Source organism: Tursiops truncatus, chromosome 13, assembly GCF_011762595.2.
Source record: "Tursiops truncatus isolate mTurTru1 chromosome 13, mTurTru1.mat.Y, whole genome shotgun sequence".
NCBI classification, from domain to species: domain Eukaryota; kingdom Metazoa; phylum Chordata; class Mammalia; order Artiodactyla; family Delphinidae; genus Tursiops; species Tursiops truncatus.
Genome location: NC_047046.1, coordinates 8,637,474 through 8,781,097, shown reverse-complemented (window position 1 = coordinate 8,781,097; position 143,624 = coordinate 8,637,474). Strand labels below are relative to the sequence as shown.

At 44.2% G+C, this 143,624-nt stretch overlaps 3 protein-coding genes and 1 pseudogene across 19 annotated transcripts; 2 read left to right on the top strand and 2 right to left on the bottom strand.

The window, feature by feature from the left end:
- The first annotated feature begins 27,807 nt into the window (after nucleotides 1-27,807).
- Nucleotides 27,808-48,637, top strand: PPP1CC (protein phosphatase 1 catalytic subunit gamma). The gene is made up of 8 exons (XM_033836891.2): nucleotides 27,808-28,056; nucleotides 38,338-38,469; nucleotides 39,361-39,591; nucleotides 44,208-44,312; nucleotides 45,614-45,837; nucleotides 46,048-46,182; nucleotides 47,396-47,456; nucleotides 48,352-48,637. The coding sequence occupies exons 1-8, from the start codon at nucleotides 28,002-28,004 to the stop codon at nucleotides 48,420-48,422; spliced, it is 1,014 nt and encodes a 337-aa protein (XP_033692782.1). The 5' UTR covers nucleotides 27,808-28,001; the 3' UTR covers nucleotides 48,423-48,637.
- Nucleotides 48,638-75,082: 26,445 nt separating this feature from the next.
- HVCN1 (hydrogen voltage gated channel 1) lies at nucleotides 75,083-106,008 on the top strand. 9 transcript variants are annotated; one of them, XM_019950522.3, is made up of 9 exons: nucleotides 75,697-75,832; nucleotides 76,327-76,408; nucleotides 80,644-80,683; nucleotides 81,087-81,138; nucleotides 94,659-94,931; nucleotides 99,711-99,815; nucleotides 101,392-101,623; nucleotides 103,628-103,740; nucleotides 104,098-106,008. In XM_019950522.3, the coding sequence occupies exons 5-9, from the start codon at nucleotides 94,698-94,700 to the stop codon at nucleotides 104,161-104,163; spliced, it is 750 nt and encodes a 249-aa protein (XP_019806081.2). In that variant the 5' UTR covers nucleotides 75,697-75,832; nucleotides 76,327-76,408; nucleotides 80,644-80,683; nucleotides 81,087-81,138; nucleotides 94,659-94,697; the 3' UTR covers nucleotides 104,164-106,008. The 9 variants fall into 9 exon arrangements, with proteins under 9 accessions (XP_073646180.1, XP_073646181.1, XP_073646178.1 ...); XM_073790079.1 differs by lacking the exons at nucleotides 75,697-75,832; nucleotides 81,087-81,138 and adding an exon at nucleotides 75,083-75,157; XM_073790077.1 differs by lacking the exon at nucleotides 81,087-81,138 and having other exon boundaries at nucleotides 75,657-75,699.
- TCTN1 (tectonic family member 1) lies at nucleotides 104,468-133,531 on the bottom strand. 9 transcript variants are annotated; one of them, XM_019950514.3, is made up of 15 exons: nucleotides 133,233-133,529; nucleotides 130,290-130,410; nucleotides 124,317-124,447; nucleotides 122,582-122,733; nucleotides 120,979-121,066; nucleotides 118,746-118,855; nucleotides 117,290-117,310; nucleotides 112,619-112,762; nucleotides 111,380-111,505; nucleotides 110,676-110,761; nucleotides 110,016-110,156; nucleotides 108,245-108,407; nucleotides 106,058-106,183; nucleotides 105,477-105,621; nucleotides 104,468-104,559 (listed from the first exon to the last, which is right to left on the bottom strand). In XM_019950514.3, the coding sequence occupies exons 1-14, from the start codon at nucleotides 133,450-133,452 to the stop codon at nucleotides 105,478-105,480; spliced, it is 1,773 nt and encodes a 590-aa protein (XP_019806073.1). In that variant the 5' UTR covers nucleotides 133,453-133,529; the 3' UTR covers nucleotides 104,468-104,559; nucleotide 105,477. The 9 variants fall into 9 exon arrangements, with proteins under 9 accessions (XP_019806073.1, XP_033692778.2, XP_033692776.2 ...); XM_033836887.2 differs by lacking the exon at nucleotides 112,619-112,762 and having other exon boundaries at nucleotides 133,233-133,531; XM_033836885.2 differs by having other exon boundaries at nucleotides 104,468-105,621; nucleotides 133,233-133,530.
- A 3,847-nt stretch (nucleotides 133,532-137,378) lies between these two features.
- On the bottom strand, nucleotides 137,379-137,718 carry LOC101329091 (large ribosomal subunit protein P1 pseudogene; annotated as a pseudogene).
- Nucleotides 137,719-143,624: the final 5,906 nt, after the last annotated feature.

Sequence of the window (143,624 nt, the reverse complement as noted above, 5' to 3'; positions counted from 1 at the left end):
TCAACCCAGCAGCCAGAGGGATCCTCTTAAAATATAACTCCATTCTGGGCTCTGAACTCTGATGGCCCCCATCTCACTCAGGGTCGAAGCCAAAGCCCTTAACATTGCCATGAGGCCCTATGGGAGGTGGCCTCAGGGACCTCTGACCACATCACCCACTGCTCTGGCTCTTCACTTCATTCCAGTCACAACAGCCTCCTCATTGTTCCTCAGACATGCCAGGCACAATCCTGTCTCTGAACCTTTGCACTGACTGTTCCCACTGCCTGGAACATCATCCCCCAGACATCCTGATGGCTGGCTCCCTCACTTCCCTCAGTCTTGGCTCAAATGTCACTTTGCCAGCCCCCTCATAAAACAAAAACAGCAACCCCACCTCCCAGCACTCGATGGCCCCTCACTTTTGGGAGGAATCACTGAGTTCTAGGAGCTGAGACTCAGTGCACTCATCTACAGAGAAGTATCTTTACAGAATTCATTCCTTTTTAACACAACATTGTAAAGCAATTATACTCCAATAAACATGTTTAAAAAACAAAAAAAAAAAGAATTCATTCTTTTTTATCACCAAATATTTACTGACCATGTATTATGCCCAAGAATTGAAGTGGGCAGTGAGGGCATAGAGGCTGCTTTGGTTTAAAGCTGGCCTCCTCAAATGACCCAAAATTGGTTATCTTGGGCTATGTTCCCCAGATAACTATTCTCCCTCCCTATCATTTACTAGGGAAGTATAATTTTGGAGGTGGTTGTGACTGTCTGGAAATCCTCAGGCAGGTTGACTGGGAAGTCCCATCACAGGTCCAGTCACCATCGGGCAATCCCTGGCCTGGACCCAGCGGTCACACTGCCCTGTCCTGCATATCCAGCTGCCACTCTGGACTGCTAGTGGCAAGACTGGCCCAGAGAGGCACTGACCTCCTTTAGTCTGTGGGTTGGCAGGGAAATCCCATGGGGTTGGCTGCCAGGGTCATGAGCAAGAAGACAAGACCCGCTAGAATGCAACCTGATCTCTAAGATTTATTTCCTTTTTTTTCCTTTTTCCTTTCTTTTTGGTGGGGAGGCTCCCTCTCACCCTCCCTCACCCGGGGATCCCTCTCACCTTCCCTCACGCGGGGCTCCCTCTCACCCTCCCTCACGCGGAACTCCCTCTCACCCTCCCTCACGCGGAACTCCCTCTCACCCTCCCTCAGCCGGGGCTCCCTCTCACCCACCCTCACCCGGGGCTGCTTCTCACCATCCCTCACCCGGGGCTCCCTCTCACCCAACCTCACCCTGGGGCTGCCTCTCCCCTTCCCTCACGCGGGGTTCCCTCTCACCCTCCCTCACGCGGGGCTCCCTCACACCTTCCCTCACGCGGGGCTCCCTCACACCTTCCCTCACGCGGGGCTCCCTCTCGCCTTCCCTCACGCGGGGCTCCCTCTCACCTTCCCTCAACCGGGGCTCCCTCACACCTTCTCTCACCCGGGGCTCCCTCTCACCCACCCTCATGCGGGGCTCCCTCTCACCTTCCCTCACGCGAGGCTCCCTCTCACCCTCCCTCACGCGGGGCTCCTTCTCACCTCCCCTCACCAGGGGCTCCCTCCCTCCTTCTCTCACCCGGGGCTCTCTCTCACCTTCCCTCACCCGGGGCTCCCTCTCACCCACACTCACGCGGGGCTCCCTCACCCCTTTCCTCACCCGGGACTTCCTCTCACCCTCCCTCACGCGGGACTCCCTCTCACCTTCCCTCACCCGTGGCTCCCTCTCACCTTCCCTCACCCGGGGCTCCCTCTCACCTTCCCTCACGCGAGGCTCGCTCTCACCTTCCCTCACGCGAGGCTCCCTCTCGCCTTCCCTCACCCGGGGCTCCCTCTCACCTTCCCTCACCCATGGCTCCCTCACACCCTCCGTCACGCGGGGCTCCCTCTCACCCACCCTCCCCCGGGTCTCCCTCGCACCTTCCCTTACGCGGGGCTCCCTCTCACCTTCCCTCACGCGAGGCTCCCTCTCTCCTTCCCTCACGCGGGGCTCCCTCTCACCTTCCCGCACCCGGGGCTCCCTCACACCTTCCCTCACGCGGGGCTCCCTCTCACCCTCCCTCACGCGGGGCTCCCTCACCCGGGGCTCCCTCTCACCCGGGGCTCCCTCTCACCTTCCCTCACGCGGGGCTCCCTCTCACCTTCCCTCACGCGGGGCTCCCTCACCCGGGGCTCCCTCTCACCCACCCTCACCCGGGGCTCCCTCTCACCTTCCCTCACGCGGGGCTCCCTCTCACCTTCCCTCACGCGGGGCTCCCTCACCCGGGGCTCCCTCTCACCCACCCTCACCCGGGGCTCCCTCTCACCTTCCCTCACGCGGGGCTCCCTCTCACCTTCCCTCACGCGGGGCTCCCTCACCCGGGGCTCCCTCTCACCCACCCGCACCCGGGGCTCCCTCTCACCTTCCCTCACCCGGGACTTCCTCTCACCCGGGGCTCCCTCTCACCCTCCCTCACCCGAGGCTCCCTCTCACCCACTCTTACCCGGGGCTCCCTCTCACCCACCCGCACCCGGGGCTCCCTCTCACCCACCCGCACCCGGGGCTCCCTCTCACCCGGGACTCCCTCTCACCTTCCCTCACGCGAGGCTCCCTCTCACCTTCCCTCACCCGGGGCTCCCTCTCACCCTTCCTCACCGGGGCTCCCTCTCACCTTCCCTCACCCATGGCTCCCTCTCACCTTCTCTCACCCGGGGCTCCCTCTCACCCACCCTCACGCGGGGCTCCCTCACACCCTCCGTCACGCGGGGCTCCCTCTCACCCACCCTTCCCCGGGTCTCCCTCGCACCTTCCCTTACGCGGGGCTCCCTCTCTCCTTCCCTCACGCGGGGCTCCCTCTCACCTTCCTGCACCCGGGGCTCCCTCTCACCCACCCTTACCCGGGGCTCCCTCTCACCCACCCGCACCAGGGGCTCCCTCTCACCTTCCCTCACCCGGGACTTCCTCTCACCCGGGGCTCCCTCTCACCTTCCCTCACCCGGGGCTTCCTCTCACGCTCCCTCACCTGGGGCTCCCTCTCATCTTCCCTCACCCGGTGCTCCCTCTCACCCTCCCTCACCGGGGCTCCCTCTCACCTTCCCTCACCCGGGACTTCCTCTCACCCGGGGCTCCCTCTCACCTTCCCTCACGCGGGGCTCCCTCTCATCTTCCCTCACCCGGTGCTCCCTCTCACCCTCCCTCACCGGGGCTCCCTCTCACCTTCCCTCACCCGGGACTTCCTCTCACCCGGGGCTCCCTCTCACCTTCCCTCACGCGGGGCTGCCTCTCACCCTGCCTCACCTGCGGCTCCCTCACACCCTTCCTTGCCAGGGCTACCTCATACCATTCCGCATCCTTTTCTAACTTTTAATGTATTTAGACATATGGTATTTGGGCTTCCACTTGCACTCTTATCTCAGACTGTGCCAGTGTTTCAGGCAGGGACTAGATTCTGGTAACGGAATGGCAAATATATGGCAAACACCACCAAGACTGCCCCATCCCTGAGCATGGCGACAACGTTATAGATCTCAGCATTCTTTCTCCCTGAGACCTGGCCTCAGAACTCCTCCTTCTGCAGCACTCTGGGAAGCCACTATGTGAGAAGTGCAAAGGTATTTCCTTCCCGGATCTAGTACTTTCTACTTGGCAGTCTGCTCTGCACCCCACAGCATTCATCTAGAAGTCTCATTCTTGTCTGGAAACTTTTTTTTCTCTTGTTAAAAAGATACTGCTGATGCTAGATATTTTTGGAAAGTATATCAACTCTCAAATGCTGTCTTTGATGCTCCTCAGAACGTTCTGATGTTATAAAGAGAAAAGGAAAAAGGAATAAAATAATTCCCCATTTGGGGAGCAATTACTTATATCAAAAACATTTTTTAAAGCCCACTCTTTCCTTCAAAAAGATTAATGTTCTGCATTAAGGCCTAACACAACTCACTCTGACTCCCAGGATGTTTTGGCAGAACAGAAAATCCTGATGGCTCTTTTTGTTTGAATGGTTTATTTTCTTTCTCTGCGTGGATCTCAGTTTCTTTGCCTTTTTCTTTTTGCTTCTCTTGTTCTTTGTCTCTTTATATTCTCTGCTCCGTGTGTCTATTTGTCTCTCCCAGTCTCAATCTCTTTGTCTTTCTCTACCTCTGTCCCCCTCTTTCCCAGTGAACTGGCAGCCCTTCTCTTATGTGAATCTTTCCCTTTGAATATTTCTGTGTGTGTGTGTGTGTGTGTGTGTGTGTGTGTGTGTGTGTGTCTATGTCTTCCTTTCCATCTCTGTATGTGGATTTCTTGCTTTCAGTCTGTCAATTTCTTCCTCTTACTCTGTATGTTTGTGTCAGTCTTTCTCTTCCTCAGTCTATCTCATCTATTTTCTACCTCTTCTTTTGTTTTTGTCTCTGTCTCTATATGAATTTCTCTTTCTCCATCACTCTCTCTGTGTTTATCTCTCTTCATCTCCTTATTTGAGTTTCCTCTACCTTTCTCTCTCTCTTCCTCCCGCTTCCTATCTATCTGTCCATCTGTCTCTCTCCCTCTGTCTTTCTGTCTTTGTATGTTTGTGTCTGTCTCTCTAAGTGAATCTCCCACCCCACTTTTTCCTCTCACCCACCCCTTGCCTCCAATCCACCCTCAATCTCTGTCTCTGTCTCTGTCTCTCTGTCTTTGCCCTTCTCTCTCTCTCTCTCTCTCTCTGTGCTTTTTCCTCTCCCCAACCCCCTGCCTCTAATCCACCCCTGTTTCTCTTTTTCTCCTCCCCCTTTTCCTCCTCTAGAGCCCTGAGGTTGGGTCCAGACAGCAAGACAGTGAATATAAAATAAAAAGTCACCCAGAGGTTTCCAGGCTACCAGATTTGCAACATATTTAGACAGAACAGCTGGATAATTTTAACAACTTCCTTGTTTTCCCCAGAACATCGGCCACCAGGGCGTCTCAGACAGCGTGTCTGTGTGAGGATGCACACATGTATGCACCATGTGCTCCCTTGTGGGACCCTGTCCCACAATGCACATGTCACCATTCTCTCAAAGCCCCCACTCATATACTTTAATGTAATCTGATTCAGATTTCCTTCCCTGTAAAGTCTGTCTTTTTCCTCTTCTTGTGCTGTCTGGCTTAGACATCTCATCTTAAGCATCTCAGAGACCTTCCACCTGTGTCCTGTGATCTTCATCGTGATCTCTCGAGTGAAGTGTTTGGAAAGAGAAAAGAAAATGAGGTAGGAAGGTCTAGAGGAGGACCTAAGGAGAAAGCTGGAAAGAAACCCCTCAAAGGCAGAGCACTGTGTTATTCTTGACCCTGTTTTACAGATGAAAAAGCTGATAGGCAAACTCTGGGGCCCAAAAATTCAAAAGAACTAGTTCTGTAACCCAGAACTGTTAACTCCCAGCAAGCAACTCAACTCCCAGCATCACAGACCAGCAAAGCTGGAGAAGACCTTACGTGAGGCAGTGTGGTGCAGTGGGCGTCACCTCGGGCTCTTGTGTCAAGCAGACAGCATAAATGTACATCCCTCCACTGGAAGGTAGAAGCTTTGTGGCCTTGGGCAAACTACTGCAGCTCTTTAAGCCTCTGTTTCCTCATCTGTAGAAGGGAAATAATAGTACCTTCCCAGAGGGAAGTCTGATGAAATTAAACACGTAAAGCTCCTGGGTGATAGGAAGTACCTAAAACAATGTATATTGCTGTTGTTAGTATTTGTATTAATATAAAACTGAGGCCCAAGTTCACACAAATTAGTTGATGGTAGACCCAGACTTAGCATCCAGATCTCCCAGCTCTCACGCCAGTGTATTTTTACCAAGAGAGTCTCCTGCTACCTTCTCCCCATCAGAAATCTCAAAAACATTTCTTGAGCACTTTCTATATGCCAGACACGATCACAACACCTTCCACACATTCACTCATTTAATCCTTAAAACAACCCAGAGATGGAGGTTCCATTATCATCCCCATTTTATAGATCAAGAAACTGAGGCCCAGAGAGCATAAGAAACTTATTCGAGGTCTCCCAGCTAGTAGATGGCAGGGCTGAGGCGCAAATGCAGGTAGCTGGCACCAAAGCCCACTTGGTAACCCACACACACTCACTGTGTTTTCTGTTCAAACTCTTGGGGATTTACCTCAAATCATGGCTACTTTTCTTTGCCTTTCTCTATCTCTCTCTCTGTATCTCTTCCTCTACTTTTGCTTACATAAGTAACACACGAATACATCCTTGGTGGAAAAAATTAGGGGTATTATTGATAAAACTAAAGTCTGCTTTGATGTTACCCCTCATTTCCACTGTTTACAATTTGGTGAAAAGTCTTCCGGACTTCTTCCTACACATTTACATAGGTACTTAACTACTCCTTTCAGACCCTTCCCACTGGGCCTCTAGAAAACAGTAGTTGAGGCAGCAAACCTGAGATTGAAGGAGGACAGTGGGGGCTGGAGATGGTCTTACTTTCCATTTTCTGAAGATCAGTTACCTATAAATACTCTGAAAGCTTCCGGCAGATAGGCTTGGCCAAGGTCCCAGAGATTTGGATGCATAATAACGCTTCTTTGGCTCTACACATAGACAAAACCAGAGAAGGATGGCTTATCGCTTATGGCATTCACAGGGCAGCCATTCCTAACATGTGGTTCTGAGACTTTGATATTGCTGGTCCAAACTGAGATGTGCTGTCAGTGTAAAATACACACTGGATTTTGTAGCCTTAATGCACTAAAAAAGAGTACAAAATATTTCATGAATACTTTATTTGATTACATATTGAAATGATAATATTTCAGATATATTGAGTTAAATCAAATATGTAATTAAAATTAATTTCCCTTGCTCTTTTTACTTTTTTAATGTGGCGACCAGAAAAAGTTTAAACTCCATATATGGCTAATATTTTACTTCCAATGGATAGTACCCTTGTAAACAGTTTATCAAGGAGACACTATTTTTTTTAATTTTTATTTTATCTATTTATTTTAAATTAATTTATTTTATTTATTTTTTTTGGCCGCATTGGGTCTTTGTTGCTGCACGTGGGCTTTCTCTAGTTGTGGCGAGTGGGGGCTACTCTTCATTTTGGCGCGCGGGCTTCTCATTGCAGTGGCTTCTCTTCTTGTGGAGTGTGGGCTCTAGGCGCACAGGCTTCAGTAGTTGTGGCACACAGGCTCAGTAGTTGCGGCTCACGGGCTCTAGAGTGCAGGCTCAGCAGTTGTGGCGCTCGGGCTTCGTTGCTCCGTGGCATGTGGGATCTTCCCAGACCAGGGCTTGAACTCATGTGCCCTGCATTGGCAGGTGGATTCTTAACCATTGTGCCACCAGGGAAGTGCCGAGACACTCTTTTTTTAAAATTTCACTGAGAATGGTAATAATAGTTCAATTATATCAGGTGCTCTTGGGTCAGACTGAGATCTGTGATCTCATCTCTCCTCTCACGATAGCTGTACAAGGAAAGCACTGTTCTTAACTCCGTTTCACAGAGGAGGAAATTGAAGTTCAGAGAGGTGAAGTCATTTGCCCAAGGTCACACAGCCAGGAAGCAGCAGAGCAGCAGTCTGAACACATCACTCACGGGGCTAACCCTGCGCAGTGACAGAACAAGAAAGCCATTCACGGGGACTCACCTTAGAGATGAGTGTAATCAGAAGGAAGCCTTTGAAAAGTTTGCTGGCATTGGGTAAAGGGCAGAAGCCCCAAAAGAAATGCAAGCCCATGTCATACTAGCATTCTAAGGAGGGGCTTTATTTTGTTAATCTGGGGGCCAGAGGAGAAACCAACCAGACCACTCCCACACTTCTTTCTCTGCCCTTCCCCTTGCGAAGTCCAGCCCCTGCTATAAACTGCTCTAATATGTAGCACACATTTGAAGAGTAGTGGTTTTATTTATTTACTAGTCTGGGGTGCCAATAGGCTTGGTGAGGCCCTCCTTAGAGACTTGTTCCACAATATCTGCTCCTTTTTTTGTTCAGTAATAAGACCAGATATGGCCATCCAGAATAGAGACTACACTTCACTGTAGTTCCATTGCAGCAAGATATGACCATATGATTACCTTCCAGCCTATGGGATGTAAACAGAAGTGGTATGTGTAAGTTCTAAGAAGTGTCCTTAAAAGTAGGGGACAGGGCTTCCCTGGTGGCGCAGTGGTTGAGAGTCCGCCTGCCGATGCAGGGGACATGGGTTCGTGCCCCGGTCCGGGAAGATCCCACATGCCGCGGAGTGGCTGGGCCCGTGAGCCATGGCCGCTGAGCCTGCGCGTCCAGAGCCTGTGCTCCGCAACGGGAAAGGCCACAACAGTGAGAGGCCCGCATACCGAAAAAAAAAAAAAAAAATGTAGGGGACATGCTTAACAAGCTCTCCATAGTTCAAATGCAGACATGATGGCAGGCAGCCGTCTTGTATCATGAGCTGGCAGGCACATGTTGAGGATAGAAGAAAAACAAGATGGAAGGAATCTGGACATCTAATGATTCTAGGGATGCCATATAACCCCAGGCTCTGTATTTATATCTTTATATGAAAGAGAATAGTTTCTATCTAATTTCAGTAACAACTAGTTGGTGTCTCTTTGTTAAAACAACTATACCTTTATTAAAATGAATGCAGCCGTCTGAAAGAAGCCCTTCCCCACCAAAAACCCCAGAAGAACAGAATACCCACAGGTTGAGGTCCTCTGGCTTGAACTCTGAAAATTCACAACAAATGGCAAATTCGTTTGTGCTGATCTTATCTATAATAGATGCCCTTCCTGTCAAACTGTTTGGAAAGAGAAATTGGTTCACTCTTCAAAGTTTGCCTCCTCTTGGCTGGACTGGATGACCTTGAGCTTTAAGGTAAGAAGCCCATCTGAGAGGTCTGTACACACACAACTTCACACCCATGCACACATACACACATGCATATACAGCAAGATATACACATGCACACAAAGATTGATTTAGCCAGTTCCCTGTTTAGGTGCCCTCCAGGTATTTTCTAAGTTGCTAGTTTTGTTTGTGCTTACAAATAACCTTGATATATGTAGGCAATCGGTGTAGTGGCTGGAACTTTAAGCTCTACTTAGTTTGAGTTCCCCCCAAAGACACTCAGAGGCAAGGATTCTACTGCAAATTGTTTATTGGAGAGATGACTCCAGGAAATATCAGGAAGGGAGTAAGGAAGGGAGAAAGGGAAGGAAATGAAGTTAATAAAATGGTACAAAGTACCACTGTGGGCAGCTGAGGCTCTGAGGAACACTGGGAACTGTGTAGAACATGATCCCACCTGAGGGGAGGGAGCTGGTGTATTTATCCTTCAACTCCTGTCAGTCATTGGTTGAGGAGTGCTCCCCAGGGGATGTTAATTCCCTGGCACTTCTGATTTGCCCCTATACTCGCCCAGCCAGCCCTGGAGGACAGAGCCAAGTCCAGGTTCTGGAAGTTAGCAGGTCCAGGACTAGAGGGAGGTGAGTGAGGTGCCCAGGTTACAAATTTTGAGGCAGCACTCACTGTTAGGGTTGTTCAAGTGCAGGGTGGGAAGTGTGAACCATCAGAGATCAGCTTGCACAAGAAGGTGATTGCTGAAAGGATATGCGGGAGGCACAGACAGTATCTGCTACAGGCTTTGCAGTCAGGCTGCCTGTGTTTGAATGCTACCTCCGCCACTCAAGGACAACTTATTTAACTTCTCTGTGACTCAGCTTCCACATCTGTAAACTGGGATAATTATAGTACTTAGGATTGTGCATGAGGATTACATGGGATGATTCACATAAAATGCTTAGAACAAAGTTGGGCATACAATAAGCCTCCCATAAGCGTTAGCTCTGATGACTTTGCAATGAATATTACAGTACTGACCTTTTTTGAGAATCAAGGAAGCAAGTTCATCTAATAGTTAAGAAAAGATCCTTTGGAGTCAGGCACATGAGGGTTCAAGTCCCCGATCCCTGTGTGACCTTGGGCCAGTCACTTAAGCTCTCTGGGCCTCAGATCCCTGATGTTTAAAATCATTATTAAATAATAAGATACTTCACAACTAGAAAAAAGATGCATGCAAGATGCTTCTCTAAGCAGTGTGCCTGACTTGAAAATGTGCAATAAATCTTAGCTGAGATGGCTGCATGTTCAATTTTCCATACGAGCAGGAAGTTGCTGCTGTGTTGGAGCAGCCAGGAAGATATAATTCACTTGGCAATATTTACTGCACACCCGCAAGTTGCAAGACACTTAGATGGGAAGTGAGTGCTCTTAAAAAGAAGTGTTAACACTCTGTCTTGGCCCTTTTGGGGGACTGGAGTTCTTTCATTCCTCCCATAATGGAATCACACATTCATGCCCTTGCTCTGCTCCTCCCTTGAGTGGGCAGAGTAAACTTTCCAGCAGCCTTGAGATCATAAGCCAATTCAAAAGAAAGCAGAGAGCAAAGTTAGACAAATGGTCTTTGATGACTTTGTGGCAACACAAGCCTTGAGCTGCCCACCCATGGACTTGTTTTAAGTGAGAGAAAAACAAACTAATATGTACTGAGTTTCTGTTATATGCAGCCAAAGTTAATTCTATGATGTACATCCTTCTTTGTATTTTATTATTTTTTATGCTCTGGGCATGGCATAGGAGAACTGTGTTATCTGGTGGTTGCCCAGGAAAGTTCTCAAGTCCTGCAAAGAGGAAACAATTTCCAGGTTGACTCCTGCAGACTTTTGCTGCCCTGTTCCCACCCTGGAGTCCAGCCCTCCTCTTAGTCACCTTGTTACCCGTCCAAGGGATCCAACCAGGTGTCTCCTACTTTCTCTAAAGACACGAAGGGGAAACATCAGCAGCAGCATCAGATCATGTCTGAGGGGGTGGAGCTGCCCTGAAACCACATTAGCCTTCTTCCCCTCCCCCTTTGCCCCGACCTCACTGGGTGTTCATTGTACTCACAGTACACCTGTCCTTCTTCCTGCCAGGCCCATTAATTAAGCAGCTAGGCCTTTATATCTTGACTGATACTTCTTTTTTGGCAGAACACACCAGAACTGCTGAAAATTTTTCAGAAATAATTTTCCGACTCAGCCAAGGATAGACAGGTTAGAACTTTGGAAAAAGGAAGCCAACTACTCCCTTCAAGTTTGGCTGCCATCTACTGATCACCTTACTCTGTTTCGCTACCCACCCACCCTCATCTTTTCACCCTCTTCAAGGAACAACACCTCAATTTTCCTCAGGACATCCCCTCCCCCAACCAGTGGTTCTTTTGGTGTAAGTGATAGCAACTCCACTTCCGATGACCAGGATGGTCATGTGACCCAGACCTGGCCAATCAGAGCCTCACATGCCTCTGGTTGCTGTGATTGCCAACTCAGTTTGGACCACTGAGAGTCAGGCTAGGACTTTTGTTCTGTCTGTTAGGGAAAAGCTGGCTCTCTGCTCTGCTGGTCTTGGTGTTATGAGAGTAGGGGCTGCTGGCAGCCATCTTTCCACCCACAGGGCAGCATCTAATTGAGAGAGTGGAGTTAGCACAAAGGGAAACTGAATGGAGCGACGGGAGGAGCTATCATCCCTGATATCTGATCAGCCCTGATATCATCATTTGAGCTCCTGGATCAAGCCACACCTGAATGTTTTTTAAGTTGTTCATGCATTTTTCATGCACATAAGCAATTAAATTTTCTGCTTAAGCCACTTGGAGTTTGGCTTTCTGATTCTTGCAAATAAAAGTCCCAATTTTCTATCCCTTTTCCCTCATTATATAATCATATAACATTCTCTATAGTTTACTTGTTTATCTTGTCTATTGTATTCCCCCACCTCTTCCCAGTGCTTCTTTTTTGGGGGGAGCAGTGGTCTGTTTTGTTTACTGCCATAGCACTAGAACCTAGAATAATTCTTGGCACATAGTAGATGCTCAATAAATTTTTTAATAGAAAAATAAAGGGGCCTGAATAGAGGCTATCATATATATATATATATATATATATATATTTAAACCCCATTTGGACCTTGCCCCCATTTTACAGATAAGCAAAACTGAAGCTGAGAAGTTTAACGTGTCCAGAGTGACTGGCCTAATTAATGGACAATCTAACATTTATACCGAATCATCCTGGCTCAAAGTCCACTGCTCTTACATTATATTGCACTGAAGTTCCCTTATCATTCTGAGGACAGTACAGTCACCATGACAACTACCATTTACTGAATTCTTGCTGCTGCCAGGGAAACTCTCAGCCCTTTACATGAATTGCCTGACTGAATCTAACTCCCCAATCTCCCCCAAGTAGATGCCATCATTATCCCAATTTACAGAGAATAAACTGAGGTTCGTAAATGGGATTAGTGCTCTTATAAAAGAGACCCTACAGAGCTCCCTCGCCCCTTCTGCCATGTGAGGACACAGTGAGAAGACAGCTGTCTATGGCTCAGGAAGCAGGCTCTCACCAGACACCCAATCTGAGGCACCTTAATCTTGGCCTTTCCAGCCTCCAGAACTGTAAGAAATACATGTTTGTTGTTTATAAGCCACCCAGTCTATGGTATGTTTGTCATAGCATCCCAAACAGACTGAGACATATGTATTATTACATATGTAATAAAAAGCAGCCATAAATAAATAAATTTTAATATATAAATATATAAAAAGAGATTATCAAGGTTAGGACTTATTAGCAATAACTGAGACTTTCTCCTTAAGGTAATCATTGCTTCTAATTAAAATATTAAATTATATTCAAAAGTAAATAACTGCTCTAAACCAAGGGTTGTCAGACCAAACCATGAGCCTGTCACTTTTTTTTTTTATTTAGTTTTTAATTTGTACTATTTATTTTTGGCTGTGTTGGGTCTTCGTTGCTGCGCATGGGCTTTCTCTAGTTGCGGCGAGCGGGGGCTACTCTTCATTGTGGTGCGCGGGCTTCTCATTGCGGTGGCTTCTCTTGTTGCAGAGCATGGGCCCTAGGCGTGCGGGCTTCAGTAGTTGTGGCACACAGGCTCAGTAGTTGTGGCTTGCGGGCTCTAGAGCGCAGGCTCGGTAGTTGTGGCGGACAGGCTTAGTTGCTCTGTGGCATGTGGGATCTTCCCGGACCAGGGCTGGAACCTGTGTCCCCTACGTTGGCAGGAGGATTCTTAATCACTGCGCCACCAGGGAAGTCCCCTGTCACATGTTTTTGTAAATAAAGTTTTTCTGTTTTGTTTTGTTTTTTGCGGTACGCAGGCCTCTCACTGCCGTGGCCTCTCCCGTTGCGGAGCACAGGCTCCAGACGCGCAGGCTCAGCGGCCATGGCTCACGGGCCCAGCCGCTCCGCGGCATGTGGGATATTCCCGAGCCGGGGCAGGAACCCGTGTCCCCCGAATCGGCAGGCAGACTGTCAACCACTGCACCACCAGGGAAGCCCTGTAAATAAAGTTTTATTGGCACATGGCCACACCCATTCATTTACATATTGTCTGGGATGCTTTCATATTACAGTGACAGAATTGAGTAACTGGGGCAGAGATCGTTTGGCCCATAGAGTCAAAAATATTTACTGTCTAGCCCTTTATGGAAAAAGTTTGCTGACCCCTGCTCTAAATCATGTCACGCTCAAATTCTTTGGTGTGGATTTTTATCACCTTTAAGGGAAGCATCTCTTTGTAATAAAAAGCCCACAGCAATTTGAAAAGGCCAAATGCCATCCAGTTTGTGTGAAGCAGGCTCTTTCGATGCAAAATTCTTCCCACCTTTCTGAAGGCAATAGCCAGGAACGCCTTCTCCAGAGGGAGAAGAGTGGTCAGAGCCCCTTGTTTCTCACTCTGAGCCAGAAGTGGCATCTTCCTGTGGGTTTTGCTGGGTGGTAGAATTATGTATGATTTTATCCTTTCCACCTTTCTTCATTTTCCAAATATTTGATACATTGTATTAGTTTGCTTGGGTTACCATAACAAAGTAGTGGTGGTTTAAACAGCAGAAATTTATTTCTCACAGCCCTGGAGGCCAGAAGTCCAAGATCAAGACGTCAGCAGCGTTGGTTTCTTCTAAGATCTCTCCCCTTGGCTTGTTGATGGCAGTCTTCTCCCTGTGTATTCTCCTAGTCTTTCCTCTGCGTGTGTCTGTGTCCAAATTTCCTCTTCTTATAAGGACCCCGGTCATATTAGATTAAGGCCCACCCTAATGACCTCATTTTACCTTAATTACCTCTAAGGACCCTATTTCCAAATACAGCCACATTGAGGGACTGGGGGTTAGGACTTCAATGTATGGATTTTGGGGAACACAGTTCAGCCCCTAGCCCATGTATTAGATGCATTACTTAAAAATGAGTAGTAGAATGTTAAATATTTTAAAAGGTGGAGGAACAATCGTGGCCAACATTTTAGCCTGAGACTTTTAGTATGAAAGTAATGTGTGTCCAATACTTTAAACATTCAAACAGTGCAGAGGGTGGCAAGGGGTTGTAGACACCTACTCCCACTCAGTCTTACCCCACTGTTGACAGTTTCTTGCATATCCTTCCAGAAACATCCTCTACCTTCATGCTTTTTATTTTGCACAGCAGGATGATGTTTTATTTACTGCTCTGCAACTTGCTTTTTACACCAAACAATAGATAAATCATTGTCTGTTTTCAAAGCAGTACATACATCTTGCATCCTCAACCTCCATCTCAATGCCTGCTTCCAAAGAACCCAACTTGCAAACAAGTTACTTGGAAGTAAATCTCAGACATCATGTCATTTCACCCACAAATATTTCAGTAACTATTACCAAAGATCAGGACCTTGTTTTTATTTTTAAACAAAACCACAAAACGAACGAATGAAAACCGGAGTAAGAATAGAGGTGGTGGTTTGGGGAAGGGAGATGATGATTCTTTTAATTTTTATGTCTCTTGATGACACTGCAATGCTGATTTGGAACTTGGAAAATAAAATCAATAAAGAGCCATTTGTTCTTCACCTCCATTCCTACCGTCAAAATAAGCAAGGTTTCTCAAGCCCCAAGAATCCCTTTGGTGCTCTTCCATCCTTAGCCTATAAAGCAGTGAGGCCAGAGAGAGTGTCCTCAGCCCTAGGGACTGCTTTCTTACCCTGCAATGATGGACACTCTAGTGCCTGGCAGAGGCCTGCTCTGCCACATGAAATGCACAGAGATGACCACTGTTCCTCACTGTCCCCAGGTACTGTCCCCTGGGCCTCAGACAGCCTTGTGATGTGAGGTAACTAACAACCTTACAACACACTCCTACTTAGAGTTCTGTGTTAAGCATTTACCTGCATCATTTCATTGAATTCTGCCCCCAACTATTATTATCCCCATTTTGCAGCTATATTATTATTATTTAAAGGAATCAGTTTATTTTATTTATTTATTTTGGCTGCACCGGGTCTTAATTGTGGCATGCAGACTTCTCAGCTGCAGCTTGCGGGCTTCCTAGCTTCGGCATGCATGTGGGTCGTAGTTCTCCCACCAGGGATGGAACCTGGGCCCCCTGCATTGGGAGTGTGGAGTCTTACCCACTGCCACCAGGGGAGTCCTGCAGCTATATTATTAACAGTGTTACCAAATCCTAGGTTGCACTGCTCTCTGCAGGACAGGCCAATACATCAAGAGATGAGTTGTTGGAGCAAAGAATAGCAACTTTATTCAGAAAGCCAGCAGATGGAGAAGTTGGTGGACTAGTATCCCAGAGAACCATCTTGCCAGAGTTAGAATTCAGGCTTCTTTTATATGAAAAGGGGAGGGGGTGTGGCTAGTTTTTGCAAATTTCTTGGTGCCGGAATTTTTTGTTCTTATAGCTGTCCAGTAGGTCTGGTCACAATGTTCCTTATAAACCTCCAACTAGACAAATGTTATTCTTAGTTCTGCCACTTTTTATCTCTATATGCATGGGAAAGTGTTATAGCTTTAAAGGTCAGAGCCTTGAGAACTGGGCTATCCTGTATATTTCAGTTTATACGTAACATTCTTTTACAAAAGGTGCAGAGCCAGCATGACTCAGCAGAAGCAACAAAGCACAAAGGTTAGAGCTAAAGGAATAGATTCAATATGGAGTCAGGTTTGTTCTTCTCTGTTTCAATAGCTTCGATGTATTTGTTTGTTTGACAGATTTTTACTGAGCATCTTGCATGTGCCAGGCACCCAGAATATAGCAGTGAACCAAGCATACAAAATCCCTGCCCATGCGGAGACAGAAAATAGGTGGACAAAGACATAATACAATGGCAGATAAAACTAGGAGTGACATGGAGAAAAAGAGAAGAAGGTGAGGGGAGAAAGGGGGACAGAAGGGTTGGGGAGAGAGGGCTATTTTAGGTATGGTGGTCAGGGAAGGCCTTCTGACAAGGTGACAGCTGAACAGAGACTTGAATGGAGAGAGGGAGCAAACACCTAGGGTGAAGCATTTCTATCCAAGGAACAGCTTCAGGATGGGAACGTGCTTGGAATGTTTGAGGCATAGCAAGGAGGCCAGAGTGGTTGCCAGTGGCAAGGCGGAAGGTGGTAGATAGAGTCTGAGGCTGGAGTGTGACACAGGGCCTGGCAGCTGTCGTGTGTCATAGCCTCCTTCATATGGACTCTAAGAGCTGGCAAATGCTATAAATCAGGGCTTTTTTTTTTTTTTGAGAGCAGACATACCACTTACCAGCACACCAGTGTTTGTAGGCAACAGTCAGGGTTTGGATTTTATTCCAGGTGTGACAGGAAGCCATTGGAGGCTTCAGAGCAGAGAAAGGCATGATCATACTTTTGTTTCTAAGAGCTGGTTCGCAGGCTGGGTGGAGAAGAGACAACAGGAAGGCAAAGTAGAAACAGTTTACTTTAAGTCCTCCAGGCCAGAGGTGACGGTGGCTTGAACTTGAAAGGGTTGGACTTGGGATGTGTTTGGATTTGCTGTAAACGGGGAACATGGAGTGTGAGCAAAAGACAGACAGCAATAATGATCCACCGAGGTTTACTGTGGCCTTTCTGTGCTCTGGTTATCCATCGCAGCACAACAAAACAGCCTGTAACTTGGCGGCTTAGAACAATAGCGATCATTCACTTAGCTCATCTTTGCCCGGAGTGGAGGGAAGTGACTGCTGTAAGGGAAGGGGCCTGGAAGGACTGCTTGATGCTGGGACCTTCTGAAAACTCTTCACTTGCATGTCTGATGGTCGATGCTGGCTGTTAACTGGAACCTCACCTGGGGCTGCAGCCAGAACACCTGCCTGGACCCTCGGCATGTGGCCTTAGCCTCCTCACAGCACAGTGCCAGGGTTCCCGGAGCCAGTGTCACCAGAGAGAGCTGGGGGAGTCATTCTACCTTTTCTCCCCAGCTTTATCCAGATGGTATTGACCTGTAACATATGCATGTTTAAGGTATACAATGTGATGATTAGATAGATACATGTGTATATTGTAAAATGATTACCACAATTAGGTTAAAACTCCATTCCCTCACATAATTACCATTTTGTATGTGTGTGGTGATAGCATTTAAGCTCTCCTCTCTTAACAACCTGTGAGTATGCAATACAGCCTCGTTAATTATAGTCACCATGCTGTGCATTAGACCTCCAGATCTTATTCATCTGATCGCTGGGAGTTTGTACCCTTTGACCAACATCTCCCCAACCCATACACAACCCTCCAGTCCCTGGCAACCATTCTACTCTCTTTTTCTATGAGTTAGGCGTTTTTAGACTCAGCAAATAAGTGAGAACATACAGGATTTGTCTTTCTCTGTCTGACTTATTTCAGGCCAGGAGAGAGTGGGATGGTGTATATTACCTTTTGAGACCCAGCCAGGTAAGCCACATAGCATCACTTCCACTGTAGAGACTCCCACCCAGACTTAAGGGGGAGGGAACCTAGATTCCATCTCTTGATAGGGGAGTGGTAAGGTTATAGAAGAGCAAATGGGACCGGAAATATCATCATGGCCAATTTTAGAAAATACAGTTCGCTGCCTTATGTTTCAGGTACCATGCTAAGCAGCCCACATACATCATTTCATTCAATCCTGCACTAACCTCACTTCACAAAACTGAGGCTCAGCGATGTCACTTGCCCAAAGCTACTCAGCTACTAAGGGGAAAGAGCTGGAGTTTGATTCCAGGTAACAGGCAAGCACCTGGTGGAACAGATATGGGGGTGGCAGAGAATGGCCTTTGGAGGTGAACCCAGAGAGGGGGCAGCCAGCAGCACAGAACTGGCTGTTCTGAGCCCGCTCATAGCCCTCTGCCCTCCCCAGGGTTATCCTTTATTTCCCAACTATGTCCAAGACCACAGCATTACTGTAATTTCAGGGCTGTGAAGAGGAGATGAGGTTTGAACATTCATGGGCAAAAAAGACAATTTGCTCTGAGTCAGGCCCTGGTAGCCTGATCTGGTTTGGTTCTGGAGGGCCTGGAAATCTGGATGGAACTTCGCTGCTGGGCTGGGTAGGGGCCAGTGTGTGGGCAGATGGAAGGGCTGGTGGAAAGCACTTCCAGAAACTGTCAGTGTGTGGCTCAGAGCCTCAGCAAGAGAGCTGGAGGGCTGGGCATTCCAGACCTCCTCGCAGATCCGAGATCCCCAGAAGCTTCTAAGCCCCCTCGGCTTCTAAGCCGAGCCAGCAGCCCCTTTACTGTGATCGATATTTCCTAGGAGAAAAGGCCAGCCCAGAGCAAAACCCAAGATGGGCTCTAGGGACCTCCGGTTTCTCTGCCCAGTGGCCCATCATTAACTTCCGCTGCAGGTGGCCTACAGTGGTTTTCCAGACTGCTGGCGAGGAAGCGTTGACTCGGGGATGTGACACCAGAAAAATTGCCAGAATAACATGGCAGATGTGGGGAGGGGTGTTGTAGATTATACTTATTATTTTTTGTGTGTTTTTTGTGGTTCCCTTTTCTTCTTATTATTTTGGAACTATCTCAAATTGTATATTTATTTTTTATTAAACCAACTTGGACATGAACATTATCAAAAAAATTTCCAAAAACTGGAAACCACCCAAATGACTGCCGACAGGTGAATAGATAGACATATTATTATCTATCCATACTATGAATATTACTCAGAAATAAAAAGGAATGGATCACTGACACACACAATATGTACCAATCTTAAAAACATTACGTTGAGTGAAAGAAACAAGGCACAAAAAGAGACCACTCTGTATGATCCCATTTATCTAAAACTCTAGAAAAGATCACTATAGTCTACAATTTCAGACAGGAAATCAGTCATTGCCTGGGACCGGGATTTGGGGGTGGAGAGAGGTTGACTACAAAAGGGCTTGGAGGAACTTTTTGGGGGTATTGGAAATGTTCTATAACTTATTGTGGAGGTGGTTACATGAGCATATTCATTGGTCAAAATTTATTAAACTGTACACTTAAAATGGTTGTCTTTATCGTATGCAAAGTGTACCTCAAATGAAGTTGATTTTTAAAAAGTAATGTAACAAACTCCCACATACCCACCCTCCAATACAGGAAACAAAACATTAGAAAGAAAATTGCACCCCTGTGTACCCCTCCCCAATCTCCTCCTTTCTCCTTTCCTCCTAAATATGATGTGCTTCATGAATGTGTCTTTATGTTTTCGCTACATGGAAACACTTTCCTGAATGTTGTATGTTTCTTTCTCATTTGTCTTTATACTTTTAACTGCATGGGGTATATTCCTACACTGGTATTTTTCAAAATCAGTTTACACGGTCACAACCAGCATTTTAATAATAAGGATAGAATAGGATTAAAAAATAATCAGAGTGTATGATACATAGTAAGGTAAATATGTCTTGTGAAATTTTTGTTCAAGTTTTACATCTGTATATATGTGTACTGGGTTGAGACATAAAATATCTTTCTTTTTAATTAATTTATTTTTTATGCAGCATGTTCTTATTAGTCATCAATTTTATACACATCAGTGTATACGTCAATCCCAATCGCCCAATTCATCAGACCACCACCACCACCACCCGCCACTTTCCCCCCTTGGTGTCCATACGTTTGTCCTCTACATCTGTGTCTCAATTTCTGCCCTGCAAACCAGTTCATCTGTACCATTTTTCTAGTTTCCACATATATGCGTTAATATACGATATTTGTTCTTCTCTTTCTGACTTACTTCACTCTGTATGACAGTCTCTAGATCCATCCACATCTCTACAAATGACCCAATTTTGTTCCTTTTTATGGCTGAGTAATATTCCATTGTATATATGTACCACATTTTCTTTATCCATTTGTCTGTTGATGGGCATTTAGGTTGCTTCCATGACCTGGCTATTGTAAATAGTGCTGCAGGGAACATTGGTGTGCATGTGTCCTTTTGAATTACGGTTTTCTCTGGGTATAGGCCCAGTAGTGGGATTGCTGGGTCATATAGTAATTCTATTTTTAAAATATCTTTCTTACAGAGCACTGTGGCCCCCCAAAAGTTTAAAAAACACTGTCCTAATATATAACATATTTTGTCATTTTAACTTTTATGTAAATAGTATGGTACAGTCCTAATCCTTCCCCAGCTGGCTTTTGTTCACTTGACATTAGCTTCCAGATGTATCCATATTGAGACATGTAGCTTGGTTTCATTCATTCCCATCACTGCATAAACATGCCACAAGTTATTTTTCCATCCTCCCATTATAGGATTTTTTTCTTTTGCCAAGTGGAACATTTCAAAAAATAGCTGTCACTATCACCACCATTTCACTTTAGGAAGGACATTTTAATATAAATAAAATTGGAAAGCCCTACTCTCAGAGTCAAAGATGGTCTTTTTATTGGAATAAATCTGGCTTTATAAAAATGCATTTGAGGGACTTCCCTGGGGGTCCAGTGGTTAGGATATGGTGCTTTCACTGCTGAGGACCTGCAAGCTATGCTGCACAGCCAAAAAGAAGAGCATTCCATTTACCCCCCCGGGGGGTAAGGTTGTTGTTAGTTCCTTGTTGATTGTTAGTTTGTTCAGTATACTGGTAAGAACACAATCACCTACACAACATCTCAGGCAAGGTCCGCTGGGGAGGGGGGAGGAAGCGAGTAGAAGGGAGAAGGGGTTCAAAGGGAGTCTCAACTATAATGCTTTATTTCTTTTGTTACCTAAAAAAAGTCCAAGTCAAATATGGCCAAATGTTAGCATTTGTTAACTCTGGATTGTGAACAGGGTAATCCAAGCTTTGCTCTAAGCTTTCAGTAGTTCATTTGAAATGTTTTCATCATCAACCAGTGTTAGGAAATTTCCAGTATAGATAAGACAGGTAAAAGACAGTTCGGTCTTCATAGTTTAAAATCCAGAGCCAGCAGCTTGTCAATTCCTCTGTGATGTTGGTGAGGTCATTTAACTTTGCTGGGTCTTGTGTCCCTCATCTGAAAAAAGGGCTGGGCCAACCCAAATGTCCATCAACGAATAAATGGATAAACAAAATGTGGTCACTCCATACAATGGAATATGATTCAGCCATAAAAGGGAAGTACTGACACAGGCTACAATGTCAATGAACATCAAAAACATGATGCTAAGTAAAAGAAGCCAGGCAGGGCTTCCCTGGTGGCGCAGTGGTTAAGAATCCACCTGCCAATGTAGGGGACACGGGTTCAAGCCCTGGTCCGGGAAGATCCTACATGCTATGGAGCAAGTGCGCCACAACTACAGAGCCTGTGCTCTACAGCCCGCGAGCCACAACTACTGAGCCCACGTGCCACAACTACTGAAGCCCCCGCGCCTAGAGTTCGTGCTCCACAACAAGAGAAGCCACCACAATGAGAAGCCTGCGCACCGCAACCAAGAGTAGCCCCTGCTTGTCGCAACTGGAGAAAGCCCGCGTGCAGAAACGAAGACCGAAAGTAGCCATAAATAAATAAATAAATTTATTGGGGGAAAAAAAAAAAAAGAAGCCAGGCACAGAAGGTCGTGTATTGTATGATTCTGATTATATGAAATATCCAGGATAGGCAAAGACAGAGTTAGGAAGCAGGTGGGTGGTGCCAGGAACTGGGAGGAAGGAGGAATGGGGAGTGGCTGCTAATAGGTACAAGGTTTCTTTTTGTGGTGATGAAAATGTTTCAGACCTAGATAGAGATGGTGTTTGCACAACATGTGAATGTACTAAACAGCACTGAATTGTACACTGTAAAATGGTCTTATGTTATGTGAATTTCATCTCAATTCAAAAAGGGGGTGGAGGGAGGGCTTGTGCCTCCTAGAATTATTGTGGATGAAATTTAAAAGAACACATATGCAAAGATCCCAGCACTGTGTGCCATCTTGCTCATAGTGGGAGAAGGCGGGGCTGGGCTTATTAAGCTTGTTTCACCTAGTAAGTCAAGTAAGTGGCTTGCTCAAGGCCACACAATGAGTCATGTGTGAACTCTGCACTAGAACTTGGCTTTTCCAACCTGAGAGTCCAGAACAAGTTCTCTCCATGCTGCTTCTCCTACTTGATACCAGAATGGCACTTTACTGTTTGTAAAATATTTTTCCCCACATGATTTTCTAACACCTCTGGCTCCAGAGGCTCAGAGTAGCAGAGTGGTTAAAGGGCATGGCCCCTGGAGTTGGATAAATCTGGGTTCAAATCCAGGCTCTGTCGCTTCTTAGCTGTGTGTCTTTCGTCAAGTCACCTCTCTGAGCCTTGTTTCTCCATCTATATATGGAGAATAATGACTTATGCATTAAGTGGGAGTAAAGCTGGAAGACAGATAGATAGATAGATAAAGCAAGAGTTGGGTCAATGCCTAGCACATAGTAAATCTGAATAAATGATGGCTATTATATTAGTATTAGTAGTTGAGGAGTTACTCTGGCAAAGCACTTACCACACAGGGTTAAGACTGACAGAAGAACAGAGCAACTTCAAAGCCGCTTTGCCACAGGTCCCAGATGCTGCAAAGTGGTGGTTCTCATCTAGGAGTGGGAGGGTGGTTTTTGGTGGCACCTGGCAACATTTTTGAATGCTTCTGGCATCTGGTGGGTAGAGGTCAGGGATGCTGCTGAACATCCTAAATGCCCAGGACAGCCCCACAGCAGAGAATGATCTGCCCCCAAAGGTCAGCTGTGCCCAGGTTGAGAGGCCCTGCACCAAAATGAGCTTCCCTTTGCCAGACTTAGTTCCAAACAACAGTGTCATCCACCCTCTAGATATCGGGACGACTTGCTACTTTCCCAACCTGGAGTGAGTCATTCTGTGAAGCTAAGAAACACTTAGCAAGGCAATAACCATCCTAATTTCTCTGTTAGGTAAGTCCAGATGAAAATATATTTGGGGCCTTCTTAAACAGAGAAACACCCAACATCAACATGTACTCTATGAGGGCCAAGGATGGTTTGAAAGACCCATCTTAATCCCCCTTCTCCAAGGCTTCTGGGAACATCCCAGAGAATCTGCTTTCCTGATTCTGCATGAAGGGCCTGAAGCACAAAAACTGGCACACAGTAAGCACTCAGTAAATGCTAGCTATTACTATTATTATCTTCATCATTATCATCATTGTCCTCATTATTACTTTTATCTCCCCAGGTACAGGGTAAGGTACATTCTCACAACAACCTTCTGAGATGGGAGATATATCATTCCCATTTTGCAGATAAGGAAACTGAGGCTCAGAGCAGTGATGCCACATTTTTCATCAGCCCCCTCCCTGATCTCAGAGCTTCCACTCCTGCCCACCTACAGTCCATTCTCCTCACAGACACCAAAGGAATCTCTTAAAAATGAAGTCAGATCTTATTTAGGAGATGTTCTCTGGGTAATGATGTTATGTGATATTTTATGACCCAACATTTCTTTATGATTTAAATATCTTGAAAAATTAAGAGCAATGCCATGGTTGTGTAAAATGTTAACATTAAGGGGAAACTGAGTGAAAGGTATGTGGAAAATCTTTGTACTATCTTTGCAACTTCGCAGTAAATCTAGAATTATTTTAATATAAAAAACTTATTTAAAAAGTGAATCAGATCATATTACTCCTTGGCCTAAAACTGAGTGATTTCCCATTCGGCTTAGAATAAAATCCGAGTGCCTTCCTGTGACCTATAAGGCCCTGAGCGATCTGGCCTTTGCCCACTTCTTCAGCTTCCTCTCCTAACATTTCTCCCTCTCACTCTGCACTCCAGCTACTCTGGTCTTCTTTCCACTGTTTCAACACTGGAAGACTGTTCGTGCCTCAGGGCCTTTGCACTTGCTGTTCCCTGTGTTGAGAATACTCTTTCCCCTACAGTGTTCTTCCCAAAACTTTCTCCTTCTTATTCTTCAGATTTTGACTCAAACGTCAAATCCTCAGAATCCCTTTTGTGTGGTCACATGATCCTTTCTAATTCTCTCACAAAACTCATGACTCTCTGAAATTATCTTCTTCACTGGGTTCTCTGTTCCTCTCCGTCTCCTCCACTAGACTGGTACTTCCATGAGGACAGAGACTGCTATATCCCCAGCTTCTCACACAGAGTAAGGCCTCAATAAACATTTGCCAAAAACCACCCCCAGAAAAACCCAAAAAACAAAAAACAGTGTCTGCTGGTAATACCACAGGACATTGAAATAAAACGGTGAACTTTGTCAAAGGGCTTTCACCCATATTTTTTCCTGTGGTTCCCTACTCTGTACAAAACCTCCAGAATATCCAGGTAGGTCCAGATCTGCTGGCAAACCTCATCAACAACATTTCGTTTAATCATTTAACAATAATCCCAATGCTTATTAAGTTGGGGGAAGGGAAGGGGAAGAGTTCACCCCCAACCTTCTAGAACAGAATTCCAAATTGTTGGCCTAGGGTCAAATGTAGCCCATGGATGTGCTTTGTCAGCCTTACACATTTTAGAAGAATTTGAGCTCATGACCAAACTTTAAAAACTGGAACATTTCATATCAAACTTCAGATGCCCAAGTTCTCCTGAAAACTCAAGTGGATCTGGCCCCAGTGGGCCCCAGTTTCCCACAGGGTCCCAACGGACTAGAGCTGGGGTGTGTGCTCTTCAGTTTATCAGTCACTATCCACCTGGCTTAATTCTTTCATGTTATCAGCCTGGTCCCTTTAGTCACTAAGATTCCCCCTCAAAGGCTAAAGTATCCTTAGGAATACTACTGGTTTTCAAATATTTTCACTACAGCCCCTCTCTTCAAACCTTACATGGAAGCTCAATGTCTAAAACAGATAATAGTGATAACAGTTCATTTTGATTGAGTGCTTACTGTGTGCCATGGTTCTGCTTTGGTTGACTCAAGGGTTTGGGGATCAGAACCCCATCAGGTCCCCATCATCTTCAGCAGGCCCTTAAGAAAACTCTGTGCATCCAAGGAAGACAGTTCAAAAAGTACATTTTTCTTCCTTTTTTTGGCCACGCCACGCAGCATGCAGGATCTTAGCTCCCTGACCAGGGATCAAACCCGTGCCCGCTGCAGTGGAAGCGGTGAGTCTTAACCACTGGACCACTAGGGAAGTCCCCCCACAGTACATTTTAATCCATTCTCCTCACTATAGGCAAACTAGAGGAGGGAAGAGACACTCCACCTGTTGGAACAGTAGCCTTTCTGGCAAATGTTTGTCTGCTAGTCCTTAGTGTTGATAACAGCAGAGAAAAGTCAATAGGCGATACATTCTTTCCTCCCAGAGCTATTGGCTATTTTCTGGGAGCCCTTCAGGCCTACCCTGTGAGCTCATGCCACTCTCAGGCTCAGAACCAGCTAATTCTCTTAGACATGTTTCAGCAAAACTGGACTCTAGAGGGGAGTTGCCTGGCAGAGAATGGCATGTGGACAGAAGCCCTCGCCGTGTCCCAGTCCAGTCTGAAGTTCTCCTCCAGCCCTGATGATGTCAGCAGAGGTTAACACACATGCTACTTTGAGCATGGAAATTTATGGTACTCTTATTGTCCATAGAGATATGTTTAGACCATTCCCACATTTGTTATGTGCTTAGTGTGTGCCAGAGTTGTGCTAGGTACTGGGGGTTTGCAGTGGGAATTTATTAAATATGAACAAGGGCTTTGGTTTCTGGCTGTCCTGACTTCCAGCTGTGGCTCTGAAACTTACTAGCTGTGTGACCTTCAGCAAACAACCTAGCCTCTGTGTCTCACTTCATCTGTAAAATGGGTGTGCTAGGAATAGTACATAATTCCTAGGATTATCTTGGGGATTCAGTGAGATAATTTTTGACACATACAAAGAAAACAAGTGCAGTGGTTTTTTTTTCTCCACTAGTATTTATCAGAAGCTGCTATTTTTATTTGCGGCTTTTTTTGTCTGTCTGGCTTACTAGATGACTCTCCATGAGAGAAGGGCCTTGTCTTTCTCGCTCACCCCTGCTTCTCCGCCTAGAACAATGCCTGGCACAGAATAGGTGCTCCATAAATATTTGCTGAATGAACCGCTGTCTCTGATATTCCTGCTCTAATTGCCATTACCATAATGCGCTTTGGAGGAGCTTGTGGACTCCGGGGAGAGCCACCCTGACCTTGACAGCCAGCTGTTCACAGCGGCGCTGGGCATCAACTCTGATATCACCAACTGGGCTCTGTGCCCTGGGCTGACAAATGACACTTGTGTGTCTTCTGGTGAACAGAGCTACAGCGCGGGAGAGTGAGCTGGTGACTGGGGAAAGTGGAGTGAGCAGCTGAGCCAAGCAAGGGGAGCTCTGAACCCTAACGCCCTCAAACTGGCAGCAGGGAGGCCATAGGTCCATGTGCAAGGAGCCTGGGCCCCCCCCACCGCTTGGGCCCCCCCGGGGCGGGGGAAACACCGATTTTGAGATTGGATGCAATCACTTCGATGGCATTTCAGGATGGGAATTCGTGCATCCTGCGTGCCTTGAGAAACAAAATTAATTTCTCTAGGAGGAGGGAAAGGGCTTTGCAAACTGTGAAGCGCTGCAGGAAAAAGCAGTTCAATGAAAAAGTCAGGATGCAAGAGAGCAGATGTGTTTGCTGAGCATAAACTGCACTTCAAAACCAAACTAGAAGAGACATATAGTCCCCAAAGGTGGCACATTTTGGAGGGGTCTCCGAGAGAGAGATGCACTTGGGGAGACTGGGAAGCCAAAGGAAATGGGCCAAAGTTTCCCGGGGTGTCTGTAGAACCCGGGACCCGCCCGCAATGCCCGTGGATGCACACTAGTTCTCCTCTTCCGGTCTCGAGCTCCGACGCGCGAAATCTGCAAATTCTCCCTTTATCTGCTGCACACGCTCGCTCATCTTCGTTCTGGCTGGAATCAGGGTAACCGTTCCGATGATTATATAACTTCCCGAGTTCAAGAAAGACAATCCAAAGATAGGGATGATCAAATTTTTTTGAGGGTGGATTAAAAAAAATTTTCCCCAAATGTAAGTTACAGAGAGCACAAAAAACGTACATACAAATACCCATATTTCCACCACTCAGAAAGAATAACTGTTAACATTTTTATTTACCTAGGAGAAGAGTTTCTTTATTAGTCATCAAATAAACCTTTCCCTTTCCTCCAAATCCCAGCAAATCTGAAACCAAATAAAGTCAACCTACCTCTCTTTATTATCCTCCCTGTTCACCTCCACCCCAGATTTAACTTAAGGGGAGATTCCAGGGCTTCCGAATCCCCTCCGTGGGCTTTTCACATGGCCAGATCTGCAAAACCTGGCCCCAGTGAACAGCGTCCCGCGGAGCCCACAATCCTCGAGTACACAGCTGCTTCTTCTCCTCCAACCCCAACTCCTGCGTGCAACTTTGTAACTCATGCTCCCGCCAGGAGGCCTATTTGCTCGGCCCGTTTGGCGGAAGGATTCCGCGCGCTATCGCAGTTACGTCAACTGTCTCCGCCCCCTTTCCGCGCTCTGGCCCCGCCCCCTCCCGGGTGCCCTATGGCCCACAAAGAAGTCCCGGCCTTGCCGCTGCACTCCCCGCGCACATCCGTGCGCCGCCCGAGGCTGGCTAAGGAGTCGGCGGCCATTTTGTTCTTCTCGTGGTTCCAGTGGGGAGAGAAGGAGGAAGCAGGGAGTGGGGCGGTTGGGGGGGACCCGCCGCGGCTTTTGCCACCGCCGCCACCACCATCTCTGTGCTCGTGGCGTGGGAAAGGAGGTGTAAATCCCGGGCGCGAGCCGGCGGCGGCGCCACTGCGGGAGGGTCGGCGGTGGGAAGGCGATGGCGGATATAGATAAGCTCAACATCGACAGCATCATCCAACGGCTGCTGGAAGGTGAAGGGGGCGGCGGGCGGCTCCGGGGACTCGAGGGGGGAGGGGGATTTGGGAGGCCTTTTGGACTTGCAGCGCCGAGAGGAGTGAGCCCCGCGAGTTCGCCCGCGGGCCGGGGGCTGCAGCGGGAGGGAGGCTGCCCGGGGTTCCGCACTTGGGCCAACCCGCGGACACTCCTGGCTCCACTCATTCATTGCACGAGGGTGCAGCCGTCCTACTGGCCTTGAAATTTGAAAACTCCGCTCCCCACCCCCACGTTTCCGGTACGTACCCCAGTGCGCCCCGCACACCCGACCAATCTTTGGATGAAGGTTGGGGGCCCCAGTCCAACTTACAGGACGGCACGTTACGAACTTTCTGGTCCTCGTTCTCTTGGAAAGCAACATGATGGGGATATGGATTCCACCGGGCTTGGGGGCTTCTTTCCTATCCTGCTCATTTTTATTTTTTGTGAGGCTGGGGTCGAGGGGCCCATTACTTGTTATTTGGTGACGAACGTTCATATCTCAAGGGGATGTTGGAACTCATATTCTCCTGCCCTTCCAAATACTCTTTTTAAGTTGTCCTTATCTTGAAGAGGTCTCCGCGCTCTTTTCTGAACGTGCCTCTGAACCGAGAAGCCAGCAGTGATGACAGTTTCGTTAGGATCTTTCCAATGTGCCAGGCTCTGTAAGCGTTTTGCGTTCATCGGATAAATACAGTCATGATATTAGCCAGCGCTTCTAAAGCGCTTACTGTGTGTCAGGCATTTTTTGGAGCACTTTACACAGATTTCATGTAATACTCCCAACAACCTTACGAGGTAGGTGCTATTATATTTTACTGTTTTTCAGAGGAAGATAAGACTCAAAGAAGTGAAGTCACTTGACCAAGGTCACACAGTAACAGTCAAGTTTCAAACCCAGGCAGCCAGGAGCTAGAAGTCATTCAAGTCACCCTATGTATGAAGGAAGGAGGTGTCAAGTGGTTGAGCAAAGGTTAAAAAAAATCTTAAATATTGGCTGACCTAAGACTCGTGAGGTGCCTGGCGATTGATTTATATTGATGTGGGAGACGGATGAAATTCGGATTTTAAGGAGGGACGCCGAAATGAAATCACCCCTCACCACCCCCCAAATTCCAGAGTACATCTATCAATACTAACATCTAATTCCAAACTTTGAAAGAATTCAGATCCCTTTCTTAATTTGAATACTGGATAATGTAGATTTGGCTGAGTTTTAACTGCTTTTTGTCTTTGTACATTTCTAAGTATTGTTGGACTATAAATGCTGTGAGAGATGGAGTCGAGAGCATAAACAGTTGGACAGTTCTCGTGTTAGAATTTGCAGATCTTTTGTTTAAGTCATTAGAATGAAACTCCTAAAAATATCTCTTCTTAATCTCTGTAAGGTTTTTTCATTTTATAGTTTCTTAAAAGAAAAACCCATTAAATAGACCCCTGAAATGTTGCTGCCATTTGTGGGTGAAAACCTTATTTGTTCAGTACCTGGCATTTATTTAAGAACCACACTTTTTTTTTTTGCACCTTCATGAATGTATTTATTTTCTCTTTTTATTATTATTATTGTTATTTTATACAGCAGGTTCTTATTAGTCATCAATTTTATACCCATCAGTGTATACATGTCAATCCCAATTGCCCAATTCAGCATACCACCATCCCCACCCACTGGGGTTTTCCCCCCTTGGTGTCCATACGCTTGTTCTCTACATCTGTGTCTCAACTTCTGCCCTGCAAACCGAAGAACCACACTTTTAATACTAGTTACTACAGTTCTTCGATTTATGTGAGGCAGCAGTGGGTCAGAAACGGATTAAACAGTTTGCAATAAGAAAAGAACTTAAAATTTTGTTTTTCATTCAAAAATTGTAAATTCTGCATATCTGTGGAGGGACACGTGCGACTAGTTAAGAGCTGGCTTTATTTCGTTGAGAAGGCAGGAAAAAATGGAATCTGTGGATTAGAAACATTAGAATTTTAAGATTAGGTAAGTCTTGTTAAGTCCAGGGTTGCCCATAACTCTGTATTCATATAACATTTTGTTAATTTTAATCTTGTTTTTTAAATTGTGCCAAGAAATTTGCCTTGATAAACTTGGATTATTTATAATGAGATCAGTCTTTGTTTATTAATAATTTCTATACATGTTTTGTACTTGAAAACCAGATTTTTTTTAACATTTCATTTTTTCATTGAAATTAATAAAGCATTGTGTTTTAATTCCTCCGGAATAAGCTAGCTGCTCAACAGACGTAAATTTCCTTCTTTTCTAGTCAGTGTTAAATGGGCAGGGAAAGGGTTGAAAATGATCCATTGAGAATATATATAATCCAAGGTAGAAAAGGTTGATAATTTCTGTGATTCCATTTTTTAATGCCCCACAAACTTTTTCCTGTAAAAATTTTAATTAAGATTTGAGTATATCTGAAAATGGAGGGAAATGTGAGTTTTGTGGCCTTGTTAGAATTGTTTACATGTTAGAGATTGTCTCCTTTTTTAAGGTGGAGGACTGTACAAGCTAAGTGAGAAGTAGTTCGGTAATAGTACTAAAAAGACCATTCAAAAGTGAAGTCTTATTTAGGAGAATACCGTGTTGGTTTTAGATTTTAGTCACTACAGCTTTGCAGTTCTTTTCTACTCTAAACTTTTTAGTGGATTTTCCTTAAGGAGGCATCACTTCTGCAACCCACCTGAGAAGATCTCTGCCTTGTGGGTGATAAAACCTTAAGGTTGTCACTCCTTCGTATCATTCATGTTCACTTATTTAAATAACTGCACAGTAAAACTTTGGATTTAGAGAATAAGCCAGCTGCTGATTTGTCTCATAGTCCTACTGTGTTGGAGAAAAGTGAGGTTTGAGGCAGAGTGACTTTGTAAGTGATCTCGTTCGGGGAGCGGTGATGGCTAGCTATTTTCTTGCAGAGCAGGCAGTTGTAACTTATTTTCACATCCTGATTTGCCAGAAGCATCTTGGCTCTGAAGCTGGCGGTTGTCAAACTGAAAGACTGTGCCAAGCTCTGCACAATTGCTTGACTTGCTTTAGTGATTTAAATATGACCTCAGCCCTGGCCCTCAGCGTTTACTAACATAATCCTCTGACTTGTAAAAGTAACCCATGTGTTTAGATATTCGGTGTGAAATGAAATATGTTTATATTGTAATGTTTAAAAGACAGGGGTCCTGAAGATAATAAAGGACAATCGTAATGGCAAAAAGAAAAAAAAAATCTTAAAATGCTGACCAAAGAAAACAAAAATAATCTTTCCTAATGAGACCTCTGCAATTATTTTTTCTTTACACATCAGATAATTTCACCCATTAGAGGCTTTTCTTGGAATCAATGATCATAGGGCATTTTGCTGATAAAGACAGTAATATTAAAGTAATGTGTTACTAATACTCTAAATTACAAGAAGTCTGTGTTGTGAGCCCCCTGCTCTTCCCACCCCTCCCGCATGTCAGTTGTATGCTGCATCCTCTCCTATAAGGTAAGGCAAGAAAGCTCTTTTAGAGGCATGATCAGAAGCTTACACCAATCCTAAACCACAGCATGGAAAGGATTACTCTCCTTGTGCCCACAGTGCTTCCTCGCCTGTCAGTAGCAGGAGGCAGCAGTGAAATCTAATGGGATGGTGTGTGTCATTCTGTTGTGCTTGAGGGAGGGAATGTTAGACCCAGCAGTGAAATCTAACGGGGTGGTGTGTGTCATTCTGTTGTGCTTGAGGGAGGGAATGTTAGCCCTAGGAGCAGGAGGCCAGGCTTTCCTCCTCCAAGCTGGGGAAATGCATGCCATGCTGCGCCATGCATTGGTAGCCCGTCTGCGGTAGAGGTTGGTGAGATTGTTTTATATCTGGGAAACTGCAGTCCTATAATAACCTATTCTGCAAAAGTATGTGCCAGTGCCAGTCAGTCTGCTTGACTAGGGTGAGGATTACTGATCTTGAAGCAGGGAAATCATTTCACTTAATTTACCATCACGGCTGTTAGTAGACCTTAAAGATTGAATTGTGAAGGAGATAATATTCTGATATGAATTGTTTTGTAAATGAGGAAGCTGGAAAATCTTATTCAAGAAGAAAAAGGAAGGATTCAATCTCTTTGGAGTTTAGAATTCTGGGACAAATTTTTATGTTTTAGGATCAGACCACTGTATCCAAAGCATGTAAAAATAGATGATTTACTTAATGGTCTTGATGTTTTATCTGAAATCTCCAATTTCACCCCTACTCTGGGGTTTACTGGCATCCCTCATCTAGAGGAGAGTGTATGTCACTGATATTAAGGCTTATGAAAATGAAAACCACTCATTACAAACGTAGGTTCAGATGTGAAGTCTAATCAGTGGTAGTTTATCAGAATTGGTGGCTAGACTGTAGAGAGTTAAACATTTTTCAATAAATTGGCTTCACTCTAGATGTAGAAAACTCAACGTTCTTTACTGAGAGCAATAGACAGTGTTTTGCAGCTATATCCTGATTATCTGCCTTGAGAAAATTGGTGTCACCTTTAAATGCCCAAAGTATAACACCAGCAGTTAGGAAAGTCAGGATGGGGGAGGGGTGGTTTAGAAATTAAGATGGCCAGAAAGTGGATGTCTTCCTGCTGGTGACTTTGCAGAGAAACCAAGTGGTTCTCGATTAACATTTTTGTGGCTTATATTTTTTGTAGAAAAGAACTCCATTGTTTGCAGGAAAGTTTTAATGTTACAAATATTCACTGTTTTTTGTTTGCTTTGGTTTGAGGTTTTATTTTCCTAAATCTGTCAGATATTGTGAGGTTATTGATTGTCACTGAAATGAATATGATGTGGCATATTGTTAAGATTGCCACTTACTTTAATAGGATTATCTTGTTAGCAAAATCTCTGTTGATTTATTTTTACACCGGTTGTGCCAGTTTTAGGTTTTAAAACTTGATTATAGTTCAGCTGAGGCTTTTTGGTGGGTATGCTATTCCTTTTCTATGATCTTCTTCTTCTTCTTTTTTTTTTTTTTTTTTTTTTTTTTTGCGATACATGGGACTCTCACTGTTGTGGCCTCTCCCGCTGCGGAGCACAGGCTCCGGACGTGCAGGCTCAGCGGCCATGGCTCACAGGCCTAGCTTTTCCGCGGCATGTGGGATCTTCCCCGACCGGGGCACGAACCCATGTCCCCTGCACCGGCAGGCGGACTCTCAACAACTGCGCCACCAGGGAAGCCCTATGATCTTCTTTTAACAGTTAAGGGGCAAGAAGAATACTTGCTTATTCCTCATAAATAATCCCAGAGTAGTTTTAAATTTCCCTCTATGGTTTTCATCTCTGCTTTGTTACCAGGCTGTCAGAAAAGTTAATGTTGTTTTGTGAGAAAAAGCTGGCATTGCATATAATCACCAATGACATTCTTTTATTATATCAGGTTTTTATCAGTTTGTTTTCAGTAAAATTGCATGGGAGTTTTTATCATGTGCTCATGTTAGTGATTTGCCAGATAAATAAATGATCAGATAAGTCAGAACAGAGCAGTCCTTGCTGGTAACAGCCATAGTGCATTTTTTCCTGAATCTACCATTTTAACCAGATAAAGAAAAGTTTTCGCTCAAAAATCACACGTTTGGGAATTCCCTGGCGGTCCAGTGGTTAGGACTTTGAGCTCTCACTGTCGAGGGCTCGGGTTCAATCACTGGTCTGGGAACTAAGATCCCATAGCTGTTCCCCCACAAGTCGCACGGTGCAGCAGAAAAAAGAGAGAGAAGTCACACGTTTAAGATCTAAGTTTCAGATCTAAGTTGACCATTTTGATATATCAATCACTAACCTACCTATGTTCACTGTGCCTGCTGATTTTATTTCCATGCAGTGCCTAGCACCTGGACTTATGAGAAACATTCCACCTGGAAAATGGAATTCATATTTGTTGGAATATTTTGGATTCTGTTGGCAATTGTTGAAATGATTTGATACATGCAATTTGAACTACTACTTAGGAAGGTATCATGAGGAGACAGCCCTTGAGTTTCCCACCTAGGGTCTCCTTTTTGTGTAGGTTTCTCCCATCATGCACAGAGCACAGTGAGGGTTTTAAACCATGAAGTAGTGACTGCTTTTATTGAGCAGAGCTGTACTGTTTGCATATTTTCTTTGTAGCTAATAGCGATAAAGTAGATACTCAAGGCTTTGTGTTTTTAATGGTATTGAAGATGTCCCTGAGATAAACTTTTAGTTTTATAGTTTTTATGGATGGCTAGTTTTAGCTACAGCGTTTATAATAATCTGCGGTTACCTAGTTTGTCTTATTTTGTGCATCCTCCACTAGAATGTAAACCTCTCAAGAAAAAGGACAGAGTTGTCTGTCCTGTTGCCCGGGTATCCCCAGCATCCAACACAAGGTCTGGCATGTAGTGGTGCCCAGCAACTATTTTGTTGAATATTTGAATGAAGCATGGTAAAAATGAATATTGAAAGTCTTAAACAGATTACATCATTTAGTTCTTATTTAATGCTTCCTGTATGTAAGGATGCCTTATGATTTTATATCCCATATCAAATTTTTCTTAGGGAGCGATGTATGTTGGAGTTTCAGTAGTTTGCCCTATAAAAACTCCTTTGGTTTAGAAGTTTAATGAAGAACAAATTCCTTTTTTTTCACTTTTTCATCTTTATTATTGCTTATGAATTTGTAAAATGACAAAAACAGTTATGTGCTAAACTAGAAACTCTAGTAAAGCCTATGGGGAAATGACACTATTGCTTTGTAATTTTAAGGCACAGACACAATTTTTGTTCTTGTTTTTTGCTAATCAAAAGTATATAGCTTGAGGGCTTCCCTGGTGGCGCAGTGGTTGAGAGTCCGCCTGCCGATGCAGGGGACACGGGTTCGTGCCCCGGTCCGGGAAGATCCCACATGCCGCGGAGTGGCTGGGCCCATGAGCCATGGCCGCTGAGCCTACATGTCCGGAGCCTGTGCTCCGCAACAGGAGAGGCCACAACAGTGAGAGGCCCGCGTACTGCAAAAAAAAAAAAGTATATAGCTTGGAATGCACGCTAATTGTAATGCCACAAATTAACAGAGATTTATTCAGACTTCATGCATGCAACAGATTTTGTGCACCTACCATGTACTGACCATGGGCATGTACACTGCAGAGCAAGTGATGTGGTCCTGGCGTTTACATTCTACCAGGAGGTCCAGATGAATAGGTGGAAGCAGACTGGCAATTATAATACACAGTATGTGCTGGGCGGTGACCAGGTGTTGTGAGAGCATTTCAGAAAGCATAAAGCAGGCTTGTTGAGGGGAGAGGAGATGGCTAAGAGAGGTTTTCCAGAGTGAAGTGATATCTAAGCGGTCACGAAAAATGAGCAGGTATTCGCCAGTTGGTAGATGGTTTTGGCAGTTTCTATTTTTATAATTTTATTTTTTGAGCTAATTGTAGGGAATTTAAGAAGCTTTGGGACTATGTTGTTTTTAATGAGTGCTGTTCATCAAATATAAAATATATCTTGATTTGTTCTGGAAAAACTGCATTTAATCCTCACTCCAATGCCTATATGTGGAATGTAGAAAAATGGTACAGATGAACCTGTTGCAAGGCAGAAGAAGTAGAGACACAGAGGTAGAGAACAAACTGTGGACACCAAGGGGCAGGGGGTGGGTGGTGGATGAATTGGGAGATTGGGATTAACACATACACACTAATAGGTATAAAACAGGTAACTAATGAGAACCTGCTGTATAGCACAGGGATCTCTACTTCACTTTGTTGTACAGTAGAAACTAACACAACATTATAAAACAACAGTACCCCAATTAAAAAAAAATTCTCACTCCACATTAGGAATACTTTTTAAATTGTCAGTACTGTTCTTTACTAATCTCTATACACTCCCACTTGAGGGACAAGCAGAATAAGAGGACTAAAATTACCATGAACTATGTCTAATGGTGGTAGTGGGAAGCCTCCAAATCCAGTAAAATTTATATTAGCATTGATTTAATCTGATGGCATTGGTGTAATATGATAGCATTCATATTAAAAGAATAGCCTGTGTGTTCCTTATAGGTGTAAGTCAGTTATTACATATTCTCCCAAAAGACTTAGAGTGGGCTGTTCACTTACAGGTGTGGGGGCTCTTCTGAAAAAGATTCTGGTTGAAACCAGAAGCATCTAGGAGTCCCCTAGCCAAAAATAAAGTTTCCTGTTGGGCAGTCTGCCCAAGCTTCTGGCTGACTTGTGGTAAAATCACTAATGATTGGGGTTTTCTGGCCAGTGAAGCAGGGATCCCACCATCTTTCCATTGGGAGTGTTTCTTGAATTCTCTCCTTTGTGTGTCTAGAGAGAAAAAATTACTTTGGTTCTGAAAAAAAAAATCATTTTTTGTTGTACAAATAGCTCAGTTGCTGTTGTAAATATTATATATGTGTCTATTTTGCATAATTCCCTCAAAAGATTATCCTTACTATGCTTTCCCTTTAATTGCTTCTTGTTTCTTAATATTTGATCAGAATGAGACTGGCAGTCATTTAGTTTAGTTAACATATTTTGGAGTCCAAAGAGGTGATTTTCCCAAGCTATAAAATCAAGACAGAAACTTGGGGCTTCTGGCTCCCAGTTCAGTGCACTCAACATTTTCTTTTTTTTGTGCCCTTCAAGAGTTTGACTCTTCTCACGTGTCATCCTTTCTTATTTATTGCCTTTCATTGAAAAAAAATAACACCCTTCCATTTCTGCTCAAAACTTGTTTCTTCAGGGAATTCAGTTTCAGTGGCTATTCAGGCTGAAGGATGGCTTCCCCTAAGACAGTATTTCTCAAACTTGGACACAGCCCTTTTTAATGGAAAAAAATTCTCAACAGGCATCAGAGTTTATTACTTGTAGTTTTTATTACTCTGTAATGTTACTTAGATATTTACAGAACAAAGCTAGATACAAACCAGTTAAACCTGTTGCTCTTGTTCAGCTATTAGGCCAAATGATTTTGTGATTTTGAATATAAAGCAAGCCTCCAAAACTGATAAAATTTAAATTAACAGCATTGATTTAATCTGCTCATCACTTTATATTGGGTTTAATGGTGGAAAGATGTAGTGTAGCCTTAGTTTTGTATTTAGTCTGGTCTGGAGTTTTTGCTTCAATTCTAATTTGGAGAATGCTTGCTTTCATAAGTCTTTTATACATAACAAGTATTAAGACTTTGATTGTGAGTTTTTGGCAAGCAGGCCAGTTCATAACTGTGAAATTAAGGTAAATTTAGCAATTCAGTGCTATTTATTATGTATTTAATAACTGTCTAGTCTGTTACAACTGGAATCAAAACAATTTTATTTCCTGCTACTACTTACCTGCTGATAAATGAATTGTTATAAGGCCAGAGGATATCTTGTACTTCACTTTGATAGTACTTCACTTTGATAGTAAGTAGCACTCAGAGTGCTCTGATGCGGGCACTTGGGAGTTTAGGACACTTGGTGCTGTGCCATGATTTCTTTTTGCCTTTTCTCAATTTTAATCTGTTCAAATTACTAGGATACCTTTCTCACAGCACACGCTGACATCCTTTGCCCTGTAGAGGCATGATTGTATTCACAAATGCAGGCCCAGAAAGTTGCACAGCAAAATATGCACAGCAAGCATACAGTGTCTTTTAATGAAATGAAAACAACACAAGTTTTTTCATAGATAAATCTGGGACCCTTGAGAGACCTGTGGACCTCTGAAAAACACTGATTGAGAGGGGAGATGAGCATTTCCAATCTCACATTTTAAAACGAGGAATTCTTAGAACCAATTCAGTAACATGACAAACTCTAAAATCTCCTGCTACACAAATACTAATTCATTTATAAGGCTGGAGAAGGGAAGACAAGACAGAGAGGCAAAAAGAGCTGGCCTGGTGGGCGGGTTATAGGTGAACCAGGCCAATTGTATGTCTTGGATGCAGAACTGAGGCCTTGAGCTGTGCCCAGGGGGAGTCTGATTTCGCAAGCGATAAGACTTTTCTAACAGTATTCATACACAGAGAGGTTGACCCCTTGATCAGGATACTGTAAAGAAGTCTTACCTTGGTGTAGAAAATGCAACTAAATCTCTGAAATCCTGTCTTAAGATTTTAAGATTGTAATTAGGCATTAAAATCATGTTCTTTATAAGTGTCCTGAAAATAAAGCCTAGCCAGAAAGTAGTTAAACTATGTTTTTGCCTCCTCTTTATTTAAAACTTCTACCTTTTCCGATATTTCTAATTTTTACGTTAAATCTTATTTTGACTTCTCTTGACTGAATTGGGGTTTTTCTCCCCTACAGTGAGAGGGTCCAAGCCTGGTAAGAATGTCCAGCTACAGGAGAATGAAATCAGAGGACTGTGCTTGAAGTCCAGAGAGATCTTTCTCAGTCAGCCTATCCTACTAGAACTTGAAGCACCACTCAAAATATGTGGTAAGTTTTGGCACACTAACAGTTATCTTTGGTTACGTGATTGATGGACTGAGTCAAGGATATATAGATGACCTTGTGTTAGCCAACAAAATCATTTACTATTTATGAGTAACCTGGAACTACTTAAAATTAAATAATTGTAGCTTTAGAATAAATACCTCTAATGGACTTAATGTGCTTAGACGTACTTCGCATTTTCTTAAAATTATTTCACTAAACGAATATAAACATTGCAGAAGAAAGAAATGAAACAGAATGGAGAGCCAAAAAAAGGCCTGAATTATGAGTATATAGGGATTATATTTAAGCTTAAAGCAACACTGGTTATGCCTAAAAATATGCCATTTTGTAGTTCTGTTTCTACATGATAAATACAGATAACTGGTATAAAAACTAAACTCTATCTGAGAAATACTATATTTATTCTTCTAACATATTTGACTGCATTGATGAATCTTGTGGTGTTTGTTTTTGTTTTTAAGTAAAATGCTCTTTGGCATTATCTAGCAGGGAGACATTGAAAGCCAGATGCATTGGTGGGTGTACTGTGTGTACACCTTTGTTCACACCGGGCCAGGGCTTGTTAAGAGTGCAGCACTTCTGCTGACACGGTCCCCAGAGACTGAGCTGTGGGAGATCTGATATTGATCGGCCAACCTGAAAGGAAAACAGTGTTACTTGGCAAGAAGCCCTGCCTAGGCATTAATAATCCTTTCCATAAAATAAATTCTCAATTAGTTGAGTTTTGTGTGAGAGTCTGGATACACACATACACTTAAAATTATCACTAAGCTCAGTTGAACTAAATATGATACAAGTTTGGAAATTAGTAATGTTAGTGGTCTGGACTATATGTATGAAGACAGTATGTAACAGAATTCTTGCTTCTAGGTGATATCCATGGACAATACTATGATTTGCTTCGACTTTTTGAGTACGGTGGTTTCCCACCAGAAAGCAACTACCTGTTTCTTGGGGACTATGTGGACAGGGGAAAGCAGTCATTGGAGACTATTTGCCTCTTATTGGCTTACAAAATCAAATATCCCGAGAATTTTTTTCTTCTCAGAGGAAACCACGAATGTGCCAGCATCAATAGAATTTATGGATTTTATGATGAATGTAAGTACTTTCTACGTCTAAGGAAGATTTACTCAAATTGAGATTCTTGGTCATAAACTGAACATATTTCTGTTAGGATTTGCGAGTTTAGATGTAGTGTTGTAATTTCTCATGTTTACTATTTCATTAACTTGTTTTTATCCTGGTTTTTCTTTCTTGGTGTAAAGAATAGCACTCATTGCCATATAATAATCCCCTGGATTCTTGTATGATGTGATGATTAGATTAGGAAGTAGCAATCACAGTGATGATTTCTTTAAGATAATTTTTGTGATGAATAGTCACAGATAATTTAATTCTTAGTACAACTCTGAGAATCTGTCCATATAATTACCTTCGTTTTTGACAACTTTGAGATAAAATCTGATTTTGTAAACTTCATCCATCTTAAGTGTACAATTCAGTGATTAAGTGAATTCATAGTTATGCAACCATCACACAGCCCTATGCAAGCACTAATTACTTTCTGTCTCTATAGGTTTGCCTTTTCTAGACATTTCATGTAAATGGAAACTTGCAATATACAAATAATTACTTTTTGTAATTTGTAATATAGTTTTTTTCCTTCTGGCACATCTGCACCCCAGGAAAAATAGCAGTTACTATCTGAAATTGTGCTGAAAGGAGAAAACAAAATTGGGGGGGGGGAGCTAATTAAAAATATTTGTAGGGCTTCCCTGGTGGCGCAGTGGTTGAGAGTCCGCCTACCAATGCAGGGGACACGGGTTCGTGCCCCGGTCCGCGGAGCGGCTGGGCCAGTGAGCCATGGCCGCTGAGCCTGCGCGTCCAGAGCCTGTGCTCCGCAATGGGAGAGGCCACAACAGTGAGAGGCCCGCGTACCGCAAAAAAAAAAAATTTTTTTTACAAGAGTCTTTTTTTTTTTTTTAATTTTTAAAATTTATTTATTCTTTTATTGTTTATTTTTGGCTGAGTTGGGTCTTCGTTGTTGCTCACAGGCTTTCTCTAGTTGCGGAGAGCAGGGCTATTCTTCGTTGCAGTGCACGGGCCTCTCATTACAGTGGCTTCTCGTTGTGGAGCACGGGCTCTAGGCGCACAGGCTTCAGTAGTTGTGGCTCGTGGGCTCTAGAACGCAGGCTGAGTAGTTGTGGCGCACGGGCTTAGTTGCTCCGTGGCATGTGGGATCTTCCCGGATCAGGGCTCGAACCCATGTCCCCCACATTGGCAGGTGGATTCTTAACCACTGCGCCACCAGGGAAGTCCCAGAAACAAGTTTCTTAAAGCCTTGAAAATAATCAGTTTTGGTGGAGAGTTTTATTGTTGGTGCTGCTGTTTTTAAGTAACTATAAAAATTTTTTTTTTTTAATTTAAAAAAAATCCTTACCTCCATCTTCCTTTTGTATTCATCATTTCTGCCAGCAGGAGGGTTCAGGCTGGGAGGAAAAGGAATTTGAATTACTAGCACTTGCCAGTATAATTATAACAAGACTGGTAAAGCATTGTCACTGTGACCCTCCCCTAGACTGTAATAATAACCTATAGTCTCTCAGGGTATGGTGTTTTTCCATCTCAGTTTCACATAGATGTGTTCAGCTAGCGTATTTGTTAGAAGTACATTGCTAGAAAGGTTATGTTTATAGACTTGGCCCTCGTACTCGCAACCTCTTACATGACTATATATGTATGTCTATGGCCCTGAGACCCAGCTCATAAGATGAGGCTAGAGGACATTAGCTATACTTCAGTAAAAAATTAAAACAAAACAAAACAGGATGAGGCAGGAGGGATTACCAAGAAGAAAAATACTGTGGTTTCTGAACTGACTGGGACACCTGAGTTGGGCAGGAAAGATACTTGATATTGACAATGAGTCTATTAGAGAAGTACTAGTAAGGCAGTTAGTTACTACTCCTTAGGTAATGAAATGAGAGGCAGAGAATTTTATAATTTTGTTTTAGGTATTTGTTACAGGTACTACTTTTTAGAACAGGTTCCTTTTTACACAGCTGTTAGCAAGTATTTTGTTGTTTTCATTAACGAAGTTCAAATCCATAAGATCTCTTCCTTGTGGCATATATCCTAGTCTAAAGGTATTGGCTACATCATTTTTGTTTCTGTTTAATGTGAGGCCCTATGATTTAGAAGGTCAGCACTGATTGGAATTAGTTTTGACTCTTGTTCGTCCTTAAGACTGATGTAATGACCTTGTACTCCAGCTTTCCCCTCTCCCATCAGGTAGGTATAATTTGTGGGCCTAAAAGTGTTCTTGACTTAGGTGGCTTTCAGTTGATGCTTTGCTGACTTTTTGTAAAAACCTTGATAATTTTTTAAAAATTTTGTTGTACTGAAAACTTTTATTCAAATGGAAATTTCCATGGAACAATTTAAAAACCACTGTTTTATGTGGTAAACTTATTTCCTAAGTGTAACAAGCACTCTGTGCTACAATTTCTCCCTCCACCCCCAATTTTATGACTGTAGTCCTGGAATAGCCGAGGTATCTGTTGTTGGATAAAATGTGAATGTGTGTTATACTTTTCTGATACCAGAGCTGTCTGGTCTATAGTAATAGGAAACGGCATTAGGGGTTCTGGCTCAGAATCTGAGGATTTGGAAGCTTGAAGAGACCTTGGCAATTATCCAGGAATCCTGGAGCCAGATGCTCCTAGTGGTCTGAAGTGGCCTTAGGGAGGAAGTGTAGAGAGGAGAGGAAGCAGGAGCCCAGGACTTAGTTAAGATGCTCAGAGACAACAGGAGGAAGAATCTTAATTTTTTTTTAATTTATTTATTTTTGACTGCATTGGGTCTTTGTTGCTGTGTGCGGGCTTTTGCTAGTTGCGGTGAGCAGGGGCTACTCTGCGTCGTGGTGCGCGGGCTTCTCATTGCGGTGGCTTCTCTTGTTGCGGAGCATGGCCTCTAGGCCCGCGGGCTTCAGTAGTTGTGGCACACAGGCTCAGTAGTTGTGGCTTGTGGGCTCTAGAGCGCAGGCTCACTAGCTGTGGGATACGGGCTTTGTTGCTCCGCGGCATGTGAGATCTTCCTGGACCAGGACTGGAACCTGTGTCCCCTGCATTGGCAGGCGGATTCTTAACCACTGAGCCACCAGGGAAGCCCAAGGATCTTAATTTTTGATAGAGAAGCCAACAAAAATAGCAAAGGAATCCATAAGAGTAGCTGGAGTGCGTTGTGAAACTAAAGAATCAAGGAGTGAAGCAGATTTCAAGAAGGAAGAGAATCTGTTGGCACTGGCAAATGCAGCATCTGAGCAAAGGAAAAATCTAGGGGAGCCATTGGAATGTTGTTCAGAGACAGGCTTCAGTAGAAAATGGAGACAGAACCAAATCACTTTTATACATAGGGGTTAGGACAGCCCAGCCCTGTTCTTGTATTATTACCATTGTTGGAAATTGGAGGTGCACAGGTTCCCCTTCAGGCTTTTGTAGAGAGGAATTCCGTTAGGCTTCCAGAAAACTCCAGTGAAGGAAGATGTGGGACAAAGGGAATTAGTGGCCTCCAAAGAAATACAAAACAGGGTGAACCATGGTGAGGGTTATACCCAGTCATAGAGAAACGTAAACTATTAGGAGAAAAAACAGAAATCCTCCTCTGCAAAGGGAGAAGTCAAACGTTTGTTGAATTTGCATTGCGTTTCAAACCTGTGCTAAACTTTCTCCCTGACTTGATTTGCTGTGGAGTGGAAGATGTGGTTCAGGAAGCCTGTTGCTTGGGCCCTTCTCGAACTCAAAAGAAGGGGTACATTGAAAGCTGTAAACCTTTCAGTATCCACAGGATGAAAATGGAGAAGAGACTGAGGACAAATTTGGTTTAGGAGTAAGATTGTGCTTTTAACTTTAGTGCTTTTAACCTTAGTATGGAGTGTACAGGAGACGAAGGCACCCTAACAATTGGGTCTTCCTCATCCAATTCAGAAAGATTTGTATTTCCAGGGTTTATGAGTGGGTTTTTTACTCAAAACATAGTTTTCCTGTGGAAAGCACACAGTGACTCCAGAATGCATGGAATATATGGGTTGGTGAGGTGGGAATATAACCACTCTGTAACGTTTTTGGTGGGGGGGGCATTCTCAGTGTTTGTGCAGCATGTTAGGGCTATCCTGGTGTGCCTGCAATAAGCAGTCTGCATTCCTCTGTAGTCGCTGTGCTTCCTACTAGAATATTTAGGGGGGGTGGGAATTAAATGGTTCCAGTAGCTTATTGAGGGTGGTGGTAGATGAGATGGGTGTTAACTCTCAGAGGCTTCCTCAGAAGGAAGATTATAATGGCACATGTGTGAGTTCTTAGTTGCCTTTAGAAATAGGAACCTACTTGCAGGTTGAGAGTGGACAAGACAGACTAGATTTCAAACAGAGTTGGTGTTATCAAATAATTGTTGAGGTTTAATGGTTATCCTTAATCATTATATCTGGAATTCTGATTTCAGACTTCCATGGAATTTTAAAATACTTCATATGAAACTGTAAGTTGTTGCTTATAAATCAGACATCTCCAAGTATTATATATATTTGATTCTCTCTTTTTTAATAAAAGCATAGTTTTTGTTTACTTAAGGTAGTCAAAACCTTGCCTTGGAGGACTTGTCCTGAGGGAATGTACCTACAGAACACCAGTCTCTTTTTAACCATCCCCAAATTTTTACAGGTAAAAGAAGATATAACATTAAACTATGGAAAACTTTCACAGACTGCTTTAACTGTTTACCGATAGCAGCCATCGTGGATGAGAAAATATTCTGCTGTCATGGAGGTATGCGGGCTGATTTTAATTCCACATAGATTTTGATCTCTTCTAAGGAGTGTACACTTTGATATTTATCATCCCAATGAGTTATCATTGGGATGACTTCCTCTGTCAGGTAACTCCTATGTTGCTGTGTTAAATCTTGGGTCCACTTTGGCACATCCAGGATCATTTGGATACAAGTCCAGAGTACCCAATTGATTTGTTACAGGGAATTAAGGGTTCTGTAACAGCTTTGAAAATAGAGCAAAAGGATTTTTGAATATAAAATTAAACCATTAATATGCTGTACCATAGATCCTCTAGGATACTGAATATTGAATAGACTTCTCCTTGGTCTGTTTTTGATCCTTTCAGAAATTTTTCGACTTAGATGTTAAAAGTTATTTTGCTTGGTGGTTGTGCTGTATATTATGTAATTAAAATAATAATTGCAAAGAGGATTTCTTTTCATCTGTGATCAGAAATTAGACAACCATCAGAGCCAACTCACTATATTTTAATAAATCCACTATCCCTGCCTTCCTTATATACTTAAACTGGTTTTGGTAGAGTTGGGCATGTGATTTTAAACTCATATGAGAGTCGGCTACATCTGAGCTGGTCTGATAGATTTTATGGTCCTTGGACAGCGCCGGTTTCCTAGAAAGCTACATCACCTGAGTGTCTGCATCCTCTATGCCCAGTCACTACAAATGGTCACCAGGGTGCTCTGTATGTTGAGGTAACTTTCCATATGCTATTTAAGCACACTGTACCTTGCAAATTAGTGCATGTAATAAGTTCCAGTGCCCCCCGTGTCTTTTGGGTTTTTTTTTTTTTGTGGTACGCGGGCCTCTCACTGTTGTGGCCTCTCCCGTTGCGGAGCAAGACTCCGGACGCGCAGGCTCAGCGTCCATGGCTCACGGGCCCAGCCGCTCCGCGGCATGTAGGGATCTTCCCAGACCAGGGCACGAACCCGTGTCCCCTGCATCGGCAGGCGGACTCTCAACCACTGCACCACCAGGGAAGCCCCCCCCCCTTTTTTTAACCAAAGCTAAATAAGAAAATGTAGCCAAAGATTTAATGTAAGCCTTTGTAAGAGTCCCTGGGTGTCTCTGTAGACAAATGGAGCTGTTAAAGTGGTAACATCCTTTTTATTTATTTATTTTTTTAAGTGGTAAGGAGCATTGCTACATGAGCCTTTATTTTTATTATTATTTTTTTAATTTTTGAATTTTATTTTATTTATTTTTTTATACAGCAGGTCTAACATCCTTTTTAAAGTTCTGTTTCCTTCATTTTTTTTTTTTTTTTTCACTTAATAGGTTTATCACCAGATCTTCAATCTATGGAGCAGATTCGGCGAATTATGCGACCAACTGATGTACCAGATCAAGGTCTTCTTTGTGATCTTTTGTGGTCTGACCCCGATAAAGATGTCTTAGGCTGGGGTGAAAATGACAGAGGAGTGTCCTTCACATTTGGTGCAGAAGTGGTTGCAAAATTTCTCCATAAGCATGATTTGGATCTTATATGTAGAGCCCATCAGGTATTGATTTTGAATTTTACATGTACACTTAAGAGCATGTGTGTGAGCACAGATTCTCCTTGTTGATTTTGGTGGGTAGGTATTGCTTATTTATACAAAACGTCTCTGGAAGTGTGACCTACAGGATATCAGGCTCAACGGGAAACTGAAGAGTGGTTTTACCCACCTAAAATTTGCACCTCCTTATACTGAAAATGTTTTCTCTCCAAGGTGGTTGAAGATGGATATGAATTTTTTGCAAAGAGGCAGTTGGTCACTCTGTTTTCTGCACCCAATTATTGTGGAGAGTTTGACAATGCAGGTGCCATGATGAGTGTGGACGAAACACTAATGTGTTCTTTTCAGGTAGAGGATGCTTTCAGCATTGTGTCCTTTTATTATGTCTGAATTTTACTGATTTTTTTAAAAAGTGCTACTTTCTGCCTACTATTCATTTATGTTGAGTAGACTGAATTTTTATTTTCCCTTAACTGGTGTTTGTCCTAGTTCAGTAATGAGTGAATTCCTTTTAAAGGAAAAAAATTATCATAGAACCCTTCCTCCAGTGTTGAATTTAACTGTTTTTACATTATTTAAATACATAAAAACCACAATATATTAGCTTCGTATGCTTATGGCTCCTTTACTACAAGTCTAAAACTACAGTGTCAGTGCAACGTTCAGCTAAAATTAAATCACCACTTGAACGTGAAAGTAATACTGACTGCCATGTGCCAGATGTGCTATGTAATTACTCACTTCTCCCACCACTTTTCTCTAGTCTAATTTCTATAAAACCTCTTATTGATTCACCATGACATCATTTGGCCTTCACTTGGCACAAAAGAATCATTTACACATAAAGTCTACCTCAGTCTTTTTCTCATTCACTTGTTATGAATAAACTTGTATGACTTCAGGCTAGCCCAATCATAACAAAAATACAGCCACTGAAGTCATGTGGCAGTCATCAGTTAACTGAATTTAAAACAGGTGTTTTTTGTGTTTAACCAAGTATCAGGGAGAGCTTGCAGCTCCCAGAGATTGTGATAGGATTCCCTAGGGCAGGGGTCCCCAACCCCCGGGGCCAAGTTAGGAACCTGGCTGCACTGGGTGAGCGACTGAGGCTTCATTTGCCACTCTCCATCGCTCTTCATCCATCGCTTGCATTACCGCCTGAACTATCGCCGCCAGCCCCGCCCTGTGGAAAAACTGTCTTCCACGAAACCGGTCCCTGGTGCCAAAAAGGTTGGAAACTGCTGCCCTAGGGGTTTGAGGGATACTATTCTAAAGAACTCCCCCACCACCACCCATCAGAAGGGATACCTAAAGGTGTGACTTCCAAAAATTGTCATTTTATCCAGAGGCAAAATTTGTTCAGCTCATATATCTTAGCTGTTCATCAGAGCATTTATTACCAAAATGTTTGTCAGCTTGGTTTGTATTAATATGCCAGTGGGGCCTTCCAAGTTGTTGGGTCAGTTTTAAACAAAAAACTTTCTAACAAAAGATTTGAGTGAAATGTAAGATTTGAGGTTGAGTGTATTCCTAAAATGCATGGTCTTTTGAATCTTTGCAGATTTTAAAACCTGCAGAAAAAAAGAAGCCGAATGCCACGAGGCCCGTAACACCTCCAAGGGGTATGATCACAAAGCAAGCAAAGAAATAGATGTCATTTTGACACTGCCTAGTTCGGACTTGTAACATATAGTGTATAACCTTCATTTTTAAAAGTGTAATGTGTATTGGTCAGCTTGCTCAAAAAGTGTTTGTGGGCCCCCCCTTCCATTTTTGACTTAATGAATAGTATTTGCTGGTTATAACAGCAAATGAAAGACTCTCCACTCCCAAGGAAAAATGTTTTGTTTTGTTTAGTTCTCTGTTCCTTTTTGCAAACAACTTTAATGATGGTGTTAAAGCTGTACACCCCAGGACATTTTATCCTTTCTAAGGGGTTGAGTGTACAACTGATCTTTTTTTTAAATTCAGTACAGCCCATGAATAATGTAAATGCTCACTTTCTTTAGGATATAAAGAGAGCCCTAGGGTGCTCAATCTGTACATGTTATTGTCATAAAATGCATATTGTTGGATACAAACCACTGTGAACTCTATTTTTGTTTTTTGTTTTCAAAGGGATTGCTTTTTTTCTCATTGTCTTATCATGTACAAGCTAGTTTTTATAGCTATCAACATTAGGAGTAACTTTCAACCTTGCCAGCATCACTGGTATGTATATTTAATTAAAGCACACTTTCCCCTGTGATATACTTAAAATGACGATTAAAGCCATTATTTTAAATGTTTGTGACTCTTTCCTGAAGCCAAAGTTCCTGTTGAAATATATATTGACACTCCCCTAAGTACAAGGTGGCATGGTTGTGTACATCTGCCACCTTTATGGGGATTCAAAAACAGGTTTTTGAGTTTGAATAGCAATTAGTAACATAGTGCTGTTTAAGCTATTAATGATTAAAGTTAATAACATTTTGTACAATTTCCATGTAGCCTATTCATTAAGTAATCTTTTTACAGTTACATCAGGCCCGAACCCGTCCATTCAGAAAGCTTCAAATTATAGAAACAATACTGTTCTATACGAGTGACTGATTATGCTTTCTTTGGCCTACATTCTTTATTCTGCGGTGAAGTTGAGGCTTATAAGTCAAAACAAAGGAACTAACTTACTATCCAGCAGTTTATACAGAACTCACAGTATCTATGACTTTTTTAAACTAAGATCTGTTAAAAAGAAATCTGTTTCAACAGATGACCATGTACAATACCATGTGGTGAAAATAAATTCAGACTTATTAAATGATCAACTTGTTAAATTCTCTCAGTGTCAGTTTATCAGCACAATACACACAGGAGAACTGTTGATGGCATATTGAGTAGCCTTTAATGAATAAATTGCTCTGGAAACCACACAGTTTCAATTTGGATTTGTCTTCCTTCAAATAGTCTGTTTTCCAAGATGGATTATAATATGGATGCTCACATTCTTCGAGTTCTTACCTGGATATAACTAAGTTTCTGAAGTAGAGCAATGAGATTGAACTATCTTCCCCTATTATTTAGGGAGGTGTGGGACTTAGTGAGTTGTGACATCATCTGTATACATAGTTTTCTTTTTATCTGGGTTCATTTGAACTTGGCAGCAAAATTCAAGAACTACTTTTAAAATTATTATAAATCAACCACCAGTGTTTTTATACACAGACCTTTGCTCTCTTCTCCCTTCCCTGATTCATATGGAACACAGTGTTGTGTCCTTTTACATTTGTCACAAGTGTGTCGAATGCGTATTAATCTCTCAAGTATATTAAAAGTGGGTGGAGGGAGTGTCATTTGGAAAGCACTTTCTTTTATCAAAAACTGGTGTCTCTTAGGGAGTTGGGAGAGGACCTCCTAGTGAGGGATTGTTTGAACTGACATTTGCTTGTGGAGAGAAGAGAGAAGAGCAAAGTCTGCACTACAAGCTCTGGCCCTGAGGCATAGTCTGTGTCCTTACCCACAGTATGCTCCTGACTTGAAGGAGGATGACCTCGTGAGCTCTAGCTCCTTCCTGCTCCATGTTTGTGACAAATTCAGAGTTTGCATTATTTTACTTATGATATTCTCCCAGATCTCTTTGACTACAAGAAGAAGAAGATGAACAATAATTGGTGTCAGTTTCATAAATCTTTAATCTATGCCCTGGACATTATCAATTGTATCACTTGTAGGATTTCAAAATCCTATAAAGTTGTAAAATTGGGCCATTTATAACCCATTGGGCTTGGATTATAAAGTGTGGAGTGTATTATCTAGCTTAAAATTCTTCCAAAAAGAACAGGCATAGCACTGGTTAAGTAGAGAACAAAATCAGTCTTTGGTTTTAGGACATAAGATCTTAGGAGAGACTCAAGTAATTTGAAACTAGTATGTGATGATAGAACTCGAGGCTTTGCCTTGTAAATCCCAATCTGCACTGACCTTACTTTCTCATTTGTCCTTTATCTCCGTGTGCAGTTGAGGTCACATCTGCCTTTATAAGCTAGTGGTTGTACTCAGTCCAGGTCCTGGCTCCTCCCCAGCTGTGTGATTTGAGTGTGTGACTTAAATGCTGAGCCACAGTGTCCCTAGCTATAAAACAGGGACAGTATCTGCCTCTCATTGTGAATCACTGAATGAAGTAATGAGATATGTTCAGAAGAATGCCTGACTCAGAATAGTATTCAGTAAATATATGCTATTTGTTGGCTTATAATTTATCCCAGTTGTTTCATGTGTATGAATATCTCAATTGGCTGAGTTCTAAGTAGCACCTGCCTTTTGTTTGTAGCCCTAGTATGACCTGACACTGAGCCATAGCTAGCTACACATTTCTTTCTCCTTTTTTTTTTTTAACTTCTTTGGTTGCGCTGGATCTTAGTTGCGGCTCGCCAGCTCTTTAATTGCGGCACGCATGTGCGATCCTTTTACCCGACCAGGGATCGAACCCGGGCCCCCTGCATTGGGAGCGTGGAGTCTTAACCACTGTGCTGTCAGTGGTGTCCCTAGCAAAGCATTTCTGAGCACTGACTGCTTACAGAATACCTATAGATATTTTCAGCAGATACAAAAGAAATAACTAGGAAATGAATTTGTTGCAATTATTAGTGTAATTTTTTCAATTCTAGTTTTTTTTTAAGTATTTTATAAAGTATTTCAGTTCTCAAGTTAATAGCACCATTACAAAACCATTCAGAAAGACAGGTATTGCCATCCTTATGTAGCTAGATAGTCAACATAATACGTTTAAACCCATTCACAGAAATTACTGATTTGTACGTACTGGATTAGGCTTGCCCACATCTATCTGCAGTAAACAGCAGATTCTAACATAGCATCTTGTTCTTCAGGCGCTTGATATAAGACTAGAGGCATTTCAAGTAACATACACATAAGTGGAATATATGAGACATGGGAGCTGGGAACAAATGACTGCTGATCCATGAAGATGGCACAGGATTTAGACTGCTGGAAAGGAAGAGAACCTAAGTTTCCCAGTGTGGAGCCATGATGAAAGGTTGAAAGAAAACCCAGTTTGTGGGGAAGTGAAGATGTAAGATCAACCAGTACAGCTAAGACAAGGTGGGCATCTTGGTAGTTGAGAAAGGCAAAAGCCATTGCAAGGAGGTGCTACATGAAAAATGTTAGGTTTATTTTGACAGAAACACCCTCGAAGGTAAGGGTCTCATCCAAGTTATCATGAATGTAGTAGAAGAGAGGGCATAGAGCTGGTTATTGGCATGAGGGCAAGGAAGCAGTGTTTGTTCGTGTGTGGTTACGTAGAAATTAAAGAGCTCCTTCAAAAATAAGTTAAAGAGGGGACTTCCCTGGCAGTCCAGTGGTTAAGACTCCACACTTCCAATGCAGGGGCGTGGGTTCAATCCCTAGTCGGGGAACTAGGATTACATGCAACACAGCCAAAAAAAAAAAAGATTTCAAGTTCTGTATGCCATTTCCTACCTCTTAAGAAAAGACAGACCCAAAGCTCACTCAGCCTTGCAGACCAGTTAGTTTGAATCTGCAAGGATGGTTCTTCACTTTTTTTGTTCTGCAAATCAGATGTACACGTCAGCCTACACCAGAAGAATGTGACATCTGCTCCAGGCTACGGTTTCCTCACCTGTAAAATGGTGGAATTGTGAAGTTTAAACCCATAAAAAGTGCCTACAACTTGACTTACGCATAATAAGCATTCACTGTAGAGTTATAAGACACCAAAGAATATTTCCAAGATTTTCATCGATGGCAGCACAAAAGTTACATTAGGAAAATTTGATACAAGTACAGGCAAAAGTCAATTTTCATTCATCGTTACTGGATTATGTATGTGAACTTCAGATGAAGAGTGAAAATGAAGGACTTCCTTCGTGGTGCAGTGGTTAAGAATCCGCCTGCCAATGCAGGGGACACGGGTTCGAGCCCTGGGCCGGGAAGATCCCACATGCCGCGGAGCAACTAAGCCCGTGCACCACAACTACTGAGCCTGTGCTCTAGAGCCCGTGAGCCACAACTACTGAGCCCGTGTGCCACAACTACTGAAGCCCGTGTGCCACAACTACTGAAGCCTGTGTGCCTAGAGCCCGTGCTCTGCAACAAGAGAAGCCACCGCAATGAGAAGCCCGTGCACCACAACGAAGAGTAGCTCCCACTCGCCGCCACTAGAGAAAGCCTGCGTGCAGCAACGAAGACCAAAGGCAGTCAAAAATAAACTAATTAAAAAAAAAAAAGTGAAAATGAAGATGTACTATCAGTGCCATCAACCTCAGCCCAAGAAATAGAATGAATACTTAAATTTTCTGCATTCGTGAATTAGTACGTGATTAATGATTGTGTGAACACAGAGGTGACTGCTATCCATCTGATCAGCACAATAGCTTCAGTCATTCAGTCATGACATTTGGATTTATTGCAAATATCTGAAAAATTTCAAGTACAGGTAAGCATTTTAGTTGTGAGAATTATGGGTATGTATAGTGTCAGTTATTTGAAGTACATGTTATAGGATTAAGTAAAGCACTTCAGTTAATTACAAACACAGTTTTTTAACCAAGAAGTTAAAACTAAGAAAGTTAGAAATAATTAAGTAGGGAAATAGACTGTTACCTAGATAAGTTAAGGATGCACTTTATATTCTCTGAGCTAACAGAAGTTTATAAGCCTGCAAAATGTTGGAAATTAATCAGTGTGGCAACAATCTTTTAAGTGCTTTTAACGTCATTATCTTACTGTTAGGACGCAGCACTCAATTTGGTTTTAGGGCCAGCCAAACGACAACTTCTTCCACAGCTTCAGGTAACCGTGAGCATCTGCCTAGTATTTACAGATGTGCAGATGCTGACCACACAGGGCAGTAAAGCAACTGATGGTGCTAAGAATCGTTCCTGCCTAGTGTCTACTTTGGAAAATTCTGGCAATTTTAATAATTTAAGACAGATTTTTTGGGATAAATTTCAGATTCATTCTTATGTCCCAAACAACCAGTTCTCTAGCAGTGATATTTGGCTGTAACCACTACTGAATTTTAATAATCATTCAGCCAAGATGTATATTTGATGTAACTGTAGAAAAAATACTAAGGAACCACTTAAAAAATGTGTATTCTTTTTTTCTCCTAGCCAGCCAGTTAGCACAGTATCAAATACCATGTCTCCCAGAGATGACCAGCCCACACACCAGTTGTTCAGGGCTGGTGAACAAGAGAACAGTAACCAGTCATTATGTTCTGGGACAGACTGGCTGCTTGACCTTTCCAGCAAAACCCTGGCAAGTTAGGTAGGTGTGGCAGGAGAGCGGGTGGGATTAAGGATGTTCTTGCTGAGGTTGGCAGAAGTTCACATGCCATCTGCTGGAAATGTTCTCATTCACCAACTCCACGAGCCTTTAGTGGAGGCAAATTCTCTACCTTTTATTTACCAAAATAAAGTCACTTTCCAAATTTTGATGACCCGCTGACAAACACCAATATCTTCCTTCTCATATTTAGGTTTAATCTTTCTGATTAAGGGATAGCTGGAGTTGACTTCAACAGATTGTAGACTTAATCCCCTGGTCGGGAGGCTGTACATGATAAATAAGATGCACGGATCCAGTGTGGTGGATCAGGGCAGGGGTTGGCTGGGTTTTGCTTTGCTTAGATTGGTTTGAGATTTGCTTTGTGTTCCTTTTGCTGTTCTAGGGCCATTGGGTATTTCTAATGATGATGGACTAGAGAGAGGAAAGAAAACGAGCAATCCTAAAATTTGCTGCCGTGCAGCTTGCTTATTGAGTGCACATTTTGGTCACCATGATGTGCTTTTATAAGATTATTTTTAAAATCCATAATCTTGCTCAGATTCACACAGTTTTCAGTTGTATTTATACTGAGACTTGAGAAAGGTGATCTGCATTCCCTTCCAACTCCAGGAAGCTAGGATTCCTGCTGTGCTGTTCACACTTTTTTTTTTTTTTGCCAGGTGGAACCCTTCAAACAAAAACGTACCAAAAGGCATCATTTGTAAAATAAAATCAGAAAGCCTCTGTTAGAAGCAGAGGCTTATCATTCTATATACTTACAAGCTTGTAAGCGTCGATAGGATGTCAGTATAACCTTCTACTATTAGAGCCTTTTCAAACTTTGTGATGCCATGTCTAAGATCTAACTAGCTAAGTACTCTTTGGGTAGAAAGTCAAACAAGGTAGCACTTTGAGAGTTATTTAGCTGGCTTTCATTTCCTAGCATTGCATTATGGGACACAGTAGATCAGGAAAGCATCCTGCAGATCCTAACAAAACATCCTTTAGGAGACCAGGGCTTTTCACTGAGGGTGTTCCATGCCATTTATGTTTTTTGAGTGTGTGGGTGTAATTAAATGTATTCCAATGTGTGTATATAATCATATCCTTGCTTTTTCTTCATTGTATCCCTGAACAATATGTTAAATTTTGCCAAGTTTTGAACTTTATGTAATGAAAATTACACTTGTGTATTCTTCTATAAATGGTTTCTTTCAACATGTTTTTTTTTAGGGGTTTATCCATGTTGACATGCTTGATTCCCAGTTTTTGGTTTTGTGGGCGTGTGGTGGGGGGTTCCCCTCCTTTTTGCTTTTCTTTTCCTCCACTTTTTTTCTATTTGAAGTTATGTTCTTTATAACTCACTGTTCTTTTAGTGGTTACTCTAACAAATTTAATTTAAATTATTAGTGTTAGAAGTTACTATCTTTGCTCTTCTTCCCATTCTCCTTTGACATCTACAGCAAGATATGTGTTAGACCTCATCTTTCCATTTCTCTTTAACCTCTCATTTTTTTCAGTCTCTGTCCTTATGATCTGCATTCTCAAAAATAGCTTCATCTCTGTCCTCTAGTTTATTAATTTTCTCCTCAGTCATGCCTAATCTATCTAATCCATCCACTGAATTTTAAATTTTAATCACTGTATTTTTATTTCATGTTTTGTTTTGTTTAGATTTCAAAATCTGCTTGGCTATTCTTTGTTGTCATTTACTCTCTCCTAATTTTTTATTTATTTATTTATTTATTTTTGGCCATTTTGGGTCTTTGTTGCTGCGTGCGCGCTTCTCATTGTGGTGTCTTCGCTTTGTTGCAGAGCACGGGCTCTAGGCATGCGGGCTTCAGCAGTTGTGGCACATGGGCTCAGTAGTTGTGGCTCACAGGCTCTAGAGCACAGGCTCAGTATTTGTGGCACATGGGCTTAGTTGCTCCGCGGCATGTGGGATCTTCCCAGACCAGGGATCGAATCTGTGTTCCCTGCATTGGCAGGCAGATTCTTAACCACTGCGCCACCAGGAAAGTCCTCCTAATCTTTTTAAACTTAAGTGTTATTTCCCTGAATATGGTAAAATGGTTGTTATCCCAATATCTGAAACCTTTGGGAGTTTCTTTGTTGTTCCTGCTGGTTCTCATTTCTGTGTGTTTTGTGATATTTTACTTGGAGTTGTCCGTTTTACTTGTCCTTTTTATCTTTATCTGTGGGGAGTCTCTGCAGCCTGGATTGAAGTTAAGTTTCCCCAGAGAAGATAGGAGTTTGCCCTTCTGGGTAAACTGGTGCAGTAGCAACATAGAATCTTTAATTCCTCACTTGCTGTTTTTCACATCATACAGGTATCATAAAATTAAGCCTCAAATGTTTAGGTCCTAGCAATGAATTCGTAGGAAAGAGCTTTTTACTCCCCTCTACCCAGTGCCAGGGTCAAGATAGGCTTCTTTGCCATCTCCTGCATGGCAGGGTTATTTCTTCTGTTTTTAATGCCATATACCCAGCTGTAATTGGGGTCTGCTATAATTAGGTTGAACTATGGGGGTATGCCTACATAATTCAGCAATGTCATAAAGTTTGGGGTCTTAAAAAAATGGCAGCTTTCTAATAGATTCCCTGCCTTGAGTAGGTTCTGGGCTTTATCCCCTTCCCCGGCACCCCTAGAGAGTTATAAAAACTGAAGTGGAAGGTCTCCAGGGTTTTGAAGAAGCCTTTAAGACAAAGCCATCTTGGTGCCCATGTGCTTCCCAAAGTTCAAGGTTCCTATTTCCACTTTGTTTAAGCATCACTCTGCTAATCTCTTTCCTGCCAGCCCTATAATTTATTTTTTAACATAGTTTTTACATTTCATTTAATATTTTAGTTATTTTAATCAAGAGAATCTTTCAGGGTCTTTCTCCATCCTTTGGTCTCTTCGAGTCTCTTTAGCTCATTTCTATTTCAGTAGTTGATCTAATTAAGTTGAATCCTTGGCATTGTTTTATGAATTCAAACATACCACCACTTAAACCCAGAGACTTTAGTATTCAGGTGCCTGTCAGATTTCTCTTTAATAGTTCCTTTCTTTGATCCTGGATGCCACTTCAAATGGGAATTATTTTTTACTTTATATTTAAATTGTTTGAAGTTACCACCTGCAAATCCTTTTAAGATCAGAGTTTGATATAGGAAATAATTTACTGAGTGGGTGTATTTACTACTATTTTAAAGACCCATGTTGATTTGCTATGCAGTTTTCCTTTTATAAGAATTTATTATACACTTGGATTCCACACCAGGAAGTGAAGCAGCTGTGGTGGAAAGACTATCAGGATTTAGGTCAAAGGAACTGAGCAGCGAGACCAGGCAGCAGAGGTTCCTCACGCCATAATTCCACAGTTCAGCCTCTGGGGTTATTGATCTGGGTCTGTGAGCTCCCTGAAATTCTATGCAATATATTACCTGTGAATCTTTCTAAGGAAAGGATTTATAGCTTCATCAAGTTTGCATAGTTTAGAGGGGGTAAGTGCTGGTTTGAATGAGTGAGTGGGCCAGGGTCCTGCCTCAGACTTCATTTGGTTTGAAGGTAGCCATTCTCATGATGACTACTTTAATTCTAGAGAGGGTTTCTAAAATACAAAGAAAATTTCCAGGCCTGGAATTTAATTCTCCCTTTTTTTTTTCTTTATATCTCTGGTTTTAAAATGGTATTTATGCACTCTTTTTAGTAATTATCTCACTCATGGTTTCTTTGCCAGGAGTAACAGAAATCCTGTTGGTAATAACTTTAGTATTTATGATGAGCAGATCTGTGTTCATTTTGATGAAAAAACAGTAGAATCATACATCTACAGCCATAAGGGAACTTTCTGAATTGTTAGTAGTTTCTTTACAATATAGATGGGTGAGATTCAATTTAAGCTTCCTATTCCTTTAGGAGTCGTTTGTTACAAAGAAGTAGGAAAAGTAACTCAATTATAGAGTTTTCTGCAAACTGCTGCTCAAGCTAGTTCTTACATACACAGAGGTACCCATTTCTGTAATGAATTTATGGATATGTGTGGCCTTGAGCTAGTTACAGTAGCTCCCAAGTCTGCAGAAGCCCACATATGCAGCAGCTCGCAGCTCTTCCTCTTCCTGAGGACCGTACTGGGCAGTGGTTAGAGCATGGACTCTGTACCCTAGGGCTGAGGTGGGAATCCTCACTGCCACTGCTGATGGTGTGGCCTTGGGCAAGTCATTTAACCTCTTTGTGCCTCAGTGTTTCCCTTGGTTAAAAAATAGGGATGGAAACATTATATCAGTGATTGCTGTAAAGATTTTAAACATTAATACATGGAAAGAACTGAGACCCAGACCCATAATAGCTGTGTAGTAAATATGAGACATTACTATTATTGCTTGACTGCATCCTGCCACCAAACCATGTAGCATTAAATGAAAGGTATAAAACAGTTAAAACGCTAATCCCAGCCTCCTTACCGTCTTATAGTTGATAACCAAAAATGGAATTACTTAGCAAAATGCACTGTTGTGAAATTCTGTTCTACAAAGATCCACAAGCTTTCTACAAGTCACACCAAGCCAACCAGGAAACTGAAGGAAAAATATCAATTGTTTCACACACAGTCTCAACAAATCAATTACAACTAATTAATTCTCTTTTTTTAAGGCATGTTTTAACCTTTTAAATTAATTCACTTTTTGAAAAGGTGTAATGCACGTAAGTCATTTTCCAAAACACTCTAAAAGGTTAAAGTAAATCTTCCATTCTCCCTGGCCCCTTGGCCACCCTCCCCAGATGAAGCTGTTCCTGGTTTTTTTTGCACTTTTCATGGATATGGCTACTTAAACCAGTGTGTATGAGTATAAATCTTACTCAATCTTTTTTTTCTTTTTAATGCCAGTGGTATTGGAACATTGTTTTTATTATGGTAGATTTTCCCGTATTAGTATATTATACAGCTACCTCATTCTTTGAACTCAACCCCTGGTTCTAATTTTTCAAAAAGCTTATTAAAAGAACATTCTTCCTCCCTTTGTGGAAAATAGAGAAGTGTGAAGTCAGGAATACAATAGTAAAATGTGGGGAGGAAAATCCTATCACAATCAGACACAGAAAGCTGTTTTATGCCAACAGAACTGACAGTATTTACCTGTAAACATTTGTTCTTTGTAACAAGCCACGTTCCCAGCCCTGGTTTCTCAAGTGCAGGTTGAGGAGTGCCTTCTGAATCAGTTCCAAAAGACGGAAATAAGCTCAGGGGGCCCCAGTACAGCTCTGTGATTGTGCTAGAAGGAAGCAGCAGGGACCGCACCCCCAAAACCAAGCAAGGGCTGAGCACAAGACAATGAGGGGGCCTGGGGCACCTGCCAGGTGTGGCAGCTCACTCAAAATGATGGTTCATTAGCTGCTACCCCTGTGCCCATGTACCCTAGAGCATCTTGTTCAGATTTTCTCATTGATTTTATGTAGTGGATAATGACCATGCATGTGGTTAAAAAGGGTTTTTTTCCTGAAGGTAAAAAAGGATAGACAGTGAAAGGTCTTCTAAGCTTCAGTTTTCCTCCTCAGAGACAGCAAATCTCCAATCCTGTGTATTTGTAAGTTGATCTTTTTTCCTTACACACTAATTTTTAACACACTTCTACATTTTGGTTTATGTAAGTATATTAACCTATACTCAGTAATCTTGGAGATCATCTTATATTATGTGTACATATTGCTGCCTTATTCTTTTTTAGAGCTATTTGTATATTTTTGCCATAATTGATTTAACCAGCCCCCATTGGATGGACTTTTAGGTTGTTTGCCCTTGTTTGCTGCTATACTAATGCTGAATAAATATCCTTGTCCATAGTGAGGTGAACACATGTTCAACTCAAGTGCTATCTGTTAAATAGACTCCATGAAGTCAAATTGTTAATCAGAAGGGGAGGTCAGGTTTTTCAACTTCTCATTCTGAAAAAATTTCAAATATGTAAACAATTAGAAGAGTAGTGAACCCCCATGTGGGTGTCATTCAGCCTGCACAGTCAACTTGGAGCCGAGCTGTGTCATTTCTACTTAACTCCCCTAACATCATTTTGAAGTAAGTCCTAGATATCATATTTATAAATATTTCAGTTTGTACTTCTAAAAGATGATTTTTTTAAAACATAACTATGATACCATGATCACACCTAATACCCAGTCAGTATTCAAATACACTGAAAGACATAATGATACTAAAACATTAGGGATTGGAAACTGTCCATACTCTGACATTCTTTCTTCATTTGTTACCAGGAATATGTCTCTACAGAGAAACTTTCCTTCCTCTGCTCTATGATTACCCTGAGTTATAACGTGTACAGGAAAGTCAGGATAAACGCTTGACTCTTTCCCTTTATTTACCAATTAAAAAAAATTTTTTTTGGCCATGCCACGTGGCATGTGGAATCTTAGTTCCCCAACTAAGGATGAAATCCACACCCCCTGCAGTGGAAGCGCGAAGTCTTAACTAGTGGACTGCCAAGGAAGTCCCTTATTTACCAGTTTTCAAAATAAATGTGTCACCATCCTTTCAGAGGTGACCAGAGAGTCAGGATTTGTTTTGTTTTGCTCTGTTTTAGTATCATTATGAACTCATGGGCTTCAATCCGTTGCAATTCATATTCTCAAAGTTTACCTTTTACCATCTTTAGCCAGTCAGAGCCTCTTTGAGTTTCCCTACATCTTTTTTTTTGGCTGTGTCCTTTTGACGTGACTCTACTATGGATTTCCGTGCCTTCTGCTCTGACAAGGTGCTAAGTGCATTTTGAACTTCCCTCCATTTCTCCAGAGCCACAGTTCCCTTCAGTGGGAAATGGCTTTTGGTCATTTAGTGTTGGGGTTGGGGCTCGTTGCTACTGAGTTTGTTTCTAGGTCTTTTCAGTGAACAAAGCTAGGAAGTACGTGAGAAACTAGATCATTCATTCATGCTGATATTTCCAATCCAAATTTAGGATTACATGGTTTTTACTTCTTTGATTTTACATTTGTGTCTTATTCTCTTATAATGAAAATATTAGTTCCCAGCAATGGTAACAATTATTTATTTGCTTCATCCTATATTACCTATAATAGTTGCAGAAAAATATGAATATTATTAATAATATGAGTACTGAATTTTTTAAGAGTTCTTTTTGTCCTTAGAGTCCTTTTAAATCCTACTGGATGCACCAATTACCATGTTTTACAGTCACCTGAGACAATTCCTCTCAGTGGGATTATGCCAGAATAAAACAAAATTGTTCATTTGTTTCATCTTGCTTCTCCTTTTTTTTTTTTGGCTGTACCACGCAGCTTGTAGGTGGGATCTTAGTTCCCTGACCAGGGATCAGGGATCAAACCCAGGCTCTCAGCAGTGAAAGCACAGAGTCCTAACCACTGGACCGCCAGGGAGTTTTCTCATCTTGCTTCTTTAAATTTATTTTTATTTAAATTTTGCTTTTGTACCTAAGGATAAACTATTTACATGGTCCCAAAGTCAAATATACAAAGCAAGTTATATTCAGAGAAGTCTAACTTCTCTCCCTGCCCTCTCCACCCTGTCCTGACCTCACCCTGTTTGTTAATACTCCTAAGTGTGTGCATATGTGTGAGTTTAATATAAGTAAATACATCTGTATATTCCCAGACCCCCTCTTTCTTGGAGAATGGAAGTGTATCAGGCACACTTGCTCATACCGTACATTTTTCTGTAACAGTTTCTCTTGGAGGCCATTTCATAGCAGTATTTGAGTTCCTCTTGCACTTTTCCAGCTTCATGGTCCTCCAGGGTGGGAATGGAACGGTTTCTTCAACCAGTTCTCTATCAGTGACGCTGGGGCGGTTCCCAGCCCGTGCTCTCTCAGTAGCGCTGTGGTGAGTAACTTGCACATACATCTTTCCATGTCACTGGCCCAGTGCCTTTGGGATAAGTTCATAAGAAGAGTCAAGGGGTAAATGTATATGCATTTTTTTAATAATTTGATATATTAACTTGCCTTTCAAAGACAGCACTGCCTGCCTTCCACCAACATCCTTTGAGAGTAGACTGGTTTGAAATGCTTGTTTGCATGGCAGTGACATCCAACTCAGTGTCCCTGTGTGTTACAGGTGTCCTTGCTTCACCCCTTGAGCCCTGATGAGTCACCATGTCACAGGAGGTAGACTCGGGGCCACATAGGCCAGGCACAGACAAGGAAGCGTGGCTGTGCTGTGCTGTGTTAAAACCAAAAACCAGGGCCATTTAGATGCCAAATTTTCCATGGTCTTTCATTGCCCTTGTGTTCTTCTAGATCATTTATTTTTATTTATGAGCACATGTGTACTTGTGCGTGGGTGCATGTCTGCATGTGTCAGACACCAAGTTTCAATGATTTGACAGTACGTGCCTTCTGATTACAGGTCAACACATCCTTAGTTCTTTCCTTTAAAAAATATACTAATTGAATGGCTGGCATGTCCTCAGCATACATTAGAGGTCCCAGAACAGATTCTTCATCCTTCCTGGGGTTCAGGGTTATTTCTGTGAGGGTAAAATTGGACATAATCAGAAAACAACAGGGCCTTCCCCACGGTGTTCTAGATGGGCATTTCAGGCTGAGGTAGTAGTGTTTGATGCATCCCTGGGCTCAAGTATCCCTTCTCAGGTTTACTTTGGGAAACTCTGTTGCTCACGCTTAAAAATTTCCCCAACTTTTGGACAGTACAGTTGCCTCCCAACTTACACCTCCCCCTCTCCTGTATATAGAGCCCAAAGTGGGACACAATTAATGCCACTACTCATTGGCAGAAAAATTGGTCTAGTCATGGTCAGCCCAACCCAAGCCACCTAACACATGGTATTTCGCTGGCCAGAGTTTGTTGTTCAGGAATAGAAAGACAATCCAGATTGGTCTAATCAGAACAGAAGGAAGCCCAGGACCATTCTGTGATGGGGGTATGGGGCAAGAAGGCCTCTAAGTTGTGGTATGCCAGTGTGAAGTCTAGAACTGCTACATTTTGCAACAAGGAGGGAAGCTAGTCTGAGGACAAAAACCAACCCAAGGAGAATAGAAAGGCCAAGGAACAGCAGAGAAACAGAGCCAGAGCCTTGATCAGACCATACCTGAAGCCCGTACAACCACTGGACTAGTTCAGTTAAGTGACACATTTCCTGTTTGAATTGAGTTTTCTGTTATTTGCAGCCAAAATGGGCTTCTGGATTTTCCATCAACTTATTTTGTGCAATGATAGGAAACAAAGCAGCTTCTCAACAGAATGGTTTTAAAATGCTACCAAATATCAACAGCTGTATCATTCAAATACTTATAGCTAGAATTAACAACCAGTGGAGGAGTGAATTCCCCCACATTGATAGAAAGACAGCACCTTCCAGAGAAGTTGCTTTTGTAATCCTGCCAGATGAATAGCCAAGCCTAAAGTTGGGGAGCGCAGAGAAGAAGTAGTGTTGCCAGCACAAACTGGTGCAGCTTAGGAAACTGGACATTCTATCCATGGCCCAGGAAAAGACCCAGCAAGTGTTGGGTGATGCCCAGGTTTTGTTTGGTATAAAACCCAGTGCTGGGCTTCCCTGGTGGCACAGTGGTTGAGAGTCCGCCTGCCAATGCAGGGGACACAGGTTCGTGCCCCAGTCTGGGAAGATCCCACATGCCGCAGAGCATCTGGGCCCATGAGCCATGGCCGCTGAGCCTGCGCGTCCGGAGCCTGTGCTCCGCAACGGGATAGGCCACAACAGTGAGAGGCCCGCATACCGCAAAAAAAAAAAAACCAGTGCCTGTCCCGATATTGGCCCTCATAGCCCCTGCTACTGTGTGTGCCAGGCACCACGTTGAGCCGTCCCTGTATTAACTCATTCTGTCTTTCCATGCCCAAGGTAGGTACTCAGATCCCCATATTATTAATGAATAAGGAAACTGAAGCACAGATTGTTATTAAGGCAAATGATGTGGGGTGTTTTTTTTTAATATTTATTTTATTTTCCTTTTTTTTTTTTTGGCTGCGTCGGGTCTTAGTTGAGACATGCGGGATCTTTTCGTTACAGCGCGTGGTCTGCTTGGGTTTCTCTCTAGTTGTGGCGCACGGGCTTCTCTCCAGTTGTGGCGTGTGGGTTTTCTCTCTCTAGTTGTAGCACGTGAGCTCCAGGGCTCGTGGGCTCTAGTTGTGGCGTGCGAGCTCAGTAGTTGTGGCGCGCAGGCTTAGTTTCCCCACAGCACGTGGGATCTTAGTTCCCCGACCAGGGACCGAACCCGCGTACCCTGCATTGGAAGGCGGATTCTCTACCACTGGACCACCAGGGAAGTCCCTGGTTGTTGTTTTTTTTAATGAAATAAAGATCAGCCAAATACATAGTAGGCCCTCAGTAAATGTTTGTCAGGTGAATACGTGTTACATATTTTACTGGGGTTGCAAAAGGCTGACACTTCATTAATACCTTTCTTCATCCAGGTACTATAGCAGTTACTCTGCAATAGGCCCTGGGAAGGCAGGAGTCCTGCCCTCATGGAACTCAGTCTGGTACAAGAGACAGGCATTAAGCCAAGAGCTAAATAGCATGGATCAGTGTGAGCGGGGGGATGACCAGGGACGGCCTGCTTTGGGGGTTGGGGGTGCGTTCCTGAGGAAGTGCCATTGCAACAGACTTGAGCGTGAGAAGGCACTGCAAGCTGCACCCACATGGCAGGCCGGCGTTTCTACAGGAGGAATAACAGGCATGCCAGCCCTGAGTGAGGAGCCTGGTGCAGGAGAGGAAATCAAGGCAGGGCAGCAGGAGCAGAGTAGAGGGGTGCGGACGAAGCTCAGTGGAGCAGGGCCCAGGCCAGGCAGGGAAGGCCTCCTTGGCCACAGGATTTTAATCTCAAGAGCAAGGGAAAACCAGTGAAGGTTTCTGAGCTTTGTGACTCAAGAAAAATACTTTATTCCTTAACCTGGTGGTGAGGACATGGCTGTTTTTATAGTATTCTGTATAATTTTTGAATGTTTGTGATATTTTTTAAGAGATATGATTTTGTGAAAGTCGCTCTCAGTACTGGGTGGGGAGCGCAGGTCTGAGGAAGACAAGAGTGAAAGTAGAAAGACTGCTGGAAGCAGCAGGTGGTGGTGACATGGCCCAGGATGGATTACAGTGAGGACAGAAAGAAGACAGACACCAGGGGGCCAGAAATGGGCTTCGGGGGAGTTATCAGGTTGGGGCGGGCGGGGGGTGGAACAAGGAGGAATTTTTTTTTTTTTTACATCTTTATTGGAGTATAATTGCTTTACAATGGCGTGTTAGTTTCTGCTTTATAACAAAGTGAATCAGTTATACATATACATATGTTCCCATATCTCTTCCCACTTGCGTCTCCCTCCCTCCCTATCCCACCCCTCTAGGTGGTCACAAAGCACCGAGCTGATCTCCCTGTGCTATGCGGCTGCTTCCCACTAGCTATCTGTTTTACGTTTGGTAGTGTATATATGTCCATGCCACTCTCTCCCTTTGTCACAGCTTACCCTTCCCCCTCCCCATATCCTCAAGTCCATTCTCTAGTAGGTCTGTGTCTTTATTCCTGTTTTACCCCTAGGTTCTTCATGACATTTTTTTTTCTTAAATTCCATATATATGTGTTAGCATACGGTATTTGTCTTTCTCTTTCTGACTTACTTCACTCTATATGGCAGACTCTAGGTCCATCCACCTCATTACAAATAGCTCAATTTCGTTCCTTGTTATGGCTGAGTAATATTCCATTGTATATATGGAGGTTCCTTAAAAAACTACAAATAGAACTACCATATGACCCAGCAATCCCACTACTGGGCATATACCCTGAGAAAACCATAATTCAAAAAGAGTCATGTACCAAAATGTTCATTGCAGCTCTATTTACAATAGCCAGGAGATGGAAACAACCTAAGTGTCCATCATCGGATGAATGGATACAGAAACTGGTTTTAAATTCACCAACAGAGTGACATTAGGCAAGTCAATAAACCTCTCTGAACCTCCATTCCTTTCCTTAAAATAAAGATTTTCAGTGGTTGTGAGGATTACATGGGGGGGGTGCACACATAAAGCATTTCCACAGCACTCTGCTGGGCACCCGTGAAACAACGAGTCAAGGGAAGGGCTTTGTTTGGCTGTTACTGGAAATCTAAAGAGATTTGTAACACCCAAGTTGGTGGCAGGATCTTTGTTGGATCCCAGGTCACCTGTTTCAGCCGTTGCTTCTCAGATTGGGTGACACGAGAACCTCCTGGAGTGCTTGACAAAATGCAGAGTCCTGGGCCTCACCTCCAGAGATCCTGATTTGGAAATTGGGACCCAGGAAAGTGCATTCATCAAGTTCAGTATCAGAGTGATGCAGATACTGGGGGTTCATGGACCACACTTGCAGAAACTCTGCTGTAAGCCCTACTACTTTCATAAAATACACAGATACTCCCCACCTCCTCCTAGGTGGTGATAAAAAGAGGGCTGACATTTCTACCTCTGTTAGTTGGCAGTGACAGGAATACCAATCAGACTGGCTGTAGCAAAAAGGGAATTTGTTGGCTTGTACAACTGACATGACCAGGGCTCTGAGCACAGCTGGATGCAGGGCCTCAAATGAGATCAGCAGGATGCAGCCTCCCATTTTTCCATCAGATACCTCTGCTCTCCTCTGTGTTGGCCTAACTCCCAGGCAGGCCTTCTCCGCATGATGGCCCACAGGTCCAGGCTTACCCATCCTTGCAAATAGCGGTCCCAGCAGAGGACTTCTCAGTGAAGAGTTCCAGCCAGAGTCCTCTATGGAACCCCACTGGCCTGGTTGGGTCAGCCTCTCTCAAACCACCTGTATTGAAATTAGGGGATGGCTGACATTACCAGAAGGAGGGGGACAATGCCGAGCAGGGAAACACTAAAGGTAGCCACCACGCTTTCTAAGGGGGAAGTCTGACTAGAAATACGCCCAAATACAATGAGCTGTCTCACAGGTAATGAGCTCCCCATTGCTGGAGATGGTCCACCTGTGCCCAGGGTGCACTTTATAAGATGCTACCCCGAGAAATGATTTTCTTTCCTCTAGACCTCGGCTCTTAACAATGTTCTTCTTTCCTCTTTTCCCAACCGAGAAGACCCAGCTTAAATACCACTTCCCCTGAGAGGCCTCCTCCCTGCAGCTGCCCTGTGACTCTGCTTTCCTCTGTGTGACTAACCACAGCTCCCATGGACAGTGAGTTCACGTCCTGCCTTGCCACCACCCATGGCTGGGTGACCTTGGACAAGTGACTTCACCTGTCTGAGACTTGTTTTTCTCATCTGTAGAATTACTGGCCGTTTCCCAAAGATCTCTCTCCACTTCTTCAACAACCATAGACTTTTTAGCTGGGCACAAGGTGCCCTGAATAAAGACGGCAGTTCCCATGTTCCCTTGCAGCTGGGTGTCCTGGGACCAAGGGCTCCCCATGGGGTGGGAGCAGTGCTGTGAAGCCGCTCTGAAGAGCTGGCTGGCATACACCCATATAGTGTCCTTTTCTTGTTTATCCCCCGTCCTCCTGCCTGAAGCGCAGGTGCTGCCATCTTTGACCATGACGATGAAGGCCCTAGGAAGGTGGAGCAGCGAGCTGGAAGGTGCTTTGTGGAGCGGAGGCACCTCCAGCCTTTGGCACAAGAAATAACTTCTGACTTGTTTAAGCCACTGATACTTCGGACTTTCTCTGACAGCAGGACCTAATCCTAACTCATGAGAGTTCCTGCCTCACGGGGTTGTTGCAGAGATTAAACAAGGAGATGTGTTGAATGTGCCCGCACAGTGCCTGACGTGCAGTAGGCATGCACTCAATGCAGGTGGCTGTTATTTTCTCCCAGTTACCATGCTCCCTGCCCTTGTTCTGCCACACATTCCAGGGGGATGTTTATAGCTCCACCTCCCACACTGAGGACACTGTACCTTAACAGCAGGAACTTCCCCTCTCTCTCTCTCCCTCAGCTCCTGGCCTGGGTGCCTTGGATGCAAATGAGAGAGACCAGCTCAGGCAGACAGAAACAAACAGGGAGTTTATCGGAAGGCAGTGAGACACCCACATGGTGGAAGGGAAGGCTGGAGACCCAGGCTTGGCACAGACAGGCACCAACAACCCCAGAACTTCTCCACTGCAGACCCCGCCCTGATGTGCGCTGTCTCTTTCCCATTGGCTCCATTTGGGTCACGTGCCCACCTCTCAATTAGAAGAGGGGGACACCTTGAACAGTTCCATCAGACTGGACCCAACAGGTGAGTCAGTTCCCTTAACAGGAATGGGTGCCAAGCGGCAGCCAAAACCCAACAAGTGTCCAAGTGCCGACAAGCGCCGGATGTTCTTGGCAATAAGTAACAGAAATCCTCACCCAAACAACAGTGAAATGTGTCATCTCTCAAAAGCAGAATTATGCAGGTGGCCGTGGGCTGAGTAGATTGGTGACCCGGCAGCATCATCGGGGGCCTGGGTGCTTTCCGCCCCTCACTCTGCCCTCCTCAAGCGGGGAGCAGGAGTGCAGTCCAGGCATTAGGTCCAGACCTGGACCAGAGGAAGGAGAAAGGCAGCAGGCTCCTGCGATGCTCCTGGAAAGAGCAAGCTTCCCCTCAGGTCTCACTGGCCAGAGCATTGGGTCATATGCCCTCTCCTGAAACAGATACTGGCAAGGAGGGATGGCATCACCCAGATTGGTCTAGACTGATCTCCTGGGTGGAGAGAAGTTGGGGAGTCAGTCTACCATTGGACTAACGTGGGACCCATCCATCTGGTTGGACCTTCTCCAGCTGGCCAGGAGGGCCGAACCACATGGGCAAGAGTAGTTTCCATGAGTAACCAGCAGGTGGAACAAAGCGATGCTGCTAAATCTTTTAGTTTGAGGTTCTGCTCACCACAGTGAGAGTCAGAAAGTATTTATAGTGCCTTCTGTCCTCTTCTTCCCAGTGTAAAAGTCTCACCCACTTCGACAGGAAAGGTTCCAGAGAACTGGAGAACCTGACCCCTGAACGCTGGCACCCACTGCTCCTGGCACAGGTCGGGGAGAAGTCCACTGAGAATCCTGTGTTTGGGGCACGGTTCGTGCTCCACCTCTGCCTCTTACCAGCTGTGTGGCCTTGTAACTCACAGTCTTCTCCGTGAAGATGCTTAGCACATCTTCTCCTGACATACAGTAAGAGCTGAATAAACGCAGCTTCCTACATTCCAGGTTCCGTGCTAGGCCAGGGGGACTCCGGCGTGGGCCCTACCAGCCCTCCCACTTCTGCCCTGTTTCTCTGCTCCTTTTCATGAGCTCTCATTCTTCCTTGAGTGGTTTCTCAAGTGCCTTCCCTCCACTTCCTTCCCTCTCTGCACTCTTCAGCCCACTCCTATCAGCATCTGACACCATTCACTCCTCTATCCTCCACACACTCTCCTCTTGGTCCCCAGGATCCTACACGCTCTGGGTTTTTCCTTCTACCTCCCGGTTACTCTGTCTCCCTTGCAGCCTCTTCCTCACCTGATCCATCTCTAGCTCAGTCCTGGGCCACTTTGTCTACACTCGGGAGGGGGAAATCTCAACCTGGTCCATGGTTTTCAACACCAGCTGTGTGCCCATGACCCCCTAAAAGGAAAACTCCATGTTTTGCTCTCTACTCAGTACTTTCATTTCAACAAGTGTGTGGGGTTTGCACACCAAGCAATTCTGACACTAACTGCCTGGAGTTAGCACAGACCCCACAGGTTAAGGGCCCAGCCCCATACGCCTTCCCCTCTCTCGTCCTCCACCCTTCAGACAACAGTTGCAAGTCCAGGTTGTCACCTGTGCTTCTTACCACCTATAAATCAGAGGTTCCTCTGATCCCCTCCTCAATCAATAATTTGCTAGAATGGCTCATAGGACTCTAGAAAATGGTTTACTCCAAATTAGGGTTTACCATAAATGGATACAACTCAGGAACAGCCAGATGGAAGAGGTGCATAGGGCAAGGTATTGGATGATGGAACACACAGCTTCCACGCCCTCTCCAGGCACACCACTCTCCCAGCACCTCCACAGGTTCACCAACCTTGGAGCTCTTCGAACCCTTTCAGTTAGGATTTTTAATTGAGGCTTCATTATGTCGGGTGTAATTGACTAAATCATTGGTCTCCTTGCCAGTATCTAGACCAATCTGGATGATGCCATCCTTCCTTGCCAGTGATTAAGTCAGCCTCCAGCCCCTCTCCCCTCCCCAAGAGAGGTGGGGGACTAAAAGTTCCAACCGTCTAACCCCTTAGCTGGTTCCCCTGGCAACCAGCCCCCCATCCTTGGGGGCTTTCCAAAGTCACTTCATTAATGTAAACTCAGGTGTGGTTCAAAGGGGCTCATTTTGAATAGCAAGAGATGCTCCTTTAACCTTAATTACTAGAGCATCTCAGGAGCTGGGGGCAAAACCAAATAAAAGATGCTCCTGGGACTTCCCTGGTGGTCCAGTGGTTGATTCCGCGCTTCCACTGCAGGGGGCACGGGTTGGATCCCAGGTCGGGGAAGTTCCATGTGCCACGCGGTGTGGCCAAGAAGAAAAAAAAAAAAATTTTTTTTTAAAGAAAGGAAAGATGCTCCTATTACTCTTATCACTTAGGAAATTACAAGAGTTTTAGGACCTCTGGCCAGGAGCCCAGGGACAAAAACCGGAATATATAGTTCTTCTATCACAAAATCACACCCTAAATCTCTGACTCAAATCCTACTGCCCTCATGACACTGCCACTTTAACAATTCAAACCAAACATTATCAAAACCAACTAGGACGTCCCTCTACCTGTTCCCCTCCCAGCCTTCTCCATCTCAGTGATGGCACCACTGTGCACTCAGGGGCTCACCCTCCATGTCCAATCCCTCAATTTCTCATCTGTTCAATATATCCCAAATGGATCCTGAACCCATGCCCTTTTTCCTTCCCTCTTCTCAACATTCTAGTTCCAGCCATCATTATCTCTCACCTCTACTTCCTTTTTTTGCCTTCTCTATAATCCAGTCCCCACCCAGCAAGCAGAGTTACCTTTGTAAAATCAAACTATGTCAGTGGATGAAAGGGTAAACAAAATGTGGTCTGTCCATACAGTGGAATAGTCAGCCATAAAAAGGAAGGAAGTAGTGACACGTGCTACAACATGGATGAACCTCAAAAACATGCTGAGTGAAATAAGCCAGACACAAAAGACCACATATTATATGATTCCGTTTATATGAAATGTCTGAAATAGGCAAATCTATGGAGACAGGAAGCAGATCAGTGGGTACTTTAGGGCTGGAGGTAGGCAGGAATGGGGAGTAACTGCTTAATGGGTACAGGGTTTATTTTTGAGATGATGAAAAAGTTCTTAAATTGAATAGTGGTGAAGCTTGCACAACATTATAAATATACTAAATGCTACTGACTGTACACTTTCTAATGGTTAAAATGTTACGTATATTTAACTACAATAAAAAAATACATATATCAGGGCTTCCCTGGTGGCTCAGTTGTTAAGAATTCACCTGCCAATGCAGGGGACATAGGTTTGAGCCCTGGTCAGGGAAGATCCCACATGCCGTGGAGCAACTAAGCCCGTGTGCCACAGCTACTGAGCCTGTGCTCTAGAGCCCCTGAGCCACAACTACTGAGCCCACGTGCCACAACTATTGAAGCCTACGCTCCTAGAGCCCCTGCTCTTCAACAAGAGAAGCTACCGCAATGAGAAGCCTGCGCACCGCAACAAAGAGTAGCCCCCGCTCACCGCAACTAGAGAAAGCCCGCGCGCAGCAACGAAGACCCAACACAGCCAAAACTAAATAAATAAATAAAAAAATTAAAAAAAAAAAAAAAAATACATATATCAAACTGTGACTCTCCCCCTGCTTAGAACTGGCATGGCTTCTTGTACTTTGAACTGCAGCCTTCCCTTTGGCCCCTGCCTTCCTCTCTGACCTTACTTCTCACCACTGTCTTTCCCTCCTACCATGTTTCAGTAATTCTGGCCACCTTTGGTTTCTCAGGAGGCCAAGCTCATGCTCACCTCAGGCCCTTTGCACAAACTGTTCCCTCCACTTAGAAGGTTTTCCCCTCTCTTTATGGTCAGCTCTATATGAGCTTTCAGTATTAATTTAAACGTCACAGAGAGGACTTTCCCAACTGTCCTACCTTGGTGGGGCCTCATCTCTATCCCCACCACTATTATTCTTTGTGTCTTCCTCTAAGGAGTAAGTTTGATGAGAGGAGGTGGAACCTGTCTCATTCACCTCTGTATTCTGTGTCTAGCACATAGCTGACACTCAGAAATTATTTACTAAATTAATGAAAGATCACCCAGCTAGCAAGGGAAGGGATGGAGGCAGGATTTAAACCCAAGTCTCTTGGATGCCAACTCCTATATCCTTACTACCCTTTCATATGATTCTGAACTATGAAGCAGAAGTTCAAGCCAAGTATCAGAGAAGGGGGTCAAAGATAGTCACGACCTTTTACTGTAGCTACATTATCTTATGTAGGTACCCACACCTATCATACATAGGTATCCTTGTGTGGCTGTCACTGGTATAGATGAATCATACCTGCTGGAAAAGGAATCTCTTGACCCAGGCAGTAGATGTAACTCTGGGAAATCCAAACAGCCCTTGCCCCCGGCCCTGGCTGAGATCGCATCGACTTCTCTCTCCTCCTTTCCATTTTCGTACATTCTCCTAGAGCCTGGCTTTTCCCCGAGGAAGGGAAGTGGTCGACTCTGAAGGAACCAAAACCAGCAGAGATAGCCCTCTCTCTTCCTACTGGGTAAAACCAGAACTGTCACTGTTTTGGCTCTTCAGGGGCGCAAGCAGCCTAGACCCAAAGCTTAGAACTTCCCAAAATGCTCCATGAATATCAAAAGGCAGGACACCCAGAAAGCTCCTGGGACAATGACTGACACATACTTGAGCAAGCTGGGCTTACTGCTTGATAAGAAATGTGAAGGATGGGGGGTGCGGCAGGGACTCCCTTGTGAAAGAGAACTGTGTCAGCATTGCCCAAACCAGAAAAGACGGCCTTCATTTAAAGCAGGAGTTTTGGGCTTCCCTGGTGGCGCAGTGGTTGAGAGTCCGCCTGCCGATGCAGGGGACACGGGTTCATGCCCTGGTCCGGGAGGATCCCACATGCTGTGGAGCGGCTGGGCCCGTGAGCCATGGCCGCTGGGCCTGCGCGTCTGGAGCCTGTGCTCCACAACGGGAGAGGCCACAACAGTGAGAGGCCCACGTACCGCAAAAAAAAAAAAAAAAAAAAAAAGCAGGAGTTTCTAATCTCTTTTGTAACATGGGTCCTCCTCTCAAATGCATAAAAGAAAATGCATCATTTTACAAAGGACCCCAGTTATCTTGAAATGCAGTTATTTTTCTAATTGTGATAAAGTAATATATGAAATTCTTTGTTAACACATTAAACTATAAGAACTAGTTTAATAACTACTGTAATTTTGAGTGAGTGTAAGTTATATTTTGAGATATCTATAAATACTATATTGTAACGTGGAAACATCTGTGATTTTGACTGACTACAAAATCATGGGTGCTGCTAATACAACTGTGGTTTGTTACCTACATTCATAACTGAAGGAAGTACTAAATTTAAGTTAGAGGTTAATGCAAATTAAGATGTAATTTTTTTCCCATCCAAGTTTATGGACCTCTTGGATTCTTTCTGTGGACTGCAGGTGACTCTGCTGTAAGGACTGTTCACCTCACCTCAACTACTTAAATAGGAGCTCTCTGAGAACAGAGGTGCTCCTTCATCTCATATTAAGTATCTAGAAAAGGCCTGCCATACAGTTGGTATCCAGTGCCAGTCTGTTGAGTCCCTTGGATTTTCTAGGTAGACAATCACATTGATTGCAAATATTAGCTTTTCTCTTTTCAATCTTTGTACCTCATGTTTCTTGTCCTATTGCATTAGCTGGGATCTTCAGTACAATGCTGAAGAGAAACAGTGATGGTGGGCACCCTTACTGTATTATGCTCAGTACTCATTTGTTAATTTATGCTGTTGCATAATTACATAACGGCATGTAAAGCACCTGCTGTGCCAGACTCTCTGCTAAAGATGTTAACACAACTGAGATGTTTTCCTGTCCACTGAGAAGACTAAGTAGTACAGGGATTCCAGTGAAGACAGCAGTATTGAGAACATCACCAAATTCTCCAGACTTGCTGACCAGCTCCCTCAGGATCCTGATTCCTAAAAATGTATGGAAATAGGTCCCTGCTGGTGGCCCCAGCCTCCAGGGCATAGGTAAGGTTGGCAGCTGCAGGCTTTCCCAGGAACACTGCAGTGTAGGTCAACGATGAAGTGCATGGGAAGAATAATGAGTGGTGCCTCCAGCAGGGGTCAGCCAGAAGGTCAGGCCAGGGGCAGTGTTTGAGCCTTTCCTTGGTAGGGCCTGTTGAGATCACCGGCTGTCTGTACTAAGCTTAAAACTACAGGCAGGACTAGTTGTTAAAACCAACAGAAAGGGCTTCCCTGGTGGCACAGTGGTTGAGAGTCCGCCTGCCGATACAGGGGACACGGGTTCGTGCCCCGGTCTGGGAAGATCCCACGTGCCACGGAGTGGCTGGGCCCGTGAGCCATGGCCGCTGAGCCTGCGCGTCCGGAGCCTGTGCTCCGCAACGGGAGAGGCCACAACAGTGAGAGGCCCGCGCACTGCAAAAAAAAAAAAAAAAAAAAAAAAACCGACAGAAAGAGGATTGCAGTGGGAGTTAGGTGAAGGAATACCTGAACCTGTTCCCTCACTCTCTTCCCTTCCCCAGCCCTCAGGGAGTGAACGCAGGGGAGGGCTGGGAAGAAGAGTCCACACTCCTCTACTCTGGCTGGCTGGCCCTGGGGGCGGGAAGGGAGTTTCTAATAAAATATAAAGTGGAAGTTTAGAATGGACCAGACTACACCTTAGGGACCAGAATGGGACTGTTGTAATAACAAAATGTGACTGGGGAGTCAGATCAGACATGTTTTAAGAAAGCCCCCTACCCAGCAGGAGGCAGGAGGCAGGACTGGGAGGAGCAGACTCAATAGGAGCTAATGGAGACAGTATCTCTGTGATAGTCAGAATGCTGGGCCCCCGGAGATATTCAAGTCTGAATCCTCAGAACCTATGAATATGCTACCTTACATGGCAAAAGGACATTGTACATGTGATTAGGTCAAGGATCTTGAGATGGGGAGATTATCCTGGATTGTTCAGGTGGGCCCAATATAATCACAAGGGTCCTTTTAAAAGAGGGAGGGAGGGGCTTCCCTTGTGGTGCAGTGGTTAAGAATCCACCTGCCAATGCAGGGGACATGGGTTCAAGCCCTGGTCCAGGAAGTTCCCACATACTGCAGAGCAACTAAGCCCGTGCGCCACAACTACTGAGCCTGCACTCTAGAGTCCACGAGCTACAGCTGCTGAGCCCGTGTGCCACACTACTGAAGGCCACGCACCTAGAGCCCGTGATCCACAACAAGAGAAGCCACCGCAATGAGAGGCCCGCACACCGCAATGAAGAATGACCCCCGCTCACCACAACTAGAGAAAGCCCACGCACAGCAACAAAGACCCAATGCAACCACATGTAAATAAATAAATTTTTTTAAAAATCATATAAAAGAGGGAGGGAAAAGGGTCAGATCTAGAGAAGGAGACTTAACGATGAAAGCAGAGGTCAGAATGATTAGCCAGGAGCCAAGGGATGCAAACAACCTCTCGAAGCTGGAAAAGGCAAGGAATGGATTCCCCCCTCGGGTCTCCAGAAGGGACACAGCCAAGCCAACACCTTGATGCCCTTTGAGACCCCCCCCCCGGACTTCTGACCTCCAGTGCTTTGTTGTTTTAAGTGTTATTTTTGTGCTGTGTTAGGCGACTAGGTTTGTGGTAACTTGGTACAGCAGCCACAGAAAACTAGTATGGCTCCCCCTCCGCCCCGCCCCCGCCCCCGCCCCCGCCCGCCAGCCTAACCAGAAGAAACAGGGAGGTGTGTAGAAGGTGGATGGCTTCTGCCCTTGGAAGTTTGGGACAAGTGGTATTTTGGGGAAGACGGAAGCTAACGGAAGAAATGAGACCAGAGCGAACAGTAACAGAAATAAGGTATGGACAGAGCGCTGGAGAAGCCTGGGTGAGGGAGGGCCTGCAGGGGAGGGACGGTAAAGCTGGGGAAGGGGAGCCCTAGTCGGCCTGAGCAAGGGTGTGCTCTGCCTCGAGGCTGGAAGGCTCCTCCCTCGTGCCAATACCAGCCCAGCTGCAGGGCACCTCCTCTTCACCTCCAGCCTCACCTCCCCCCCCCAACGCAGGGGCGTCCTGACAGCTTCGAGGTTGGCCACCCCCTTAGGGCATTCTGCCCACCCTCCAACCCCTGCCTGCAGATACTGTGCAGGGGACACTCAGGCCCCCCTTAAGTAACCAGGAGTTGGCAGGGGTTAGGGGGGCCGAACAGGAGCCAGCCCTGCTTCCCTGAGTGTGTGTGGTGGGGAGGCGGGTGGACCCGCTGCCAATACATCCCGTTGGAGGAAGGAAGTGGTTCCCTCCTCCCACCCCTTCCCTTAGGGTCGCCTGGGCTAGGATTCTCATGATTCGTGATTGGCTCCCACGGGCGGGACCTTTGTCCATCTGCGGGATTGCAGGAGGCCCAGGTCAGGCTCGGGCCTGCGGAGCGAGGGGGCCGGGTTGGGGGAAGCCAGAGAACAACCGGGAGACCGACAGATAAGCAAGAACGAAGGCAACGGGACAGACGCGGGCCAGAGCCGGAGACCAGCAGCTGACTGAGTTTAGAGGGCGGGGGCGGGAGGAAGGGGCGGGGGCGGGGGCGGGGGCGGGGGGGGGCGGGCGGGACGGCTGGGCAGGCGCCGAGCTCGCAGTTGCTGCGGTGGCCGCCGGCGGGCGGGGCGCAGGGTAAGTGCTCCAGGGCCGGCGCGGGGCGCGCTGCCCTTCTCCGAGCTCTCCCAGCCCGAGTCTGCCAGGGACCCCCGCGGGATCCCAGGAGGCCCCGGTTTGCCGTGGGTTCTAGCGTTTCCCAGCTTGGGGGAACGCGGGCAGGCAGTGATAACTCAGGGATCCCTGCCTGGCCCACGGATTCTAGAATCCAGTGGAGAGGAGGACAGGAGACAGCACGCGCATCTCCCCCTTGAAAACGGAAGTGTTGAAGAACTACCCTTTTGTATGGAGTGCTTACATGGGCCAGGTGCCTTCACTTCATCACGTGCCTCGTAGCAGCAGCAGCAACAGGTGAGGTAGGTACCATCCTTGTCTCCCTCTTCCAGGTGAAGACACCAAGACTCAAAGAGGCCAAGCCACTCGCCAGGGGTCACACAGCCAAAAGAGGCAGAGCCAGAACTCACCCAGGTCGGTGTGAACACCTAAGTCCTCTTACTCATCATGCCTGCCCCGCCCTGTCCTGCACCCCTAGGGAGACGGCAGGGAGAAACCAGTGCTGGGAATAGGGGAGGAGGCCGAGATGAGCCAGCCTGCTCATCCCTGCAGGAAGAACCTCCACAGCAACAAATCCTTCGCCTGGGTAGGGGATGCCAAGGAGTAAGAACAGTGGGTTGGGGCCAGGTTAAACTCCAGGACAGAGAGGAGAGGGCGGTGCAGCCCCTGTCCAGGAACTCCCGGGCCTGTACCAGCACTCCCGCTGGGCACAGGGGGGCTCTTGCAGGCTTAGCCATGGGACTTCAGTTCTCCGTGCCTCAATTTCCTTGTCTGTTTCCTTTGCTTATCCGTAACCTCGGGGTTAAGCATGCTTCGTGCCTCAGAGGATTGCCGAGAAGATTAAATGAGATGGTTGATGTGAAGGCCTAGCCTAGTGCGTGACTCAAGCCGTGCCCCCTCCACCATCCCCACTCATCTGAAAGCACTTCTCTGTCCTTCACCCTCAAGTCAGAGCTATCTGAGATCTGCAGTATTTCCTACAGCCCCGCCAGCAGCTGGGAGTTTCTTGAGTAAGACCAAGGCTGGGGGCTGCAACTCCTCCCTCTCTGACTCCGAGGGAAAGGCTGGTAGGGGCGGGTTTTGAAAATCTTTGGGGTGAGGCTTGCACAATTCCAGGACTGCCCTGTAGCCCCCAAGCCCTCCCCCACCACCAGTTTTGCAAGAAGGAGGAAGCCTAGCATATTCTTGCTCCAAAACCTGCTCCTCTCTTTGTCCCCGACATCTAGGCCAGCAGCAAGTGCTACTTCTCAGCATATTCTGAATCTGGTCACTCCTCTGCATCCCCACCGTGACCCCCAGATCCTCAGCACTGTCTACTGAACTCTCTGCACAGTCAGGCCCTGATTGATTCCTGACTCTTCTCATGCCCCCATCCTCACTCCACTGCCTGCTCACTGCAGCCATACTGGCCTCCTCCTTCTTTCTTGGACATACTAAATTCTCTGCTCTCTCAGGGTCTGTGCACATGCCCTTCCTTCTCCCAGGAATTCTCTTCCTTGCCATCTTCTTGTGATGCACCTCCTTGCAATTCAGAGACGACCATAAAAGTCATCTACTCAGAAGCCTTACCTCACCACCCCAAGCCGCAGGAGCCACTCTTGCCTGCCCTTTATTGCATTACTGTTTTTCTTTCCGGAGCTTAGCCCTGAGTGATGTTACCTTGCTTATGTGTTTCCTGGCTAAAATGTCAGCCTACCAGGGCCCAGACCTTTTTCTTGTCTCTTCACTTTGGATTCGCCAGAACCCAGTGCCATGGCCTTGCACAGAGTAAACGTTCTGATAACTGATAAAAGTTCTGCAAGCAGTGTGTGCAACCATCAGAGTTCTACTTCTCATTGCTTAATAGCCTTCTTTCTACATTTCTACATAAACCTCAGAATTGTCATTCCTCCCACTGCCTTCCTCAGCTTTTCCCTACAGTGGGGCTTATAGGCTGTTTCCAGGTTCTAACCCTAATATCCAACTTTGCTTTAAACACTGTGGTACAAATTGCACCTTTTTTTTTTTTGCTTTCAAATGATTTTTGAGTTACAGTTTCCAAACTGATGTGTTCAAGTCAAGGGTATGATCATCCTGAAGGCATATACCACTTATTACCAGGTGACTGTTTAGAAAAATTATCCCCAGCAACGTGTGCAAGTTTTCCTACAGCCCCGCAAGCATTGGGTTTTTTCATTTTTTGTTTTGTCTAGTTTAATGGGGAGGTTAGGGCAGGTTTAAATTTTCCATTGCTTAAATTAGTGAATCTGGGTGTTTTTCTATGCATGCACTAGTTCCGTTTCCTGTCCTATGGAGGAAGGAAATCTCCAGGGCACCTTAATTTTTCCCTTCACCTTCACTTTTGGTGGTGGTTCCACTTGAGCCCACCTCGTGAGAGCAGGGTGAGGGCCCCCAGGGGCTGGAACAGGAACACAGCCAGGTGAACTCTGCTGGGTGCAGAAGCTGCTCTACCAGTCAACCAGCAAGAAACTGAGTCCCTTGTGCCCTAAGCATGGTACCGTGGGGAGAAAAAGAACTCTTTTTTTCTTTAGGTCTTCGTGATTTTTTTTCAAAATGGTAGTATTTTTTTAATTACAAAAATAACACATGATACATAAGATCATTCACTGGAACTTTGGGAAGCTAACGTTGGTCACTAATGGGAACTACACACACCCCCTCAGGGGAATCCTGTGTGGTCATCCAAAGAGTGCACTTGCTCTAGAGCACACGGCGTAGAACGGTCTCTGGGACACTGTGTTAGTCTCCTGTGGCTGCTGTAACAAATGACCACACATCTGATGGCTTAAAACAACATAAATTTATTATCTAACAGTTCTAGGGGTCACACGCCCCAAATCAGTCTTGGTACGCCAAGTTCAAGGTGTTGGCAGGGCTATATTGCTTCTGGAGGCTCTAGGGGAGAATCTGTTTCCTTGCCTTCACCAGCTTCTAGAGGCTTCCCTTATTTTTTGGATCATGACCCCATCCCTCCATCTTCAAGACAGCATAACATCTTCAGATCTCACTCTGACTCCAATCCCTGCTTCTGTAGTCATGTCTCCTGTTCTTCTGATTCTCTTGCTGTACTTGTAAAGACCCTTCTGATTACACTGGGCCCACCTGGATAATCCCCGCATCTTGGAGTCCTTAATTTCATCACACCTGGGAAGTCCCTTTTGCGGTGTACATTGACCTATTCACAGGTTCTGGGGATTAGGACTGATGGGGCTATCTTTCAGCCTCCCACACCCTAAAGGGAAATAAGCAAGGTTCAGAGCAGTGTGAGGGCTCACATTTGTTTAAGGGGAAAAAAAAGAATAAGTATGGCTGTGCTTGGAAAGACATAGAATACCTCCAAAAGCTGTGTGGGAAACTGGTAGGAGAGGCTTTCTGGGAAGAACAGGAGTAGAAAGAAGACTTATTTGTCGTAGTATCTTTTTGTATTTAAATTTTTTACTACATATGTCACCTATGTTAAAAATAAGTTTTAAGAAGTAACACATAATCATTGTAAAAGTTCAGACCTTCCAGAAGCCAAGAGAAAGAAAATACCCACCCCATCCTCAAATCACTCCCATTTTCTTCAGCAATAACCACTGTAAAGAGTCTGGCTGTATCCTTACAGACTTTTAAAAAAATGCATATATCATTTTTTCACATAGATGGGATCATACTGCACACACTATGCTATAATGTGATGGGGGGGCACCTGTTATATTACATCTTTCCTCATCCACATATGGAAATGTAACAGCACTGGAGTCTCCCACTCCCAGATGTACTGTAACTGACTCAACCAGACCCTCCCTTGTTGGTGGACATTTAGATTCTTTGCTGCTTTCCAGAGCAATCTCAACACTAACATATGTCTGTCTGGTTCTTAATTGGAGTGAAATTCACATAACATAAAATTAAAATTTTTTAAATTAACTTTTAAAGTGAGCAATTCATTGTCATATAATACATTCCCGATGTGGTGCAACTACCACCTCTATCTAGTTCCAGAACACTTTCGTCACCTCAAAAGGCGACTCTGTCCCCATTAGGCAGTCACTCCTCATTCCCCTCTCCCCGTAGCTCCTGGCCACCACCAGTCTACTTTCTGTCTGTACAGATTTGCATATTCTGGATATTATACATCAGTGGAACCAAGTACTATGTGACATTTTGTGTCTGGCTTCTTTCACTTAGCATAATGTTGTAGAGGTTCATTCATGTTGTAGCGTGTGTCAGCACTTCATATCTCTTTTATTATTTATTGAGGTATAATTGACCTACAATAGTTTCAGGTGTACAACATAGTGATTCGATATTTGTATATATTGCAAAAGTACTTCATTTCTTTTTATGGCTGGATAACATTCCATTGTATGGATATAACATCTTTTATTTATCCATTCATATGTTAATGGACATGGATTGTTTCCATCTTTGGCTATGAATATTCGTGTACATGTATTTGTTTGAGTGCCTGTTTTCAGTTCTTTTGGGTATATACTCAGGATGTACATCCTTCTCCACATGCTTTGAGCTTTATTATTTACTATTTTCGGACACTGTTAATCTAAGCAAGTTAAAAATAATTTGTAAGAAAGTGTTGGAAAACACATACTACGGCGAATGATAGTAGGATGATAGATCTAGACAAATGTTTTCTTATTTTCCAGATCTGGAGACGACAGGAAAATGGCCACCTGGGATGAAAAGGTAAATTAATTCTGGAAGACTAGCAGCGTTAAGGGACCTCCCAGCTTGAGAAGATAATTCTGTTTGGTGTTTCTAACAAGATAGAGGAAAAACACATGTTCAGGGTGCTTCCACCATACCAAAGTGTTAAAAGTCACCGAGGTGAAAGCTATAGAAGGAACCTCAAGATAGCCTGATAATCGGAAACATTCGAAACCCAGCTCTGCATTTTAATAGCCCTGTATCATTTGGTCATGCCCTTCACCTCCCCGAGCCTCAGTTTCCTTATCTGGAAAATGGGGAAAAGTTAATTAACCACCCCCGTTCCTGAAGGCTCACAGGGAAGAGTTGAGGAGACAATGGTCTCAGAATGCTAGGCCAATACTGAGCCCATAAGTGCTTCTCCCAACTGCTTATTTTACAGGTAGAGACACTTGGGCACAAAGAAGTAAAGCTACTTGCTCAAGATCACACAGGTAGGAAGTGGCAGAAATGAGATTTCAACCTAGCCTGACTCCAAAGAGAATGCTCTGCCTCCTGTGCTGTGTGGCCAACCTGAGTAGGTCTAATAAATTCTGTCCTTGATATCTGGGGTGCAGGCTTGTTGGATTTGGGGAGACATTAGTTGTGAAGGGTGGGGCAAGGTGAAGAGGAAGTGTTGGCTTCCATTTCAGCTGTTCACTTGGAGCTTCTGGGGGCCTGGCCAGGTAGAGTTGTCAGGGCAGTGCCAGAAGCTCAGGGTAGCAGCAGAGTGATGGGGCAGAGTTGGAGAAGCAAGTGTGAGGGTCAGAGGACCATGGGATGTTGATGATGATGATGATGATGATGATGATGATGATGATGATGATGATGATGGTGGTGGTGGTGGTGGTGGTGGTGGTGGTGGGGATCTTGCATTTCGTCAAACTGATGGCCCCTTTAACTGTAAGAGTATTTCTGATTTAAAGCTGTTTACAATGTGGGAGGAGGAAGTGACCAATGGCATTTACAACATGCCACCAATTCTGATTTCAGAAATGTGGGAAAATGTTCAACTTTGCATTAATGAAATATGGTGGCATTTCCAGCAGAGGGATGACAATCGCCCTCTGTAGAGTTGTGTCAATTCCTGATAAGATATGGGAAGCTTAGTGCCTGCCACCCAGTAACAGGAGCTCCGTGAGTTCCAGTTATCATTAATACTCACAGAAAGGCAAATGGAACAGTTTCCTTCATTTATAGCTCCCTACTAGGCAAACCAAAAAAACAAGCGGAAACGCACGCTCGATGGTGGTTATGCTGTGGTGTAACCGGCTCACTCCTGCATCTCACAAGTGGATCAACCCACACGACTGCTGGAAAATAACTTGACAGGGTGTATCAAGAGTCATGAAAATAGTCATAATCAAACCTGGTCATCTTACTTGCGGGAAAGGAAACAACCCATAAAAAGGAAAAAGTATAATTTACAGCACAATTTAGAAACACAAATTTATGTGTTTCTTAGCATGTAAGATGCCATTGATTGTAGATGCACCATTATATTATGTGCTACGAAGAAGAAAAAGTGCCGCCATTTACTGTGATCTAATGTAACACAACACTGACACTGGTCAATTGTAAGACAGACTTCAGAAATGTTAATATGTGAGAAGATGTGGTCTTAGAATTGGTGATAGAGGTGCTAAAAATGAACAGAAAATGCAATAATGAGCACTGACTTCTTGGAAAATTTCTTGGCCATTAAAAAGGCATAAGTCTGATGCATATAGGTAGTGGGGAGAAAATAAGATACAAAGTTGTCTGCAGTCTTCGATTATAATTGTAAAAGACATAGATTAGAGTGAGATGGGTGGATAAGTAGATGATAAATTTGGTGTGTTGGGGTTATTATTTCTTTTTGCTCATGTTTTGACAATAGTAATACTGAAAGAAATAGATCTGGAGTAAAGATCTGCTCATTGGGGTGAATGACAGCAGGTAAAGCTGGGGATTCCGGGTACGTCAGGGGGTCTGGCTGCAGGGACAAGTCGCAAGGGTGGGGGTGAGGACACAAAAACATCAGGGCAAGCAGAGTGTTGGAATGCAGAGCCAAGGACACACCTCGGGGGACTCCTGGGGGCGGGAGCCTGTCTGTCATCGAACAGAGGCCAAAAGAAGGGGTGGCCCCAGCGGCATTGCTGGGGAGCTGGGGAAATTGGACCAGGGCCACGTGTAGCAAATAAGCCTCTTACTGATTCAAAGAACAAGTTCCTTTTAATAATTTACCTTGTGAAGTTAATTATGTTTTTAAAAAACTATTTTAATAGGATTGCTTTTAGGAGATTTTTAATTGTCCAGCTCTGATTTTGGAGAGGAAAACAGCTCTGTCATGGAAGAAACTGGTGGGGTTTTTAGCCATGGCTCAGACCTGATTTGCTGTAGCCAGCTCTGCCCAGAGGGGCCCTCAGCAGGAGAGCTGCCCAGAGGGGCCCCCAGCAGGGCCCTCCCTGCCCCTTCCCACCTCTCTGAGCCTCCGTTTTCCTCTTTTGTAAAATGAGAACAGTGAGGATTAAACAAGATAGTGACTGGAAAGCATTTAGCAGGGTGCCGGGCTATAACAAACGCTTGAAACACAGGAGCTATTGACGCCATCATGAGGATAAAGTGAAACGGTTTTCAGCCCATCAGCTGACCTAGTCCTCAGCTCAGATGATTGCATGTCACCAGCCACATCTGGAGAACCTGGTTGCCAGGTGTGCTTAGAAATCCTTGTGGCCCTTTGGCACACTTCTCACAAGGTGTTTGGAGGCACCAGGTTCATTTACGATGCTGGTTCTTGACCTTGGCTGTACATTGGAGATCCCAACACCCAGGCCACCCCCAGACCAACTGAATCACAATCTTGGGGCCTGTGACCCAGGCACTGGGTTTTTTTTTTAAAGCATCCAGGTGGTTCCAGTGTGCAGCCAGAGCTGAGAGCCATTGGTTAAACTGCAGCTGCACTGGCCTCCTTCCAAGGACCGAGCCACAGTGGGGCAGGAAAGAGGGGAGCCCTGAATTCTTGTTTATCCCATCTTTTCCATGGCTGAAGCATCACTAAGATGTTGGGGGATGGGGTGGCTCAGATGACTCAGTTGTACTGGTGATAGGTCCTAATTTCTAGCTGGGTAACTATATTATTCTTTCTATGCTTTCATTTCTTTCTATGCTTTTGTTAACACAAATAGCAGCCTGACTTATGCTTCCCAGTTAACATGGCTGATTCACAGACTTTGGGCAAGACTGCCACCTCTCTGACAATCATCCTCTCCCTCCCCCAGGGAAATAGAGTACATCCCACCATACCCGTGTTTTTCAAACTCAACCCATTAGTGATTCCTGAAATCCATTAATGGGCTGCCATCAGCCTTTTAAGAAATAGAATAAAGTGGAAAACATAAGTCTCTCACATGTTAACTTTAGTGTTGGTTATAGAACGTATATATGTCAATGTGTACTAAGTGGCAGGATATAAAATGTGTTTCTTACTGAGTAACACTGGGCTGAACTCCCCGCCCAGCATTGGCCTTCACCAGCTGTGAGCTGGGTCCAGGGCAGCATTCAGAGAGGTCGTGCAGGAGGGAGAGGGCTCTGGGCCAGGCAGCCTGGGTCAGAGTCTGAGCTCTGCTTCTCACTGGCTGTGTGAGCTGGGGCAAGTTGCTTGGCCTCTCTGTTTTCAATTTCCTCACCTGTAAATGAAGAGGATTCAGTCCCCACCTTGTCGAGTTGTTGCTGTATGTTACAAAGGGCTTTTGCACAGAGCTCAGAAAATGGCAGTTGCTCTGGGGATAGTTACAATCGCTACAGTTTCCGCTACCTTAAATATTATTTCCCACATCGTCTCCACCCAGCCTCCTGATCAACTTGCCAGGTCAACAGACTCTTCCATCAAGTCAGGAGGGATTCTGACCCTACAGGAAATGGAGAGAAAAGTTGGAGAATACGTCTCTGGGGCACCTGGGCCACCAGTCAGGCTTCTCAGTCTACCAGCAGCACCACCCCCCGCCCAAACTAGTCAGCCGTCACGGTGGTTATTTTCGTGAAACCTCAAACTTCCTCCCCACCCTAGAGAAGGAAAAGCTGCTATGCTTATTTAAAGACTTCCCTGATTTTAAAAATAGGCATTCCTCAGAACATAAATCCCTGGGGACAGGGTAGGGGGAGGTGGCAGTAGAGTACGTGAGCCTCTGGGGTACATGAGTCCCCCAAGAGGAGATATTTGCTCGAGGGATTCATTCCACCCTCCAGGTATGTTTAGTGGGAGGGAACCTGTGGTCTTCCAGGCATGAAGAATACGGAAGATATGGCATGAGCAGAAACCCACCTACCCAGTCCCCTAATGGGGAGTGGGGGAGGAAACAGACTCTGTTACACAAACAGGTGGATCCATCTTCATTGGGGAGGCATGTGGGCCATGCATGAATGCAACAGGGGAGGTACATGGTCAGCTTCCTGGAGCTGAGATGCTTGAGGGAGACCTCGTGAAGGAGGAAAAGAAAAATGACAAGGTGGAAGAGGAGTGGGCGTTCTAGGCAGAGGAAATCACGTGTGCAAAGGCCTTGTGGTCGAAGAAACCTACTGAGTACAAAGGGCTGAATGGAGACCATGTGGCCAGAGCAGAGAGACTGGTGACAGGTGTGGTTAGATAGGCAGGCAGAGGCCACAGAGTGCAGAATGGCTATAGGTCTCTGGAAGGCACTTGGGTCTTTTTTTTTTTCCCAGCCGCACCGCACCACTTGTGAGATCTTAGTTCCTTGACCGGGGATTGAGCCCAGGCCCTTGGCAGTGAAAGCGTGGAGTCCTAACCACTAGACCACCAGGAGATTCCCTGGGTCTTTATTTTTAAGATCAGTGGGAAGCCAAAGAAGAGTTTCAAATAAGGGAGTGCATTAGGGTCCTCAAGATCACCCCAAGTTCAGTGATTCACTAGGAAGGCTCATAGGACTCAGCATACAGTTCCACTCATGGCTAAGATTTTTACAAAGAAGAATCAGCAAAGGGAAAAGATACATGAAGTGAAATCCAGGGGAAGCCAGACACAAGCTTCCAGATTCCTCTCCCAGTGAAGTCACATGGGACTTGCTTAATTCCTCCAGCAGCAAATTGTGACAACACATGCTAGGAGAGCTTGTTAGAGACTCAGCACCCAAGGTTTTTATCTGGGGGCTGGTCACATGGGTACCTTCCAAACTCCAAAAATTCCAGACTACCCAGGGGAAAGCAGCTGTTCTACATAAACCACTTGTCTTTACAAAGAGTCCGGTCACAGTGAGCTGTCCTTACCAGGTGGGAACCCTCCCAAAATCCAAGTTCCCAGATGTCAGCCAAGGGCCAAGCAGGCCTTTCTAAGGGCAGCAGCCCCAGGCCTTTTCTGCACAGGGAGTGACGTGATTATGTTTCAAGAAGTGCTCTCAGGCTGCTGACGAGAATCTAAGAGTGACGGGGAGAACAGTGAGGAGCTGGTACATCCTCCAAGTAAAAGGTGGAGGCTGGGGCAGGGAGGTGGGCAGAAGATGGGAGAAGTAGATGATGAATTCAAGGGTCATTCAGATGCTAAAATGCACAGGGCTTAGTGATAGGTGGGCTTTGGGGGAGGGAGATGGAAGTCAGGGGTTGGGGACAACTTCTCTGACCCTGGCTGGGTGTGTCTGAAGATTCCTGGACCCAGAAGACAAGGTGCAGGTGCAAGTTCATGGACTGTCCACTGGGTGGTGGCAATTGCCATGTTGCAAGTCTCAGTTTCCCCTGCTGAGGGAGAGAGGATTGCATCTCAGAACCTTGATTCAGCCTCTTTCAATATCATCGTTCTTGTTGCTTTAAAAATCGCAGCTTTTCTGGCATGTTTTCCCCCTCATTGGCAGAGCATCTCAGAAAGAACAAAGCTAGTAGACCTGAGTTCATATGCCAGCTTTACCACCTATGTTTCTTTGTTTTTAAAAACTGTACACAAACAAGTTCTCAGTGTAAGAAATTAAAACAACAAACAGTATATATTAGGTTGAACCACATGAAATTGTCAGTTTCTACCAATTTTGACCTACAAAAATGGTCATTAAAAACATTTTTTTAAAATATTTATTTATTTTGGCTGCACCTTGTCTCAGTTACAGCATGCAGACTTCTCAGTTGCTTCACATGGGCTTCTTAGTTGCAGCATGCATGTGGGATCTAGTTGCTTGACCAGGGATCGAACCCAGGCCCCTGCATTGGGAGTGTGGAGTCGTACCCACTGGACCATCAGAGAAGTCTCTGAAAATGGTCATTTTTTTTAAAAGTCTTATTTCAGGAAAGTTTTCTTGAATTATATCTTGAACCATTCTGTTCCATTGTTTTGGTTTTCTTATTCAGGGATTCCAGTTGTATACATTAGATATGTGTGTGTGTCTGTATGTATGTGTATATATATATATTTTTTTCATTCTCCCTCCCTCCCCACTCCCCCCAAATACTTCATTCTCTGCAGGTTAGATCTTATTACATAAATGACTATTTCTTATGGTTAAACCTAATAGGAAAAAAAAAAGTTTCTCTTCACCCTCCAACCCAATCCCAATCCCTATCCCTTCATAGAGGTAACCACTTTGTTTGGGTTGTTGATTTTGTTTTTAACAAAAATGGCATTATACATTTTGATCTGTAATATGCTGGTTTTTACTTGATCATAGATGAAAGACACCTTTCTATGTCAGTACGTACAGCCACACTGGCGTACTGCATTCTTAACAGCTGTGTGGTATTCCATAGTGTGGTCTACCACAGTGTATTTAACCATGGACCTTGAGGTTGTAGCAGGTCTGCAGTGAGCATGATGCGTGAGTGTCTTTTTGCTCATGTGTGAGTCCCTTGTCAGGTCAAACAATGACATTTAACATTTTGATAGAAACTGGTTTAAGGCTAATCCTCCTTTGCTCCCATGCCTGGCACATTGGAGAGACTCAAATATTTTTTCGAAAGATGAAGCTGCCTCATTGCCCTCCTAAGAAGGATGTACCCATTTCCTTGCCCAGCAGGTGGTATAGGGGAGTGCCTTCCTCCCCCCATCTCTGTCACCCTGCCACACCAGGTGACTTTGGGCAGTAGGTCTCCCCTCCCCAAACTTCAGTTTCCCCTTCTGTAGAATGGAGAGACCACACCTCCCTGTCCTACCTCCTTCTCAGGATTTTTGTCAGCATCAAGTGAGAGCAAGAGGGGATGGAGGTGGCCTATAAGCAGCAAACAAAAAGAAACAAGTGGTTTTGTGACCTCCAAAGGAGCCTGCTTTCTCCCAGGAATGCAGGATGGATGTGTGGCCCACGAAGATGAGAGAGAGAATGAGAGAGCACATGGTCTGTAGTACCCTTGGGCTGACTCGGACACACACCCTCTGTATTAGCTTCCTGGGGTCGCCATAACAAATGACCACAAACCAGATGGCTTAAAACAACAGACATTTATTCTCTCAGTTCTGAAGTCCAGAGTTCTAAAATCAGCGTGTTGGCTGGGTTAGAGGGAGGCTCAGAGGGAGGGTCTGTTCCATCCCTTTCTCCGAGCTTCTGGTGGTTGCTGGCAATCCTTGGCGTTCCTTGGCTTGTAGATGCATCACTCCAGTCTCCGCCTCCATCTTCTCATGTCCTTCTCCTCTGTGTGTCCTCTCCTCTTCTTGTAAGGACACCAGTCACTGGATTTAGGGTCCACCCTAAATCCAGAATGGTTTTATTGCAAGATCTTTTTTTTTGGCCTCACTGTGTGGCTTGCGGGATATTAGTTCCCCGACCAGGGATTGAACCCAGGCCCTCGGCAGCGAAAGCACGGAGTCCTAATCTCTGGACCACCAGGGAATTCCCAGCAAGATCTTTAACTAATTACATCTGCAAAGGCCTGTATTCCAAGCAAGGTCATATTCTGAGGTTTCAGAGGGACATGAATTTGGGGGCAGCCACAATACATCCCACTACACCCTCCTAACAGGCAGATCTCCAGTCACGGGCTGCCTGGCTTTTTCTCGGCCATGTCTTCTAACACGGGGGCTCCAGGTCATACAGCTCAAGGGCATATCCTGGCTCTGCCATTTTCTGAGTGTATGACTTTGGACAAGGCACCTTTTTCACCCAGACCCAAAATGATGGCTTCGACCTCAGAGGGGTGTTAGGAATTAAAATGAAATGGTGCATTTAAGGAATTTACCGGTGTGCTGATACGACAAATAATAAACAATCAACAATAATAGATGTTGCTGCTGTTGTGTCTTGTTTGGGGTACGAGTATTGATTAATAAGCAAATCAGGGGCTTCTCTGGTGGTGCAGTGGTTGGGAGCCCGCCTGCCCATGCGGGGGATGCAGGTTCGTGCCCCGGTCCGGGAGGATCCCGCATGCCGCGGAACGGCTGGGCCTGTGAGCCACGGCCGCTGGGCCTGCGCATCCGGAGCCTGTGCTCTGCGGTAGGAGAGGCCACAGCAGTGAGAGGCCCGCACACCGCAAAAAAAAAAAAAAAAAAAAAAAAAAAAGCAAATCAGGTCCCTAAAAGTAGGCTGTGGGAGGGAACAGGGAAATGGGGACTTACGGGATATTAGGCCCTGGCAATCAAGAGTCGGCTGACTTTCTTTAAAAGTACCTTTTTCAGTGATTGTTGAATGACCATGAAATAGGGACTTCCCCCTCCTACAGATGGCAGCTTCAGAGTCTGTAAGAATAGACATTCACAAGAACGTTTTCTTCTCCATCAATCGTGGGTCTGTTTTTCTTGTTTTCCCCCCCTTTCCCAGGTAGTAATTTTTCAGATATAATACCTGTCATGTGTAAACCAGAAGTAGGCGATTACCTTTGATGGGTAGCTCCTGCGGTTTTGCTGTTAATGCATTTATTAAATACTTATTGAGTAAGTATTTATTAAATACTTATTAAATACTTATTGAGCCCCTCCCTGTGACTGGAGGAGGAAGAGCATCTGCCCTCCCAGACCAGTGCTGGAGACAGACAACCCTGAGATGTCAAAGTGTTTGTTAGTGAGGGGCTTGATGGGGAAGTAGAGGAAGGACCCTCACCCAGCAGGCGGCGGTTAAGGAAGACCTCCCAGGGGAGGTAAAATCAACGTCTGTAAGACTTGAAAGAGAACTAGGGTGAGACAGGCGAGGGTATTCCAGACAGGGGGCAGGCCGTGTGAAGTCCTGGAAGCAAGAGAGAGCATGGTTTATTCTAGAACCGCAATGCAGTTGGTGTAACTGGAGTGTGGCGGAGGCTGGGGAGGAGACCAAGAGAGCTTTGACCTTGTCCTGAAGGCAGCGGTTGGCAGTGGGTGAGGGTGGAGGGACTGAAGGTAATGGGAAGAGGGGGAGGATAGGCGAGGGCAGGGACACAGCCAGACCAGCCTTGGAGAAAGGTGACCCTGGCCACCACTGGGTGGAGAAAGGGTCAGAGGCAGGAGGCTGAGTGAGGAGGCTGGTGCTGGTGTCCCGGCAAGAGGTGAGAGCGGTAGGAGAGAGTTAGACGGAGAAGAGAAGGTGCAGCATGAGTGGTGTTTAGGAGGTTAGACTGACGGAGAGAGAGGAGCCAGGAATGATCTTTAGTTCTTGGCTTGAGCAGCAGGGTGGATGTGACACCATGACCTAGGAGAACATGTAAGGAAGAGTGGACTTGGGGGGAAAGATAAGAAATTAGTTCAGTTTGGGTCATAGCAACTAATGACCTGGCAGGATATCAGACAGCAGGCTGGAGGCTGATTTGCACCTGAGCAGCATTGAAAACACAGGTGTGTAGAGACCACCGAAGGGAGAGAGTCGCCCTGTGCCAGGACGAGCTCAGGGTTGGGGACTTGAGGACTTCCGGTGGCGTGGGGGCAGGGACATGGTACAGGAAGGGAGGCCAGAGATGGGAGAAAAATCAAGAGGCGCAGTTGTCAAACAGAACCAAGTCCACAGTGTGAGAGAATACAGTCCAGTCCAGCTGGAACCATAGTTGTGGGCTTTGATACGGAAAGGTGACCCCAGAGAGAGCAATGCCAGGATATATTGGGACAGCAAGGGTTAATGCAGGGGAGATGGAGGTGGGGGTGTCCAGTGCCAGGGCCTCCACTGATCTAGATTCTCCGGGTTGCACGTGAAAGAAACAACTCAATCTATATAGCTTCAGCCAGAAAAGGACTCTTTCAGTTCATGTAACTAAATAGTCTGGGGGTTGCAGAGCAGGCAGCGGGGCTAGTAACCAGAGAAACGAGATATCCATGGGTGATGATGAAGTTGGAGGAGTGGAGGTGAGAGCTTTTGTTGTTGAGGAATAATAATACCAGCTGGTGCTTACAGAGGGGCTGCTCCAGGCTAGGCACTGAGGCCAGTGGTCCCCGTAGCTCACTGAGTCAGTCCTTCCGTCCCACTCAGGCAAGGTGGGGGGATCCCGAGAGCTGAGAGTCCAGAGTGGGTGGTGCAGTTGCTGAGGCCCACAACGTTTTCATGATCTTTGCCCTTTTCTGGAACTTTTCTGCTTCCAGAATGACAGATTTTTGACTTAAAACCAGAGTTGTTTTGTGCTCTGCTGGGTGCCATAAATATTTTCATCCCAAATTACTGAAAGTTGCTTCTTTACTGGGTGCAAAGTTTCAAAAAAAATTTCCTTTCCTGTATGAAATATAAAATGTGGTTTTTGCAAAGCACCCTGAGGTTCCCACCATGCTGAGAACTAGTACGGGAGGTTTCCATCTGCTAGGTGAGGTGTTTTGAGGGGGGCAGATTATGGCCAGTAGCCACCCAGAGAGATTTGGGACATCTGTGGGCCTGGCCCTTAGCCAGCCCTGGGAACCCAGCAGTTGGAGGGCTGGCATGGGAGACAGGGCACCAGTGCCCTCAGCCAACAGGCACTTGATGGGCTTCTGTTCTAGGTCAGGTGTCACATGATACTCTGGGGACATGGACTCTTGTATCTACGTGTTTATATTTTTCCATCAAATTTGGAAATTTTCTTCAGCCATTATTTCTCCAAATATTTTTCCTTTCATCTCCTTTTGGTACTCCAGGTACATGTATATTAGTCCACTTAATATTGTCCCTGAGGCTCTATTCTTCCCCCTACTCCCAGTCTTTTTTCTCTCCATGCTTCCACTGGATATTTTCAATTTTTTATCTTTTAGTTCACTGAACTTTTCTTCTGCAGCATCTAATCAGCTATTAAGCCCATCCAGTGATTTTTCATTTCATATATGTATTTTTCTGTTCTAGAGTATCAATTTGGATCTTTTTTGTAGTTTACATTTCTCTTTTGAGATTCTCCATTTGTTCCCTCATTAAGTTCATGTTTTCCTTGAAATCCTTGAACATATTTAGAATAGCTATTTTCAAGTCTCTGTTGGCCAATTCCATACCTCTGTCCCTCTTGAGCTATTAAGCTAATTTTTCTATTGGTTATAGCCACATTTTTTCTGCTTATTTATCTGCCTAGTAATTTTTTATTATATGTTGGACATTATGAATGTTATGTTGTTGAGGGTGTTTTGCTGTCTTCCTCAAAAGAGCACTTTTGAGTTTTGTTCCAACGGGCAGTTAATTTACTTAGGGATAAGTTTGATCTTTTGAAGAAGCCTTATTTTTAAGCTTAGTTGGAAGAGGTCTAAGGTAGCCCTGACTGGAGGGCTAGATTAGGTCTACTTATAAGTCATGGCTTTTTTGGAATTTCTACTGCATGCTCAGAGTGTTCAACAAGATCTCTCTACTCTAGCTGTTTGGAACTCAGATCTCCTAACTCAGCCCTGTGTAATTGGCAGTAATTCAGCTCACAGTTCCCCAAGAGTTTTTTTTTTTTCCCTGAAAGTTATATTTTGCCCTGCCTCATGGAGTCTTGCTCTGCACATGTGGACTCAGCTAAAGTCCAATTTTTTTAGTTTCTTCTCTGCGCTGCTTCCTTTTCTCTGGTACCTTGACACACAAATTCCTGAGGAAGGAAAGTTCAATAGCCCTGAACTATAATCTTTGTCTCCAGAGTCCAGAAAGTACTTCCAGGCAGGTGATTGTGGGGGCTCATCTCATTTGTTTCTCTTCTCTCAGGGATCACAGTAAATTTCATATATTTTATCCAGTTTTATAGTTTATCTAGCCTTATGGCAGTTGCTTTAACTGGTATAGTTAATTTTATGGCAGTTGCTGTAACTGGTATAGTTGTTTATACCAGTTACTGTATCATGGTCAGAATCAGAAATCCCATTCTTTTGTATGTTTATGCTCACATTTTACACATTCCGAAAACAATATATAGTAATATTTTGCGGCCATTGACGTAGGAAGAAAACTAGGAGAGTGTGGAATCCCAGATGCCAATGAAGGAAGTTTTTGAAGAAAGGGAGTGATCTGCTGTGTTCAGTACTGCTGAGGGGGTACACGTGGATGTCATCAGTGATACACAGAGACATAATTCATTCATTTTAACTGTGTATAAAATTCCATCACATGAATAGAGAAAATTCACTTCTCTATCTCCTATCATTTAGGTGAACATTTGCAGTGAACATTCTTGAACATGTTACTGATTTGAGTACATGTGGGTGAGTTTCTCTTTGAAGCCTATCTAGGGGTGGGATTACTAGATCATTAACTAGTACAGCATCCTCTTGACAAAACAATGCCAGATTGCTTCCAAAAATAGTGGTGCCAGTGTCTGTTCCTGTCTTCAGGGTTCAGGAGACCCCCTTTGCTTCACACATTCACCAGCATTTGCTATTGTAGACTTAAATTCTTGCCAATGTGAGGAACAAAAAGCTGTGTGATTGTTACGTCAATTCACATTTTCCTGAATATTAGTGAAGTTGAGTGTCTTGGCCATCTGGGTTTCCTCTCATGTGACCTGCCTGTTAATATCCACTACCTAATTTTACATGGAGTTGTATTTTTTGGGTAAGATTTCATTATATATTCTGAACACTAAAATCTTTGTCTATTAAATACATTGGAAATATTTACTCCCGGTCTGTGGTGTATCTGACTTTGTACAGATGTTTGTGTGAGAAAGAGAGAGCAAGAGATAAAAGTTTTTAGCTTTGATGAGTTAGGTCTATTCATTTCTTTTGTGTTTTGTGTCTTAGTTAAGCAATCCTTCCCAGACCTGAGGTCATAAAGATACTTGTCTGTATTTTGTTCTAAGGCTTTTAAAGTTTTTAAAAATACATTTATATAGGTTAACACAACTGAAATTTACTCGGTGTGTGGTGTGAGGTAGGGATTTTTTTTTTTTTCCCTGTTGGGAAAGCCAGATATCCTAACCTCTCCAGTGTTTTCTCACTGACCTGTACTGCCATCGCCATCACATCCAGGTTCCCACGGGGACCTGGGTCTGTTTGGGGCTCTTTTTTCCTGTTATGCTGATCATATTGCCTATTCTAGTAAGCATACATGAAAGTTTTCATTATTGAACTTTATAAAAAATGTGATGTCTGGTAGGGTAAGTTGGGCAAAGGAATGGGAGGATATTTGCTTTTTTGCTTTGAAGTCCATCCATCTTTAAACAGCTGTCCATAATGTATTTAAAACAGCACTGGCTGAACTCAGGAAAAATCCGCTTGCTGCTCAGACCTTTCCAGGACTGATCTGTGGCATGGAAGGCGGGGAGGGTGGCTTCACTTTTGTGTGAAACTTCGGGTACTTTTACTTTTGCCTTTGCTCCCTCCCCGCCCTGCCAACTCTCACCTCTGGGGTTTTAGGTTGTGATGTCTCTGAACCATGGGCTGCTCTTCCAGTATTTACATGAGGGCCTGTGGTGGGTGTTTTGCGACTGGGTGGCAGTACCTCTCCTGTTGGTTACTGCCAACCAGACCACAGTGGCAGGCCTGATGGAATCTGGGGTTTCCTGTTGCCTCACCGGCCCTGAGACCCTGGATTCCAAAAATAAATGCACGAGAAACCACTGTGACCTCATGGTCTGTGCTTGCACGGTGCTTTGAGCACGGGGACTGTCTTCACCCCGTGGCCCGGCCCAGCGGGGGCCCTGCTCCCCCAGAGTGACAGATGGGCCACCTGAGCGCTTCCTCTCTGTCCCCTCCCTTCAGGCAGTCACCCGCAGGGCCAAGGTGGCTCCCGCCGACAGGATGAGCAAGTTCTTGAAGCACTTCACCGTCGTTGGCGATGACTGCCACGCGTGGAACATCAACTACAAGAAGTGGGAGAATGAAGAGGAAGAGGAGGAGGAGCCACCGCCCACACCGGCCTCGGGCGCAGAGGGCAGAGATGCCGATCCTACCGCGGCCCCTGCCCCCGTGCCCAGGCCCCGCCTCGACTTCAGGACCACTTTGAGGAAGCTCTTCAGCGCCCACAGGTTTCAGGTAGGTGGGCAGAGGCCCGAGATGCCTGGGGTGGGGCAGAGCCGTCAGCAAAGAGTCACGAGGGCAGGGTAGGGGCCCTTCTCTGCCACCAGCTTCTTCACTCCACAGACATCTACGGAGCATTGACCATGTGCTGGGCAGGTCCCATGTGGTCTGGGGCAAAGTAAGTCTTAATCCAAAAGTCAATTAAAGTTCATCACCTGATGAAAATGGATAAACAAAATGTGATCTATCTGTCCTCAGCCATAAAAAGGACTGAAGCACTGACACATGCTACAATTCAGATGAACCTTGTCAACGTGATCCTAAGTGGAAGAAGCCAGACACAAAAGGCCACATGTCTTATAATTCCATTTATATGAAATGTCAGAACACGTAAATCCACAGAGACAGCAGACTGGAGGGAATGGGACGGGGGGAGTGACTGCTTAATGGATACAGAGTTTCCATTTGCAGGAATGAAAACATTCCGGAACTAGATAGCGGTGATGGTTGCACAACCTTGTGAATGTGCTTAATGCCTCTGAACTTTATGCCAACTTTAAAATAGTTAAAATGGTAAATTTTATGTTATGCAAAATTTACCACACACACACAAAGGAGACCGGGGGCGGGGGGGCATCTCTTCTTTTGTGAAGTGATGCCAAAAATATCTGCCTTGCTTAACCCACCGCCAGCCTCCAGGTGTGGTTATGGGGAGACCCTGAGAGGGAGATGCAGACTTCAAAGAATGGCAAAGGGAATGGGACTTCTACAGGGTTCAATGTCTGTCCCAACATCTGCCGATTTTGAAGGACAAACGCGGGTGGAGTCTGGCCAGCCCTGTCTGAACCCCACCCCACGTCCCCGATGTGGGCAGGCAGGTGTCTGGAAGCATGTTCTGAGTCCCAGGAGAAAGCAGGAGGCTCCTTGTCAGCCCAGTCCCTGAACGGAGCCATTTTGGGGTCCCTGCTGCAGGGATAACTACGATAATCCAGCCCCTCCCTAGAGCTAATGCCCCCCCTGGAAGCAGAGAGAAGCAGCCCTTGCCTCTCCCATCACTGACTTTGTTCCATGGTAAATAGAAAGAAGGAATTATTTTAGTCTTTTTTTTTCCACTCTTGTGTGACTTAGAGAAACAAAGCAGGCAACACAGCACTCCTGACAGCTTAGTGCTTTCCTCTGTGGCTCTGACAGAAGAGAAGACGTGGTGTTAAGTTGTTGGTGTTGAACTCCCAAACCCTCAATTTCAGAGAGAAGGAAGGAGCCAGCTTCCTTCCAGCTGCAAGGGGAGCCCTTGGGAGGTCCCACCTCTCCTGACCGGGCCCCCCAGGGGCACGTGGCTCTGGGGGAAAGCAGAGTAGAGACGTTTATTCATTCACTCAGCAGTGCAGTCGCTTCTTAGTTTCTACTATGTGCCAGGGGTACAGCAGTGAGTGTGGTGGGCATGTCCCTGCCCTCAGTCTTGGAGGATTAATGGTCCGTGAAGAGGTGGGCATTCCAGTAATCAGACAGATGCTGGAATCAAGTGGAGAGAAGTCCTCTGTAGGGAAACTGACGGGGGCTCTCAGAGATCTTGGGGGTGGGGGAGACCCGACCTAGGATGTGAGGTGGAGGACGTGTGGCAGAGGAGGTGACATTTCACCTGATACCTCAAGGTTGGGCAGTAGTGAGCTCTGTGGATGGAAGGGGAGGAGCTTCCCAGGCAGAGGGGGCTGTGTTTGCAAAGGGCCGGGGGTCGGAAAGGGTCTTCAGTATTCGAGAATTTGAGAAGGGTCCACATGGCATATATGTATCCAGTAGAGGGAGAGGAGGCACTGGAAGGCCATCCGTGGGCAGTGGACAGCCATCGAAGGTTCTGAGTATGGGGGTGGGGAGGGGTTGACATGAGCAGTTTGTAGAAGGGCCCAGAGTAGAAGCTGGGAGGCCACCTTGGAGTAGGGGTGAGGGTTTAAGGGTTTGATCTCTGCAGATAGAATCAGCATACAGGAAGATTCTGGAATCCCTTTCTTGGGTGCAGTCTCCACCTATTCCCATGGTTTGAGGTGACCAAGGTGACATGATATATAGTTAACTGTTGTCACTTCTCCCACAGAATGGCACAACCAACCAAGGGAGAGAATTTGGGGTGAGTCAGGCCTCTGTGGAAACCATGGACGGACAGGGTAGCTGGGCTAGGGGAGGATGGCCAGGAAGGCCAGGAGCCTCACTTCTATTACCTGCTCACCGGGGCCGGGCCCTCTGCTGAGCGCTCCTCACACATTATCTCACATGATGCTCCCCTTGTCACTCAGGGTAGAAAATGTGGCCAACCCCATTATCCCCTGAAGGAAGCTGAAGCTTAGAGTTAACGTTGAGGCTCAGCGGAGTTGAGAGCTGTGCCCAAGGTCCAGGCTAACGGGGGAGCCGGCCCAGGACTGGCTGCCCCACAGTCCACGCTCTGCGCTGCTGCGTGCTGAGGCTAGGCACACCCATTTTCCAGTGACGATTTGGAATTAACCAGCTTCCCTGAATTCTCAGCATTTTTCTTTGTGATGTGGCTCCCTTCAGAACTAGTACTGCCTTGTGAACTGGCAAATTCAGGGCCTTAGGGATTAGTTCATAGAAGCTGCAGTTGGGACCTGGGCATTATAGTTTGTGACCTTGGGTCTCGCTCTCACTTCTTAAAATTGAGGTGAGATTCACATAAAGTTAATCACTTTAAAGTGAATAATTCAGTGGCATTTATTTAGTACATTCACAATGTTGTCCAACTGTCAACCACTATCTAGTTCCAGAACATTTCCATCACCCCAAAAAGAGATCTAGTACCCATTAAACAATAATCCCCAATCCCTGATAAACACTAATCTTTCTGTCTCTATTGATTTGCCTGTTCCGGACATTTCATGTAAATGGAATCATAAAATATATGTGGTCTTTTGTGTTGGGCTTCTTTCACTTAGCATAATATTTTCTAGGTTCATCCACATTGTAGCATGTGTCAGTGCTTTCATTCTTTTTTTTTTGCGGTACGCGGGCCTCTCACTGTTGTGGCCTCTCCTGTTGCGGAGCACAGGCTCTGGACGCACAGGCTCAGCGGCCATGGCTCATGGGCCCAGCCGCTCTGCGGCATGTGGGATCTTCCCAGACTGGGAATATATATATATATATATATATATATATATATATATATAATATTCAGTCTGTTTTTAATAACTCTGTGCCTTGGTTTTAGACCAGATGAGCTCTTAGATCCCTTTAGGTCTAAAAACCAAAGAGGGAGGGAGGAAAGAAAGAAGGAAAGAAAGACCTCACCTGAGGCTTGAGTATTTTTTTGGCTGCATTGGGTCTTTGTTGCTGTGCATGGGCTTTCTCTAGTTGTGGCGAGCAGGGGCTACTCTTCCTTGCAGTGCACGGGCTTCTCATTGCGGTGGCTTCTCTTGTTGCGGAGCACGGGCTCTAGGCGTGCAGGCTTCAGTAGTTGTGGCACACGGGCTTAGTAGTTGTGGCTCGCAGGCTCAGTAGTTGTGGTGCACAGGCTTAGTTGCTCCGTGGCATGTGGGATCTTCCCGGACCAGGGATCGAACCCACGTCCCCTGCATTGGCAGGCAGATTCTTAACCACTGAGCCACCAAGGAAGTCCCTTGAACCTTTACTAAGCTACTGAATTTGGATTTGTCTGAAAACTTCATTACAAAGCACTTTGCCATACAATTTTCACAATAAACCATGTCATCAAATACTTAATTACTGAAATAATTACTACAGGTTGAAATGGTCAAAAGGTTTAAGAGTCCACTCTTTATAGGCCTGAACTTGTTTAATTTCACCCTGAAACTGTAGAAACTGCCAAGATAATGGCAGATTAATTTTCAGAGATCAAAATCTATCTACCTGGGAGTGTAAGAGGCAAGGCCCTGGGGGAAGTAAGTGATGGTCCAGTATTTCCAAGGGAAGAGAAGGGTCACGCAGTGTCCTTTGGGGTTCCTCCCGTTGCTGCCATTTCCACCACCACCATGTCATCCCCAGGGTCTCCCCAAATGCCGTCACCTCCACCCCACCTTTAATGTCCTCACCATCATCACCACCTCCGTCACCATGACTACCCCCACTGCCATTGATAAGACCACCCACTCACTTCACCCTGGTTCCCACCTTCCTCCCCCCTCCAGCAGGTCACAAAACCCACCGGATTGTCTTTCCTACAGCAGCTCTTCTCTGTTCTCCAGGAGACGCAGGACTCCCTCCCCCTTCACTCCCAGCGAGCACATGGGAGTTGGGGTGGGTACCTCACGGCTCCAGCCAGAAGCTGTTTCATGGGCACAGTGGACGTCACTCTAACCCAGCTGCCTGGAGGAGGCCATATCTCTGAGGCTGGATGTTTTAAATTTTAAATTGCTTATTGAGCATCTGTTCTGGGCGTACCCTGGCAAGAGCAATCCCCAGAACTAGAAAAATAAATGCTTTTAGAAACTTTAGTATATTTTGCCATCTAGGAATTAGCAGTTTGGTTGGAGAGATGCTGAGAAGCAGTGAATTTATGAGTAAGATAAAGACCAATGGTGACCGAGGGTCAGTCACTGGGCCACACGGAGGCTTTAGGAGGACAGGCACTGCCCAGGGCTGGAAGGAGGGGCTCCTGTCCAGAGGAGCTGGCCCCCAGCAGGCTCCCTGCAGGGCGCTCGGGCTGTGGGCAGTGGCCTACCATCCTTGGCGTCTTTCCCCAGTGGTTTCACTCAGATGTTTCCAGCCCTTAAAGATGAAAGGAGGGTTCCCATTTAGGTCTCATGGTTTCTTGCTTCTTCCCTTGGTCCACAGGTTATCATCATCTGCCTGGTCGTTCTGGATGCCCTCCTGGTGCTCGCCGAGCTCGTTCTGGACCTAAAGATCATCCAGCCTGACAAGAATAACTATGCCGCCAGGGTAGTGTGTCCGCAGCCCTTTAATGTGGTTCACTCTGTGGGTGAGCAGGGTGGGGCAGCACCTGCCTTGGAGTAACCAGGCCTATTTGAGGGTAGTTTGATTGGGTGCTTTCAGTCAAAGAGCAGAGAAAATGTCTTCCTTTCCCAATTATAGATACGAATTTACTACAAGCAGGAAACCTCCTCAAGTCACTTGATGGCTTGAACCTTGAGCTATCCTAGACCACTGAGCTGGAGTTTGTCACTGATTATCAAACCAGGAGCATGATTCCTTCCCATCCCCCAGAGGAAGACGAGCTGTTTTTCCTCCTGTCAACATTCTGATGTGGTCCCTGTGCTGGAGCCATTTGGGGGGGATGTGCCCACCATTTATTCCCTGATTCACAGTTCCTGCCTGAGCCCGTCCCAGACATTCACCCAAAGGGCAGTGGACACACTGAAAATGCATTGTGCGGCCCATCACCAGTAACTGGGGAGAAGGCCAGGGGCTTAAAAGCATCTCCCCACACCCTTTGAAAAAAATTCAGTGGACAATGCAAAAATGTCTTTTCAAATGGTAAAAGAGCAGGCAGAAAATATTAAACCTCCTTCCTACTCATGGCCCCTTTCACCACGGCAGCCGTTAACGTTTTCTTCTGTGCCAACCCAAGTCCTCCCATAGATGATTATCTTTCCTCTCCCTGTTGTTTAATAGAATCAGTAATATACCTCCTATACTCACTGTCTTGTGCCTTTTTCTTTACTTTTTATTATGAAAAGTGGCAAATATACATTTTGCTGTATTTGCTTTCTTTATATATATATATATGTATCCACAAACACACCCCACACCCATCTATTTTTGTCTGACCATTCAAAAGTAAGTTAGACATCACGGCACTTCGCCCCTAAATACTAAATATCCAAACTGTCCCAAATTTGGTCACTGTGAGCCTCTTCAAGCTGACTGCTCCGTCCTCTTGACATGACTCCATAGCCTTTGAGCGTTTCCTTGTTTTCTGGCCCTGGATGATGTCCCAGCTCATTCGTACTTTCCCTGCCCCAGAATGGAAAAGGTTACTTTAGTGAAGGCTAGTATTTATAAATCAAGATCTGGGAACTCTCTTCACTTACCATCTTACCATCATTTCTAGTCGATACATACGGATCAGCCTTGGTCTTTTGAACAATTGCGTAATGCTCCATGTGGAGATACCATAATGCATTTAACAAGTGCCCTAGTCTAGTGGACGTTTCTGTTGTTCTCCAAACAATGTAGAAAATCTTTTGTTCTGCAAATGATGTTGCAGTAAATATCCTTACTGTCTTTGTGCACGCGTGAGCTTTGCAGGGCCAAAGGGCATGGCGGATGTTTTCAACTGCCATTGCCCCATTGCCCTTCAGAGAGCAACGTGTGTGCTGTTCTCAGCCACAGTCCGGCCCGAGAACAGCACCTGGTGCTGGCAGGAATTTGCGATTGGTCAAATGAATGGATTCTCTCGGTGACTGGGCAGGGGCATTCAAGGCCAGCTCGTCCGTGTGACCTGCCCCAGCCCATGACAGCCTGAGTCTACTCTGTATCTCCTTGTCCCCTTCAGGTGTTCCACTACATGAGCATTGCCATCTTGACCTTTTTTATGATGGAGATTTTCTTTAAAATATTTGTCTTCCGCTTGGAGTTCTTTCACCACAAGTTTGAAATCCTGGACGCCATCGTCGTGGTGGTTTCCTTCATCCTCGACGTTGTCCTCCTTTTCCGGGAGCATGAGTTTGAGGCTCTAGGGCTGCTGATTCTGCTCCGCCTGTGGCGGGTGGCCCGGATCATCAACGGTATGTCCCCTGCGCTCCTGGGCTGGGGGGGGGGGGGGCGCGGGGGATGGGACAGTGGGTGGAGCCTGGAAGGGGCGCAGAGGCCCTGGTCCTCCTCCTCTTGGCAACCAAGAGAAACATGGTCTGATTTGGTGTCCCACCGTCACCTTTGTGGCTACAAATTGACACCAGGACGTGTTCTCTGAGAGGAAGTGCCTTTCTCCTTCAGACTCTCATTTCTATGATTACTGAAAGATGGTTATGGCAAGGGTTAGACTAATCCCTGATCAATCCCTGCCAGCTTGGTTCCCAAAGCACCTTTGTTTTTCATTTGGTGTTTCCTGGAGAGTGTTCTACCAAACCCCATCCCACCTTGGGAGGGGCACCTTCGGAAAGGGAGCAAGGAAGCTGAGAAATGCTGTACACTAGACTCTGCCCCCTTTGAGAAAGTCACAACACGAGTTAGCATGATGAAGGCTCTGAGAACTGTAATTGTTTTCCAAGTTGACCAGTTCAACACTTTGGGAGGAAATAACACCTATGAGCGTGCTGTAGACTCTGGCTCTGGAGGACACACTTGGGGAAATACTGCTTTACCGTATTTCAGGTACAGATCCTCTTCCTCACACACTCTCTGTTGGTGCAGGGAGCCTCCATGTCAGAGAAGCCATTTGTGCTGTGGTTTTATGTGGACCTAGTGACTGGTTAGCGGTTCAGCCATCAGCGAACTAGTCAGAGTTGATCAAATGCCTGTCCTCAGACTTGCCGCATCAGAATCACCCTCGACACTTTAAGGGGAGAGTCTGGTGCGGAGCCCAGAGGGAGGTGTCCGTCTGTGAAGCACTCCCAGGTGACTGGGTGTCCAGCAGGGTTGGGAATCCCTAGACTAGTGCCCAACACGACGGGCTGTGGGTCGCTGTCAGGAGACTGACTAAGCGACAGTGCAGCCTGTTGGAAGCAGGCCCATCCCCTGCTGTGGCCGCCTGCTGTGGTGCCACCTGGCCGGGGAAAGGGCTGTGAGAGCGGCTCTGTCGGGCATGTGGGCTTTGGGGGCGGCCAGTTCAGACCTAGTGATTAAAGTAAAGCCTATTAAGAACCTTTATTTGGGTTCTGTCAAAGGAAATAATGGAGGCTTTTCAGATAATATTTTAGATGCTTATGTCGATTTTTTCATCTAATCTAACAGAAAAATACTCTCTGCAAAGGTTATGTGAGGTAGATAGACCATGACTGATTATAAATGACTCATGAAGCAGTTACTACCCAGTACTCTTACATCACACTGTTGTGAGATTTGTTCATTTTGTCTAAATGGCAGCGAGGCATATGACTGGCTATTGCCCGTTATTACACTGCTATCAAATTTAGTAGCGTGACTGAAGCAACACAAGGCTAAACCGGATTCAGTGAGACAACCAGGAACACTGTGGACCAGAGGCGGCTACTCCCAGGCCTTGTGGGCGCCACACGTGTGGGGGAAGGTCCAGACTCTGTCACTCACACTTGGAAAGGGGCAGAGCAGCCCTACTGCAGCCCAGTCTTTGAGGCCGTGTCTGCAGTGTGGTGTGGGCATTTGGGAGCCCCCCCCGCCAGCCCCCAAGCCAAGATGCAGGTCATAGTCTGACAACTGGCCACAGCTCTGGAGGCAGAAAGTTGGCAAAGTGACAGTCCCAACCCCAAGCTTGAGCATTTCCAGGCTTGCACTTAGTGCCTTTCGAACAACTGCTGCTAAGTAGCAAGACTGTTGTGAACTGCCCCCTACTAAGGAGCTTAACCTTCATCTGGTCAGTGATTATTTTTAAGGATTTCTCACACCAGAAAAGCCAAAGAAGTATTTCACAGCTGGGTACTGAGTAGCTCAGAAATGAAAACTCTGACCCTCCTAGTTCTGATGCCTTTAAGCCATGATGACTGTTTTACTTGTCACCACTCTTCCCAGTTATACATTTGTAAGGAATACAGTTTTTTTCCCAAGGGGCTAAATTAGAGACCAGTATCATGGAGACCCTCGCAATTATTTTTCAGGGATAATTATCTCGGTTAAGACACGTTCTGAACGGCAGCTACTAAGGTTAAAACAGATAAATATACAACTGGCCACCAAGATCCAACACCTTGAATTCAGCTGCTCTGAGAAGGTAAGAAGGTGTCTGGGAAAATGCCCTCTGTGAACACAGATCGTTCCCTCCCTCCAGCACTGAGCTTCTCCAGGCCAGGCCTCTGCTCACTCAGTGCCCTTAGCCTGGAGCCCACTTCCCTCGGTCAGGCCTTCCTTGTCCTTTTGGATTCAGTTTAGGCGTTGCCTCCTTCCCTGCAGCTTTGCCAGGTCTCTCTCCTCACTGCCATCGCTGCTGGGCCCCGGCTGACTGATTGCATGAGGAGTATGGCTTTCATTCAGCTCTGCTTCCCTGTGCGTGTCTGCAGCTCACTGTGTGACTGCCACATCCCTGGTGAGGCTCAGAAGTAAATTATTTGTCTGCTTTTTGTAATAACAGGAACAAGAAATTGAAAGACTTAACAAGCTATTGAGACAGCATGGACTTCTTGGTGAGGTGAACTAGAGGCATACCTGCTCCACCCACCCCAAAGGGAAGACCTGCCTCACGGGCTTGTGACGAGGAAGACAGCCGCCCCTCCTGGGGCCACGTTGGGGAGAGGTTTGCTTTGATGGCTTTGTCTCACTGCTGCCAGCTCGGATTCTGGGGGACACAGTCTTTCAGAGGCTCTATTTCTTCCTTGGTGTGACTGAGAATGTCCCATCCCATTCCCACCCCACACTGTTTAACAAATGTATCATAAACTATATTTTTCTCATGCTGAACACTTGACTCTTGCTTGAAAATGAACAACAAGCTGGACAATTACTAGCTGTATATAAAACTTAATCTCATCAAATGTACAGTCTTCACAGTTCACACGTATATTAAGGAACCAGTGCATCCTTTCATATGGCCACTCTGAAAGACAAAGGAGAAAAAAGAGAGCTACCGTAGCTATCAGCACATGCTAGAAGAATATTTTCTATTTCCAAGCTGTTCTAAAGAGCTAATCACAATGTCCCCCAAGGGGCTTGTTCTCAAGTACCCAGCCCCTCCTCTGCGTCCTCCAACTTTTAGCTGGCTCCACCCAGTTCTGCACCCTGACAACATTTTTCTCAATTACTGTACAATTAATGTATAAAATAAACTCTCTCCTTCCCGCAGGCCCTCCTACTGTATTCTTTCTAGGTTCAACTGCTTGGAATCACTCTGTGGCATCCTATACCGGCCCACTAGCTGGAGAGCAAGCTAGCTTCAGTGCCTGGTACAGAAGTAGCAATTAGACCCAAGACTCCACTGTAATTAACGTGACATTTGGGGGAAGATCCCCTTGTGAGGCCTTGTACTCTACTTGCATGATTTTATACCACTTGCTATTTTTGTACTCATTTTAACAGGACCTGAAAAGCCTGAACTAAAAATAATATTTTAGTATATGTGCTGCCGAAGCGAGCACTAAAAATAATATTTTAAAAAATAACTCACATTAAAGCAGGGGATGAATAAACTGGATAAACCCTCAACGCCTGCACTACTTCAAGGTCTGTTCTCTTTACGTTCTTCCCAAAGGTGCAACTTGGCTCCCGCATATGACCTATGTACTGAGAGTACTGGAAATGGCCAAGCCAGACCCCTTCTAAAGTCAAAGCAAGTAGAATGAAATTCCCAAAGGGAGAAAAGAGAGGAGGGAAGTGAGTGGAGAGGGGAAGTGTGTCGGTCTGGGGGCAACCTCAAGGGTTATATGTATAATAAAGTGGGATGTCTCCAAGGAGCCCTGGGCCCCACACGCGCTTGATTAGGCAGGTGTGGTGTAGTTTCCCTATTTAATGACTTACGTCAAACAAATGGGAAGAAGAAATTAAAGGGCAGCCTAGCATTGATGGTTGGGCGAGCTCTGAAGCCTGCCTCTGCAGGTGCAGACACATCCACAAAAGTAACCGCAGTGGAAATAAGAATTGTCCTTTTATTTCCTGAGTTGGTCTGTAATAAAAAAAAATCAGAGTGATGCAAGCCCTACCCTCCAGTGTATTCACCAGGATAACAAAGATGGGACAGCTTTCATTTCCTTCCTCACCCAACCACTGTTGGTTCATGAATCTGGTAGGTACGTGGAGGGCTAATCAGCCATTAACTCAGAGGAGAGATACAATTTTCACTCAGGTTGTCCTAACACATCGATGTCATTCACAACTCAAGACAAGAGTTTTAAAAGATCAAGTCTAAACAAGAATGTTAATGTGAATAAAACCCCTGTGTTCAGGGGGGTTTTTTCTCCAAATAAAAGATAATGACTGCTAAATTGTTTTAAGAATCCAGATTGTTTAAATTTTAATTATCTTTTTTACAAAATAAATCTCACCTATCACAGTTTTGTCTGGACTCGTGTCTTAACCTATACCTTTAAAATTAGGCCTACCTCAGGAAACGAGGATGAAATCAGATTTGCAGTTACATTGACGATTTTAGCCTGTGGGTTCAATAAGGATCCGTATTTAGTCCACTTCACTTCTATAGCCAACGCCACTGGGAGCTGGCAAGAATCCTGCCAAACAAAATGCCATTAATCAATTTGAGTATTAAACAACCTCAAGTCAAACTTAATCTGCAGTTCAGGGTTTTAATTACAAAATGTTTCACATATTACAAAATGTTCTGAACAAGAGGATGAATAGACTCTAGAAGTTCAGATAAAAACAGCTTAGAAAAAGCACATATTTTAAAGTACTCAATGCTCCAAAAATATTTTAACACCTAAAGCATAATTTTTCCATCCCTTCCCATCTCTAAAGAGGCCAGCATTACCTGGCAGCTGTGGTAACCCCAATACCCAACTGTGGAACCTCCAGGGCCTTAACAGCTCTAACTGCACCTGCCTGTTTACATCTACCTCAGAGATACTTCAGGAGCGAAGTTGGCACGGGGGGAGGGGGGAGAGGGAGAACGGTATTATTAACAGACAGAAATTAAACCTGACTGCATATCATGTTAAAATGCACTTAGAGGAAATTTAAGTGCTTCCTTGTCACTTATCTGATTTCATCAGTTGGCAATTAAGATGCTACATGGGGGTATACAGGCGGCATCTTAAGCTGTCACAGATGTTAACTCTCCCTCTGCACCGAGAGCACTGGTGCCACAATGAAGCTGCCCGAGTTCAGGCTAGACACTGGGACCTGGGCCTGAGGCCTCTGCCCAGGACCCCTGTTTGCTCAGCCCCAAGGGGAAAATGGGCAAGGGGGCCTTCCAGACCTCTTTCCTGCCTTTACAGTCTCATCAATTGGCAAATGTAATAATGTTGAAGCTGCCCAACGGGGAGATGGAGTTCCACTGGAGTATTCTACTTTTGTGTGTGAAATTTTTCCACAATAAAAAGTTTAAAAAAATACATCTCTTTAGGGCATGAAAAGCTAGCAGGCCTGCTAAATTTGGTGCCTGCCAAAAAGGCACGGGTGGAATTCCTTGGCTTAAAACTGCCTTTTAAGAAATTTGCAAGCTGAAAAATCCTTGAGAATATCCTGTTATTAGGAAAAGATGCAACACGCAGCTGGTATCAACTGAGCTTAGCAGATGCTCTCGTGCTGGCTATGCCTAGAAGGCTGGTACAAAACCCGTTCCAGGCCCTCTGAGCTCCCTGACCAGCACAGACCCCAGCAGTGCTAGTGTCTGCACTGCTGCCCCTCTCCCCTCAACCTATGTCTTCCCTTCTGAGGGATAAGTAATAACTGGATGTCTTAACCATCTCTGAGAAACTAGAAGCAATTTGCCTGGTTCACTGAGGCAGCAGAGCTGAGCCAAGACTTAGGTGAACAGCAGGGACTGAGTAACCACGGGTCCCTGCTGGGGACTCGGTGGGGAGGGCAGGATCGGAGCTAGTCCTCACCCCCATTATCCCCACGCTATAAATGTGCTAAGCAGGTAATGAGAGGCCTGAAGAAACTGTGACAAGAAAAAGCCGGGCAATTAAAGGATAAGATGGGGAGCACGCCTGCGGTGACGGGGGCTGGCCCACACTCTGACTGCTGAGACAAAAGAAAAAGGTGGGCAGAAGAACCGCACGTGATCCAGAACCTATTTGGAGGACGTCAACTTCCATTAAACTCTTCTGGGAACTTTAGAATTGAAAGCTCTGACATGTGGACTGCTTTTATAGACCAGGGAACAACGGATGGGACAGCTGTGCAGAGGGAAGTCTTGTTGAAACAGTTCTGACATTTACCTATCATATCACGATGCCTAGAGAAGGCCTTACATAACACCAACAAGGAATAGGATGGTGACTGGTAGTGGTTTCCATTTATGGAGTGACCACTAGGCACCATGAATGTTACCTCATTTAACTCTCAACAAGTCCATGAGGTCAGTAATATAGCTATCAGATGAGGAAACAGAGGCTCAAACCTGTAAAACCACTGGCCAAAGGCGACAATGCTAACTAGGGGCAAAATCAGTGTTCAAGATCCAGGCTCATCTAACGACAAAGCCCAAGCTCCTACCCAGAGCCCCCCACCGCCAGCTCCCCCACTGCCTCTACCTCCCCACAGTGAGGGGCAGGTGCACGTTGGAGAGACCACTAGCATGTGGCCTTCAACTTCTCCCCCTTTACCTTCATGTGGGACGTCTGGGTGATGAAGTGGACGGGTACCCAGTCCAGCACATCCTGGGCCTGGGAATTTCCAAAAGGGGCCACATAATCTGGGAAGCCCTGGCCCTTCAGCAGGCTCTCCACCTTCTGCGCTACCAGCCTACACGCGATAGCTTTGGTCAGTCTTTTGGGAAAGGAAACAAGGTCAACCGAATGAGGTGATTGTTCAGACCTGCAGTTTTTTGTGTTTTTTTTTAAATAAGTGTCAGGGTCATATTTTATTTTGACATTTCTCTGGTACACAAAAAAGTACTAAAAAATGAGAGACAAGGTATTAGCCTTTATGTTACAACTGTGAAATGCATCACTTTAATACAGTGTTAGTACCCATAACATCTCTGATTATAGAATATCGTACCTGCAGTTTTTACAGCCCTCAACAACACGCATATTCTCTCTAGTTTCTTTTCTCACTCTCTAAAAGGGGATTTTTTGAAGTGAAAGTGTCTCTCACTTTGTGAAATCTTGGTTGGCCAGGGAGATGAATCCAAAACAATGTTTCCCAAACTGTATTCCATGGAGAGGCTCTGTACAAGAAGGGTTCCATGGCCAAAAATTTGGGAACTATTGCATACCCATGTCCCCCCTGAAGTACACTGGTGTACTGAAGACTCTGAGAAGTGCTTACTTAGTAAGGAATCATGTTTTTAACTTTAATTTGGTGTTTCCCAAACATACTGGACCACAGACTTACCCCTACTGACATGTTATGGAAATGTATCCCATGGAACCCTCTTTGAGAAATGCTAGTCTAAAGCAATCAGAATGATGTAAATGGTGAATATTGGTCTAACCAAAATAATGATGTAGATACCCTGGGGAGACATAAGGATGGGAAGTGAGCGGGTGGTGGGGTAGGGGATCAAAGGAGAAAGAGCCAAATCTTCATCCTCCACAGTGGGAGCTCAATAAATAAAAAAAGTCATAATAAAATAGATAAGCAACAAGGGCCTATTGTATAGCAAAGGGAACTATGTTCAATTGCTGTAATAACCTATAACGGAAAAGAATCTGAATCTGAAAAGAATATAACTGAATCACTTTCCTGTACACCTGAAATTATAAATCAACTATACTTGAATAAAAAAATTAAAATTAAAAATAAATAAGTCATAAAACCAAAAAAATCAAGAAGTAGCATTACGTGTGGGTTATTTAAATATTTGGGGGTAAATTTCCAAAAAATCAGCTGTAAGAGTTGCAAGTGATTGTCTCTGGGATGGGGGAAATGAAGGTAAGAACTGCTGTCTTTAGAACAAGCCATGAAGAGCTGTTTGACATTTTACATTATGTTTGATAATAAAAAGATAAATTAAAAACAGATCACATTCAGGCTGCCTCTCATTGGGTTTGTTGTGCTGAGTACATTAAAATTCAGAAATAAAGGAAGGACTTTCAGAGAACATATTTTTGCTATGAACTCAAGAGCTATGCCACCTTAGAAACAAAACATACGAAGCCTTGAGATTTTTACTCTGCCATATTTGATAAGCGCAAGGGTTGTAACACTTTCCTTTGAATCATGACAAATGGTTTACGGTTATGAGAATTAAAATTAGAAAACCAAAACTACAACATTGTAAGTTATTGTTACTGTTGCTACTACCCACTAATAATAATGCTAATGAGCCTGTCAGCTGATGCAGAGTTCTGATTAAAATGCAAAGGGTAAAAATGCTTTGTTTTCTGATCAACACAAATGGGCTCCAACAGAAGCAAGTTACTCTCTTACCTGAGTTTACAGCCAGATTGCATGTTGTAACCAAATAATACTGGGGTCCGGATCCCCGCTATTGCTAAGCAGTCTTGCTCAGCTGTGCTACGAAGAAGAGTAAGTTGTCCGTATCTGTTCGTGGTCTGCATAATCCCAGACATTCACAGAAGGTTAAGGGAGTTGCCCAGTACTAAAGCAGCTGATTCTTAAGAGATGGTGTCATATGAGTCACATGGGAGAGACCCAAATATCCCTTTCTCTAGGTCTCGGGAATTTTGACAGCTATTTCCCAGAAGAAGGCAAAAAATAGTTATAACTATTTTCCTTGATTAGGAGATCCTCAGGAGAAAACTTCTCAGAAACAGGCCCTTCAAAATTAACTCCAAATTTTCAAAATCACTCAATTTGTTTAAGAGTCTCTGTTTAAGTATAAAATTAAATACCTCTAAATGTCTGTCAAGCTTTCTGTCTTAAGATTTTCACTGTAAGACACTGACACTCTCCTGCGCTGTACTGCTCCACCCTGTCAGGCTCCACACAGCCCTACCTGCTGTGCAGGCAGAGGCACCCACAGGAAGCTCTGGCGAGAGTCCAGCCCTCAGGACTCTCAGCAATAAGAAGTGCAGCCCACACACATGGACAGGGAAATCAAGCTTCTCTATGGTGCCAAAAGGATATCCCTTCTGAGGCTGAAATCCAGCAGCTAACGGGAGTCCCACAACATAACCAGGGTTTCCACTGAGAGGAACTGGCTTTGTATTTTGCTGAAAGACAATGCAGAAATGCCCCAAGTAATTCTCTTTTTTTTTTTTTTTTTTTTTTTTTGCGGTACGCGGGCCTCTAACTGTTGTGGCCTCTCCCGTTGCGGAGCACAAGCTCCGGACGCGCAGGCTCAGCGGCCATGGCTCACGGGCCTAGCCGCTCCACGGCACGTGGGATCCTCCCGGACCGGGGCACGAACCCGTGTCCCCTGCATCGGCAGGCGGACTCTCAACCACTGCGCCACCAGGGAAGCCCAGTAATTCTCATTTTAATAAGGAAATGGCAGAGAGAAAATGAAATGGTTTTCATAATGTGGGATTACCAACCAATAAAAGAATCTCTCTCCCTACTCAGAACTATAAATATATCTGCTGAGTGTAGGAGTACATCATGCTGTAAAAGAACAAGCTCACATGGAAGAGCATCTTATTCCCAAATGGAAAAGATACAAGGACTCTGGCTTGATTTCATTACAAGCTCCACAGGATACATGCAAGTCCTTTGTTCCATACAAATGGTTAGAAGTGGTAATACTTCTAATTTGATTTTTTTTTCCCCACTAAGTCATGATTTCTTTATACTTGGCAATTACATACTTATACAAAACTGATCAAACTTACCTGAATAAAATAAATTTCAAACTTTTGTTGGAATGGAACCATCGCACTGCTAACCGCTCCCAGAAGAACAAAGACATCAGCTTTTATTATCTCACCTGCATTTGTATACGTGAGGCTATACTTCACCTAAAAAACAAAATGATACTTCAAATACACCTGTTTCCAATAAATTTCTGTAGCTGTATTAATAACTCAGATAAAAAAACATGTATCTAGGAGGCAAATCCTTTCCCACTTCTCCACGTGTTAAAGCTTTTCTCTCCTGTCCAATCGGATCATGGGAAGTGTTATCTCAGCATCAGCCCCAGCTGACAGACAGGGGCATCTAAGCCTTTCTGTGCCCAATTACATAAGTTCCAAATCAGCTGGTCTGAGCAGAATGTAATCAGCCTATCTGTGCAGATAAATGTGCTAAAACAACAGCAGCAGGACTTCCCTGGTGGTTCAGTGATTAAGACTCTGCACTCCCAATGCAGGGGCCCAGGTTTGATCCCTGGTCAGGGAACTACATCCTGCATGCCGCAACTAAAGGAGCCCGCATGCTGCAACTAAAAGATCCTGCATGCCACAACTAAAAGATCCCACATGCCACAATGAAGATCCTGTGTGCCGCAACTAAGACCCAGCGCAGCCAAATAAATAAATATTAAAAAAAAAAACATGGGGCTTCCCTGGTGGCACAGTGGTTGAGAATCTGCCTACCAATGCAGGGGACATGGGTTCGAGCCCTGATCTGGGAGGATCTCACATGCCGTGGAGCAACTAGGCCCATGAGCCACAACTACTGAGCCTGCACGTCTGGAGCCTGTGCTCCGCAACAAGAGAGGCCGCGATAGTGAGAGGCCCGCGCACCGCGATGAAGAGTGGCCCCCGCTTGCCACAACTAGAGAAAGCACTTGCACAGAAACAAAGACCCAACACAGCAAAAATAAATTAATAAACTCCTACTCCCAACATCTAAAAAAAACCAAACAAACAAACACAACAGCAGCAACAACAAATTTTGACGTATCCTTGTAAGTTACTAGGTTTGTGGAGAAAAATTACACGATTATTTCAGAGACAAAGAAGCGACCTCTGATGAGATAGGATAAAGGGAAGTAGGAGGCCAAGACAAGAAAAGTGATACCATCGGATGGCCAGAGCCCCCTTTGGAGGGCATCCAGTTACCCCTCAGCACCACGCAGCTTGAGTCACCCACAAACAGAGCAAACTTTCAAAGCCAAATTGGGCACCTACCTCAAGGATGATGTTAGTGCAGATTTTATCATGCCCAGCCTCGACAAGAACCAGTGGCCTCAATACATCAGTGTCAGTGTCTTCCAGTCGGGTTAGTGTTTTATTTAGAGATTGAATGATGATGGACTGAACAGTGATAGGGACCTGCAAAGTAAAGTCCTGGATTATTAAAGACACACCACAACAGAGGTGAATGGGTTAAAATAACGAAAAACTTGAAACACACCTCCACAGATACACTGCCAAGAAGGGAAAAGCGTGCTATAGAACAATATGCATACTAGAATTCCACACTTGCAAAAACACAGATATTTATATGTAAACACATGAATACATTCACAAAGAAAATATCTGAGAAGGATATACTCAAAATGTTAAGTGATTGCCTCTGGAAACATATTCACACAAAAACGTGTACACAAATGTTCACAGCAGCATTCTTAATAGCCCAAAACTGAAAATAACCCAGTTGTCATTCATCAACTGATGAATGGATAAATAAAATGTGGTCTATCCATACAAAAGAATATCATAAATAAAAAGAATCATCTATAAAAAGGAAAGAAGCACTAACACATGCTACAACATAGATGAATCCTGAAAACACTGTGCCAAATGAAAGAAGCCAGACACAAAGGACCACGTACTACATGATCCCATCTATAGGAAATGTCCAGAATAGGCAAATCCATAGAGACAGAAAGTAGATTAGCGGTTGCCAGGGGCTGGGGGAGAAGGTTGGGGTAGAATGAAGGGTGACTGCTAATGAGCACAGGGTTTCTTTTTGGGGTGGTGAGAATGTTCTGGAATTAGATGTTGGTGATGATTGCATAACCTTGTGAATATACCAAAAACCACTGAATTGTACACTTTAAAATGGTAAGTTTTATAGTACGTGAATTATATCGCAAACACACACACACACACACACACACACACACACACACACACACAAACTCCCATCACACCATCAAATGCACACATACACTCTCACCTCCAAACCACAGCTCCTACTGATAAACACACTCACTGTATACACGCACGTGCACATTCTTCACACAATCCCAGGGTCCATCCTCCTAAAGCCCCACAACCTCTCTGAATATATGCTTGACCCAGTTTACACACAACTTCTACACACACCCTTACACACGCACACAATGGGTGGTAGGATCATGGGTAAGAAAAACAGAGACAAACAAATTTTTAAAGCAAAATAGGAAGCCCTGGTTAGACCAATGCTATTAAAGGACATTTTTCACTTATGGCCATTGCCAGCAGAGTGACAAAGCACCAAGCAATCCTTTAAATGGCTCAAACCTCTAGATATTTTGGCCTCTTTGTACCATGAGACAAGTCTGATGTTTGCTCTAAATGCCTGCTCTTAGAAACCACTGTTTAGGAAGGAATCTAATTTATATCTAGTTGTTCATATTGCTCTGAACTTTGCCCTCAACCATGTACTACGTTGTTTATAATTCAAAATTATTAAGTATTTAAGCTGTAATTTTATAGATAAACAAGGAGTTCTTATATACTGCTCCCATGACCATGAAGACCGGCAACTATCCTTGTAAGTCAAACCTCTAATATAAGAACGTGACGTGGTTCAGAAGCAAAGACTAGATGTCATGTGATGGAGTCGCAGGAGGGCAACACCAGTCACCACAACATCCTCTGCATAACAAGTCGCACCACTGGGTTTAAGAGTTACGCAGGGGGCTTCCCTGGTGGCGCAGTGGTTGAGAGTCCGCCTGCCGATGCAGGGGACATGGGTTCGTGCCCCGGTCCGGGAAGATTCCCACATGCCGTGGAGCGGCTGGGCCTGTGAGCCATGGCCGCTGAGGCTGCGCGTCCGGAGCCTGTGCTCCGCAACGGGAGAGGCCACAACAGTGAGAGGCCCTCATACCGTAAAAAAAAAAAAAAAAAAAAAAGAGTTATGCAGGGAGTCCCATGCTACCAGTTAATTAGCTCTTAAGCAAGTCATCAAAAGATAACCCTGGATTCCTTTATCTGAACAGGCCCTGATTCAGCAATGATACTGTGTTCTAAGAAAGTGCACACCGTTCCATATCCTCTGATGGAGCCATTCCCATGGTGTGTGGGTGTGGCTGGCAGAAACGGAAGGGTTCAGTTGGCTTTGTAAAGACTGATGGATGAGTGTAAGTGGCAAGAGCTGCACTAGTATATCACCATCCACTGGACCAGACACAAGAATGAAAATGGTATGGCTCTTCTGGTTTCCTGAATGTCCTATTCAATCATATCCCATTCCCAAACTACCCACTGGCAAAGAAGTAAAGCATACTTAACAATGAAACTACAGGGCCATGACAATCTTTCACTGATGGTTCAATAGATATTGACAATAATTCCAAGCAATCACAATGGGCTTCCATTAATGGGGAGACTGGATCCGATTTTTATATTCCTCATCCTCTAACAGACCTTGGAAGCTGCACTTTAAAAGAATTTAAACACATCCCTGATATTAGTTGATATCCTTCGGAGCACAAGCTTTGGTGTCACACAGATCTGAGTTGGAAGTCGCAGTCTGCCACTTCCTGACTGTGTGGCCATAGGACGCAAAGAGAGAACGTGTGTGAAACTTCCAAACTCAGGGCTTGGCACACAGTAGAGCTAGTCCAATGTCACGGTTAAGAATAAGGTCTCTGGAGCCAGATAGCTTGGTTTCTTGTCCCAGCTCTGCCTCTTCCCCGCTGTGTAGCCTTGGGCAAGCTAAGTCATCTCTTTGTGACTCACATGCCAGAGTGCCAACAACAGGACCTACCTCCTAGAACCACTGGGACAACTAAAGGACTGCAGACACACATACACTTGGAACAGTGCCTGGCACATAGTACGTGCCTTTGAGTAACGTCCTATTATCCCTCACAATAGGTCTTCCCTTCTTGATTGAATCAATCCTTAGTCATTCAATTAACACATAACCCACTGAGTGCCCAGTACCTACTAGGCACCATCTTAGTACCAACACTATATGGCGTACAGGGCAGTTGTCCCCACAGACAGTTCAAGCTTTGAATGCTATAATAAAGGCACTTTTTAGTGGCTGGAAGTATTTGAGAGCTAGTCTATTATATGACTTTCAAACTGGGTCCCTGGGAGCTGTAGGGTTCCTCACAGGGACCAAGAAAGGAGAAAGATGGGGAGGTCAGGCAGGTAAAGGGCTTCGGACCCCACCCCTGCTCCAACTAGGCGCTTTGTTTTTTGGGTTTTTAAAAAAATTAATCAATTTATTTTTATTTATTTGTTTTTGGCTGCACTGGGTCTTCGTTGCTGTGCGTGGGCTTTCTCTAGTTGCGGCGAGCGGGGGCTACTCTTCGTTGCGGTGCACGGGCTTCTCACTGCAGTGGCTTCTCTTGTTGTGGAGCACGGGCTCTAGGCACGTGGGCTTCCGTAGTTGCAGCATGCAGGCTCAGTAGTTGTGGCTCACGGGCTCTAGAGTGCAGGCTCAATAGTTGTGGTGCACAGGCTTAGTTGCTCCACGGCATGTGAGATCTCCCCGGACCAGGGCTCGAACCCGTGTCCCCTGCATTGGCAGGCGGATTCTTAACCACTGCACCACCAGGGAAGCCCCAACTAGGGGCTTTGGATTCAATCCATGTTACACACTAGGGAAGGCTCTCCCTTCTTTCACTTGAAGAAGCACTATAACTGAAATAAGTTTGAAAGCACCTTCACAGATGAGGAAATCCAGGCCCACACACAGTATTGTGAAGTCCAAAGTCACACAACCATTCCTTTCCAAATGCCTACCTCAAACATGTTTGTGTCCAGAGACGTAATGAAATCAATCACAGTGGGTACTGCTGTCCGCAGTGCTTCCTGCGTGCTAGTTGCTGCACCAAGCACCAAGTCTTACATTATGTGCATTCTCCCTCGAGCCTTACATCAAGCCTCTGGAGCAGAGACCTACCATCCACTTGCAACTGGGGAGACTGAGGCATATGTCACACAAGAAAACAACAGCAAAGCTGACCTTTGAACCAAGGGCAACCAATTCTACAGGCTCTGGGAGACTACGACAAGGCCACTGCCTTGGCCTCCTTGGGGACTGTATTCACAGGCAGGCACAGGGTGCAGCCCCAAGAGTAAGAGGTGGATCCACCATACTTCTCCCTGACATATCTGCAAAGAGACCGTGGCCTCCTGACCACAGTTCTATAGGGCCCCTGAGCTGGGGCCATAAGGCTTTGAATAGAACCTACCTGCAACTCAACACTGGAAGCTACACTGAGAGTGCACACCTCCTACACAGGTGTGTACATTCACTGGGCAAAAGGTTTCTTTCTATCTTCTACACTGGACAGGCAGAATCCTGGGAGCTAGCCAGCTCTCTTGACAAGAGGCCAAGAAGATATCAAGGGATGCCCTGAAATCACAGAAGCCAATCACACCCATTGTCAGTCAAGACAGCTACGTCATTTAAACATGAACAAGTGTGCACTACAAAAACTAAGGAATTTGAAAATCTGACCCTTTTGTGATAGCAAAAGGATGGTCTACTAAGGAGTTTCCCTATTTCATTTCTGCTTGCTTTTTGGCAAATGTTTTTGTTATTGGCAGTAAGGTACCCTTCTGACCATAAGTGTATTCATTTCAAACGCCCCGAAGTAAGACAATAATTCCATTAAGAAGTACTCTTACCTTTGTTCCTGAACCAGGCACCTAGATAAAAAGAACAACAAATTTTGTTAAGTACAACAAAAAGAAGCATTTTTATTGCTTTTTCAGACCGTGGGTTAAAGGGCACATTCATCTTATTAAAGACTTCTCAAAGAGGAAAACAGAATTTCCTTAATCAAGACTTGCCACCTATATATTTTTTGTATCTGTGTCATAATAACTTTACATTTCCCTTCTATATTCATTTCCTTCTGAATGGAAGCTCAGGAGACCAGCCCAGCAGAGCTAGTCTCAGGAAGCCTCCACACTTCAGTGTAATTGTGCAGTATTTTCCATATGGTCATCAGTGACATAACACTGTAGGGAAGACATGGCTCCCATCCTCCTGGTCACTTGCGCTGCGCCTGTCCTCATCGGAAGGACACCACTGCCTGCCCAGGCAATGTCCAGTCTCCTAAGTGGCCTTCCTGCCTGTAGCCCGAGCCCCCTCGGGGCCAGGCTCCTGCCTCCCCAGCACCGCTGGAACTCTTTTCCTAAAGGGCTCCACCTCCCTTCATTCCTGTCCCCACGCTGCCAACCCCACTTCTCTAACCCCAAGATGCCCTATTAGGCTAATGGGAGCTTTGGGGAGGGGGATGAGTGGACGTGGGGCGGGGGAGCTAAACTGAAAAAGAACTGTGCCTGCACGCCTGAGGGAATGCTTCCAGGACAACTGTGAGAAGTCACACGAATTGGAAGAATTCACAGGCATAGATGGCTGACTTTGAGGAGAGAGGGAGAGGGAAAGGGCAGGGAGAGGAAAGATTCAACCTGATTCTGAAAACTGAAGCCCAGATGAATACAGGTGCCATGGACGCCCCCGTCACCACACTCCGGAAATCAGAAGGGGAAGGGGGCTTTCAAAATAATCATATAGTTTTAAATCACTGAAAACTGTCTTCTCCCCTTGCAGCCCTTCACATCACCCACCAAGCAGGCCAGTGGCCTCTCATCTATTCAGTTCAGGCTTCAGTCACCGTAACCAGGAAGAAGGGGCCTCTTCACACAGGGGCCTCTTCTTCTCCAGCAAACATATTTCCTGTCCTTTCCTGGGTGTTTATTTCATCTGCCAACCAGAAAGATAACTTTGTGGTGCTAACATGATCATTCCCGTGACAGACATTAAGATGTTTTTATAATTCTAAAGGTTTTGGTTATTAATAAAGGTCATTTTAATTCAGGAGACAGACTATTGGTTACCATCAAAATGAATGAAACCAAAAAAAAAGGAAGCAAAATATGAGCTAACTATATAAAAATAAAAATTATTTTAAGTGATTATTTCAATATCTTTGGTATCAGTATACCAAAGAACTGGAGAAGAAAAATTCTGAGTGTCAATCATGTATTGAAATGATGCTCTACTTATATTTTAAAAGGGTACAAAGAACGGAAAATAAACCCAATGAATCAAGTTTCACTTCAAAATAATTCTTACCCTCAAAATTTTAGGGCTGCTGTAATAAGCCAGGCTCAGGGTTTCAATTTCTGTACACTGTTCCAAATTTATCCTTCTGGTGCACTTAACAGCTTGGTTAACCAGAAATGCTGGAAATCGTAGCATTCCCAAGGGAAAGGGAAAAAAATTTTTAAAACAAGAAAAATTTTAACTGTCCAACAGTAACTAAAAAATTGTAATCTAAGTAAAACTGCAAAGTTACGACACAGACATAATATGCTTAATATAGGGTTTAAAAAAATATTTTTCAAATACATAATACATTCACATGATTCAAAATTCAAAAGGCACAAAAAGATATTGAGAGAAGTCTCCCCCCAACCCTTGTCCCCCAGCAACTACCAGTTCCCTTCCCCAGAGACAGTCAGCATGAAGTTTCTTGTGTATCTTTCTGGAAATATCCTACGCAAATAAACGCATGTGTATATATATGTATGTATATATATGTATATGTATGTGTGTGTGCGTGTATAAATTTTTTTTTTTTTAGTAGTTCTTTCCCCTTTTGGAAACAAACTCACAATATATATTCTGCCCTTTGTTTTTTTCACTGAACAATGTATCTTGGAGTTCAGTCTATCTCAGTACATAAAGAGCTTCCTCCTACTCTTTTTAGGGAGAATTAGTATTCTATTATAGACATGCCATAATTTATTCAACCAGTTCCCCACTAATGGAAGCTGTCTCCAGCTTTGCTATAATAATGCTGCAATCTATTGTTTTGCATGTGGGCCAGAGTTTCTGTAGGACCAACTCCTATAAGTAGAAAAGCTAGGTCAAAGGGCATATTCATGTGCAATATTGATACATAATACCAAAGTGCTCTTCACAGAGGCCTTACCAATTTTTAGTCCCACCAGCAATATAGACAAGTGCCTATTTATCCACAGACTTAAATTTCTTTACGCTTTGCCAATCTATTAGGTGGAAACAGTATCTCAGTTTCATTGTTTTTTTTTTTTCTCATTAATTTTTTTGGCTGCATTGGGTCTTCGTTGCTGCCTGCAGGCTTTCTCTAGTTGCGGCGAGCAAGGGCTACTCTTCGTGAGGTGCACAGGTTTCTCATTGTGGTGGCTTCTCTTGTTGCAGAGCACAGGCTCTAGGCACGCGGGCCTCAGTAGTTGTGGCACACGGGCTCAGTAGTTGTGGCTCATGGGCTCTAGAGCGCAGGCTCAGCAGTTGTGGTGCACGGGCTTAGTTGTTCCACAGCATGTGGGATCTTCCCGGACCAGGGCTCACACCCATGTTCCCTGCATTGGCAGGCAGATTCTTAAATACTGCGCCACCAGGGAAGTCCCTCAGTTTCGTTTTAATTTACACGGTTCCTTTGTGTGAGCAAGGTTAAGCATCTATTCAATAGAACACATTTTCCTTCGTGTAGCAAGTGTTGCTTCATTAGGTCACATACTGTCATCCACGGCTTAGCAGGTTTCTGCATAGTGTGAGGCTGGCTAAGGACTGGAGAGCCAGGCCTATTGCCTTCCACTGCCAAGAGGGTTACTCCATGGAGTCTATGATGCTCCTGAAGGAGAAGCAGGACCCATGGGAGGCAGCTGCATGGGTTGTATCCCTGCTCCACCACCGCCTGAGTAAGAAACTGAATGTTTCTCAGTTTCCTCATCTAAAGAATGAAAACAACCCTCCCTTAGAGGATCATTGTAAGGATCACATGGAAAAACACATGCAAGCACTTTACACAATACCCAGCATACAGTTAATCAGTGTTAACTACTGACAAACTTTAGCTCCAGCGAGGAAAGAACTTTCCAACAGGGACCTCCTTGGTGGTCCTGTGGTTAAGACTTCATGCTCCCAATGCAGGGGGGCCCGGGTTCGATCCCCCGTCAGGGAACTAGATCCCACATGCTGCAACTAAAAGATCCTGCATGCTGCAACTAAGACCTGCTGCAGCCAAATAAATAAATATTTTTTTAAAAAAAGAACTTTCCAACAACTGAAAGAGTTAAACAACTTAATGGGCTGGTTACAAGTAGTGAGTTCCCCATCATTGCAAGTGCTCAAACAGTGACTGCATGTTGTAGAAAAGATTCTGGCACTGGGTGGGAAACTGAACTATTCAACTGTTGAGGCCTCTTTCAACTCTAAGACTCTCTGTTTCTAGTTACGAAGTCTGTTTAATTATGACTACTATAAATATAAACTAAGAACAAACTCTGTTTGCAGAGAGGAAGAAAAGTGCCCACTCTCTTACCTGCAGGGTTATTATCGGTGCACAGAGATGATGTAAGGGGAGAAGGAAATCTCAGAAATGAATGTGAAGTCTGCAAATGAACCCCATACTGCAAACAGAACAACAAACAGCTGTCAAGGTGCAACTAAGGTGTTCCTTCAACACTTACTGCACACCTACTATGTGACAGGCAGCACTGCAGGCATCGGGAACACAGGGGTGATTAAAAAACAGATGTGGTCCTTGTCCGCAGGGAGCTTACCTCTAACTAGCTGCCCCACCCTTTTCCTTTTAAGGATGTGTGTTTCTGTGTACGCATGTTACTGCATTTGCAGGCTTTTTTATTCTAGGCAATTTTATTTCTATTCCACTGGAAGGGTATGTAGGAAGCTGACACAGGTGCCAGCAAGGGGGAAACAAGCCCTGTCCTTCACCAGAGCTGGGAGTATAAATTCCTGCAATCTTTCTGGAGAGCAATCTGGTATCGGTATTTTAAATTCCCATTCACTTTGACCAAGTTAACCCGTTTATAGGAACATATCCTAAGGTTTAATCAGACAAAAATATATGTATTTAGGGACTTCCCTGGTGGTGCAATGGTTAAGAATCCACCTGCCAATGCAGGGGACACGGGTTTGATCCATGGTCCAGGAAGATCCCACATGCCACGGAGCAACTAAGCCCGTGTGCTATAACTGCTGAACCTGCACTCTAGAGCCCAAGAGCCACAACTACTGAGCCCATGTGTCCCATCTACTGAAGCCCGCACACTCCAGGGCCGTGAGCCCCAACTACTGAGCTTGCGGGCCACAACTACTGAAGCCCATGTGCCTAGAGCCCATGCTCTGCAACAAGAAAAGCTACCGCAATGAGAAGCCTGCGTGCCGCGATGAAGAGTAGCCCCCGCTCGCCACAACTAGAGAAAGCCCGTGCACAGCAACGGACCCAACACAGCCAAAAAAATATATATATATATGTATATATATATATGTACCTATAGGAATGTTTATTGTGGATTATTTACAATAGCAGAAACTAGAAACGAATGTCTGGTAAATAGTGGAATGACTCAATAATAAATAACGACATATCCATGGAAGGAATACTTTGTACCAGTAAAATATAGCTCCAACACTAGTTCCTTCCTATACCTCTGTTTTCCTCATCACTTAAATGGAGACAATGACACATCCTTACCAGGGTTGTGTGCAATTATGTCTGAAAAGCTCTGCACAGTGCCTGGCACATGGGAAATTCTCAAGAAGTGGTAACTTTTATAGTGACACAGGAAGATGCATAAAATTTGCATCTTTGCAAATTTTTTTTTTTTTTTTGCAAAGAAAAAAGCACTTTGCTGCATCTTTTGAGGTGGAAAAGAAAAAATTCTGCAGAGACAAATGCAAGCTTACCACAGAATAAATGCCTCACAACCCTATGTTAGAATTCAACTACTCAAGTTTAATTTTCATGATCTTTGATCTACAAGCACGCACATTAAGTTTTTTAGTTTATAATATGAATTCTGTGTCTCAGGAAAGCCCGTTTACTGGGAACAAACTGAAAAGTTAACTTACAAAGACAAGATATTTGTGACGGGATGAGTGGACTTAAGTTCCTGGCTCACCTCATATTTTGCAGTATTTGGAGCATCCGGTTTGGTTGTCAAGGAAACATCTGATTCTGCATTCGTTGAAAAACCATCCGATGTTTTCATCAATTTATCAAAATTGCTTTCATCAGGCACTTCCGGATTAATAAAGGATAATGCAGGTTTATCTGTTTTTAGAAAAAACATTTTAGATCAGTATAAAACATAACATGTATAGTATATATAACATATGTAGTATTTTGGAAACAACTTTCAGTAGCATTAAGGTTGATGTGAAGACACTAAAGTGTCTCTTTTTATATTCACTTTCCCCAAGATTTCTTGAATCTTATTAAATAAATAGGGTTTTCTCTATTGTGGAAGCAATGGTTTCTAAAGCCTACAGGTAAAGAGCACAAGAGAAACCAATAATAATCAATCTCTTTCTCTGGCCCATGGACTGAGGCATCTGCTGCATAAACCTCTAAGGGACAACTCTCTCCAGATGGCTATGGGAATGAAAGACCCTGTTTCTACCCTCACACAGCCACCTCCAAAGCCCAGGAGGATAATGTGCCCTGTACATAAGAGGTGGGAAGAGGAGGGAACAGGCTGGTCTGTTCACTGGGCCTGTTATGTCAGAGAACATGACAATGACTGACCAGTCATTACCTCGGATTACAAATCACAGAGCAATCGCCTAAATGTTCAGGTGCAAAGGAACAAAATATAAAGACACTCTGAAAAGACGATAAAGTTAGATAAAACCATAAATGTGTCTCTGATCTTTGATATCTTGATAACATTTTACACTCACATGTACTTTGGAACTAGACACCTAACTGAGCTAAATGCTCAGATAAAAATAAAGATCCTGGGGGGGACCTTGAAGATAGCGGAAGAGTAAGACGCGGAGATCACCTTCCTCCCCACAGATACACCAGAAATACATCTACACGTGGAACAACTCCTACAGAACACCTACTGAACGCTGGCAGAAGACCTCAGACCTCCCAAAAGCAGAAACTAACACACCACTGTAGAGCAATTATACTCCAATAAAGATGTTAAAAAAATAAAAAAATTTAAAAAAATAAATAAATAAAGATCCTGGGGCTTCCCTGGTGGCGCAGTGGTCGAGAGTCCGCCTGCCGATGCAGGGGACACAGGTTTGTGCCCCAGTCCGGGAAGATCCCACATGCCGTGGAGCGGCTAGGCCTGTGAGCCATGGCCGCTGAGCCTGCGTGTCCGGAGCCTGTGCTCCGCAACGGGAGAGGCCACAACAGTGAGAGGCCTGCATACCGCAAAAAAAAAATAAAGAAATAAAAAAATAAAGATCCTGTTTTCATGCAAATATTCTTAGTAAAAATAAAAGAGAAAAAGGGAACCTGAAACCAAAGCTGAACCTGATTCTCAACTATTAAATCAGGAGGAAATAAAGTAAAACACACACACACACATACATACACACACACACACACCCCCCCCAAATAAATCTAGATTCCTATGCATGTTTACATATTATAAACACCTTTGAAATAAAGTATGAGATTTCAAAAGATAACTACACAAGCACAATTAAAGAAAACGTGCATGGCCACAGGTTTATAAAGTTACTTGCAGTTGTCTGTGGAATGGCCTCAAGATAAACTCTAGCCAAACCACAGAATAACTGCTTTAAATCTAACAATGGGACATTTTTCCATAAAAGAATTTTTAAAAGAAAAAAATTTTCAGAGTTTCACAAAGTATATCACCATCAAATACTTACAGTTTGTAATGTGAATGCAGAAAATAGATGGATTGATTTGGTTAACAAGTTTAAATACTCTCTGAGGTGGGTCTGCTGTAAAATTCAATGAATAGATGGCTGCTTTTTGACTACAAAACTGACTATCACCCCTGAAAATTAAAAAAATAATAAGACAAAGTTTTAAGGCAAATGCACACAATCTTAGCAAGATTATTTTAAAACTGTCAGATGCTTGCACTATACTATGTTAACAACTACATGGAGGATATTATGAAAGTGCGATGTTAGAATTGAATCCACTTTTATTTAGTTTATTCAGTGTTAAATTGTTTGGCATTTTAAACTTCTTCCTCTAACAGTGAAAATATGAAGACAACTAGAATCACCTTTAAGAAAATCTTGTCAAGTATGGAATATAGATCAGAGTATAATTTTGATGTAAATGAACCTTGCAAACTCTGACAGAATCAATTACATAAAATTTTGCAGAACTTCAGATTGTTTATAAGTACTCAGAATGGATCCAAAATTCCTAATCTTTAGAATAAAGCTGTCTTCACAAAGGATTGTGAGAATGAGAAAATGTAACGTCATCTGGAAGTTTCGGGGCTTAGAAGTTACAGTATAGATAAATCTTCAACCAATCCCAGACTTAACAAACCCTAATCTATTTGATACTGATAGATATGGCATAGAGATATAACAAAAATGAGATATTACATACTGCTTTAAGGCTTTTTTTCACTTAATATATAGTGCCCAATATTTCCCATATCAAATATGTTTTTGTATTATTATACTAAATAGCTTCATTTATACCAATTTATTAAGATACTCCCAATTTTTTTAACCAATCCTCTACTGTTGATCTAGGCTGTTTCTAATTTTCCCCGATTATATATAATGCTATAATGACATCCTTGTACATATATTTTTATTAATATCGCCATTTATTTCCTTAGGCCATATCTCCTGAAGTGGAATTGCTGGGTCAAAAGGTAGGTACGCGTAATTTAAGGCTTCTGGGACATACTGCCAAATCGCCTTCCAGAAAGGCAAGATGCATCCTTACCAACACTGTAATAATAAGAGAGCATATTTCCTGTACTCTTGCCAAGATTGGATATTATCATTCAGTTTTTACCCTTTGCCAATTTCATGGGCAAAAGCCTGTTATCTCATTGTTTAAATTTGAATTTTCTCTTTTACTAGTGAGGTTAAATATTTTTCCATATAGTTTCTGCTTACTGGTATTTATTCTTCAGTAAGTTGACCATTTTTTATTAGAACGTTTGTCTTCTCATTGACTTATAATAACCCATATATATATATATATATATATATATTTTTTTTTTTTTTTTTTTTTTTTTTTTGGCTGCGTTGGGTCTTCGTTGCTGCATGTGGGCTCTCTCTACTTGTGGCGAGCAGGGGCTACCCTTCGTTGCGGTGCACGGGCTTCTCATTGCAGTGGCTTCTCTTGTTGCCGAGCATGGGCTCTAGGTGCGTGGGCTTCAGTAGTTGCAGCACGCGGGCTCAGTAGTTGTGGCTCGCGGGCTCTAGAGTGCAGGCTCAGTAGTTGTGGCGCAAGGGCTTAGCTGTTCTGTGGCATGTGGGATCTTCCTGGACCAGGGATTGAACCTGTGTCCCCTGCACTGGCAGGCGGATTCTTATCCACTGTGCCACCAGGGAAGTACCTGATTTTTTTAAAAAATAATGAAGTTGCCAATCTTTTCTTTTATAGTTTGCCTTTGGGTTTATGCTTAAAAGACATTCCCTAACCCAAGATTAATAAATGTTCACCTATATTTTTCATTTGCTCATTAATTTTTTTTAACGTTTCTATCTCTTGGTAATTTACTTCGATGTAATGCTATGAAGCAGGAACCTAACGTTTTTTGTTTTTAAATAATCATCCTACATCATTTAGGATGTAAATCCTACATCATGATCCAACCTTTACTCCACAGAGATGAAATACCATATTTATATTAAATACGTAAGTAGAAAAAAACATAATACTTTTTTAAAAAGTGAGCTGGTGTAAAATCAGTACACACAACTGATTTTTGGCCTTTCTATTCTCTTCCAATGACCTACTAATCTGTCTTGAATTAATACACATTATTTTCATTATTATAGTGTTACAACTGTTTTAAACCTAGAAGTTTGCTCTTCTTATTCAATAACGTCTTGGCTGTTCTGTTTATTCTTCCAGATGAATTTTAGAATCATTTTGACATTATCCCTCTCCCATCTGACTAGAATTACATTATAATAAATTGAAATGTATAAGTAATGATTCTTCCCATCCCACTACACAGACCGTATCTCTCCAGTTATTCAAATGTTTTATGTCTCACTATATTTTGAAGTTTTTCTTCACAAAAATTCTGAATAGTTAAGTTTAATTCTAACTATGTTATTCTATTGGTGTTATGAATAGAATCCATTTCCATTATATTTTTTGAATGTTTATTGATGGGGTATTGATTTATTTTGTAACTGGCCTCTTTTCCAAATGCTCTGTATAGTTCTAATGGTATATCAGTTGTTATTGTAGGCATAAAGAATATTTTTGAAAAACTGTGAGTAGTATTAATAAGAAAAGATCCAGCACTGAAAAATCTACGAGTCCTACTGGGCCTTAAAGGATGAGTAGGAATCAGACAGAAAGGGAATGGGACACTAATCCAAGTACAAGAATGACATTGGCCAAGGATGGGTAATGTACTGATGGTATTTGGAAAACAGAGTACCAAAGGTGGGCTGGATGGTGGATACCAAATGGGGTTAGTAGGAAATAAGATCTGAAAGAGGCTGGGATGGATATGAATCCAGGTTATGGATTCTGTAGGTAATGAGAGTTTTTGAAGGTTCTTTAGCAAGTGAGTGATAAGTCGAGGCGTGAGCTTATGAAGAGGAAGAAAGTAGGAATGGATAAATATGAGGGCAATCGTAAAAGACAACTCAGCAGAATGGGACTCTTCACCCCTCCCCTTCGAGTCAGGCAGCTCTCCAATCCTGTGCAGTGAATCAGTATCACATCCGTACATTTCTCTTTAGTCCCACTATCACAACCTTCAGGGGTAAAAGAGAGGGCACCTATTAATCCTCATCTGCAATAGCTTCCTACTTGGTTCCCTGTTACCAGGCCTGGGCCCTGTGATCTACTGTCCATGCTGCTGCTAAATTGATTAAGTTGGGTATCTAATCACCTCACTTCCCGGCCCCCTGAAGAATTCAGGAAAAATCCAAACCCCTCAGCATACACACAAAGCCCCTCAGAATTTGACCCCTGCCATTCCCCACACTCCTCTGGCTCCACCCTTCCCTAGCCATGCTGAGTTACCTGCAGTTAAGGCAACAGGCTGTATTCCTCCACCCCTATGCAGCTCCCTTGGCCTGGAATGCCCTTCCTGATTCCACGCTGGCCAACTTCTACTTGTTCTTCAGAACCCAGCTCAGTTATTTTCTAGAAAGACCTCCCTACTCCCACTCTCTGGGTTAGATGCCACTCCTCTGAGTTCTCCTAGTGTCTGGGGCAGAAACTGCCATCCACTCATCTGTCTCCCTTATTCATGAGCTCTTTGAAGGCAAGACCATGTCTAACTCATCTTTAAATCCCTGGTACTGGCACACAGGAGGGCTCAGGAAAGGCATGGTGAGATGTGAAAGACGGCTTTAGATGTGAGAAGGCAAGGAAGAGACAGGAGCCAGGGTAGCCTCCAGGTTTCTGGCCTGGATTTCTGCCTGGGTAGAGAAAGTCAAAAGGGGATACTTGAGGGTCAGTTAGGGGTGGAGGGGAGAAATTCATTCATCCATTTAACTCATTTTTAATGAGGTCCAACTATGTGGCAGGAGTTGTGCTAGGCACTACTGGTAAATGGTATATAAAAGATAATTCTTACTCTCAAGAAGCTTACATCTCATGAGGAAAACAGACATTAATCCAATAATCTTAACAATAAATTTACAAGTTATTGGACGATAGGACTAGCTGATGACAGTTCAGCAAATGTAAATAAACTTTTTATGAGTTGGAATCTACATAACAAGAACACACAACTAATTAGAACTATTAGTTTTGATTTCAGTATTTCTACACTCCATATTCAGGAGAAAGTCACAAGCAAAACTAACTCAAAAAATTCTGAGGTCCTCTCCTGAGGGCACTACAAATTCAGCTCTAACTTCTAAACCATGAGGTCCACAAACCACACCTAATTTTGTAAATAAGTTTTACTGAAACATAGTCATGCCCATTCATTTACGTATTGCCAATGCTGCTTTTGCTCAACAATGGCAGAGTTGAGAAGTTGCAGCAGAGACCATTATGGCCTGCAAAGCTTAAAGTATTTATTATGTGGCCTTTTACAGAAAAAAGCTGGCTGACCCCCATTCTAAATAGTCTATATCTAAAATTACAATACTGGCTAATTTTTTTTAAACAATTACATTCTAAATAATGATCTCAGATTGGAGCAGATACCTCACTCTCAGGCTCCTGGTACTTACTAAGACAGGAAAACAGAATGATTTTCAACAAAGACTGAACTACAATATAGTCCAGCTAGACAGAAAAATAATCTGACTAGGGTTTCCCTGGTGGCGCAGTGGTTGAGAGTCCACCTGCCGATGCAGGGGACACGGGTTCATGCCCCGGTCCGGGAAGATCCCACATGCTGCGGAACGGCTAGGCCTGTGCGCCATGGCCACTGAGCCTGCGCGTCCGGAGCTTGTGCTCCGCAACGGGAGAGGCCACAACAGTGAGAGGCCCACGTACCACAAAAAAAAATAAAAATAAAAAAAAATAATCTGACTACAACACCCCATGCTCCAAGCATTTTTACAATATCAGAAGTAGATTCAGGGCTTCCCTGGTGGCTCAGTGGTTGAGAGTCTGCCTGCCAATGCAGGGGACACGGGTTCGAGCCCTGGCCGGGGGGGGGGGGGGATCCTACATGCCGCGGAGCAGCTAAGCTCGTGCTCCACAACTACTGAGCCTGAGCTCTAGAGCCTGCAAGCCACAACTACTGAGTCCACATGCCACAGCTGCTGAGGCCCGCGTGCCTGGAGCCTGTGCTCCGCAACAAGAGAAGCCACGACAATGAGAGGCCCGTGCACTGCAGCGAGGGGTGGCCCCCGCTCACCGCAACTACAGAAAGCCCGCACCGCAGCAACAAAGACCCAACATGGCCAAAAATTAATTAATTAATTAATTTTAAAAAAAAAGAAGTAGATTCAATTTCCCATTGGGCAATAAAATTTCCCATGGGAAAAACACATCACACTTCCAAAAAGCATTCAACCTATCAAGTTTCAATCGCTAAAACTTGATACAAGACTAAATGTAAATTAGCTATCTCTGAATAATAAACTGGTCCCATCCTGAATAAATTAACCTCTCCTAAGTGCTGCTATTTTATCTGAATTATGAGAAGCAGATAAATCAGAAGAGATTATTTCTTTACCTTATAATCAACTGGGAATGTCGTTTTCCATTATTCTCCTAGACAATGTGAACTGTGAGAATTCCTGGTAGATTCGTCCATCAGAAAAGTATAAACAAAGCTTTCCTATCTATTTAATTTTTTGTTCCAAGTATTATGTCTACAACAAAAGCTGTAAAATTAAACTGTACTTTTCACCCTAGGCTATACATGAGACTAATTCACAGATACAAAAATGTGACACCTTATCTGTTTACAAATCACAGTGAAACGTAATTCAGTATCTGAACACAGAGATTTCATTATACCCTTTGTAAAAAGTACACTCTCTCTTCTCTTTTGCCTGAGCTATCATCTGGCTGGATGCAAATAAGGGATAGACACTCTTGTACATATTGGTTTGGACAGCATGACTTCTGAATGATGCAAAATTCAGAAAATCAGGTTTGCGTTTTTCAGCCTGGGGGATTTTTCACTTTCTGTCCCAAAATTTTATAATCTTGGTCCAATTTTATCAAAGCTGCATGTGTCACAAACTTACATGACAACTGGGATTGAGCAGGCAGAAAAGACACTGAAATCCACGGAGCTGCAATCAGGATCACAACAGCAGTTGACATCACACAGTGCTGGAGACAAGTCACAGACACACAGAGCAGCAACTACAGAAACAAGAGAGGTGGGGTGCAGGGCGTCACAATCAGCAGGTAGTGACTGCCCCCCTGCCACTGCAAGGTACCAAAAATCCATCTCATACAGAAGGTCCATTTTACTTTTCCTATTGCACTTTGGGGGAAATTTGCGAAGTGAAAATAAGTCAGTTTGAGCACTCCTCCATCCAAGGTTTCCCCAAAGTGGATAATCATCTGACTCACCTGGAAAGTTCTGTTTGTATTCTACCTAGAAAGACTCTGATTTGGTAAGCTAACTATGAAACCAGACACCTGTTTTTCAAAAACTTTCCAGGTGATGCTGATAATTAAAACAGGTTTAAGAACCACCACAGTAAATCGATTGCCTGACCAAAAGAACCACCAGTTTAACACTGCAGACTCCTGAGCCCCTCCTCCAGAGATTCCAATTCAGAGGAAGGGCCCACTTAAGGCTGCCAAGAATCAGGGTTCTCTATCTTGTTCCTCTCCTCAGACGTCAACTGCAGCTTTGAAGCTGAGCCCACATTCACAGGCTACTGGCCAAGAATCAAACTGGCTCAAGTTCTTTGTACTTGGGATCCTAGAAATATCTTTCATAATTCAGACAATAAAAGCATGGGAAGAGGTAGGAAGCCCCACTTAGCAAATTTTAATTTTTACTAATGATGACTACCTGGATTTTTAATTCCCTATTTTAGTCTGTCAAACAGGGGGGCAAAAAACTTTTAAAGAGATAGCAGAGCATGAGAATGATAAATACTGAACTCACGGTAGTTTAATTACTGCTGGAAGGGAGGGAATAATATCAGTGCTTCAATCTTACCTGTAATGTTTTTTCTTTTTTTGAAAAAGGATTTCATGCACAAACAAATTTAAAAAAGGGATCTCAAGTAAATGTTGGTATACAATACATACAACATTCTTATTTGCATTTATGAATTATTTTACAATGTTTCCCTCTAGCCAAGGACTCCTCTGTGTGCTTAGAAGTGTTGAGGCACCCTGCCTTATGTGTTCAAAATTAATGTTGATTTGTTTTACAAAACTTAACGCCTTTGTAAGTAGGTAGCTATAAGACTACTAGGGACAAAGCAATAGTGTTTAATAACTTTACTTAGGAAAAAAAAAGGTCTCTATCCATGTGAGTATACTTAATCAGCCAACAAGTATCTGTTGAGCACTCCCAGGGTCTAAGTAGCACTCAGCTGCTCTTCCAAGCCTCTTCACGTCTACAGGGTACTAATGAACAGAGCTCACATTCAAGATGAAAGTTATCATCCTTCTCTTCCACCTGTAACCCATTCTGCAAACGGCTGCCCAGTTCTCCACTCCCAGTCAGTCTCCTGCTACAACACGTAACCAGGGTGTGACCTAAAATCAGGCAAGTAATTCACTAACATGAAAAATGGGAATAACCCAACATCCTAAGGTTGTTATAAGGATTAAATGAGATACATCACAGATGAAATGCTTAGCACAGGGGCTGCTACACAGTAAGCAGTTAATAAATGCCAGCTGTCATTTATTATCATTACTTGCACAGGTCTAAACAGAGGCCCTTTAAAAAGACAAAGGAAAGTGTAAATTCACCCTCCCATTTTGGAAAAACAGCCCTGAACACCTATTAATGATGGTTCATGAACAGCTTCATTTTGGGGAGAAAGTGCATTAACAGATGAAATATTTACATGGATAAAAGACAACTCAGTCCAAAAAATCTTAGAGAATTTCAGATATTGAATACTCTGCTGTATTCTGTCCCAATTTATCACTTAACTTCCCTAATTCATCAAATAAATAGTTTTGATATAAAACAAAGCTTTTTTTTATATTGAAATAGCAAATATATTTCTCTGTACTTTTTCTCAGGACTACTCATAATTTATAAAGGAGAAATAATGGTTCAGTAACTGAAGTCCTAGAGTTCAGAATGTCAGCCAATGATGACTTTTCTATCTACTAATACTGAACCTTACTCAATTTAAGAAAAGATCTTTTTCTCTTAAGAAGGGATAAAAAATACTGCATACCTATTGGAGTTACAGTCAGAGGGCTTAAAAGGGATTTTTTTGAGATCACAAACCCCTTTGACAAACTACTCACTGCTACGAACTCTCACCCCAGAAAAATGCATATTCACAAAAGTTTGCACTCTATCTTGGAGTCACAGCTATCCCCTGAAGTCATCCATGTCGAATCAGATTACTAAATAGTCACCAAATGTGTGACTCAAGGATTAGATCACTTTCTGAGAAATATGTCAATTATCCCTAAAGATGAATCTTGAGAAGTGGATATAACCCCTCACCCCATAACTTCCCACCTCCAACTCAACACAGGAGGAATCCTGGGTTCTTATAATTCAAGTCAACAGACAGGGGCCTTGACCTAGTCACTTTCAGTAAACTAGACTTTTTGCGTCTCTTTTTGATAAGTGAAAAGTTCAATGTATCCTATGCACTTAATTCCCACAACTGTCTACAAACTTTCGATTTAATTTCGTGTTCAGCTGCAAAGCTGCAAGCAAGTATTCATTCATTATCACCTTTAGCGTTAATGTTGTCCAAGACCACTGCAAGTACTTTCAAAGCTTTTTATATTGTCCCACTTGGCCTCTCTGAGCCTCGGTTTTCTCATCTGTCTGACAGTGAACAATAACATCTACCTCTAACGGTTGTTGAGAGAATTAATGCCTATGAAACACTTAGCAATGCCTGCACACAAGTGGTCAATAAACGTTTACTATCATTATTATTACATCCTCACCCGGGCTACCACCCCCCGCAGTCTGGATCACTGTAGATCCCCAGGAATTGGCACTTGGTACCCACCGTCCGTGACCGGGGTGGGCCTGGGGTCGGAGGAGGGCCTGGGAGCTCTGGGGGTTTCATGGGGCCTAGGAGATACAGCAGGTCGGAAAGTCGTCGGGGCTGGCTTCGTGGAGCTCAGGGCCTCCGTCGTCACCACCGGGGTGTCCCCGGCCTGGGCGCTCATGGAGGCCCAGCAGTCCACGAGCAAGAGCAGGAGCGGCGGGAGATCCCGCAGCTCCATCACCAAGCGGAAACCCGCGCAGCTAGCAGCCAAGGACCGCGCGCTACCTGGCAACCGCGGCGGCTGGGTGCGGGGCATCACGGGAAGGGTCGCGAGAGGACGCGAGAGGCTGGGGGCGGAGGGCGGGGCCTGGGCGAGGCGGGCGGAGGGCGGAGGGCGGAGGGCGGGGCGGGGGCGGGGCGGGGGCGGGGCCGGCACAAGAGGCGGGGATGGGGGCGGGGGAGAGGGGCGGGACTGTGGAACGCGGGCCCGGGGCAGTGTGAAGCCAGTGGACACCTGGGGCTTGTGAATCCCGCATGTGGTTTCCAAGCGGACTGCGGTACTTGTTTAAAAAATGCGGATTTCCAGGTTCCGCCTCAGGGGATTCTGAATCAATAAGCCTAGGGCAGGGTCCAAGGATCAATATTTTTAACAAATGTCCTAATGCAACCAGTGGGGGGGACAGAAATTTGGGGACCCACTCTCCTAAAGCTACTAAATAGGGCTTTTTGAAGGAGCAGAGATCACATCACTATCCTTGAATTTTCTCTGTCTCACACCTGTCGACACTTTCTTTGCCGTTTTTGTTTTAGCCCACTTAGGCTCTCTGAGCCTCGGTTTTCTCATCTGTATGACAGGGATAGTAACTACCTCTAGGGCTTGTATCCCAGGAAGTCGCCAGATAACTTCTGTTCACTGTGTTGTGATAAGGGGGACAGATGAAAACTTAATAACTTTTTCTACAGACAAAAAAAATTGACAAAAATTAAATAGAATGATTTATAGGTGTTAAAAGGAAAAAACAAGGCAAATCTACTGTAACTCTACAAAATGAATTGAAGACCACAAGACTCAGGGAAGCCCCTCAGTTCTAAGCTGCCATATTTATAGAAGTATTCCAGCCCAGGTATGTTGGCTATATCTTTGATACTTAATCTCCTTACAATTCAGAAGTGAATGTGAAAATACTTAAACGTATCATGGTAATTATTCAGGAAACACATTTTTCCAATTTGGAAGAATGCCAAGGGAATTCCCTGTTGGTCCAGTGGTTAGGACTTGGCGCTTTCACTGCTGGGGGCCTGGGTTCCATCCCTGGGGAGCTAAGATCCCACAAGCCACGGCGCAGCCAAAACTAAATAAATAAATTAATTAAAATTAAAAAAAAGAAGAATGCCAAAACAGTATATATACCTAGTTTATTAAATTTATACAGCAAAGCTAAATCATCAAAATGACATATTTAGCACCTTCCTATGGCATTCCAGAGAAAGTGTATAAAATATAATTGGATCAAATGTGTAATACAGATATTTCCAATTCTTTTCTACAGAGGATTGTTTTAACATCCACCTGAAATTCTGGACCACTTTTTATAATGCTTGTATGTAACGCTTTCCTTTAAAAAAAAAACTATTATTTTCCAAACCTTCATCTCACAACTTCTAAATCCAGGATGACTTGTTTTTCAATCTTCTCTTTACTTCCAGGCCTCTACTTTCTTTTCTATACCTTAGTATCTGTCAATCATGTTGTCCTATTTTCTGTTTTGAAATTTTAGCCTGTTGGATTAAATTTTGATAAAGTGACCGTCAGTTCTAACATTTTCGAGTTTATGGTTTGGGAAATAATCTCACCACCCCTTTTGGTTCAATCTCAAACACTCCGTAGGTGGCCCAAAAGTAATTTTATGACATTTTATACAGTCAAGATGAGGGCTGCATCAGCTCAGATCCATTTTGCAAACCTTGGGAACATTGAAACTTTTCATTTCACAGCCGACTCCTTTCTGCCAGGTTTTTTTTTCATCTTTCAACCCAAAGGATCCTTTCTCTCTTCCTTGTCCCCCGGCCTTGGCAGATTCCCTCATTAAGATGGAAGGACACAAAGAATGGCCAAGATCTATTTCCATATTTTGTCCAAAACTGCAGCATTTGCGTTGTGCGTAAATGTTTGTGATCTAAAATGTCCATCTGTTTCTCTAGGATTATTGGCATTCTCAATTCCTTATAGCCTGTGCCAACGTTGGGAGGAATCAAGACAATTTCAGCTTTTTGGAATTCTGCACTTGGAAGCTGCCGCACGTGAGGAGCCTGAAAAACCAAAGACAGGAGTAGCTGGGTGGAAAAATAGCTGAGTCTGACTTCATATAGCAGTGATACCCCTCTGTCTTGGTCTTTGGTGTGGTTTGGGGTGAGTTGACTATTATTGTTGTTATTATTATTGCTAAAGTCGTGGCTTCTAATCTGTCTAAAACTAAGTATGCAGTTTTGCCTATGATTAAGTATATACACCCATCTTTATACATCTGAGCCAAATATTTTACAAATAGGGAGGCAGAATCATTAGGCTTTATAAAGGGATTTCTTAGAACGACAGGAGATGAAGCCTGTGTGAGGAGAAAGGACTGACTCTATTGTTTTGACTGAAGTGAACTGTCGAGTAATTCATTTCTAAATCAACACCCAGAAGAAAATAATCCCCAGCTTCTCTCCTCCTTGCATTTCCCACATGCCTAGTCAACCACCAGATACTATTCTTGTTCTTCAAATGTTTTCTGAAACATTATGGGGGCAGAAGGGCTATTTGAGCAGACTTCACATTCTTGAAAGGTCTCAAATTTACAAGTTTGACCTTCTCTGAAAGTGAAGTAATAAATACAGTCACAGCCATGCATTGACAAGAATGAAACAATTCTTTGTTTACCAGACAACTTTAAACTTGCATCCTATTATTGGACCATACTGAAGTTTGAATAAACTAATCAGCTTTTTAAAAATTAATTAATTAATGTATTTATTTACTTTTATTTTTGGCTGCGTTAGGGTCTTCGTTGCTGCATGCGGGCTTTCTCTAGTTGTGGTGAGCGGGGGCTACTCTTCATTGCGGTGGTGCGCCGGCTTCTCGTTGCGGTGGCTTCCCTTGTTGCGGAGCACTGGCTCTAAGCACGCGGGCTTCAGTAGTTGTGGCACGCAGGCTCTGTAGTTGTGGCTCGCAGGCTCTAGAGCACAGGCTCAGTAATTGTGGCGCACGGGCTTGGTTGTTCCGCGGCATCTGGGATCCTCCCGGACCAGGGATCAAACCCATGTCCCCTGCATCGGCAGGGGGATTCTTAACCACTGTGCCACCAGGGAAGTCCCAACTAATTAGCTTCTTAAGAACAACTTTAAAGGGCTTCCCTGGTGGCACAGTGGTTGAGAGTCCGCATGCCGATCAGCGTACACGGGTTCGTGCCCCGGTGCAGGAGGATCCCACATGCCGCGGAGCAGCTGGGCCCGCGAGCTATGGCCGCTGAGCCTGCGTGTCCGGAGTCTGTGCTCCGCAACGGGAAAGGCCACAGCGGTAAGAGGCCCGCGTACCGCAAAAAAAAAAAATCTTTTCAGATTGAAACATTTCAATCACAATAAAAGGTACAAAAAAGACCACTGTACACTGCACCGAGATCATTCAGATTTCACATTTTTCCACATTTACTCCACATTTCTTTTTAGTCGGTTTTATTGAGGGATAATTTATATACAATATAAATTTTTGCATGCAGTTTTTTATATACAGGTTTTCTCATGCACCAATGTACAGTTTTTTTGGTATACAGTTTTATGATTTTAACTAACACATACAGTCATATAACCACAACCATAATCAAGATACAGAACAATTTTACCACGCAGAAAATTCCCCTCATGCTCCTTTATAGTCAGCCCCTCCTACTGTCCCAGCCCTGTAAGACATTGACCTGCTTATTTTCTGTCCCTGTGATTTTCCCTTTTCCAGAATGTCACATGGATGGAATCATACAGTATGTAGCCTTTTGAGCCTGGCTTCTTTCACTTAACCTAATGCCTTTGAGATTTATCCACATTGCATGTATCAACAGTCTGTTTCTTTTATTATTATTATTTATTTTTAAGAGCTCAGCTTTTTATTGACTGTGTTACTAAAGATGTTTAGTCAAAAAGACCAAAGCCCATGTTATCATCGGACTCTTCAGATTCTTCTTTCTTTGCTTCTACTTTCTTCTCAGCTGCGGCAGCAGTGGTGGAGGGGGCAGGATCTCATGCTGGGGCAGCACCAGCTGCTGGGGCAGGCCCACCAGCCCCCACGCTGCAGATGAGGCTCCGAATGTTGACATTGGCCAAAGCCTTTGCAAACAAGCCTGGCCAGAAAGGTTCAACATTTACACCAGTGCTTTAATGAGGGCATTGATCTTATCCTGGGTGACCATCACCTTATTGTCGTGCAGGATGAGGCCGAGTAGATGCAGGTGAGCCCTGAGACGGAGGCCATGGTACGGGCCAGTGCTAGGCAGGGGCTCGTCACCAGATGAAGTGAGGGCCTCACCCCAAGGCAGCCTTAGCTTCCTTGGAAGGACTGAGCACCTTAGCGGCAGCTGAGGAAAGGGGTGTTTCTTTTATTACTTTTATTATTACTATTATTGTAAAAAAACCCACATACCATTAAACACCATCGTAATCATTTTTAAGTATACAGGTCAGCAGTGTTAAGTGTTTTCACATTGTTGTGCAACAGATCTCTAGAACATACATCCAGAGGAGTGTGGGGTGATGTTTCATTGTGGTTTTGATTTGCATTTCTCTAATAATTAGTGATATCAAGTATCTTTTCCTGTGCCTATTGGCGATTTGTATATCTTCATTGGAGAAATGTCTAGTCAGGTTTTTTGCCCAATTTTTAATTGGGTTTTTGTTACTGTTTTTGAGATGTAGAAGTTCCTTATATATTCTAGATATTAACCCCTCATCAAATATGTGATTTGCAATAATTTTTCTCCCATTCCATAGGTTGCCTTTTCACTCTGGTGATTGTTTCTTTTGACACACAGAAGTTTTTAAGTTTGATGTAGTCCCACTGTTGCCTGTGCTTTTGGTGTTATATCCAAGAAATCATTGCCAAATCCAATGTCCTGAAACTTTTCTCCTATGTTTTCTGCTAGGAATTTAATAGTTTCAATCTATTTTGAGTTAATATTTGTATTTGGCATAAGGTAAGGGTCTAATTTCATTATTTTGCATGTGGATATCCAGTTTTCCCAACACCATTTGTTGAAGAGATGGTCCTTTCCCCTTATATAGTCCTAGCACCACTGTTAAAAAATAATTTGGCCATATATGCAAGAGTTTCTTTCAATCCACTCCTTTCTATTGCTGACAAGTATTCCATAATGGATATACCACCATTTCTTCATTCATTCACAAATTGAAGGAATTTAAGTTTTTCCAGTTTTTGGCAATTACAAATAAAGCCACTACAAACATTCACATACAGATTTTGTGTGATTTTCATTTCTCTTGGGTGCATACCTAGGAATGAGATTTCTGGGTTGTATAGTGAGTGGCTGTTTAATTTTATAAGAAAATTCCCAACCTTTTCCCAAAGCGACGTACCTTCTGCATGCCCACCAACAGTGTATGAGACTCCAGTTGCTTCTCGTGCTCGTGAAAACTTGGTATGGTCAGTTTTGTTTGCAATTTCATTTTTAGCTATTCTAATAATTGTGTGGTGGTATCTCACTGCAGTTTTATTAGTTGGCTTTTAATAAATCCAATCATCTTGTAATGGCACATTTACATGGCATTTTAACCTTGGGGTTAAAATGAATTTGTTAAATATTAAATGAAGAACTTAACTCTTCATTTTTCTGTAAACAAAGAGCCTCAAAAAATGAAAGTGGGCTTCCCTGGTGGCGCAGTGGTTGAGAGTCCGCCTGCCAATGCAGGGGACACGGGTTCGTGCCCCGGTCCGGGAGGATCCCACATGCCGCGGAGTGGCTGGGCCGGTGAGCCATGGCCGCTGAGCCTGCGCGTCCGGGGCCTGTGCTCTGCAACGGGAGAGGCCACAACAGTGAGAGGCCTGCGTACCACAAAAAAAAAAAAATGGAAGTGAGCTGACCTCTTGGTACCACTGAAGGGCACTGCTCACTCCTGCCCCACTTCAATTTCTGTTTCCATGTTGTAAACATGTTTTCATCGTTTTGTTCTCAGGATCTGCAGGTAGCCCCGTTTTCATCCACCCCTTACTGGCAGCCTGTGAGTGAGTTCTTCTTGAGGCCTGAACCTGCTTCATTTTACCTGGTCATGGGGTCAGGCATTTCTGCTACAGCTTGTTTAAAGACTTTACCTTTTGTTAACCCAAATTTGTTGGAAAGAATGTGGAGACCAAAGAAAAGCAAATACAAGACTGCATAAGCCTATGTCAAAAGCCCCAACCTCACACTGTTAAAGCATGTTCTCCATGCCCCAAATCAGAATCCATGGTCTGACAAGCATGCAGGTAGTTAAGAAGACAATTTAAAAATTAGAATGTCCTGGAAACATCAGAATTATTATAGTCATAGTTATGAAAAATCTGGATGGAATTAACCCTAAATCCAAACCCCAGAATCCCCACCTCTACATTATTGTCCACTTATTAGGGGGGGGAAAAAAAGATGGCCTGATAAGAAAAGATGAAGTTTAACTAGGTCTGTTTGGACAAAGACTTAAATTGGTACCTCTTTTTGATAGGGATCATTTGTGTATTCCTTAAGACGAATAATGAAAGTCCGTCCAATCTAAATCTAGCTGTAGTTTCTCCCTCAGAGGGCAACTGCTTACTATAGTGGGAATAAAAGATCAGTCATATTTTAACTTCTGTCACCTTCTGAGATGAATCAGCCTAAAAGTTTCCTCTTAAAATGTTCTCTGCAAGACATAAGAAGCTGGTAGTTGTAACAGTTTCTGGGGAGGAGGAAGGAAGGAGAATCGATCTTCAATCTATTTTGCACGTGTTGCTTTTCACTTAATAACTAATTTTTTGTTTTGGCCATGCCTCCTCGCTTGCAGGATCTTAGGTCCCCGACAAGGAATTGAACCTAAGTCCACAGCAGTGAAAGCGCCGAGTCCCAACCACGGGACCACCAGGGAACTCCCAATAACTAATTTTTAAATTAAATAACCACAACAATAAAACAAATGGAAAAACATATGTTCCCTCTCATAATCACATCATCCTTATGTTCCATTAGGGGAAGCATTTGGAAACTAGGGCACAAATCCTTTCCTCCTGCCAGCCTTGCCCAACATCTACTGCTCAAACTAGACATGAAAGCAAATTTTAAATCTTGTGAACATTTTTCAAGTCTAAAAAAAATTAGACTCAAACAAATTGTGTAGTCTTCTATGGCTGTACTGTAAGAAGTGTTTACTTTGAGGACTTAGTGAAAATACATCTCACTGTTCTTGAAATTTTTTAAAGAGATGGCACAGGGGGAGACCCAGGTAACTTCTGTTGGTCATCTGGTCACTATGACTTGGAGGCTGGCCTTGGGTTTTGACATTTCAGAAACAAACTCTTTCCAGGTCAGCCCAGGATTCCTGGGTCATGGTAAACACATCTTCCATAGATCGAGAGAAGTCTATTATTGATCCTACTTATCCTTCAAATTTCACCTCCTCCAGGAGGCCCTCACAAATTTTGGAGCAAGACCAGGCTGTTACTCTTGTTCCATCCCTTATCAGCTGGGTGACCTTGAGCAAGTTATTTAACCTCTCTGACAAAGTCCATCATACTGATGTTTCCAATTAAAATTAAGACTAGAGGGGTTTTACTTAACCATGTTGACCATACATATTTCCTTTCTTCCACACCATAAAGCTTGGTTCTCAAAAACTCCAACATAATTTATTATTTGTCCCAAAATACACTTAGCATAGTGCTAAGTCTCAGAATAGCAATACCAATACTACCACCAAACACATGATTATTAAAAAAAAGTTCCGATTTTTTTTTAGCTACACACTTTCATTTAACCCCTCTGTTTTTAGCATGTTGCCTCAGCTCCATCCTTTTCTCTGACTGTGATCTCTGAACCTAGAGCTGTCACGTTTCAAGTTCTCCAAAGAATAATCTTTGCAGGGATTGGGGTAAGGAGTCACAGGAGGGAATCTGGGGTTAACAGCTCCTAGTATAGATGTACAGTTAATGATCTGTTTTCAGGGGAATTCCCTGGCTGTCCAGTGGTTAGAACACCACGCTTTCACTGCCAAGGGCTCAGGCTTACTCCTCACTGGCCTCCCCTTCCTAGGGTTTCTCCACTCAGTTAAATCATCCATCTACTTCCTGCCTTCTGAAAAGGATTTGACATCTCTCATGAACAGTCATCTTCTCTCCTGTTCTCTGTGAGTTTTAGTAGTGTTCAGGAGAGAGCAGAGATATCTGCATGGGTTCCATTCGCCATGTTTCTATGTTTCCTATAAACATTTTCCATATCAGGCATAGTGAGGTACTATAGTGAAATGATTAAACGCACACATTCTGAAGCCACGATGTTTGGGTTCAAACTCCTAGTTTTGCCACCTTCTAGCTGTGTAACTTGGTCATGCTTTCTCTGCTCAGATTCCTCATTTATAAAATGGAGATGACTAGTGGTACCTACCGCAAAATTGTGTGTGCGTGGGATGGTGCTGGGCACTTATTAAGCACTCCAAAGGCTTTAAATGTTATTAAAGAAAGGGTGCAGGTTTCCTTAATTGTAAAGGACAAAATGATGTTGATTAATTCTGTCTTAAGCTAAAGGAGAAAAAACTGATTCTCTGGTAATCTTGCCTTGCAGTTGACTGTATTTTCCTCGGGGCCTAGCAGTTCTGAATCTTGCAGTTTCACCTTTCTTCCTGCAGGTGGCAGCCTTTGTCACCAAAACTTTGTTCCTCACACGGGGCTGACCATGAGGAGAAAACAAACCCTCTGTCTTTAGTCTTTCATTGGCTCTATCATTCAATCAACAAATACTTTACTGAGCACCTACTATGTGCCAGGAACCAGGGAAGCAGCAGTGGTCAAGCACACACTATTGCTGCCTTCTCAAAACTTGCAGTTTGCAACAGCTGTAGAACTTAATTCAAAGAAGCTCAGAGAACATCCCAAGAAACCCTTCCATGTGAATGTACTATTACTATGAGGCACAAGCCCTAACTGGAGTCCTAATTCCAAGACAGAATGCCCTGTTGAGCAAAATGACGTTGTAAAGGACATTACTTACCACCAATTATTTTTCAGGCCTCCTTGCCCTTAAAAGGAGGTGCATTGAGACAGTCACCAATGCACAAAGCGGGTGCTGGGGTGTTGAAGTGGGTGGACAGGAGGATTTATGAATTATAGGCCAGAGATGACAACTCTCCAAATGTCCCTCAACTTTTAAGCCAAACGTCTCCTTTTTAAGAAAAATTGGCCAAATTTTGCAAATAAGACCAAGAGAGGGCAGTGTAGCTCTTGCCATGTCATCTAGGACGTTGATTAACAAGCCCACCCAAGGATTAATTCTCTAGCAGGGGTTGGCAAACTTTTTCTGTAAAGGTCCAAGATAGTATATATTTTACGCTTTTGGGCTATCTGCTGTCTGTCAACTACTCAACTCTGTCATCATAATACTCTGTTGTTTAGAGCAAAAGTAGCCTTACACAATATGTAAACAAATGGATGTGTCTGTGGTCCAATAAAACCTTATTATAAATGCAAGCAGCAGAGCCAGATTTGGCCCACTGGCCATATATGTAGGCCAAGGAACGTATTTTTGTTTGCTTAGCTATTTACTATTTATTAAAGGCTCAGATTTTTGTCTGTTTTGAGTTCCAAAGTATTCCTTTCCAGTATAAAAAAGAATCCCAAAGCTTATCATTTTTTATTACCCTGCAGAGATTAACCAGTTTAGTATCTAAGACCCCCTCCTCAAATATCTACTTCCTCAAAATACTCTCTGAACCAGCTTCACCATCTTACTGTTTCCTCTTTAACAAGGTGAAGAAATTTTTGACATGTGATTATTCTCTATTTGAATGAGTCATGTTTAGACATTGTTGTTTGTTTTACTTTTGTTGTTCCCTGGTAATTAGCAGTAAAACCTATTAACTAAGAGCCCTGTGTTACCATGGAGGGTAGCAAAGAAAGAAGGAACTTAGGAACTGCATCTCATTCTGTTGTCAAACTCAGAGGACAGAGGAGGGAAACCCCCTGTGAAGGGGAACAGAGTTTTTGTGCCTTTGGCAAGGAATTAAAAGCCAATATAACTTCCCCCCAAATTCCCCTCCCCTCAGCCTGCATAAGCTTTACTTCTTTATACTTCCAAAAATGGACTGTGGGAGGAGTCATTCTATCTTACAGTTGATCTGTAGGTTTTCACTTCCACATTCAGTACTGAA

Excerpts from the sequence above, each read along its gene's own strand:
- PPP1CC (XM_033836891.2), top strand. The coding sequence starts at position 28,002 with ATGGCGGATATAGATAAGCTCAACATCGACAGCATCATCCAACGGCTG. Across the intron at positions 28,057-38,337 it reads CATCCAACGGCTGCTGGAAG|TGAGAGGGTCCAAGCCTGGT; the intron begins GTGAAGGGGGCG and ends TCTCCCCTACAG. Across the intron at positions 39,592-44,207 it reads TTATGGATTTTATGATGAAT|GTAAAAGAAGATATAACATT; the intron begins GTAAGTACTTTC and ends AAATTTTTACAG.
- HVCN1 (XM_019950519.3), top strand. The coding sequence starts at position 76,239 with ATGGGCCAGGTGCCTTCACTTCATCACGTGCCTCGTAGCAGCAGCAGC. Across the intron at positions 101,624-103,627 it reads GGTGGCCCGGATCATCAACG|GGATAATTATCTCGGTTAAG; the intron begins GTATGTCCCCTG and ends ATTATTTTTCAG. Across the intron at positions 103,741-104,097 it reads AATTCAGCTGCTCTGAGAAG|GAACAAGAAATTGAAAGACT; the intron begins GTAAGAAGGTGT and ends TTGTAATAACAG.
- TCTN1 (XM_033836885.2), bottom strand. The coding sequence starts at position 133,530 with ATGCCCCGCACCCAGCCGCCGCGGTTGCCAGGTAGCGCGCGGTCCTTG. Across the intron at positions 130,411-133,232 it reads GCCCACCCCGGTCACGGACG|TTGCTGCTCTGTGTGTCTGT; the intron begins GTGGGTACCAAG and ends TTGTTTCTGTAG. Across the intron at positions 118,856-120,978 it reads CACCGATAATAACCCTGCAG|CATTTCTGGTTAACCAAGCT; the intron begins GTAAGAGAGTGG and ends TACGATTTCCAG.